Source organism: Bidens hawaiensis, unplaced genomic scaffold (assembly GCF_021521415.1).
Source record: "Bidens hawaiensis isolate Kalapana, Puna unplaced genomic scaffold, B.hawaiensis_p1.1 tig00004658_1, whole genome shotgun sequence".
NCBI lineage: Eukaryota > Viridiplantae > Streptophyta > Magnoliopsida > Asterales > Asteraceae > Bidens > Bidens hawaiensis.
The window spans coordinates 583436-727614 of record NW_027491284.1 but is presented as its reverse complement, the minus strand read 5'-3'; the positions used below and the strand labels follow the sequence as shown (position 1 = coordinate 727614).

The 144179-nt window shown below is 38.8% G+C and overlaps 1 protein-coding gene across 1 annotated transcript; it reads left to right on the top strand.

The window, feature by feature from the left end:
* The first annotated feature begins 87753 nt into the window (after positions 1-87753).
* LOC143627354 (uncharacterized) lies at positions 87754-88089 on the top strand. The gene has a single exon (XM_077097200.1). The coding sequence runs from the start codon at positions 87754-87756 to the stop codon at positions 88087-88089; it is 336 nt and encodes a 111-aa protein (XP_076953315.1).
* The last annotated feature ends 56090 nt before the right edge of the window (positions 88090-144179 follow it).

The following is a 144179-nucleotide window of genomic DNA, read 5'->3' as shown; positions in this document are numbered from 1 at the left end:
CGAGAGGTGATCCAGTGAGCACGAGCGATCCTTAGTCGTGTCATTTTTAGGAACCGGTGTCTGGAAGTCATTCAATCCATTAGCTTGTTAGGCCTACAATTTGATTCAGACCTAGGTAGACGTTTTTCTCCATCCTAAGTTAACACAGTTAGTTTGTCGTTATGTTTTCTATTTTTGATAAGTTTTGTTAGTTAGTCCAGTTAGTTCAGTTAAGTTAAAAGAAATCAAAAATCAATTAAATATTATTCTAAGGTAGGTCTTGTCTAGGGTCAGTAATCGTTAGCGTCTTACGTGTTCACGTGTTCGATACTCGGACTTCGTAGGTCTATACTACTTGCGATCAGTACACTTGCCTGTTGTGTGTGGTTTTAGGATTTTCGTTTTAATATTAAAACTTAGTTAGGAGGGTCATTATTATAAGGTTATTAGTCACACATCATCAGCGCATCAAGAGAGGAGGAGGAAGTCGATGAGGAGTTGGAGTTAGAGATGGCACCTGACAAGGTGAACCGAAGGCGAGACCCAACAAGTACCTCACAGTCAGGTGGTGCGTCAGTTGAGAAGGAGAAGCATTCTTCGACATTGTCATGAGGGCCCGACTGGTGGCCATTTTGGTGCGACTTATACCGCCAAACGCGTGTTTGATTCGGGATTCTATTGGCCGACTATTTTTCGAGATGCGCATGAGTTTGTTCGTTCGTGTGATGCGTGTCAGAGAGCCGGTAACATCTCATCCCGAAATGAGATGCCCCCAAACCCCATCCAGGTGGTTGAGATCTTCGATATATGGGGCATTGATTTTATGGGTCCGTTCCCTATGTCTAGAGGGAACAGATACATCCTCATTGCTGTTGACTACTTCTCGAAATGGGTAGAGGCTAAGGCCGTACCCAGAAATGACGCACGGGTTGTAGTGGGATTCCTTCGGAAACTCTTTGCTCAATTCGGTACTGCTAAGGCCCTGATCAGTGATCGGGGTACCCACTTTTGTAACGCTCAGATGGATAAGGTTCTGAAACGTTATGGGGTCACCCATCGACTTTCTACAGCCTTGATCCAGAAGAAATGGAAATGATTAACATACGGTGGTGCATGGCAAGTGTGATCAGAAGGGCCCAAAGGTTCAAGGAGATAACCGGAAGAAATGTGCTAGATGGATCAACAACAAAGTTGGGTTTTGATAAATCTAAAGTGAGATTCTTTAGGTGCAAAGAAAAGGGACACTTCAAGAGAGAGTGTACAACAAGAAATGTGGATGATAATGTTCAAATCCCTTTGGTAGGGATTACTACAAACAGGCAATTTATCATCGAACTGAGGCAGAATCATCAAAAGGCAAGGAACATACTGAAACATCAAATTCACAACAAAAGGATGCTACAGCTCAGTTAAACGAGGGTTGGGTCATAGTCTTCTTTTGTCATAATATAATTTCCAATACGACCTGCAACCAGACACTCGTATGATTCTAAAACTGATCCATGGAATTCTATATGTTCCTTTACAGTGTCAGTGGTCAAGTTTCCTATATTCTTCAGATTTACAGGAATGTTACACTGTACAATCTCAGGATCTTGTGTGATAGATGCTTGAGATTCTGAAATCATTCCTGGAATCGTTCCAAAATAACTACTACTGTAATGTGGAGTAGCAGTAACATTTAAAGCACAAGCTTGTCCAGTTGACTCAGCACAAAAGGTTGTGGGAATCTTAGGATTTGAAGAAGTAGCAGATTGTGAACCTTTGAAATACAATCCAACATCTTGTGAATATGCGGTTGATTTCATCTTCTGTTTTTTTTCTTAGCTCTATTTCGTGTGCCTCAAGCTTTTCAATAAACCTAGCGAGGTTTAATCGGGCATATGCAACATGATTTGACTGTTGGATCATTATAAAAGTTCCCCATTCTTCAGGAAGTGCGTCAGCCAGCTTATCAATGTACTCATAATCAGGCTTGTCAATCCCAAACCTTTTCATTTCATTCACCAAGTGGCAATATCTCTCAACCAACTGCGCAAAAGTTTCCCCCTTAACTTGAGTAAAGATATCAAACTCTTTCTTTAGAAGTGCCATCTTGCTTTTCCTCATATCAGGATTTACTCTATCCTTGTTTAGTAGAGCTTGCTAAATTGAGTACAATGAGCCATTGTGTTGTAGTAACTGAAAAATTTTAGCTTTAATGGCTTGTTGGAACAAATTCAACATCTTCTTTTCTCTTAAGAACTTTTTTTGTCACCTTCAGCAATTTGTGACAACCTATAATTGTTCCCATTCTCATTCTTCGGAATAATGTATTCTTCCTCAACAACCGTCCACGTCTCAACACCAGGTGGCTTGTTTGATGTTCCCATTTCATTCGCGAGATTAATGTTCTGAAGCAATGTAGAAGGCTGTGACACAAATGCACTAGAGTTTTCCATTTTGGTCAAAGAAGGTCAACGTATAACTTTTGCTGTTGGTCAACGTATAACTTCTGCTCTTGGTCAACTGATATGTATGGAGGTCAATGTATAAGGTGTGGTCAACGTATATGTATACACACGTATATGTTTTTCACCTTATAACATATACGCCGTATAGGTTATACGTCGGATATGCTATACGTGAAGAACATATGCGCTAATATGACATATCCGTAAAACAACATCTTTTGGAATTTTGATAATTTGGAGGTTCAAATGATGTTGGACTTAAGTGTAAACTTGAAGGATTTGTCACAGATAGTTAAGGAATGTCTTGAGAAAAATTGAAGGACTTTTGATGGTTGAATTAGTAGATAGAAACAAAAACCTTGAAAACTTGTGATGTTTAAGCTAGTAACAAGCCATAATGCTCTGATACCACTTGAAAGTGGGTTGACATGCTGATGTACACAACAATTAGGATCTCTAGATGTTACAGCTTGTATCTCAAAGTGCGGAATCCATTGAGATTATACAACACAAGTAAACATTAAGCATTCTCTTCATTGATAACTTCAAAGATTACAAGATATAACTTTGTAGCAACTTTCTCTCTTTACTCTCTCACTCTAGCAATCACCAAAAGTCTACATAATAGCGCGTATGTCCCATATTTATAGGAAACATGAATAAGCTCATCAAGTCCGTATATGATATACGGCGTATATCATATACACCGCACATGATATGCGTTGACTTGAAGACTTATGCGTTGACTATACATTTGACAATTCAGCTATACACAATCATATCTAATACATCTAAGACCCTAGCAATATACATTATGCTCTAACAATTTCTGCTGCACTGCACGCCAACAACTCAGGGTCCACCATAGCTTACGGTGGCTACCGTAATCTATGGTAGCTTCCTTGGCGTAACACTCCACCGTAAATAGAAGGCTGCTGGCATAGGATTTCAGGTCCACCGTAGCTTATGGTGGTCACCGTAGGCTACGGTAGCACCAGATGGGAATTTATTTATTTTTATATACTAGACCCCAACCAACTTATTTACAAGATAAAACTATAAATAAGAAATTAAAATTACCCTACCCCCCATGAAAATCCCAAGTTGTCCTCAACACGGGAAAGAAATTCCTAATAATTTCCCCACACTTGACTCGAACACACTCACAACGAGAAAGGTAATTTAAAAAACAAATTTGAACAAAAATTAGATTACACTTTACAACAAACCTGGACCGTTTAATTGGTTGTTTCTTCAGGCGACCGCAACAGGTAGCCCACCTTGTCCACTTTACACTTGTTAATATCTTTACCTTCCAAGTATGGTTTAATTCGGTGTCCGTTCACAGTTTGCCTTGCTTGATTGTGTAAGTCTTCAATTTCCTCATCACCAAACTTACCCACTCTTGTTATCACCTACGAGCCCATCCATTTGCTTTTCAATTTTCCGTGAAAAAGTTTGAGCCATGAATTATATAACCAAACCTTTTTCCCTTCTACAAAAACCCTCATTCTCAACATGGCATCATGAACCATTTTTAACTTATCTTTGTATGCCGATGCACACTGACGGGCGACCCGTAGGAAAGCAACTAAGTGATTCAAGAGATATAAATATGCTTACGGGATTAAGTTAAATCCATGGAATTAGTTGACTACGGTAGCTCGTGTGTTTGCAAGTTTGAGGAGCTAGAGAGCCGCGTTACTAGAACACCAGCGAAAACAGTGAAGAAAACGGAGCTGGAACGAAAGAGATACGAAGAAAACAAGATACGGGAGTGTGCTCCACCGTGGACCACAGTCCAACTGAGGCCAATGTTCCAGAGTCCACCGTACCATGAAGGAGAAGGGGAACCGTGGGACAGACCATGGGCCACGGTCGGGCTTGGTTGTGTCTTTGACTTGGGTCAACCGTGGACCACGGTTCACACCGTGGCACACGGTCTGAGGTGTAGACACATTTGCATGCCTTTTTATAGGCCGATTTTGAGTGTCTTTTCGACTAACCTTTCATTTTGGACGGCCTAGAGGAAATTTTGGAAGACAAAAACAATATTTTGGGTGTTTGTATCATTTGGTTTATGTTTGGGATTGCTAGTAACAAGATATTTGATTCAAGAATGATCTCCCGAGCCATGAGTGGCTAGTTCCTTCAGTATTTCTCTCGGGATGTAAGGTTATTTGCAAAACACTTTTGTTTATTATTCTTGAACTTGGATTGATTATCTAAATATCAATGTTAGTATAATCATGTGTTTGGGTGATTGTTTGTAGCTTGTCCATATTGTTTCTATCTAGCTTTTAGCCATATGTTCTTGGTGTCGTTGGCATTCGAGATTTAGTGGGTAGAACTAGAAATAATAGCATTGATTGATTGTTAAGTAACAACCTCACATTCTAGGAATACGAGTACTTAGTTCTCGATTAATCCCAAACAATTGCATGTAACGCCCGTTGATTCCGATTTCATGAATTAAAGATTGTTGAGTATGTATAATTCTCGGGATCCATCTGACGTTTCTCGGAAGCCTTCACATCATCCCGGTACGCCTAATCACTTAACTTTTCTTCCAAGTTGCATTATTATTAAATTCTGGGGGCTGGAATGAAAATGTTTTATATTATAACATTAAACAAAAAAATAAAACCCTAAACCTATGCAGCTGGTCCGATCGGCCACTTCCAGCCACCCCCTCCCTTCTTTGATTCGACTTTTTGATCGATTCCAAGCTCCTAGAGGTAGTTAAAGGTATGTACTACAATCCTCTACACTCTTTTTGTTCACCCCTAATCGTTTTGATGCTCAATTTTGCCAAAACTTTTCGTTGGGCAGATTTCGGCTAGAGTGCAATTGACCCACTACCCGTGGATAAAAATTAGAGTTTCCGGTGTAGAAAGATCACCAGGTATGGAATTTACATCATATTAAAATTTCGTGGTCATTGGAGGTGTTTAGGTCGGTCAATCGATTTTAGTTCGAAAACTAGGGTTTATCGGGTGTAGAATTTCAAATTGTTGAGTTTGATGCGTTAGTTGATCGGGTGACTGACCGATTCTGTTCGTGCAGCCCTAGGGGGTTTAAGGGCTGTGGAAAAATTATTTTTTTGGTGCTCGGTGCTGTCGGGTTAGTGCTTCGTCAATCGAGTCGGCGGTGCGCGAATTTTCGTTTAAATGTTAAAGTAAGTGATGTAAAAAGGAACCGTCAACCCTATCAACTCGGGTGACATAATTATAATGAATGAAAAGGCTTAAGATGGAATTTGGTCCATTCGGGGCTGATTCGGTTAACTAATGGTTTTAAGGATTATTTCACGCGCATTCGACCCGATTTGACTATCTTTGGGCCTCGGGCCAAGTGTTGGGCCTTGGGCCAAGTTGTTGGGCCTTGGGCCAAGTGTTGGGCCTTGGGCCAAGTATTGGGTCTTGGGCCAAGTTGTTGGGCCTTGGGCCAAAGTGTTAGGCTTGTACGGCCCATTAGGCTAGAGTGTTCCTACAGTCTAGTTTAGTAACGCGTTATGTATAATTTATAGGCCCTTGCTTGTGATTGTGCCCTTAGGAACTTCCTTGCTCGTTGCAAGTATTTGATTGATCTCAGGTGAGTTCATGATGCCCTTTTTACTCTTTTTACTTTTGGGCTAGCATGCACACCTAAATGTTTTCTTACTTGATGAAATGTTTTTAAAATGATTTTATATAGGCTTGCTAGTATATGGTAAGCATTGGGATGTTAAATATATATATATATATATATATATATATGTATATACATTATTTCTTGGCCTCTATTTGGCGACGTTGTAGTCGTTTCGACTACTGATGTTGTGTATGCCTACTTCGTGTTTGCATGCACTGATGTTGCGTGTTTGGGTTGTACGTTTGCTCGACCCTGTTATACGTGGATGTTATATATATATATATATATATACTGTTATGTATATAGGTATGTTATTGAATGGATTTTTACATTTACATTTGTACATGTATGTATGAGGATGTTTAAGTTCGATAATGATGATTAGATGGATGTACCTTTTTACTTTTAGAAAACCTTTGGTATGACTATCATGATTTTTACTACTGATATCTTTTACTTAAAACTTGAACTCACTCAGCTCAAGCTGACTTTGTGTGCATGTTAGTGTAAGTTTCAGGATTTGAAAGAGGATGCCTTATTGCTTGGACGTGCACGGAGCTACTCGGACGGTGAAGGGCATACTGGAAGGAGGAATTGTTATGAACATTTTATTTCAAGAAACTTATAAAAGTTATACTTACTTTGGATTTTGGGCAAAATTCCCGGGTTTCGAGAACTTATTTCATTTTTCATTTTTTGCACAAAATTGATACTCTGATACGTTTGTTTTAATGGAAGAAACGATTTTAGTTTATTTAATTTTACGAGTGTTTGAATGATTACCAACTGTGGGGTACCCGGGGTTTGGGGCCTTACAAGTTGGTATCAGAGCCTTGGTTCGAGGGATACGAGCATCCCCAAATGCTTGGACTCGAACTGTAAGAAAAGAGACCATTATGCCCACCACGATTAGCTACACGCCAAGAGGTAACTTTAAGTTAGTTAGTCATTCCTTTACATTTAAGATTTCCTTTATGTGATTAACTGTTAAGTGTTAGATAGAGTGCTAATATGGTTAGGAGCCGGGGGTGATTAGGACGGGCGGGTAAAGTAAACGACTAATCACACTTGATCAACGTCATTAGTAGTTTACCCTTACCTTACATGTTCCAAATGCCACTTGTACTTAATCTTATTAAAACTCTGTCTTTGTAGGGATAAGTCATGGTTAATACTCGAACAACCAGGAGAGGTGGTTCTAGTGGTCGTGGTCGTAGGCCACGTGCCGAAGCCGAGAATGAGATTCCTACTCCCCAGCAGGAAACTCCGATTCATGAGGAGGGGGTAACCTCGCCATAGATCCTGCTTTACGCGCGGCTATCGCGGATGAGGTTTACTAGGTGCTCGATAGCGCCATTCCAGAGATCGTTGCTGAGTTCGTCAGGGTCATGGAAGAATCACTAGCTGGTAAGGGTTCGGGTAGGGGAAGGAAGAGTAAGGAGGTACAGGTCGAAGAAGAAGAGGAAGTGTATGTGCCGAGTGGGGATGATGATGAGGTGCGGACTGTTAGTGTATCAACCCGGGTTTGCTCGTATGGTGACATAAAGAAGTGCGACCCCCTTCTTTCGATGGCACTAAAGATGCATTGGCAGCACATCAGTGGGTGAGGGAGATGGAGTCTGTTCTGAGGGTTAGTAAATGCAAGGGGGATGACATGGTGACTTATGCTACTGCCTCGTTCTGTTCCGAGGCACTATGTTGGTGGGATAACCTGGCGCAAGCCATGGGGGATCGTGCGGTTAGGAGGATGACGTGGGATGAGTTGGAGAAATCGGTTCTTGATCAGTTTTGTCCTCCGCATGAATTAGATAAAATAGAACAGGAATTCTTGACCTTGGAGGCTGGTTCTATGTCGCATCGGGAGTATACCACCAAGTTTAACAAGATGGCTCGCTTATGTCCCGACTTGGTTACTCCCGAAGCCAAGAGGATTAAGAAGTACGTGAAGGGACTTCCGGTGGATATTCGTAGGGGTGTGTTGACTATCGACATGAACTCTTTTCACTTGGTGGTCACTCTAGCAGGTACGCTTTATGATCAGAGGGAGAAATTACAGCCTACCGAGAATAGGAGGGCATGGAACTCAAATTCGTGCGGTAAGCGGCCAGGGGGGGACAATTCTAACTCATTCGGGAAAACGGTAAAGACTGAGACTTCTGAGTTTAAAAGGGATGCAGCATCTGGTAATTGCAAGAAGTGCGGGAAGCCGCACAAGGGGGAGTGTAGGATGGGTCTGGCACTTGTTTCATTGTGATAAGGTAGGACACCACCCCGATTTTGAGTGTCCGACATTGACCTGTTTCCGCTGTAAGGGTTCGGGTCACTTGGCATCAAACTGTTCTTCCATTAGGGCGGGGGGGGGGGGGGGGGTCCGGGCAGGGTACTTCCTCGAGGGGGAAGATGGATGAGAAGCCGAAGGCCAGAGCTAGGGCTTTCAACATCTCCAAGAAGGAAGCGAAAGAGGATGCGGATGTCGTTTCAGGTACTTTTTTCTTATTTAGTTTTCATTCCACAGTTATAATTTCTTATTCTTTTGAATTCGTGTGTGTTGATCGTGTAGCTAAGCAGTAGTATAATATTGTCCTAGGTACCTTTCTACTTGATGAACTACAGGCGTCAGTTTTATTTGATTCGGGCGCCAGTAGGAGTTTTGTGGCTACCACATTCTGTTCCTTATTGAATAAATCACCCGAGCGCGTAGTCGATGGGTTTGAGGTTGAGGTTGCCATAGGAAAATCCGTGTCCGTGTCTAGGGCTATTCAGGGTTGTTCCATTGAGTTGTCTGGTTATAGGTTTCCGGTGCGACTGTACTTAATGCCGCTTGGTTGTTTCGATGTGTTGCTCGGGATGGATTGGCTCGCGAATATTGATGCTCAGATCATTTGTGGTCAGAAACTCGTTCGTCTAAGGGCCCCGGATGGGACTCGAATTACGGTCTTCGGAGATCGGAATGTTGCGACGCCACATATTATATCCTTGCTTAAGGCGGGAAAGTTGATGCAGCGGGGGTGCGTGGCGTATCTGGCGTATGCTATGAATGTGAATACCGAGGTGGCTACCGTCGGTGATGTTCCTATTGTTCAGGATTTCCAGGATGTATTTCCAGATGATTTTTCAGATGTGCCGCCGGATCACGAGATCGAGTTCCAGATAGACCTTGTACCGGGCGCCAAGCCCGTTGCCCGAGCTCCCTACCGCCTAGCGCCGAATGAAATGAAGGAGCTTATGGCTCAGTTGGAAGACTTGCTCGATAAGGGCTTTATTCGACCGAGCATCTCCTCTTGGGGTGCCCCGGTCTTGTTCGTTAAGAAGAAGGACGGTAGCGTGCGGATGTGCATTGACTACCGTGAGTTGAATAAGCTCACCATTAAAAATCGATACCCGCTCCCTAGGATCGACGACTTATTTGATAAGCTCCAAGGAGCTAGTTGGTTCTTAAAGATCGACCTTAGGTCCGGGTATAATCAGTTGAAGATTCTGGAGGAAGGTATTCCTAAGACTGCCTTCCGCACTCGTTATGGACATTACGAATTTCTGGTGATGTCTTTTGGTTTGACCAACGCACCGGCTGCGTTCATGGATCTCATGAACCGGGTGTGTAGACCGATGCTCGATCGTTCGGTTATTGTGTTCATCGACGACATTCTTGGGTACTCTAAAAGTGAATCCGATCACGCCGGTCATCTCAAGGAAGTGTTGGAGGCTCTGCGGAAACACAAATTGTATGCGAAATTTTCTAAGTGTTCCTTAAGGTTACGTGAGGTTCAATTCTTGGGCCATGTTATTAACCCGAGTGGTATTCTGGTTGACCCAGCAAAGGTGGAAGCCGTGAATGAATGGGAGTCTCATAAGTCTTCAACCGAAATCCGTAGTTTTCTGGGTTTGGCGGGGTATTACTGCCGCCTTATTCCCGATTTTTCGAAAATTGCTTCTTCACTAACCAAGCTGACTAAGAAAAGTGTTAAGTTCGTTTGGGGTACGGAACAGGAGGAGGCTTTTCTCGAGTTGAAGAACAGATTGACGCATGCCTTGGTATTAGCTTTACCTGATGGCACCGACGATTTGGTGGTGTATTCTGATGCCTCTTATCAGGGGCTTGGGTGTGTTTTGATGCAGTGAGGTCGAGTCATCGCTTATGCCTCACGACAGTTGAAGCCTCACGAGGCGAATTATCCTACCCACGATTTAGAACTGGCAGCGGTTATGTTTGCGCTTAAGTTGTGGAGGCACTATTTGTACGGTGTTCCTTGCGTTATTTATACCGATCATAAGAGCTTAAAGTATTTCTTCGAACAAAAGGAACTGAATATGCGGCAGCGTCGATGGTTGGAGTTGATTAAGGACTACGACCTGGAGATCATGTACCATACAGGTAAGGCTAACGTGGTGGCCAACGCGTTAAACCGGAAGGAGAGACCAAAACCTATTCGTGTGAAATCCTACCAGCTTATTCTCAAACCCGACATTTTGAAACAAATAGCTAATGTACAGAATGAAGCATTGCAGGTGGAATGGATTACGTCAGAGCGTATTTGGGGTCAGGAAAAGTTGTTGGAAGACGTATGTGATGGGGTGAAATATAAGGATGGTCGTTTATGGGTACCGAGGTATGGAGGATAAAGAGATAAAATTTTGGATGAGGCACACAAGTCGCGCTATTCTATTCACCCGGGCGCGTCCAAGATGTACCAAGACTTGAAGAAAAATTATTGGTGGCCTGCAATGAAATTTGAGGTGGCTCAGTACGTGAGTAAGTGTTTGATGTGTCTACAGGTTAAGGCTGAGCTTCAGAAGCCATTTAGGAAACTTCAACCATTGGAAATACCTGAGTGGAAATGGGAACATTTTACCATGGATTTCGTGACTAAACTGCCTCGTACTCCTAGGGGCAATTATGACACCATTTGGGTAATTGTGGATAGACTGACCAAGAGTGTTCATTTCTTGCCGATTCGAGAGACTTTTAACTCAGAGTAGCTGGCCGATGTGTTTATCCGTGAGATTGTCTCTAGGCACGGGGTGCCGGTGTCTATTGTTTCAGATAGGGATACACGTTTCACCTCCAGGTTTTGGAAAAGGTTTCACGAGGAGATGGGCACCAAACTCCTCATTAGTACTGCTTATCCCCCGTAGACGGATGGTCAGTCCGAGAGGACCATTCAGACTCTCGAGGATATGTTGCGGGCATGTGTTATCGACTTTGGTGGTAGTTGGGACTGTCACCATTGGTGGAGTTTTCGTATAATTACAGTTATCACGCCACGATTGGGATACCACCGTTTGAGATGTTGTATGGTAGGAGGTGTAGGACTCCTGTCTGTTGGGGTTCCATTGGTCAAAAGCAGTTAGGTAGTTTATAGGTGATCGAGGCTACGACTGAGAAACTAGACAAGATTAAAGCATTTATGAAGGCCGCGCAGGATCGTCCGAAATCTTATGCCGATAAAAGGCGAAGGCCTATCGTGTTTGAGGTTGGGGATCGGGTTATGTTAAAAGTTTCTCCCTGGATGGGCATTATTCGTTTTCGTAAGAGGGGAAGCTCAGTCCGAGGTAGCTTATAGACTGGATTTACCCGAGGAGCTCGTGGGAATTCATTCTACTTTTCACGTGTCTCATCTGAGGAAATGCTTAGCAGATGAGGAGGCCCATGTGCCTCTTGACAATATTGAGCTCGATGGTAAGCTGAACTACGTCAAGCAACCGATTGCTATCCTTGACCGTCAGGAGAGACGACTGAGGAATATGGTGGTTAGGCAGGTGAAGGTGCAGTGGAGACACCGAAGGGGTTCCGAAGCTACTTGGGAGTCCGAAGACGAGATGAGGAAGCATTATCCGCAGTTGTTCCTGTTACATCGGGATTCGGGGACGAATCCCATTATAAGGGGGGTGGACTTGTAACGCCCGTTGATTCCGATTTCAAGAATTAAAGATTGTTGAGTATGTATAATTCTCGGGATTCATTCGACGTTTCTGGGAAGCCTTCACGTCATCCCGGTACGCCTAATCACTTAACTTTTCTTCCAAGTTGCATTATTATTAATTTCCGGGGGCTGGAATGAAAATGTTTTATATTATAACATTAAACAAAAAAATAAAACCCTAACCCTATGCAGCTGGTCCGATCGGCCACTTCCAGCCACCACCGGAAACATATAAAAGTTATACTTACTATGGATTTTGGGCAAAATTCCCGAGTTTCGGGAACTTACTTCATTTTTCATGTTTTCCGCAAAATTGATACTCTGATACGTTTGTTTTAATGGAAGAAACGGTTTTTAAGTTTATTTAATTTTACGAGTGTTTGAATGATTACCAACTGTGGGGGTACCCGGGGTTCGGGGCCTTACATTGCATGTGCACAAAACCGAGATATTACGGTTTATCCATCGAACGTTAACAAAAGTGTTGAGCAATAACCCGAACCCCGAGAGGAATGCTTATTTAATAAATCGTTTACAACTTTCGCTTTGTTTAATTTAGTTTTTAAAATCAAATCAAAAACCAACATGGAAATTACTTTGTGTCATTTACATTTATATTAGTTTAATCGTTAAGCTACTTATTAACACATTTTCCACAAACTCCTCGTGTTCGATACCCACTTACCGCTAGCTATATATTAGTATTTGGTTTAAGTTTGAGTGAGTCTTCGACCTCACGTCAAATTTTGTCGCCGTTGTCGGGGAGTAGTGCGCAACGTGTCCAACTTTTGTAGTTTTTGCTTAAATTGTTATTGTTTGTTTTACGCGGGTTGTGTTAGTGTGCAGGTACTACAAGTATATGCATACGCGAAACTCTCGGTCTTCATCACCATTAGTTTTTGATCAGGAAATCGAAAGATTTGCTCGTCAGAATCGGATTCTTCAAAGGGAGAATAAGATTACCAGGACACCAAGCACGCACAGTCAAACAACTGACACCACAAACATGGCTTCGGGTCAATCCATACCACCCATACCACCACCCATCAATCCAGAAAACCCTCCTCCCAATGAAACCATTACCACTACAACTCCTACAAGTGAGCCTACTTCAACCGTGTTCAGCTTTCAACAACAACCTAACCTTCCACCTTTTAACAACTCCATTCCTGTTCAAGGACAATAATCAAACTCACAACAACAATCACCTTTCCAATCTAAACAAAACCCGCCTTATAATCAACCATACACATTGCCACAAGACCCACCCATCAACCATACTTCACCGGGTTTTAGGTCGGGCCCACATTCGTTTGGTGGGCCACGTTCTGGTGATAGTAGTGAAGGGTATAAAGAATACGAAGAGGGATATTCGAGTGGGGGCGATGGAAATCAAGTAAGGCTGCAAGGTCAATTTGGGTATGTTCCGCAACAACAAATGCAACAATGGGGCGATGATGTGTTGTAAAACACATGTATTTTCCGCCCTTTTATCTACGTATTATATTATATTTTATGTATTTTTAATTCTTTTATTAAGGTTTTACATAGTTTTGATTATCTTGTAGGCAATGGGTTGAATGGAAGAAAACCCGACCTTTTGGAGTAGTTTACGAGCCTTTCACGCATACGTTTTCAAGTAAAACTCAAAGCCCGGCCCATTACATGTTGGAAAAGCCCAAGTCTTGCATTACATTATATTATATAACAAAAAAATTAAAAAAAAAACCTAACCCTAGGAGAGCTGCGATCGGCAGCAGTAAGAAAGAGAGAAAAAAGATTTTTTTAAGCAAGGTTTTGGAGTTTTGACAGCTAAGGAAGCAAGAAGGACACAAGAACAAGCCTCGGGATTGTTTACCATCAGTTTCTACAGCAAGGAGCAGCCCCGATTCATCTACATATCCTTTCTTTTCATAATATTGTCATAAAACTTTATTTTCTTGATCAATTGTTGAATTGTTTTGCAATTGTGTTAGAGATTGACTTGTTTATGATTGCTATTGATTGTTGTATGATTTTTCAGATGATTGGTATTAGTTATTTGGTGATTTTAATGAGTGTCTGCTACTGTCCAAATATGATTAGAGGCTAAACTTGTTAGTTCTACCTAAGAACGATGATAATTGTTAATGTTTGAAAAGTTTTATGGATTGTTTGATTAATAGACTTTAATTGCTATTGTAAAGTTTGATTTAGACATGAAATAGGTTGTGTTTAAGGGCTAGAAATTTTGGTAATTCATTGCATAAACTCCTTGTGTCGGTTAATTAGATTTGTATCGATTAATCGGTGCATTATTTGATTCTAGACTTTGTGTTTAGGGTTTGTTTGCGGTAGGTACCACCCATAGGGTTTTGTTGCATGATTATTTGGTTAAAGTACAGCGGTTAGGCACCTTCTTTGTGACCGAGAGGTGATAAGAATTAGGGTCGTCTCATTATCTTTCCGTGCTAGAATAAGGATTGCGCGAGAGCGAGTTCGTTTCTTGTTAGGTTTAGGTGTTTTGAGCGACTAGTTGATCTATTTTGGTTTAAGTTGAATTTTTCCTCTATCCTTGGTTGTGTAGTATTCATTGCAATTAGGGTCGAGTGTTGGTGAGACCGAGAGGTGAGTCAACATTAGAACACGTTAACAATTGTTTCCCGGTTTGTTCGTTTTAGTAGATTTTGAGTAGTTTAGGCCTGTTGAGTGAGACCGAGAGGTAATCCAGTGAGCCCGAGCGATCCTTAGTCGTGTCATCTTTAGGGACCACTTTCTTGAAGTCATTCAATCCATTAGCTTGTTAGGCCTACAGTTTGATTAAGACCTAGGTAGACGTTTTTCTCTATCCGAAGTTAACACAGTTAGTTTTCTGTTAAGTTTTCTATTTTTGGTAACTTTTGTCATTCAGTCTAGTTAGTCCAGTTAAGTAATTAAAAAATCAAAAATCAATTAAATATTATTCTTAGGTAGGTCTTGTCTAGGGTTAGTGATCATTAGCGTTCTTACGTGTCCACGTGTTCGATACTCGGACTTCCTAGGTCTATACTACTTGCGATCGGTACACTTGCCAGTTGTGTGTGGTTTAGGATTTTTGTTTTATATTTAAAGCTTAGTTGTGAGGGTCATTGTTATAGGGTTATCCGACGCACATCAAGATTTTGGCGCTGTTGCCGGGGACACGGTTTTAGGCGTTTTGAGAGCGACTCGAGTTAGGATTTACCTTGTGTGCTATTTTTTATTATTTTTGTTTTATTTTGCTTATTTGTTAGAATAGTTTTGATAATTTTATTTCAAATATAGTTTTATGAGACAGACTCGATCTCGCAGACCACCCGACACTGAAGCATTTCCCGAGCCAGAGAGAGTTTCGAGTGAGACGTCGTCCTGTTTCACCCTCGTCCACTTCTTCATCCGTTGACTCCGTTGATAGGGATAGGATCATGGGCGACACTCCACCACCGAGGAGGACAGCTCCAGACCGAGCCCGTCCGGCCAATGCTGGCGCGAGATCCAGCATCGCACCACCCGCCATTGGAGTTAACGTGAACTGGCAGATTCCGTCGAATATTCTGAACACCATTTATCATTCTGCTTAGTTCCACGGATTAGTTCACGAAATCCCACATCATCATCTCACTCGCATCGCGCGTATCTGCGACACCTTTCATCTTGCTGGCGTATCCGAAGACACCGTGAAACTACGCGTTTTTCTGTTCTCGCTCATCGATAAAGCGAGTCTGTGGCTCTAGTCCCTCCCACAGGGCTCCATAGCTAATTGGGCTGCGATGCAGACCCAATTTCTTGAGAAGTACGATCCTCCGGCTATTCTTTTCAGATGGAGGACACCGAGAGTTTCTATGAGGCATTGGAGCGTTTCAAAAATCTTTTTGCGTTGTGCCCGAATCACGGCTTGCAAGATTGGGTGGTTGTCGAGAAGTTTTATAATGGAGTGACGTACGTGACGCAGAATATACTCGACACGGCTGCGGAAGGAAATGTACTGACGACGAAGGACCCAGATGAGTGCATCGCTTTGTTTAATGGGTTAGCTATAAGTGGATACCACCGACCACACGCCAAGGGTGGAAAGACCGTCGACTCCATATCACGTGGCCTGCATTCGGTGGACACGACCACCGCACTCACGACACAGGTAGAGGCGTTAGCGCAGTTTGTTAAGGACTTGCAGACGAAGAGCAGGTTATGCGAGAAATGCAGAGGAGGGCATGATACCGTTCAGTGCCCAGTCAGTTCGCAGGAGGAGGCCATAGACTTCATAAGAAATCCGAATCGAAATCCAAATTCTTTCAATTCTTATAATTCGGGGTGGAGAGGCAATCAGAATTCCAACTGGAGGAGGGGCAATCAGTCCGGTTTTTAGCAGCGTCAGAGTTTATTCCAGGATGCCGGTGAGGGAGCGAGAAGTGGGGAGAAGAAGCCCACTTTAGAGGAGATGATGGTGCAGCAGACGTAGATGCTGTCACAGCTTATGGCACGAGATGAGCCCGGGATTCAGCAGAGGTCTAAAGGAGGAAGAGTTGAGGAGCCTACAGTAGTTGTAGAGGAGCAGGTGGATGAGGAGATTCAGATGGAGTCTCCGCCAGTCCAGGTGCATCAGAGGGGCAGCCCAGGAAGTTTAGCACAGGCCGAGAGACAAACTCAGATTGCCATACCCCGGGAGACTCCGTAGAGATAGAGATGTGGAGCAGAACTCCAAATTCCTTAATCTTTTGAAGCAACTTCACCTTAATATTCACTTACCTAGATGCCGAAATATGCGAAGTTCCTTAAGTATAGTTTTTCGAATAAGGAGAAGTTAGCTAAGGTAGCTTCCATCCCTTTGAGTGCTAATTGTTATGCTGTCTTACAGAGGAAGTTACCAGAGAAGATGACCAATCCAGGAAGTTTCACGATTCCCTGCATCTTGAGTGATGGTACAGTTATTCTTGCGCTGGCTGCTCATGGTGCCAGTATTAATCGCATGCTGTATTCCGTGTATCGTAAGCTGGGTTTAGGCGAACAGAGGCCTACCAGGATGCGTATCCAGCTTGCTGATCGTTCTGTGAAATACCCTCGAGGGGTGGTCAAGAACATGCTCATTCGCATTGGTAAGTTCATCTTCCCGGTGGACTTCGTTATTCTTGACATGAATAAGGATGATAATGTTCCACTCATTCTGGGCAGACCTTTTCTGGCCACTGCGCATGCGTTGATCGACGTTCACGAGGGCAAACTAATTCTTCGATTCGGGGATGAGAACGTCACGTTTGACGTTCGACAGTCACCTAAGCATCCCAAATCGACTGATGACTCTCTATACTTCATTGATACGGTCATGAATCATGTGGGGTAGTTTTCCAGTGACCTCTGTGGAGGCTCCGCCTCAGACACACTCATTTTAGATAGGGAGACTCCAGAGGTTGAGATGGTCGCCTTGACCGAAAAACCTCCTGATGTTGACACTGAGTCGTCCTCCCTTGATTCTGAGCTGCCTACCGGAGATCATCGTTTTCATCAGTTGTATGAGTTGGAGGAGTTACGGGACCATAGTTACAGGACCGTACTTAAACAGTGGGCGAAGGAACTGCAGGATCATAAGTTGAAGGGTATTGAGCAGTTTAAGTGTGGGGATTTGGTCTTATTGTGTAATTCCCGGTTGAGTTTATTCCCGAGAAAGTTGAGATCCTGATTGTCGGGACCGTTCACGGTCAGTGAGGTTTTCCCGTATGGCACTGTCGAGATAAAGGATAAAGGCGGGACATTTAAGGTGAATGGTCATAAACTTATGCACTGCATTGGCGAGCCGATGACTGATCAGACGGTCGAGGTATTCTAACTTGACTCACTCTCCGAGACGTAGACGTGTGGATGCATCACTCGGGAGACCGCCCGAGTTTTAGAGTTTGTATTTCTGTATTTGTTTGTGCTATCTGTTTTATTTGTTTTGTCTATTTCAGGATGTTCCAAGATGAAACCGCTCGTACTCAATCTCCATTCGAGTCGGTTGATTTAAGGGGTGTTCCATTATTGAAAAAAAATTAAATAAATAAATAAAAAAATTAAATAAAAAATATAATAATAAAATAAAAAAAATTATAAAACACCAAAAACACAAAAATATGTTTATTTGTTTATGTTTTTGTTTTCCGTTTTGTACGCCGCTACATGCGAGCGAGTTTGAGTTTTTGCAGGTTATATTATGTGCATGGTAGCTACGATGGCATCTTGGAACAGGTTCTCCCAAGGTTGCGGCCGCGAATGTAATGCTATACGGTCGCTTGATTACTACTCAACTGTTGAAGATTTTGGACACACAATAGGGGAGTAACCCGTTCTTTGTTTTAGTCTTGTATACTTTTACTTTCTGTCTTATTTTTATTTTATTTTATTTCTTTTCCTTCTACTCATCGAGAACGATTTCGTTCTAAGTGTGGGGATGTGGTTCATTTTACTTAGCTGTAGAAAAATTTTGAAAAAAGAAAAAATTGAAAACTTTTTAAAAAATAGTCCATTGAAATTTTTTTTCTCTACGTTAAACAGGAAATGATATTATTATCGAGTAGTCTTTGTTTCATAACTTCTTTGTGTTTTCAAATATAAATATATATAATACATAAGAACAGTGCCCATTAGACCCGCACGTAATGTATGGCAACCGAACAGTTTAGACTCAGTAATCGATGTGCTGGTAGGCTCAGCCTCTAAGAATGAAAGGACGGTTTGGTTGTTGACTTAACTTTATAAAATGGGATGAAAAGGTGGGTCATACTCAAGCCTTATGTTTAGTTTGATTGTAAAATTAAAAATTTTATAGAAATTAGAATAGACTAATCATACGATGCTTGGGTAGGCTTAAAATTAGCGTATGCAAAGTAGCCTATGATATGAACATAAATTTCATGCTTCTAGTTTTAGTGGTAAACACTTCATAGGTATATGGTTTTATAACCTTAAATCCTGTATTGATGGGATGCCCCGGGGGACGGACACCATGGGTCTTTATGGGATTTATCATCTGGGTATTCACATCTCCTAAATGGAGTTATGAATATTAAAAGAGCTCAAGGAGCAAACACGCAATTATCAGCCAAATATAAGTCAATAAACATGATCACCTTGTACTTCAAAGTACAAATACACTACTAACTTGATAATACACGCTGTTAGTCATATGGGGGTCCCTTTGCTCGCGCCTTATTACCATTAAGAAACGAGCCACAAGGGACATACCCTTGGAGATGAACTTTGGGGTATTGCTTGATAACGATGGTATGCCATGTAGTGGGGAACACTTACTAGTTAGCTACTTAAACGTACATTAATCGTATCTAATGGCTGCTAGGTAGACCTTAATGCTTAAGTTTAGGTGGATAAACAATTCCCTTGATTGTCTTTAGCTATTCATAAAAAAATGGCACTTCATGTTTTGATCAAGTCGATATAAGGTTTAAGTCAAATTGGGTCTTAGGTCTGGTATGGTTATTAATTGTGGGTCCCACTGTTTTTGAAATTGATAAAATTGTCGCGCATTATTTGCCTCGGTAAGTATTCGGGGCATGGATTTAAGTGGATAGCAATACCGGCAATCGACCTGATCTAGCTTATTAGGTGAAAGTTGGAAGAAATATTCGGGTAACGGGTCGCTTGTTCTAAAACTTTAAAAAGAAAAAAAAATATTAATAATAATAATAAATAAATAAAACCAAGATTTGTCGGTTAAACTCGGCTATGATCCTGTGTAGTACTTTTTTTCAGGGACGAAAAAGTCTTAAGTGTGGGGATATTTGATGTGTTGTAAAACACACGTATTTTCCGCACCTTTTATCTACATATTATATTATATTTTATGTGTTTTTACTTCTTTTATTTAGGTTTTACATAGTTTTGATTATCTTGTAGGCAATGGGTTGACTGGAAGAAAAACCGAGCTTTTGGAGTAGTTTACGAGCCTTTCACATATACGTTTTCAAGTAAAACTCAAAGCCCGGCCCATTAGATGTTGGAAAAGCCCAAGTCTTACATTATATTATATTATATAACAAAAAAATAAAAAAAAACCTAACCCTAAGAGAGCTGCAATCGGCAGCAATGAGAAAGAGAGAAAAAAGATTTTTTTAAGCAAGGTTTTGGAGTTTTAACGGCTAAGGAAGGAAGAAGGACACAAGAATAAGCCTCGGGATTGTTTACCATCGGTTTCAAAAGCAAGGAACAGCCCCAATTCATCTACATATCCTTTCTTTTCATAACATTGTCACAAAACTTTATTTTCTTGATCAATTGTTGAATTGTTTTGCAATTGTGTTAGAGATTGACTTGTTTATGATTGCTATTGATTGTTGAATGATTTTTGAGATGATTGGTATGAGTTATTTGGTGATTTTATTGAGTGTTTGCTGCTGTCCAAATATGATTAGAGGCTAAACTTGTTAGTTCTACCTAGGAATGATGATAATTGTTAATGTTTGATAAGTTTTATGGATTGTTTGATTAATAGACTTTAATTTCTATTGTAAAGTTTGATTTAGACATGAAATAGGTTGTGTTTAAGCACTAGAAATTTTGGTAATTCATTGCATAAACTCCTAGTGTCGGATAATTAGTTTTGTATCGATTGATGTGTGCATTGTTTGATTCTAGACTTTGTGTTTAGGGTTTGTTTGCGGTAGGTACCACCGTAAGGTTTTGTTGCATGATTATTTGGTTAAAGTACAGCGGTTAGGCACCTTCTTTGTGACCAAGAGGTGATAAGAAGTAGGATTGCGCGAGAGCGAGTTTGTTTCTTGTCAGGTTTAGGTGTTTTGAGCGACTAGTTAATCTGTTTTGGTTTAAGTTTAATTGTTCCTCTATCCTCGGCTGTGTAGTATTCATTGGCATTAGGGTCGAGTATTGGTGAGACCGAGAGGTGAGTCAACATTAGAAGACGTTAACAATTGTTTCCCGGTTTGGTCGTTTTAGTAGATTTTGAGTAGTTTAGGCTTGTTGAGTGAGACCGAGAGGTAATCCAGTGAGCACGAGTGTTCCTTAGTCGTGTCATCTTTAGGGACCAGTTTCTTGAAGTCATTCAATCCATTAGCTTGTTAGGCCTACAGTTTGATTCAGACCTAGGTAGACGTTTTTCTCCATCCGAAGTAAACACAGTTAGTTTTCTGTTAAGTTTTCTATTTTTTGGTAACTTTTGTCAGTTAGTCTAGTTAGTCCAGTTAAGTAATTAAAAAATCAAAAATCAATTAAGTATTATTCTTAGGTAGGTCTTTTCTAGGGTTAGTGATCATTAGCGTTCTTACGTGTCCACGTGTTCGATACTCGGACTTCCTAGGTCTATACTACTTGCGATCGGTACACTTGCCGGTTGTGTGTGGTTTAGGGTTTTCATTTTATATTTAAAGCTTAGTTGTGAGGGTTATTGTTATAGGGTTATCCGACTCACATCAGGCCACTTGTCATTCCGGCACCATTGAAACAACCACAACCATTACAACAAGTTCCTCCACAACCTCATTATTAACAACCTCAACAACCAATACCTCAACCTTAATTCCAACAATATCCACCGCCAAGGCCCGTGTATAGGCAAATGCGTCAACCAAGAGTACCAATGGAGGTACCGAGAAGGCATGTGAGAGAGATGGCTAGGGGAATTGAAGCTCACTTTCGACCGATCATTACAAACAACCCATCTCCGGTGGTCATTCCTCAAAATCAAAATGGAAGAACATTTGAGATTAAAACCAACGCTCTCCAAAGTTTACCAAAGTACAAGGGTTTAGCAACCATAGAATCCTATTTCCATTTGGAGCCGTATGACTCGATTTGCAACACGGTCGGGGGTCAAGGTTTTTCATTGGATGAGGTTAAGTTTGTTTTATTCCAATTTTCATTGGAAGATAAGGCAAAGAGATGGTTCTACACATTGCCTTCCGCATCGATTTACACTTGGGTAGAGATGAAACAAAGGTTCTTGGAAGAGTTTTACACGGGCCAAAAGACAAATGATTCAAGACGAAGCTTGAGAGAATTCCAACAACAATTGGGTGAGATGTTTCATGAAGCCTTTGAGAGATTCAACATGATGATCAAGAATTGTCCTCACCAAGGTATTGCTCTTTGGGAATTGTTGAATGCCTCTCATGAGGGGTTGAGTATGGAAGATGAGCGGGACTTAATGTCAATCATGAATGATACATTCGGTACCAATTATGAACACGATGATTGGGCATTCTTGGAGCAAATGTCGGTCACATCGAACAGAAAAGCTCAAACCGCAAGAAGAGCAAGACCGGCTATCACAAGACCACAAGTGCATGCGGTTAACAACGAAGAACCTCAAGTCTCTAATCAAGTGTATGATATATGCATGAGTTGTAATGCGTTGGGACATGCAAGTGAATTGTGTCTCGGTGTGGAAGGACAAGTTAAAGAGGTGAATGCAATTCAAGGTCAAAGGGGTGGTCGAAACTACAACATGAATTCAAACACTTACCACCCCGGGTTGAGGAATCATCCCAATTTTCGATATGGCAACCCATCGACTCAACTCAACCCTAACTTTCAAGGGACTTCTCAAACCCATTTTGTCCCACGTCAACAATATTTTAATCAAGGGAATGCTCAAGGTGAGAACAATCAAGGAAGTTAAATCACTTTAAAGGAACATGTCAAGGTCAAAGTGGGTCTTCGGGTCAAGGTTCATCAAGTGGGAATGAAGTGATGGATATGTTAAAGTCAATGCAACAAGCATGCAAAAAAGGAATCTACTTGATGAAGCCCGAATGCAAAAGGATGAAGTTTGGGACAAGGCCATCCAATCATTGACCACACAAATGGGTCAACTTGTAACCGAGGTGGCGGAATTGAAGAAAAACAAAGGTAAATTTCCAAGCGACACTAAGGTAAACCCTTCTCATAACTCGTCTCGTAATGTTCCTATTAATCATGTTAGTGTGTTGAGAAGTGGTAAAGAGTATAAGGGAAATTTATCACCGGATTTGGTTGATAGGGAAGTTGAGGATATCATGGGTAAGGAAAGTGATGATGAAGAAATTGAAATTAATAAACCCACTAAACATGTCACTTTTGAGAAACCATCCCAAGCCTTGGGCCAAGCCCAAAATTTAAATGACAAAAAAAGGAAGTGGAATCAAATGTAATTCCATTTCCTTCGGATTTACTTGACCTGGGTAAGAAAAATGTAATTTCAAAACGGGGTCCTCAAAAGGAGGAAATGTGGGAGGTATTTAAATAGGTTAAAGTTAACTTACCTTTTGTTGATGCCCACTTATGCAAAATTTTTGAATGAATTATGCACTCAATAGAGGCAACAAAAAGTGCCTAAACGATTTGATTTAACCGAGCGGGTAAGTGCGGTTTTAATAGGAGATCTCCCTCCTAAGCTTCAAGATCCAGGAACACCCTTAATTAACATTCAAGTAGGTGATTTTCAAATGTATAGGTCGTTATTGGATCTTGAGGCCGGGGTGAGTATTCTTCAGAGGGTTTGTATGACAAATATGACTTTGGTCCCTTGAAACGTATGGAGACCACGGTTGTATTGGCCAATTTGTCTCATAAACTCCCCCGTGGAATCGTACAGGATGTGATTGTGAAATTAGAGGATTTTTATTATCCTGTGGATTTCTTGGTTTTGGATTATTCATAGGGTGACTCAAGTCAACAACAATGTAACGTCCGTAAATTCCGATAAAAGATTTAGCCTTGTAGTGATTGCGTACACCTTCGGGCTTGACCTGACATTCTTCTCAGAGCTCCTCTCCACCCCGTAAGCGTATCTTGTTTAAACTTTTCGTGCAAGTTCAACTCTTAATAAAGTGGAAGGGCCAGAATGTAACATTTGATATTATAACAAAAAAATCAAAACCCTAGCCCCTAGGACCTGCGATCGGCAGAAAGGCAGGGCCTTGCACCCCGGATTTTTCTTTTTTGCAGCTGCGTTTAGGCCGTAAAACTCCAATTCCGGGTTAGTCCCATGTCCCCTCTAGTCTTTTACACCTTAAACCATCCTTATACATCGCGTATTGATCGTTAAACGACTCGTTGTAGACTTGTGCGGTGGCTGTCCAATTCCGGGGCTGTTTTGATTAGGGTTTTTGCACCAAAATCTTACTAGGTATGTCATTTACATCATATTAAAATTTCATGGTCATTGGAGGAGTTTAGGTCGGTCAATCGATTTTAGTTCGAAAACTAGGGTTTATCGGGTGTAGAATTGCAAATGGTTGAGTTTGATGCGTTAATTGATCGAGTGACCGACCGAATCAGTTTTTGCAGCCCAAGGGGGGTTTAAGGGCTATGGAAAAATTATTTTTTTATGCTCGGGGCGGTTGTGGTTAGTGCTTCGTCAATCGAGTCGGCGGTGCGCGAATTTTCGTTTAAACGTTAAAGTAAGAGTTGTAAAAAGGAACCGTCAACCCTATCAACTCGGGTGACATAATCTTGATGAATGAAAAGATTTAAAATGGAATTTGGTCCATTCGGGGCTGATTCGTTAATAAAAGGTTTTAAGGTTTATTACACGCGCATTCGACCCGATTTGATTGTCCTTAGGCCTTGGGCCAAGTTGTTGGGCCTTGGGCGAAGTGTTGGGCCTTGGGCCAAGTTGTTGGGCCTTGGACGAAGTGTTGGGCCTTGGGCCAAGTTGTTGGGCCTTGGGCCAAGTGGTTGGGCCTTGGGCCAAGTTTTGGGCCTCGGGCCAAGTTGTTGGGGCTCGGGCCAAGTGTTGGGCCTCGGGCCAAGTTGTTGGGCCTTGGGCCAATGTGTTGGGCTTGAACGGCCCATTAGGCAAGAGTGTTCTTACGGTCTAGTCTAGCAACGTGTTGTGTATAATTTACAGGCCCTTGCTTGTGATCGTGCACTTAGGAATTTCCTAGCACGTTGCAGGTGTTCGATTGATTTCAGGTGAGTTCATGACGCCCTTTTTAATCTTTTTACGTTTTGGGCTAGCATACACACCCTATTACAAATTTTACCCGATTTTAATCGCTTAAACTATTGGATGGTATTACATAGTCTTATTCGTGATAGAGCATCTTGAAAGCTATGTTTGAATTATTTCTATGCCTTAGGATATTTTAAACTCGTTTATATTGTTATATTCCTTAAGGTTACATATATTATTCATGGTCTAGACTCGAGGGTACTCTTAAGCCTAGTATTGATTTCTAGATTATCCATTATTTATGGATTGAATGTGATGATATGGTTTGGTTGAATGTTTGAATTAGATGTTTGTATGTGTGTAAGTGAATGTGTATGTCATGGTAAACAGCGACCGGATCAAATATATTACTCGGGGAGGACCCGAGGTGAGGAGGCCCGTGTTGCATGTTTATGACGCGGCTGGGTCTAATATATTACTCGGGGAGGACCCGGGGTGAGGAGGCCCGCCGTTCTATAAACCGTGGTCGGGTTAAATATATTAATTGGGGAAGACCCGGGGTGAGGAGGCCCGTATCACGTGTTTGGATGTTAAACCGCGACCGAGTCAAATATATTACTTGGGGATGACCCGGGGTGAGGAGGCTCGTGTTGCGTGATTTTGTTTTATTAAACTGTGACCGAGTCAAATATATTACTTGGGGATGACCCCGGTTGAGGAGGCTCGAGTAGCATGATTTTAACGGTTTTGTTAAACCGCAGCCGGGTCAAATATATTACTCGGGGAGACCCGGGGTGAGGAGGCCTGTGCAGCGTGAAAAGATGTTAATATTTTATTCAGTTATGATTTGGTTAAGAAATGCTATTGATGATTTTATAGACTCATGATTTTCCCCTACATTCCATACTTAGGGAATTTAAATTTTTATGAATGTCGTTTATGAAAAATTGAACTCTCTCAGCTCAAGCTGACTTTGTGTGTATGGTAGATTGACTTTCCTGTTAAGAAGTGGATGCTACCGCTTGGACGTATTGGATGCTACTCGGGAGGTTGAAGACATTTCTGGTCGAGGAATTCAAATAAAACAAATATTTTATTTACATTTGATTTTGGACACCTGTACCCGTGTTTTGGGATTATTAACTTTTCTACTGTTATTTACTCTGAACTGGTTTTAAATACAAAGAATTGCCTGGTTTTAAATTTTTTGTGAAATTGTTGATGTGATTACCAACTGTAGGATTCTCGGGATTCGGGGTCTTACAAACAAAATGTTATCTTGGGTTGACCATTCTTGAACACGGCTCATGCCATCATTGATTGTAGGTTTGGTACTGTCGACATGGAATTTGGTAACCGGAAAATGCGTTTAAATGTTTTTACTAACGTTGCTAATTCTTTGAGTGGTAAAGAATGTTTTTTTTGCAGAAGTGGTGGATCGTTGTAATCCTCATGAGTATGATGAAGAGTGTATGGAAGCTTGTATTTGTGATGATTCTGAACAGGTACACGTGTGTGCTTTGCGGATGGACGACCACAAACAAGATACTTTAGCTTTGTAAGAGAAGAGACCACCATGGACACATCAAATGGAAAGTTTGCCAAAGGAAATAAACTCGGACACGAAACCATCCTTGGAATGTCCACCAAAGGTGGAGTTGAAGGAGCTTCCAAGTCACTTGAAGTACGTTTTCTTAGGGGAGAATGAAACCCTCCCGGTTATTATAGCTAATTCTTTGAGTGGTGAAGAATATTTTTTGCCAGATGTGGTGGATCATTGTAATCCTCATGAGTATGATGAAGGTTGTATGGAAGCTTGTATTTGTGATGATTCTGAACAGGTACACGTGTGTGCTTTGCGGATGGAGGAGCACAAACAAGATGCTTAGCCTTGCAAGAGAAGAGACCACCATGGACACATCAATGGAAATTTTGCCAAAGGAAATCAACTCAGACACAAAACCATCCTTGGAATGTCTGATGTGTTTCTAATAACCCTATAAATATGAACCTCACAACTAAGCTTTAATATTAAAACGAAAATCCTAAAACCACACACAACCTGCAAGTGTACCGATCGCAAGTAGTATAGACTTAGGAAGTCCGAGTATCGAACACATGGACACGTCAGAACGCTAAAGATCACTAACCCTAGACAAGACCTACCTTAGAATAATAATTATATTGATTTTTGATTTTTAAATACTTAACTGAACTAACTAGACTGACTAACAAAACTTAACAAAAATAGAAAACTTAACGGGGAACTAACTGTGTTAACTTAGGAAAGGAGAAAAACGTCTACCTAGGTCTGAATCAAATTGCAGGCCTAACAAGGTAATGGATTGAATGATATATAGACACCGGTCCCAAAAGATGACACGACTGAGGATCACTCGGGCTCACTGGATTACCTCTCGGTCTCACACAACAAACCCTAACTACTCAAAATCGGCTAAAACGACCAAACCGGGAAACAATTGCTAACGTGTTCTAATGAAGGATCACCTCTCGGTCTCACCAACACTCGACCCTAATGGCAATGAATACTACACAACCAAGGATAGAGGAACAATTCAACTTAAACCAAAATAGATCAACTAGTCGCTCAAAACTCCTAAACCTGACAAGAAACGAACTCCCTCTCGCGTAATCCTTATTCTAGCATGCAAAGGCAATGAGACAACCCTAACTTCCTATCACCTATCGGTCTCAAGGAAGGTGTTTAACCGCTGTACTTAATCCAATTAATCATGCAACAAAACCCTACGGTGGTACCTACTGCAAACAAACCCTAAACACAAAGTCTAGAATCAAACAATGCACCGATCAATCAACACAAAACTAATCAATCAACACACGGGGTTTATGCAATGAATCACTAGAATTTCCAGCCCTTAAACATAACCTATTTCATGTCTAAAATAAACTTTACAATAGCAATTCAAGTCTATCAATCAAACAATCCATAAAACCTATCAAACACTAACAAGAATCATCATTCCTAGGTAGAACTAACAAGATTAGCCAATGATCATATTTGGACAGCCATTAACATTAAATAAAAGCATCATTAAACTCATCTTAAACATCAATTCAAACATTCAATAACTAATACTAATCAATAACAAGTCAATCTCTCAAGTAATTGCAAAACTACTAATCAATTGAACAAGTAAATCAAAGTATATGAACAATGAAAAAGATGTAAGGATATGAATGAATTCCAGGCTGTTCTTGGCTGCAACAACTGATGAAAAACCTTCCCGAGGCTTGATTCTTGTGTCTTCTTCCTTCCCTAGCCGCCACAAGTCCAAACCCTAGCTCCACAAAACTTTTTCTTCTTTTTTTTCTCCTCCTCTACTGCGATCGGAATCTGCCAGCCCCCCTAGGGTTTTTTTCTTTTTTTTTATGTTATGTTATAATATGATCTTGGGCCTCCAAGATGCATACGGGTCGGGCCTTGAGCTTTGTCTTGAACTTGTATACGTAAAAAGGCTCGTAGAATGCTCGAAAAGTCCTGGGTTTCTACTTTCTTTCACCCAAAACCTACAAGATTAATAAATGTGTGTAAAACCTATCTAAAACGTGTTAAAACATATAAAATATAATATAATACATAGATAAAACGTGCGAAAAATACGTGTGTTTTACAACGCATCAAATATCCCCACACTTAAGACTTTTTCGTCTCTGAAAAAGAATACTACACAGGATCATATCCGAGTTTGAACCGACAAATCTTTGTTTTATTTATTTATTTATTATTATTATTAATATATAGTTTTTTCTTCTTTTTAAAGTATTAGAACAAGTGACCCGTTACCCCTTCCAACTTTCACCTAATAATCCAGATCAGGTCGATTGCCGGTATTGCTGTCCACTTTAAACCCATGCCCCTAATACTTACCGAGGCAAACAAGGTGTGACGATTCTATTAATTTGTATGACTAAGTGGAACCCACACTTAAAAGCCCTGCTGCTACTTCACCAATTCCATTATGGTTTTATCGGGCCGAGCCACCCCAACTTGACTTAAACCTATTACCACATGATTAAAACATTTTGACTCATATACAACCTATAAACTCTAGCTTGGTAAAGATCGACCGACAGTAGTTTCCTTCATGGTGGTTTTGATTTAAAATATTTTTTATTTTTTTAGTTTTATTTTATTTTATTTTTGAATACACCATGTTGGACGAAACTATATAAATGCATCAAGGCTCAGATCTGCGCCACCGCGCAACAGAGGGCCGAGCAAAACTGTCTTATGCTAGCATCAACGTTCAGGTCTGCGCCACAGCGCAACAGAGTACGGAGCTTCACCGGAATAGACACATATACAAAAGATTATACAAATAATATACAGACGATCATGTGACTCGAGGCTTGAGTATGACCCGGCTTTTCATTCCAGTCCTGTCACGAGCTTACCTAAACAAACAAAACCCCTAAGATGTTTCCCACTATAGTCAGGCCATTTAAGAGGTTCAGTTAGGTCAACAACCAAACCGCCCTTTCATTCTCAAAGGCTGAGCCTACCGACACACGATTACTGAGTCTAAACCTTTCGGTTACCATACATTACGTGCGGGTCTAATGGGCACTGTTCTTATTTATTATATATATATATTTGAAACCACCAAGAATTTATATAAAATAACCACTACTCGGTAATTCAAGGGACTATTTTTTAAAATTTTTATTTTTTATTTATTTAATTTTTATTTTTTTCAAAAATTTTTCTACAACAAAGTAAAATAAACCCCATTCCCACACTTAGAACGAAATCGTCCTCGATGAGTATAAGGAAAAGAAATAAAATAAAATAAAAATAAAACATAAAATAAAATTAAAGTATACAAGAGTAAAAACAAAGAACGGGTTACTCCCCTGGTTTGTGTGAAGAATCTTCAACAGATGAGTAGTATCCAAACGACCGCATAGCATTTCCTTCGCGGCCACAACCTCGAGAGAACCTGTTCCACAACGCCACGATAGCTACCATGCGCATAATATAACATGCAAAACTCAAAATCGCTCGCATGTAGCGGCGTACAATACGGAAAAAAAAACATAAAGAAATAAACATTTTTTTTTTAATATAGGATACTCCTTAAATCGACCGACTCGAATGGAGATTGAGTATGAGCGGTTTCATCTTGGAACAACCTGAAATAGAAAAAACTAAGAAAACATATAGCATCACAAAAATACATAAATACAAACTCTACAACTCGGGAAGTCTCTCGAGTGTGCATCCATCGCGTCTGAGTCCCGGAGAGTGCGTCAAGGTAGAATACCTCGACTGTCTGATCAGTCACCGGCTCTCCTATGTAGTGCTTCACTCTGTGACCGTTCACCTTAAACTTCCCGCCTTTATCTTTTATCTCAACAGTGCCGTACGGGAATACCTCAGTGACCGTGAACGGTCCCGACCATCGGGATCTCAACTTTCCCGGGAATAACCTCAACCGGGAGTTATACAATAAAACCAAATCCCCACACTTGAACTGCTTGCTACCCTTCAACTTCCAATCGTGCAGTTCCTTCGTCCGCCCCTTATATCTGAACGACTGGACGTAGGCTTGATCTCTCAGCTCCTCTAACTCGTGCAACTGGTGGAAACGAGTGCTCTCTGCAGCAGACATATCAAAGTTGACCCTCTGTAGGGCCCAAGAAGCACGGTGCTCAAACTCAACAGGCAGGTGGCATGCCTTCCCATAAATCATCCGAAATGATGTGGAACCGGTCGGAGTCTTGTAGGCTGTACGGAAGATCCACAACGCGTCATCCAACTTGTCGGACCAATCCCGACGATTCGAACCAACCGTTTTCTCAAGAATATGTTTGATCCCTCGGTTACTCACTTATACCTGCCCACTAGTCTGTGGGTGGTAGGCGGTTGCAAGCCGATGGGTGACCCCATAGCGACGCAACGCCTTCTCCATCTGCGCATTGTAGAAATGAGTTACTCTATCACTGATCAACGCCTTCGGGACACCAAAATGAGCAAAAAGGCTCTTGAGAAAACGGAGTACAACTCGGGCATCATTAGTGGGTAAGGCCTTGGCCTCAACCCACTTTGAGACATAATCAACCGTCACGGGTATATACTTGTTCCCACGCGAAGATGGAAACGGTCCCATGAAATCAATGCCCCAAACATCAAAAACCTCACAAACCTGAATAGCATTCTGGGGCATTTCATCTCGCGAAGAAATGTTGCTGATCCGCTAGCAACGATCACAACTCCTCACGCGTGTCCATCCTTAAAAATCGAAGGCCAAAAGAATCCACAATCAAACACCTTCTTTGCCGTCAAACTCGCACCGTGGTGACCTCCTGTCGGTCCAACATGGCAATGGCTCGGAATCTGCCATCCCTCCTTAACGTCAACACACCTCCTGATCAACTGGTCAGCACCTAAACGAAAAAGATACGGGTCGTCCCACAGGTAAAACTTAACATCAGCAAAGAATTTCTTCTTTTGCTGGTAAGACATCTTCGGGTAGAACCCATCCGCAAGATAGTTCGCGAAGTCAACGAACCATGGAAAACCCTCATCCTGAGCCGAAACAAACATAAGACTCTCTGTTGGAAAGCTGTCATTAATCCTGACCCCCGGCTCTCCTAACTCAGCTCCCTCAAGACGCGAAAGATGATCGGCCGCCACATTCTCGGCCCCCTTTTTATCACGGATTTCAATATCAAACTCTTGAAGCAAAAGGATCCAACGGATAAGACGTGGCTTAACATCCTGTTTGCTAAAGAGATAACGAATGGCAGAATGATCCGTGTACACAATCGTCTTGGACAGAACAAGATAGGACCTGAATTTGTCGAATGCAAACACCACAGCTAAAAGTTCTTTCTCGGTGGTGGTGTAACTCTCCTGTGCACCATTCAGGGTCCGGCTAGCATAGTAAATCAGATGGAAGTGTTTATCCTTCCACTGTCCAAGAACCGCCCCGACTGCGAAGTCGCTCGCATCACACATCAACTCAAAAGGAAGCGACCACCCGGGAGCAATCACGATCGGGGCGTTAATGAGTTTGTCTTTTAAAAGACCAAACGCCTCGACACACTGCTCAGAAAACACAAACGGGGCATCCTTCTCCAAGAGTTTAGTCATGGGTCTCGCAATCTTAGAAAAATCTTTAATGAACCGGCGATAGAACCCAGCAAGACCCAGAAAACTCCGGATGGATCTCACGAAAGTGGGCGGGGGAAGATTAGAGATGGTATCGACCTTCGCTCGGTCGACCTCTATCCTTGCACTCGAAATACGATGCCCCAAAACGATGCCCTCGCGTACCATGAAGTGACACTTCTCCCAGTTAAGAACTTGGTTGGTGTCAATGCATCGAGCCAACATCCTCCCAAGGTTGGAGAGACACCGATCGAAAGAGCTCTCAAATACAGAAAAATCTTCCATGAACACCTCCATGGAGTCCTCGATCATGTCATGAAATATAGCCACCATGCACCTCTGAAATGTGGCTGGAGCGTTACACAGTCCGAACGGCATACGTCGATAGGCAAACGTACCGTATGGGCAGGTAAACGTGGTTTTCTCCTGGTCATCAGGAGCAATAGGAATCTAAAAGTACCCGGGGAAACAATCTAAGAAGCACTAGTACTGCTGACCTGCCAAACGCTCCAACATCTGATCAATGAAAGGTAGAGGAAAGTGGTCTTTCCTTGTGGCATCATTCAGTATGCGGTAATTGATGCAGACTCTCCAACCGGTCACAGTCCTAGTGGGAATGAGCTCGTTCCTCTCATTGGTGACAACAGTCATGCCACCCTTTTTAGGAACCACTTGGACTGGACTAACCCACGAACTATCAGAAATGGGGAGAATGATCCCCGCATTAAGGAGTTTGAAGATCTCCTTCTTCACGACCTCCTGCATCTTCGGATTAAGCTGCCGCTGCAGCTGAACGACAGTCCTATAATAATCCTCCATGAGGATTTTATGCATGCAAAACGAAGAGTTGATACCCTTGATGTCGATAATCATCCATGCAATGGTCTCCTTGTGCTCTCGAAGCACCCTCAACAATCTTTCTCTCTCGACCTCTGTTAAAGCAGATGCGACAATAACCGGCAATTTCCACTCCTCGTCCAAAAACGCGTACTCCAGATGGGCAGGTAACTCCATAAGCTCTAAGGAAGGAGGGGGCTCTCGATAGAAGGTCGGTCCATCGGATCGTCACATACAATCTCAGCAGACACTTCAGACTCAGGGTGATGTGACTCGGCGTCATCTTCTGTTGACTGATCGGTCGTGGCAACCATCTCAATCTCTGGAATGTCCCTATCGAGAATCTGAGTGTCAGGGGCAGATCCTCCACAGATCTCGCTGAAAAACTCCCCAACATGCTCCATAATGGTATCGATAAAGTACAGGGAGTTATCAGCAGACTTGGGGTGTTTCAGTGACTGTCGAACGTTAAAGGTGACGTTCTCATCCCCAACTCTCAAAATCAACTTACCCTCGCAGACGTCGATCAACGCCTGTGCGGTGGCAAGGAATGGTCGGCCTAAAATTAGTGGTACGCTATCATCGTCGTTCATGTCCAGAATGACAAAGTCCACCTGGAAGATGAACTTGTCGACACGAACCAGCATGTTCTCGACCACCCCTCGAGGGTATTTCACAAAACGATCAGCAAGCTGGATACTCATCCTGGTAGGCCTCGGTTCGCCTAGACCCAGCTTGCGATACACAGAATACGGCATGATATTAATGCTGGCACCGAGATCGGCCAGTGCATGAATAACCGTATCATCACTCAAGATGCAGGGAATCGTGAAACTCCCTGGATCGGCCATCTTTTCCGTTAATTTTCATTGTAAGACAGCAGAACAGCTAGCACTCAATGGGATGGAAGCGACCTCAGCAAGCTGCCAATGGAGTTGGCTCACTGGGCATTATAGGAAATTAACAATGTTAATTTGGATTACAAGGAAGCAGGTGAGTTAAGAAAGTTGAAATTGAACGAGTTGGAGGAAATCCGGGATGAGGCGTATGAATGTGCTTCGAATTACAAAGAGACATTGAAGAAAGTGAATGATGCCAAGATAAGGAAACGAACTTTTGAGGTTTGGGAAAATGTGTGGCTGTATAATTCAAGACTCAAATTGTTTCCTGGGAAGCTCAAAAGCAAATGGACGGGCCCGTATGTGATCACAAGAGTCGGTAAGTTTGGTGATGTGGAGATTGAGGACATGCAAAGTCAAGCTAAACAAGTTGTGAATGGCCATCGTATCAAACCATACTTAGAAGGGAAAGACGTGAACATGCTTGACAATGACAAGGTGAGTTTCCTTTTAAGCTCACCGGACGGTTCCACCGCATAAAGGCCCAGGTATGTGGTATGGTGTAAATAGCTTTTTGATATCATTTATTTTATTTTTCAAATTACCTTTCTCGTGTGAGTATGTTCGAGTCAAGTATGGGAAAGTTCGTATGGATTTCTTTACCGCGTTGAGGACAACTAGGGATTTTCATGGGGGGTAGGGTAATTTTGAGTTTGTCATATTTTTGTATTTGTTTTTTCGTTTATTCGAGTTTTAGTTAAAAAAATACATGTATATATAAAGGGGTCCACCGTGGACAACGGTCCCAACTGTGTCCCACTGTCGGGCCACTGTAGCCCACGGTCCAGAGAGTCACCACGGTACGGTGGACTCTGGAATTCCTGGAACAACATCACCGTGGACTACGGTTCACACCATGGCCCACGGTTTCGCCTGACTGTATCGTTGACTTCGGTCAACCGTGGACCACGGTTCACACCGTGGCCCACGGTGCGACTTCCCCTGCTGCTGTTTGACGGGCTTTGAAGGCTAAAAACAATTTTTAAATTTCTTTTACATCCATTCTCAGCCACAAAACTTACCGACCATCTTTTCCTTCTTCACACACTCCTCTCTAAAACCCTAATTTCCCCACTATCTCTTCCAATTAACAACCCCAAATCCAAGTTTCTTAACCCGATTGTGTGTGAATTTGTAAGAGGATTATCAACCCAAACTCTATTTTCATCAATTCTTAAGTGGTAACCTGATTGTGAGGGTTAGGGTTTCAAAAATTTCAAAGGTTTTTTTTTGGGTTTTATTGTTTTCTTGAGACTAGTGCTTGTTTATCACCATAAACATCAAACCAAGGTATGTTCATTGTCAACTCTTTGAATACATTGCAAAATCTGTCAAGGTAGTGTTGATTTGTGTAAACCCACTTGCTTGTTGGTTATAATGGTTACAAATTATAGTTGTGGATAAGAAATAAATGCTTGAAATTGGTAATTTTTCATGGAAAAGTTGAAAAATTAAGTGTTTATTGAAGTTTTGTGACATTGGTTAATTATATAATGAGTTGTTTATCCACAACTATGGTAACAAGCAAGTGTGGGGATGGACATGTTGAATTAACTTGGTTTGTTTTTGGTGGTTTGTGTGTATAGATGGGAAGGAATTCGGACAAGGGGAAGGGTAAGGCGGCATCTTCGAGTGGCCGGGCTGTCGAAGCCAATAAACAACGGTTGCGAGAAGAGGAAGAGCATGTGCAAGTAGAAATCCCAAAACCTGTAAGACCCCGAATCCCGGGAATCCTATAGTTGGTAATCACATCAACAATTTCACAAAAAATTTAAAACCTGGCAACTCTTTGCATTTAAAACCTGTTCAGAGTAAATAACAGCGGAAAAGTTTAAGTATTAAAAATCCCAAAACACGGGTACAGGTGTCAAAAATTAATTGTAAATAATATATTCGTTTTATTTGAAATCCTTGACCAGAAATGCCTTCAACCTCCCGAGTAGCATCCAGCACGTCCAAGCGGTAGCATCCACTTCTTAACCTGAAAGTCAAACTAACATACACACAAAGTCAGCTTGAGCTGAGTGAGTTCAAGTTTTCATAAATAATAATTAATACTTTATTTCAAAGTTATAGTTATAAATAATAGATAGGATAAAAATAAAATAAATAGTATAATTTACTAACAAATACATTCATCGTCGAACACATGTACGCGGGCCTCTCCACCACGAGTCAAGACTCGAGTAATATATTTGACCCGGACGCAGTAAGACCTTAGCATGTGACACGAGCCTCTCCACCACGGGTCAAACTCGAGTAATATATTTGACTCGGTCACATCTTACACATCCAAGCACGCGATACGGGCCTCTCCACCACGGGTACAACCCGGGTAATATATTTGACCCGATCGCGGCTCAACATTCCAAGCACGTGATACGGGCCTCTCCACCACGGGTACAACCCGAGTAATATATTTGACCCTATCACAGCTCAACATTCAACATTCAACGGGCCTCTTCACCACGGGATTTTAAAACCCGAGTAATATATTTGACCCGCCAGAATGATGATCACGCCACATGGGCCTCTCCACCACAGGATTTGAAAACCCGAGTAATATATTTGACCCGGCGGTGAATTACCATGCACACACACATCAATAAACCTACTCACATCATTCTTAGTCATGAGGACTAAATATCATCACACAACTGTAGGCTATAAGGTAACACATACTTATACATACATACATACATACCTCCATACATACATACATGTATATATATATATATCTAAATATATATATCATCCCATACGTGAACTAAGTAAATAGGTCTACTCATATTCAATTACTACCAAGTCTATTAACATCCTCGAGTCTAGACCATCAATAATGTATGTAACCTTAAAGGACACAAGACCATGAACGAGTCTAAAATATCCTAAAGCATATAAAATAATTCAAATATAACTTGCAAAATGCACCATCACGAGTGAGACCATGTAATACCATTCAAATGGTTGTAACGGGTAAAATATATGTAAAATTGGATTTCGGTGTGTATGCTAGCCCAAAACGTAAAAAGAGTAAAAAGGGCATCATGAACTCACCTGAATTAATTGAACACCTGCAACGAGCTAGGAAATCTCTAAGTGCACAATCACAAACAAGGGCCTGTAAATTATACACAAATCGTTACTAAACTAGACCGCAAAGCACACTTGCCTAATGGGCCGCTCAAGCCAAACACTTTGGCACAAGGCCCAACACTTGGCCCAAGGCCCAACAACTTGGCCCAATGCCCAACACTTGGCCCAAGGCCCAACAACTTGACTTAAGCCCCTAAAACCTTTCAACTAACTAAATCCACCCTACGATTATGGCCGGGGCTAACCATGATGCACAACTCACCCGCTGGTAATCAAATCGAGGCGAATACCCGCGTAATCAACCTTAAAACCAGTTGATAAACGAATCAGCCCCAATTGGACCAAATTTCCATTTTAATATTTTCATTCATCATAAATATGTCACCCGAGTTGATAGGGTTGACGGTTCCTTTTTATAACTCTCAATTTAACATTTAAACGAAAATTCGCGCACCGCCGAATCGATTGAACAAGCACCAACCAAAAAAGCCCCGAGCCTCAAAAAAAAATAATTTTCCCACAGCCCTTAAACCTCCCCGGGCTGTACAAACTGATTCGGCCGGTCATCCGATCGTTTGACGCATCAAACTCAACAATTGCCAATCCTACACCTGATAAACCCTAGTGTTCGAACTAAAATCGATTGACCGACCTAAACACCTCCATTGGCCATGGAATTTTTAGTATGATGTAAGTGACATACCTAGTAAGATTTTGGTCAAAAAAACCCAACAAAACAGCCCCGGAATTTCTCAATTGGACAGCCACCCTACAAGCCTACAACAAGTCGTTTAACGATCAATACGCGATGTATAAGGATGGTTTAAGGTGTAAAAGACTAGGAGGGATGTCGGGTTAACCTTGAATTGAAGTTTGGCACTTGGAATTGCTGCAAAAAACGAAAATTGATGGCCTAGCTGCTGCCTCTTGCGCCGATCGGACTAGTGAAGGAGGCAAGGGTTCTTTTGATTTATGATATAAAACACAGGTTACACTCTAGTCCCTCAAGTATGAAAAGTGCTTGGGTGGAAAGTTAAGTGAGAAACGTTTACGAGGGTGGCCAGGAGCTCTCGGAAGAAATCCGGGTCAAGCCCGAAGGTGTACGTAACACTACAAGGCTAAATCTTTTATCGGAATTTACAGAAGTTACAAAACCCCGACTGGAGAGGTGGGGTATTATCTAGTTATGCTTTAGAATGGCAACCAGAATTGTTCAAGGATAAGATGAGCACTTTGAGAGAAAGGTTGGAAGGGTTTATGTGTGAGAAGGAAGTGACCGACCCGGGTCTTGAAGCATTTTCCGTGTTCGATATGTTTGGAGCGTTACGTTGGGAAGCTGCTCTCTAGTGATATGATGGAGAGACCGCTGTGTTATATGTTAGGGAGATTGAGGAGTGGGTATCTACCTTGAGGTGCCCACCGTTTAGGAAGGGTTCGGAGATGAAGTTGATCGGTACCGTGGGTGGAACGACGGTGGAGATGTCTTTCGAAACACTCAATCAAATTTCTCAGTTTGACAGCAAGCCATCCAATTCGTACGTCTATCCATCGGTCAGAGATTTGTTTGACCATCCTTACAAAAGTCTACAACGGGATAATATATTATCGTCCGTGTTGAAAGGGGGAAGAGGTACAGGTTCTAATTTTTAAAAGATGGGAGTTGAGGATTGAAGCTCAACTGTTGATGACAATATTTCTATCCAATGTGGTACCCCGTCGAAGTGACATTTTAGTAGTGAGAAACAGTGATATGCCGGTTTTGGCCGCATTGATGAATGGCAATCCGCGGATTTCCTTTCGATACTTAGCCATGTTAAACATATGGACGAGTAGAGAGAGCAACAAGAGAAATTTGATGTGTTGTAAAACACACGTATTTTCCTCACCTTTTATCTATGTATTATATTATATTTTATGTGTTTTTAGTTGTTTTATATAGGTTTTACATACTAATCTTTATCTTGTAGGCTATGGGTGAAAGAAAGAAAGAAACCGGACTTTTCGCATGAGATTTCAAGAAACAGTTCAAAGCCCGGCCCGATTACATATTATACAAGCCCAAGATACATTATTACTATAAGATAACACAAAAAAAACCCTAACCCTACATACTAGTTCCGATCGGCCAGAACTCAGCAGCAAAGAAAAAAAAGAAAAAGGTAGGAAAAAGAGGTTGTGGCGGCTTGGGAAGGAAGAAGAAGGCAAGGGCAAGTCTAGGGATCATTTACCATCGATTTTTGCAGCCAAGAATATCCTGGAATCAACCTCGTATATCCTTTCTTTCATAACTATGTTCATCATTTTATTTACTTGTTCAATTTATAAATAGTTTTGCAATTGTGTTAGAGATTGACTGGTTTATGATTGTTGGACGATTGTTAAGATGATTGGGATGAGTTTTTTGATGGTTTTATTGAGTTTTCATGGCTGTCCAAATATGATTAGAGGCTAAACTTGTTAGTTCTACCTAGGAATGATGATTATTGTTAGGTTTTGATGAGTTTGTTGGATTGTTTGATTGATAGACGTATATTGTTATTGTAAAGTTTGATTTAGAAATGAAATAGGTTGTGTTTAAGCGCCGGAAATTTTGGTAATTCATTGCATAAACCTCTTGCGTTGATTGATTTGTTTTGTATTGATTGATCGGTGCTTGTTTGATTCTAGACTTTGTGTTTACGGTTTGTTTACGGTTTGTTTGCGGTAGGTACCACCGTAGGGTTTTTTTGCGTGATTATTTGGTTAATGTACAGCGGTTAGACGCCTTCTTAGAGACCGAGAGGTGATAAGAAGTTAGGGTTGTCTCGTTGCCTTTGCATGCTAGAATAAGAATTGCGCGAGAGCGAGTTCGTTTCTTGTCAGGTTTAGGTGTTTTGAGCGATTAGTTGATCTATTTTGGTTTAAGTTGAATTGTTCCTCTATCCTTGGTTGTGTAGTATTCATTGCCATTAGTGTCGTGTGTTGGTGAGACCGAGAGGTGAGTCAACATTAGAACACGTTAACAATTGTTTCCCAGTTTGGTCGTTTTAGTCGATTTTGAGTAGTTTAGGCTTGTTGAGTGAGACCGAGAGGTAATCCAGTGAGCCCGAGTGATCCTTAGTCATGTCATCTTTAGGAACCGGTGTCTTGATATCATCCAATCCATTAGCTTGTTAGGCCTACAGTTTGATTCAGACCTTGGTAGATGTTTTTCTACATCCAAAGTTAACACAGTTAGTTTTGTCGTTAAGTTTTATAGTTTAGGTAACTTTTGTCAGTCAGTCTAGTTAGTCTAGTTAAGTAATTAAAAATGAAAAATCAATTAAATATTATTCTTAGGTAGGTCTTGTCTAGGGTTAGTGATCATTAGCGCTCCGATGTGTCCACGTGTTCAATACTCGGACTTCCTAGGTCAATACTATTTGCGATTGGTACACTTGCCGGTTGTGTGTGGTTAGGATTTTCGTTTTATATTTAAAGCTTAGTTGTGAGGTTTATCCGACGCACATCAAAAGTTAATACCTCACCGCTGATTGATCACGGCGATACTAAAGTTGTATGGCGCCATTCCAGTAGGCGAGGTTGGATTGAAGAAGATATTTACCGAACATAAGTTGGATGCGTTGGGGCCAGGGTGGTTATATTCAAAGAGCGAAAGGTACCATCAATTGAAGAACGGTAATGAGAAATGGAGAGTATTAAGGGAGGATGTTCAACGAGAGGTGAATGAAGAGTTGGAGGAAGGAAGTGACGATAAAGACATGGAGGTGGTTGGTGGTGATGAGAATGTTGGTGGTAGTGGATCCCAACAAAGGGTTGGAACTATTCTTCATGGTATGCTTCATACGGAGACAACTGGGCCCACATGGGTTCGATAAATGAGGTGGTGGAGAGGCATCGGCCCTCCACTTTTGATTTGGTCGGAGAAGTCCCGAGCGCTTTTCGACCACCAAACATTCATGGGGGCTTATAATGAACGAGCCGAGAAAGAGAGGCTTGACCGTAACGAGATGTGGAACCGTGCTCACGCCTATGCGTGGGAGCACGAATCAAACATGCGGTATATGGATTACCGAAATAGGAGAATGCACGAACAATGGCATGCAAGTGAGGAGGTCATCCCAAATCCACCAAGTGTGGATTACACATCTCTGCCACCATACGACGGCTCTGTGCGATACCCCGAGCCTCAATTGCATCACTCCATATGGGTGAACCCGATGCAGTCGATGGAACCACCACCATCATCGGGAGAAGGCAGCAGCGGCGGAAGTGGAGCTTTCAACTTTGGTAAATTTTTGGACTTTATGACCTCCATCTTCGGGCCGCCACAGCCGCTTTATTATTGATGAGGGCCTCGTTATACCAGGTGCATGTGTTTGTGTATATTCTTGTACAATTGTTTATTCTGTGTTCGGTTTCGTATTTGGGTGGAAGGGAGGAGGTTGAATTCTTTTGAAATAGTGTTACGGGTTGGAAAGAGGTGGTGTTTTGTGCTTGTTTTTAGTTTTCTCAAAACCATACCTTGGGGGCAATGTATCCCAAGTGTGGGGATGGGAAATCTTTTCATTAAAAATTTAAAAATTTATATAAAAAAAAGACAATTGAAAGAAAAACACCGGAAAGTGGTAAGATTGGTGGGGCAAAGTTTTGGTCCCTTTCATGGTCATAATTCCCCCAAAATCAAGTTTGCTTAACTATGAAAAAAGTGTGGTTGAGTAGTATTCTAGGCAAGGTTAGCATGCTTTCAGTTTATCTAATCACATAACATGCCCACAGTCACTTGGGTATTGGGAAAACGAAGAGCGGTGACGGAATGGTTATTCTCCATTAGAACTTGTGCCATCAATGCACTTCGAGACCTTAGCTTGTCATAAATGCAAAAGTGATTGAGGCACTTAGGTTAAATCCTCGTCTCGGATAAGTTTGAGTGCGGATTTTGGCGGTTGGGCCTCATAAATTACATATATGAGCATGCGTAATGACAGGGGCGGGGGGTTGGTTACTTTAGAAAACTTTATTCGACCTATTCTTTTTATTTGATCAAACCCCGATGTATTTGTGAGACTATCCGGATTAGTAGGTTGTTCTTTGTAATTGTCGTTTTTTTTGTTAGTAATCAATGGAGTGTAGTAGTTAATTGTTTACGCAAGTTATTATGTTAGTAAAAAAAAATGAAAAAGAAAAAGAGAGAAAAAGTCGAGGCAATGTTCAAAACCTTGTGGTTCGAGTTCATGATAAAAGCTGTTATGTATATAGTAGTGTGTTTTATTGTTTAATTAAGTTTTAATGTAATAAGCCGGGTCGGATCACTTGAGTCACTTGCAAAATCCCCGTTCCATACCTTTAACCCTTGCCTCATTACAACCTGTTTAAGACCTCTTGATTTGCATTTGTGTTAAAGCACGATTAGGTGGAGACTTGACGGTGGTACAAGCATATGCGAGGAGAATCGAGTATGATTGTGATATTCGGAATGGTCACCGATAAGTGAGTTAATGAGTGACGGTGTGTTATGTATGAGTAAAGACCGAAAGCATGTTAAGGTTGACTAGAATTTTATGTTTTTAAAATATAATATCAAGTAAGCTAGTGCAAACCTCTAATTATGTGGGAATAGGGTATGACTCGGGACCTTAAATGAGCCGGTCTTGTGGTTTGTTTGGCGGTGTGTTTTGAAAGCAATTGTGATTTCAAGTGTTGCTTAGGGACAAGCAACGGTTAAGTGTGGGAATGTGACGGGCGACCCGTAGGAAAGCAACTAAGTGATTCAAAAGATATAAATATGCTTACGGGATTAAGTTAATTCCGTGGAATTAGTTGACTATGGTTGCTTGTGTGTTTGCAGGTTTGAGGAGCTAGAGAGCGGCGTTACGAGAACATGGGCTAAAATGGTGAAGAAAACGGAGCTGGAACGAAAGAGATACGAAGAAAACAAAATGCGGGAGTGAGCTCCACCGTGGCCCATGGTGCAGACCGTGGACCACGGTCCACCTGAAGCCAATGTTCCAGAATCCACCATATTGTGGAGGAGAAGGGGAACCGTGGGGCAGACCGTGGCCCACGGTCGGGCTTGGCTGTGTCTGTGACTTGGGTAAACTGTGGACCATGGTTCACACCGTGGCCCACGGTCGGGGGCGGAGACACATTTGCATGCCTTTTTATAGGCCGATTTTGAGGGTCTTTTCGACTAACCTTTCATTTTGGATGGACTAGAGGCAATTTTGGAAGACAAAAACAATATTTTGGGTGTTTGTTTCATTTGGTTTATGTTTGGGATTGCTAGTAACAAGATATTTGATTCATGAATGATCTCCCAAGCCATGAGTGGCTAGTTCCTTCGGTATTTCTCTCGGGATGTAAGGTTATTTGCAAAACACTTTTGTTTATTGTTCTTGAACTTGGATTGATTATCTATATGTCAATGTTAGTATAATCATGTGTTTGGGTGATTGTTTGTAGCTTGTCCATATTGTTTCTATCTAGCTTTTTGCCATATGTTCTCGGTGTTGTTGGCAATCGAGATTTAGTGGGTAGAACTAGAAAGAAAGTATTGACTGATTGTTAAGTAACAACCTCGCATTCTAGGAATCCGAGTACTTAGTTCTTGATTAATCACAAACAATTGCATGTGCACAAAACCGAGATATTACAGTTTATCCATCGAACGTTAACAAAAGTGTTGAGCAATAACCCAAACCCCGAGAGGAATGCTTGTTTAATTAATTATTTACAACTTTCTCTTAGTTTAATTTAGTTTTTAAAATCAAATCAAAACCAACTTGGAAAATACTTTGTGTCATTTACATTTATATTAGTTTAATCGTTAAGCTACTTGTTAACACATTTTCCACAAACTCCTCGTGTTCGATATCCACTTACCGCTAGCTATTTAGTAGTATTTGGTTTAAGTTTGAGTGAGTCTTTGACCTCATGTCAAATTTTTGCGCCGTTGTCGGGGAGTAGTGCGCAACGTGTGTTACTTTTGTAGTTATTGTTTAAATTGTTATTGTCAGTTTTACGCGGATTCTGTTAGTGTGCAGGTATCTACAGGTATAGGCATGCGCGAAACTTCCTATAAACCCGCACCGTCTTCATCAATATTTCTTTAATTTGTCGGTTGGACACTTCAACTTGTCCATTTGTTTCGGGTGATATGGAGTAGCAATTTGATGATTCACATTATACCGCTTCAACAATTTCCCAAAATTGAATTTCTTAAAGTGTGTTCCACCATCGCTTATAATCACTCTCGGGATTTCAAATCTTGCAAACATATGGGATTGAACAAACTTACATACCATGGCGTGATCATTGGTCCTTGTTGCTATAGCTTCAACCCGCTTTGAAACATAATCCACCTCCACTAAAATATATAAGTACCCACAAGAATTTGGAAACGGGTCCATCAAGTCAATTCACCATACATCAAAATGTCAACCACCAAGTCAAAGGCATCTCGTCTCGTTTTGAAATTCTGCCCATCATTTGACAATTAACCCAATGGCGGGCATATTCACTTGCATCTTTAAAAATAGTGGGCCAATAAAACCCACTTGTAATAACTCGATAACCCGTCTTTTGCCCACTAAAATGACCGCCACAAGCGGATGAATGAGCATGTGCCAAAATCTCTTGAACTTCTGATTCGGGATTGCAACGCCTAATGAGTTGATCGGCACCAATTTTGAACAAATCCGGCTCATCCCAAATATATTGCTTGACTTGAGATAGAAATTGTTGCCTCCTTTTCTTGGCCCAATGTTTCGGCAACTCACCCGTGGTCCGATAATTAAAAAAATGAGCATACCACGGTGTAGTGGAAATGGCTAACAACTGTTCATCCGGAAATCTTTCATTGATTTCATGTGAATCATCAACCCCTTCCAAAGGAATTCTCGATAAGTGGGCCGCCACCACATCGAACTCTTGTAACAATAAAACCCAATGAATCAAACGGGGTTTAGCATCTTTCTTCTCCATGAGGTAACGAACCGCACTATGATCCGAATAAACCACAACCTTACTTCCCCATATGTATGACCGAAACATATCCAAGGTATACACCACCGCAAGTAATTCTTTTTCGGTTGTGGTGTAGTTCAATTGTGCCTCGGATAATGTTTTGCCTGCATAGTAAATCACCACCGGCTTCTTATCAATTCTTTGACCCAAGACTGCTCCAATCATGGTGTCGCTAGCATCATACACAATCTCAAATGGCTTCGTCCAATCCGGCGTTTGCAAAATCGGTGCTTGCACGAATTTTTCCTTCAAAACATCAAATGCTTGCAAACAATCATTAGTAAAATCAAATGCAACATCTATTAGCAACTAATTGCATCAATGTTTAGTAATCACGCTAAAACCTTTAATAAATCACCGGTAAAACCCGGCATGCCCCAAAAACGGCCTTACCCCTTTTACATTTTTCGTTGGTGGTAATGAAGAAATAACCTTAATTTTTGCTTTATCCATCTCTTTTCCCCGACTCGAAACTACATGACCTAACACTATACCCTCTTGTACCATGAATTGAATTTTCTCCTAACTTAAAACCAAATTAGTTTCGACACAACGTTTTAAAACATTTTCCAATTCATCAAGACATCTTTTAAATGTCGATCCAAAAATAGAAAAGTCATCAATAAATACCTCAAGTGGATCTCCAACCATGTCCGAGAAAATACTCATCATACATCGTTGAAACGTGGCCGGGGTATTACACAATCCAAATGGCATTCGCCTAAAGGAAAAAGTTCCATATGGACATGTGAATGTGGTTTTGTGTTGGCCATCGGGATGGATTGCAATTTGATTATATCCCGAGTACCCATCCAAAAAACAATAAAATTTTTAACCCGACAATTTTTCAATAATTTGGTCAATAAAAGGTAATGGAAAATGGTCTTTTGAAGAAGCCGTATTTAATTTCCTATAATAGATGCCCACTCGCCACTCGGTTACCGGTCGGGTGGCGATTTGTTCACCACATTCATCTTTAATTACCTAGATGCCGGCTTTCTTTGGAACTACCTGTGTTGGACTTACTCATGCACTTTTTGAAATGGAATAGATAATTCCCGCATCCAACCACTTGATGACTTCCTTTTTCACAACCTCTCGCAAATTGGGATTCAACCTCCTTTGAGTTTCCCGAGTAGGCTTTGCATCATCCGTGGTGATGATTTTGTGCATGACTATAGATGGACTAATACCCTTCAAATCGGCTAGAGTCCACCCAATCGCCGCCTTGTGAGCTTTTAACACTTCCAACAACCCTTCTTATTGAGTCTCATTAAATTAGAAGCAATGACAACCGGCAACGTCTCACATTCTCCCAAAAACGCATACTTGAGATGACTTGGCAATTCTTCCAATTCTACCTTGGGAGGACAAATCAACGAAGGTTTAGTATCCGAATTGATTTCTGTTGGTAGACTTTCAACCTGATGAGTCCACGGTGGTCTTCCTTCTTGCAATGCCAATGCGTCTTGTTTCCTTTCCTCCAATCCCAATGCACAAATATGAACCTGTTCAGAATCAATACAAACACAAACATCCAACATACCTTCCTCATACTCGTGTGGTACACACCCATCTATAATATCTACCATAAAACATTCTTCACTAGCCAAAGAATTAGAAATATTAGTAAACACATTTGAACGCATTTTCCTATTTCCAAAGGCTATGTCAACAGTTCCAAATCTACAATCAATGATGGCATGAGTGGTGTTCAAAAATGGACGACCCAAAATAACGTTTTGTTGTTGTGTTCGGTCAACCGACGAGTAATCCAAAACCAAAAAGTCAACAGGATAATAAAATTACTCTACTTTAACAATAACATCCCGCACAATCCCTCGAGGAAGTTTGTGGGACAAAACAGCCAATAAAACTGTGGTCTCAACTCGTTTAAGTGGACCAAAATCATATTGGTCATACAAACCCCCCTCTAAGATACTCATACCCGCTCCAAGATCCAATAACCCCCGTGACATTTGAAAGTCACCCACTTGAATGTTAATCAACAGCGCTCCAGGGTCTTGAAGCTTAGGTGGAAGGTCACCTTTAAGAATTGTACTCACTCACTCAGTTAAATCAACTCGCTTAGGAACTTTTTGTTGTCTTTTCTGAGTACACAAGTCTTTTAAAAATTTGGCATATGCGGGTATTTGTTTTATTGCTTCAATTAAAGGACGATTAACTTTAACCTGTTTAAACACCTCCCACATCTCCTCCTTTTGAGGACCCCTTTTTAAAAACACATTTTTCTTATCCGGATCAATCAAAGCCGAAGGAAATGGAATTGGAACCTCTTCCACTTCCTTGTTTTTATCGTTTAAAACTTCATTTTTACCTGAATCTTTATTTGAAAACATGGATGGTTTAGGATGTTGAATGGGTGAAGATTGCTTATCTTCACTTTCTACCCCGGTCACATCCTCTACCACACCTTCAATTAATTCCGGTATGGTATTGATTTTAAACTCCTTACTACTTCTTAAAACACTTACCTGATTAATCGGCACATTGCGGGAAGTAGTATGAGTAGGGTTCTCGGGAGTTGACCTTTGTTCTTCTTCAAATTGGATACCTCTGTTGCAAGTTGGCCCATTTGAGTTGTTAATGATTGGATGGCCTTGTCACCAATTTCATCCATTTGTATACGAACTTCATCCAACTGATTCCTCCTCTACATCTCTTGTTTCATCATCTTTAACATGTCCATCAATTCATTCCCACTTGATGAACATTGACCCGAAGACCCTCTTTGACTACCACCCGGTTGCTGAAATTAACCTTGATTTCCTTGGTTATTCCATTGGTTATTCCCACTTTGACCATTTCCTTGATTAAAATATTGTTGACGAGGAAGAAAGTGGGTTTGAGAAGTCCATTGGAAATTAGGATTGTGTTGAGTTGATTGATTTCCATAACAGAAATTTGGATGATTCCTCAACCAGGGGTGGTAAGCGTTTAAGTTCATATTATAATTCTGATTACCACCTCCTTGACCTTGAATGACATTTACCTCATCAACTTACCCTTCCACATCGGTACATGCATCACTTGCATCTCCCAAACCATTACAATTCGTGCATACATCATACACTTGATTGGAAACTTCAGGTGCTTCATCGTTAACGCATGCATTTGTGTTTTTCCAATTGCCGGCCTTGCTCTTCTTGCGGTTTGAGCTTTTCTCTTTGAAGTGACCGACATTTGCCCCAAAAATGCCCTATCATCTTGTTCATAATTGGTACCGAATGTACCATTTGTGATTGACATTAAGTCCCGCTCATCATCAGAATTCAACCCCTCATGAAAAGCATTTAGCAACTCCCACAAAGCAATACCATGATGAGGAAAATTCTTGATTATCATGTTGAACCTCTCGAATGCTTCATTTAACATTTTCCCCCCATTGTTGTTGGAAAGATCTCAAACTCCGTATGGCATCATTAGTCTTTTGGGCAGTATAAAACTCTTCCGAAAACCTTTGTTGCATCTCGTCCCAAGTGTAAATTGATGCGGATGGCAATGTGTAGAACCATCTCTTCGCCTTATCTTCCAACGTAAATTGAAAGAACACCAACTTAACCTCATCCGGTGAAAAACCTTGACCACCAAATCGTGTTGCAAACAGAGTCCTATGCCTCCAAATGAAAATAGGGTTGTTCCGTTGCAAGACCCTTGTACTTTGGTAAACTTTGGAGTGCATTAGTTCTTACCTCAAACGTTCTTCCATTTTGGTTTTGAGGAATAACCACCGGAGATGGGTTATTAGTGATGACCGGTCGAAAATGAGCTTCAATCCCCCTTACCATCTCTCTTACATGACGTCTTGGTACCCATTTGTCGGTAAACGAGCGGTTGTTGACCATTTTGTTGAAGTTATGGTTGGGGATTTGGTTGTTTAAATTGAGGTTGTTGATAATGCGGTTGTTGTGGAACTTGTTGCAATAGTTGTGGTTGTTGTATTTGATTGACATGTGGTCAACCCGTTGTTGCATTTGTTGTTGCGGTTGAATTTCAAGTCATTCCCAAATTACCCTTGAATCCTCAATTGATTCCCATCAACTCCACTTGATAATACCCTCTTCATACTCTTCGTACCCTTCAATACTATCACCATAACGTGACCCACCAAACGAATGCGAGCCCGACCTAAGACCCGGTGAGGTATGGATTATGGGTGGGTCTTGCGGTAATGTATATGGTTGATTATAAAGTGGATTTTGTTGAGATTGGAAAGACGATTGTTGTGGTGAGTTTGATGATTATCGTTGAATAGGCATAAAGTTGGTCAAAGGTGGAAGGTTAAATGGTGGTTGAAAGCTAAACACTGTTGAGGTAGGCTCGCTTATAGGATTTATAGTGGTAATGGGTTCAGTGGATGATGAGTTTGGTGGATTGATGGGTGGTGGCATTGGCGGTACAGTTTGAAGCCATGATTGTGGCGTCAACTGTTCGACTTTTTGTGCTTGGCGACCAAAAAATCTTGTTCTCCCTTTGAAGAATCTGATTTTGATGAAAGGTTCTCTCGATTTCAGGATCAAACACTAACGGTGATAAAGACCGTGAGCGTCGTGTATTCATATACCTGTAAGTACCTGCACACTAGCACAACCAGTGTAAAACTGACAATAACAATTAAACAAAAACTACAAAGATAACACACGTTGCCTACTAATCCCCCGCAACGGCGTAAAAATTTGATGTGAGGTCGAAGACTCGCGCAAAAATAAACCAAATACAACTAACTAGATAGCGGTAAGTGGGTGTCAAACACGAGGAGTTTGTGTAATATGTGTTAATAGAGTAGCTCAAAAATTAACTATTATAAATGTAAATGACGAAAAAGTAATTCTCAAGTTGATTTTGATTTGATTTTATAAACTAAATAAACTAAACCAAGGTTGTAAACAATTGATTAAATGAGCATTCCTCTTGGAGTTCAGTTATTATGCAACTCTTTTGTTTAAGTTCAATGGATAAATCATAATATCTTGATTTCGTGTAATTGTAATTGTTTGTGATTAATCAAGAACTAAGTACTCGGATTCCTAGAACGCGAGGTCGTTACTTGGTAATCAATCAATATAATCATAACCCTAATTTATTATACTAAATCTCGATTGTCAACAACACCAAGAATGTATAGAGCGAAACTAGGTTAAATGATATGGACAAATTACAAACAATTAAACAAACAATGTGATTATATTAATCTAAATGATTATATAATCAATCCAAGTGCAAGAACAATAAACATAAAGAGTGTTGCAATAACCTTACAACCAAGAGAAATACTAGAAGTTTTAGCCACACATGATTGAAATCATCATACAAAGTTTAATCCGAAGCAATCCAATATTTTGATGTTGATCCTCAATTAGAAACACCTAAAATATTGTTTTTAAAAGCACCAAAATCACCCACACCAATTGTCTAGTTCGGAATGTCATGTAAAAAGGATCTCAAAAGGCAATTATAACATAAAACTCGAGTTGTGACCGCCGCCAGCGTCAGGGTTTGTTCTGTTTCCGCCAACTTTCTTACGCCAGTCTCTACCGTAGCTTACGGTAGCTACCGTAAGCTATGGTAGCCTCAGCTCCAAAACATTTGTTCTTCTTTGGCCTGTTAACTGCTATTACCAACTCTCGAGTCCATTGCTCCTCTCCATTATAGTTCATTTGCATTGCCTTTTCTCAGCACCTATACCTACAAACGTACACAATAAGAAGTAGTAACCTAAATCGTTGAACTAACACGTAAACGCTCATGTTTTACTTAGAATTACTACACTTAAGGGTGGCTCTACAATCCACCCATCAATATCCATCATGCAGAACCATCTTTATGAGGAAGATATATCGGAAACCTAAGTAAAAAGCGACTTAAAAGTTTTTGAAAATCTTTGTTTAGGACTAAGCCTTTGAGTTTGTGTGTGAACATGTGTGTAGACGACGTTATAAAATGTCAAATAAAAATGAAAGCGTATGAATGAACTTTTACTATAAGTGCGGGCACATAACACATAGGGTTATTTTGGCCCCATATAAACTATAACTATACTAGGCCGATACGTCTAACAACCTATCTTTAGTTACGGCTCTGATACCAATCTGTAACACCCCGTCTTTAAGCGGAATACGCCCGGGTGTAACGTACACATCACTCATAAGCTCATAACGCTATTAAAGAGACAATAATTATATTTATTTCATTTTATTAAATCGCAAATACACAATTTAGCATAAATCTAATAACAATACAATAACTTTGAATTTCACTACGATATGTTTCTAAAAACCTAATGGTCCAACTATTTAGTATTTAGTCCTTAAATTAAACTTCAACCTGCAGCATATTTAAAATAATATATTTTGTCAACAACAATATTGGTGAAAATTCATAAAGTGTTGCATATGTATATAATACGAAACGCGTAAAATTCACAAGTCAAGATGTAATGTTTCAATCATAAAGTAAAAGAAAAGTAAATACATGATATTTCCGTTCGCTTGACATAAGTCATTTACTATTAACGAACCCCTATTCGCCGAGCTACTTGAAGTATAGATAATGATAATGACACCGCCACTTATTAACAAAATTTGAAAAATGGATGGCGTAGGTACGTCTCGTCGGACCCTCCCACTTTGCATTTGAGTATCCGTATAGGTCTCTTCCACCAACAAAAAAAATAAACAACTATCACATAATCACATAATTTACAAGCAATATGATACGATAACAAATACTTACAAGACACACGTGTGAATTTTAGTTTAGAACATGAAACATGAAAATAACAAAAAAAAGTTTAGAACGTGCTACACCCCAAAACGTGTAAAAGAAAACAGGGGTTATGAAAATCTCAACTTTTAAATTGATGATAAATGAGAAACGAAATCTGAAAGCAACCGAAAGTGCGTTTAAAGAACTCGAAGCGATTGAACTTCTCCAACTATAAAAATAAATACAAAAATTCAAAGACTAACTAACCGGATTATACGGGTTAATTATATGGCTTTAAAAGATGTTGCGTTATATATATTATTATCTTATGGCGCGGATTATTCTAATATTATTCTTTGTCTTTACGGAATTTTTAACAGTTTATATTATTTAAGATTATAATATAAATGCTAATACGAAAGTTACGGATTTTAAATAGGAACTTTATCTCGAACAATCCTAATTATGATAATGAAATAAAGTTGCCAAGATATAAATGAATTATATTTAACGGATTAAAGTTAACGGATTAATGTTTACGAATTAAAGCTTATAGAATTAATGGAATTATAAGTTAATTTTGGTCGTTTAATGAATTACAAGCTAACGAACCAAATTATTAAAGTTAGAGAACTATTTCAATTAAATATTATTTCAATTAATAATTTGTTATTAATAACAGAATTTGAATTATATTTAGAAAGCACCGGCTTTAATGAAATATATTATTTAAAGATTATTTCCACTAATAATTTATTATTTAATAGGGGAATCGAGTTATGTTAGCGAAGTACAAATTTTGGCGAGATTTTATCTTTAAACGAAAGAAAAAATTAACGAAGCGGGAATAAGGTAAGGCCCCGTTACCGGTGCCCTACGTTTGACGTTGGATTTACTCATAAACACAGTTCTAAAATCAGAGTTAATTAAAATTTTCGCGGAATACTTAAACTCCAAATATTACATCACAAAACATTAGTTTTTGTCTTAAATTTACAGGTTGTCTTTTCATAAACATTAATATAAAACAGTCATGACATTTCCTCGTAGATGCCAGCCTCTTCAGTTCATGCCATGTGCCTCTCCTCAAGCCAATTGCTTCAATCTATTTGCCTGCGTGCATACTAAAAGTCAACTACATTAAGTGAGTTCTAGTTAATCAGTTAACATACATCACAATCATATTCTTACTCATACGTTTCCGAAGATACGTATTTCGTACTTTAATTACTCTTACTTCTTTCATACACACTTTACATACATACATACATACATTCGTGTTTACATACTTTCTTTCATAATTCCCTATGGTATACCATCAGCTATTCTATCTCTACCATCACAGATATTATTAGGTTCTGGTCCCTATCATCAAATATATTATTACGGTCCGGTCCCTATCGTCACAGATGTTATAAGAGTCTGGTCCCAAACATCACATATATTATGAGGGTTTGGTCCCTATCATCATAGATATTATAATGGTCTGGTCCATAACATCATAGATATTATGAGGGTCTGGTCCCTATCATCACAGATATTATAATGGTTTAGTCCATTCTCCCCTTACCATCACTAAACCATGAATCCATACGTACTTCGCTGACCTGCTACATATTTATATATAATCATACACATCCACTGATATAACGTTTAAAATACATTAATCCCGTGTACAGTTTATTTATTATTTTAGTAGCTTTGTTCGGTTTCTAGTAAGATTTGTATACTACTAACATTGTTTTGTATTTTAGGTTCCGGGTTTCAATTGTGGTGAAAAGAGGGCGAAAAATGAGCAAAAACAAGCCGAACCGGAGAACCGGACCATCAGGAAACAAACCGGACCAGACCAGGAAGATAACCGAACCAGCTAGACCCCCCCCTACACTACCAGAGCGCCGCGCAACCGGGGAGGCCAAGCCGGCCTCCCGGCGCGGCGGCCCCTTTCCAGAAGATTTAAGCTTTCTGTAAACCAACTTTCGTATTTTTAGCTTTCTGTTGCCTATTTAAAGACCCCTAAACTCACCCTTAAGCATACACTGAAGTTTCATCCGAATTTGGTGAGTTCTGAGACCAGCTTTTGGCAGCTTTGGAGTTGAAGAATCATCTGGTGGTGCGCGTATTAGTTGAAGGCGAAGAACACGGGTTTTATCCTTTATTTCTTTCGTTTACATTTATTTACCGCCATGAATTCTTATTTGCTTCTTTTGTTTAAACCTAATATGTTAAGCCAAAATTGCATAAACTATCTAGGCTTATGATGAACCTAGTTTGATGTTTTGATTTGACTTTGGTATTTATTTACGTTTTGGTTTTTATGGTTTAGTAAAAGATTTAATTATAATTAATTGATGCATATGGATACTTAGGATTGTTTGATGAGTTTTATTCCATGGTTTTCCTTGATTATTGTTTGTCATATGATAGGGTTGCTATTTAGTCAATTACTTTGCGTTCTTGATTATTTTATGGTTGATTTCTTGATAGGATCATAAGAATAATATTGTCAAATAAATCTAAGTGTGCTGCTAACCTCAAATCTGTAAAGTGCTAAGTTATTGATAAGTGTTTACTATTTAATCTTGCTAGATTTAGTTCATCGTAAGGAGTCCGTCTAGGGTTGATTATTTATTATTGTTTGTCAAATCAATTAAATATATTAAATTGCATTTGATTTTCGCGCTGTAAGGTAAGATTTCGTATAAAGGAACTAAATCATAATTAATTAGGTGACCATAAGGGAACTTGATTTTTAATAATGGTGTGCGTTAAAACTTGTTAGAAATCCATAGGTGTCTCTTGAGAAGGGTCAGGGGTCCTGTTCGGGGTTTTTTTTTTATTTTCTATTTTACGATCCCAGTCCATAACTAAACATTTTCTCGGGTTAATTCATTACTGAAATTTAGGGGATTCTAGCCTAGGAAGTTTTCTCATCATCATTTTATTTTCATAACAATCTTTGCTTTCTTTTAAATAACTTGTTTTTTTAATTAGTTTTTAATTATAATATTAAATTATTATTTTAAATTAAAATCCCCCCAACAAATAGAACTAATAAGTCGTGTTTTGTAGTCGAGTCTAAATAGCTAATAAACATAATTTAAAGAGTCTCGTGGGTTCGATATCCAAACTTACTTAGCTTTACTAGAATCGATCGGCTCAATTGCCGGTTAGTAGTTTAGTTGAGTTTTAGAGAGTCAAGAGTATTACTTAGTATCTAGATTAGCGTAATTTTAGTTAATAAATTTATAACTACTTTTAGCACATCAAGTTTTTGGCGCCGTTGCCGCGAACTCTTGGCAATTGCATTATTGGCTTTGGTTGGGCCTACTTGCTACATATGTGCTACTTGCTTTGTTTTGCGTTTGGTTTGAGTCGTAGAAGTCTAATTAAGTCTAGTTTGTTTTTAATTATTAGTTTATTTTTATTATTTTCGTTTTATTAGAAACTACTTACTCGGTCTTGTGCGTTTTGTAGATATATGCCACATCTTCAATCGCAAGGACCGCCGTTGGAGTGTTTTGGACTTACTCCGTTGAAGTCCGAGGCAAGTTTGTCAGAAAAGCAACCATCACCATAGATACTTCACCAAAATCATCACCCGCCAATTCACCACCACCAAGTCTCAGACCCATCCCAATTAACCTAATGGCCGAGAATAACCACACCGCGTACCAACAAGCTTTCGAAGGGTTCCATGGAGATCACTCACCCATTATCGCTCCCAACATTAATAAGCCTAACTCATGGCAAATCCCATCCTACGTCATGACAAACATCACCCAACACCACCAATTCCATGGCCGTGAAGATGAAGATGCACCGGCACACATCAACCGTCTGACTCGTGTGTTCCAAAAAATCAATTATTAGGGTGCTAATGAGGATGCGATATTCCTTCACTTTTTCTCGTTTACACTTTTGGATTGTGCCTCCACTTGGCTCGATTCGCAACCTGTTGGAGCATTCATCACATGGGTTTTGATACATGTTTTGTACGTCTCAGTCTTTATCAGGGTCATTAATGTAATAGTTTAAAGTATAGGGGTTATAATGTAAATATGGTAAAAGGCCATTCGCTTTAATGTAAGTTACATTTGTTACCCCGTAACGAATGTAACACATTCGTATTAAACCTATGTTCATTCATTAACCTTGATTAACGAATGAGATAATGAATGAGGGCTATTCGTTATGATTAAGTGTATTAACGAATGAAATGTTCATTCGTATAGGTTAATGTAATGAATGACACATTCGTTAACTGTTAACTTAACGAATGTGGTCATCCCCTATATATACCCCTGTAACTTATCATTAATGTAAGTCTTTTCTGATTATTGTTACATCCTCTCATTACTCTGTTCATTCATTCACTCAATACACACATCCCACACACTAACGTATCACAAGTCTAATTGTATTAGCGAATCAACATGTATCGTTTTAATCACAAGGTCTAGATCCATTCCAAGCTCTATCAAGTGGTATCAAAGCACAGGGATCTGATATACGATGCAATAGGTTGATATAATCGGTATAATTGTATTCAATTGATTCATAACAGGATGAATTGATTGTGTTTTCGGTTAAATCGATGATTTGAGAAATAGAGACTGAATTAAGTGAAGTTTCATTGAGTCTGGTAGATGTTTATGAATTCGGACTAGGTTAGTGAGGTTCGGTTTTGGTTTAGGCTCAGTTTGATACTGGTTTTAGGTATGTTTGGTGTGATTTAGACGAGTTGAAGTTTGAAATTAAAAGTTTGAACTGTTGAAGATTCATTCGTTAAGATGAAGACTTATTCATTAGGTTTAAGCCTTATTTGTTAAAGGATAAACTGCGTATTCGCTAAACTCTAACTGTCCATTCGTTAAAATTTCAACCTTATTCACTAAATCCTATTCGCTAAACCTCTTTCTTTAAACCACATTCGTACCTCATTTGCTAAAGTCCATTCGTTAAACCTTACTCGCTAGTATTCCTTACTCGCTAGTATTCATTCGGTATTATTTCGTTAAATCCTTCATTCGTGAAGATTGATTAACAAATATCAAAGTAATTCTCAGTCATTCGTTAAAGTAATCCACTTTTAACGAATATCTCATTCTTTAAAGTAACTCACCTTTAACGAATAACTCATTCGTTAAAGTAATTCGTTAATCTTCTTTCTCATTCGTTACTGTGTCCATTCATGTGAACAGTAGACGATTCAACTTTGAAGATTTGACAAATTAAATCCTTGAAGTTTTAAATAGTAATTTTTTATCATGGCCTCGCAGAACGCGTCGTACTATGCGTTAGCGTCTTAGAACGTGTTATTGCAACAAATGCTAACCATGGATAATGAGATCGGAAGTCATAACAAATGTCCCAAGTTGTTAAAACTGTCAGATTTTGCTCGTTGGGAACCGAGGTTCCGTGCTCACTTGGGATCCGTGCATGCTAGTAGTGTCCAGTTTCTCGACGATGTATATTCAGCACCATTGATTGGTAGTAACAATACGGGGTGGACTCCGAAACTATTCAAAGACTATGAGACTCAAGAGCTTAAGGATTTTGAAAGTGAAACAAAAGCATACTCAACTCTTACCATGGTATTACCAGAACACATTTTTCATCAATACAGTACTATCAAGGTTTGTGCTTCTTTGTTCACAACGTTGAAAACGAGAAGTTTGGGAAACACTCTCGAAAGCAAAAAAAGTCTTGTAAAATTTCAGTTTCGAAATTTTATTCTGATGAAAAATGAAACGGTGGAAGAGATGATTAACCGATTTAGTCATCTGATTGTTGAGATGTCGAGTGTCAATCTTGAGCCAACAGAACAAGATAAGATCGATACGCTGAAGGATGCTCTACCTCCTTCTTATTCGACTTTCTTGTTCGTGTTAAAAGAGAACGGTTTCTTTCAAAACACTGAACTTACAGCTGTGCAATTCATAAACAAGATTGAAGAAAGGGAATTTGATATCAAATGTCAAATACGTTGAAGGAGAATCAAAACCAACAGTCTTCAACTCAAAACCCTTTACTTTATGGAGGTGTATTGCCATCAAATAATGCTTCAAGTTTAGTTCCAATCAATGCATTCATAGCCCAATCCCAAAAGGATCCTAATGTAAACAGTCCACCTAGTGTATGTTTTATGGCTAGTGGTGCAACTGCAAACTCAAATACACATGCATCAAGCTTGCCTAAAGTAAATCTGCAAGAAGCTGAACAACAGTTCGCTTTTGTTTGTGCGTTTAACATGTATTTTAGCGGCCTCTAGAGACCTTAGAATCGGTTTGTTTTGCGCGTGTGTGCGTCATGCGTGGATGACTTCTTATGAACAGCTGGTTGGAAGCAAGATCGCTACGAGCGACCTCACAGATGAAAATTATGATCAAATCGACCCGGACGATCTTGAGTCAATGGACTTAAAATGGAACATGGATATGATCGTTCGTAAAGTCAAAAGGTAAAATGTTATAATTGCGGGTAAAAGATCTTCCTACATTGAACACAAAGGTCGGGTTTGATAAGCTGAAGGTAAAATGTTATAATTGCCGGGAATTTGGCCATTTTGCCAAAGAATGTGACAAGCTAAGGAAAGACTAATCTGGACCAAGCAATTCCGAACGTTCTTCAGGAAAGAATTTATTTGGTGGGGATAAGAATAAATCTGCTACATCTGGTGATCAAGACAAATCTCCTGCTACTCAAGCCTTAGTGGTCCATGAAGTGGTTGATTGGTCTCAACGTTTGATGGGAAATCAAGCAAATGTGACTATTGTTGAACCAGTGGAGAAATTTGAAGATGCCAGCAGTGATAATGTATCGGAGGGAAGTGATTAGTCTGACTCTGAGACTGACACTGATCAAAGTCTGTCTTCTCAAACCGAATCAATCTCTGTAAAAGCAGAATCTTATGCCTGTATGGCTAAGATTGATGAGGTATGTTACAAATCTCAATCTAATGTATCTGAACCTTCATCAAAAGTGAATGATTGTGCTGAATGTGCTGTATTAAAGGCCAAACTTGAAACAGCATTAACTCAGAACAATACACTGACAAAAGATCACTTTATGATCAATGAATGCTACAAATAGAAAACAAAATTTCTAGAGCAATCAACTCTTAAAATTCAAAAACTGTATGAAAGCAATCATGATCTTAAAGCTAAGGTTCATTGTAAGATTATTGAAGTTGATCAACATTTTAAGGAGATTCTTTGACTCCGAACCTGTTTTTCCAATCTTTAAAATGAAATAATGGAATTGAATAATAAGCTTGGAAAATTCAGAGATTCTTCTTTTCTTTTGAATGAAATAATTGAAGTTAATCATTCACATAAGAAAAATGGAAAAGCATGTTTGGGCTACGTCGAAATTCCACCTCCTTTTAATCATGATTACAGTAGCATTCCCGATGCGGAAAAAATTTCAAATATGTCTACTGATAAATCTGAAAATGATGATACAACTGGACCTGCTCGTGAAACTATTCATATTGAAAGTAAAAAGGTTTTCATCAAAAATGAATTGGATGGTTCAATTGAGGAGTTGTCTGAGCCAGATGTGATTGTCAAAAACAAAGGTATTCCAGTTGACAATCATATTCTGTGTGAACCCGAAGATTTTGAACAAGCTGTGTATGGTTCAAATCCTTCGGATGTTTCTTCAAACACATCAAACGTTCCTAAGGAGACTCCTAAAGTAATTCCTAAGGAAAGTTCTAATGTATCTCAAACAGACAAGATTTCAGTGTCTGATGAGGAGTTGATGAGATTCATTAATCCTCAACTGAAATCCTCAAATGGAAAATTTTTTTAAATTAAAAGGTCTATCAAAAGTGTTTTCTGACAAAGAAGTTCCTTTGAATCTTCTTAAACCTGAAACGATTGAAAGCGTTTTTCCGGATGTGTAAGTCCCGAATCTGGATTACTACAATTATGATATCAACAATCTAGGTGTTGGTGCGGAATTCCAACACTAGATGATTCAAGAACACAAGTGTAACACAAACACGTAGAACACAAGAATGGCTTCAAAACACACGTTAATATTAACGTCGGGTGCTTAAGCACTAACAATACAATACTCGTCTGTGATAACCCTCAGACGGCCAAGAACTTCAGTGAATGAACAACCTCTAAACCCTATAAAAGGACATATATATATATATATATAGGGTAACCAGCATACTGGCCCAACAAAAGCCCAAAGCCCACCGAGAACCATAAAGTTCTCGGTTTGCCTAATATATACCCGACTTAAGCCCAAAATACAAGCATAAACCACAACTATAGCCCAATATTCTCCCCTTTGGTTAATAGCTTGATCAAAACTGCTTTCGCGGTAGACAATCATCGTCCATATATACTTTTATGTAGACCATTCGGTGTATATACTGTGGCTTCCAAATAGACACTTGGAGGTTTAGTGTCATATTTAGTGCCTTAATTTAAAAACCTGGCTAGAAATCCGGCACCGGTCATGCTACTATCCATATGAACTAGATAAACATGATGTTTGTCATCATGAATAGCAACGAATATTAGGCTTGATTGATTCAGAATAGTCAAACACGATGTATCTTTGGTAGAACCAACAAATCCTCGGTCAAGGGTTGACAGAGAATACTTCAAAAATTCTTCAAAATGAAGATCTCTCTGATTGACCAGAAGAATCTGGTCAGTCCATGCCGACAACCTCAGAGCACTGTTCATCATCTTCAACATGCCGCCAATCACCATAAATGACCAAACCTGTAACTACAATCAATGACTAAACCAACCATCGGTAAGTTCAACAGAGATCAAACAAACCGTTTGAATGATGAATCAACAAAATCAAATAATCACTTACAATCTCTCAACCATAATAGAGTTCCTTACCTATTTAAAGAAATATCCTTGAAAATCTGAAGGAAAGGAGAAAAGAAATAAGGCGGCGAGAAAGGTGAAAGATTTGATGGTTAGAGTCAGAGAAGATTGTAGAAGATAAGAGAAGTTGTGTTTTTCAAGAGTAATGAGTGCCTTTATAGACTCCCTGGTCACATCAGACCAGACCGAAAACAATGTTTTGCCAAGAACTTGTGGCTGAGAACTATTCACTAAAGGCAGAGAACTCTCAAATGTGGCCGATAAAAAGAAGCGGCCGAGAACATCATCATCACAAGCAACTAGGACCAAAAATTATAGAGCTGAGAACTCAGAGATCATGTTTAACCGAGAACTCTAACCGAGAATGGTTATCCTTCAAAAATATCTCAGTGCACTTTGAAAAATAACCCAATTTATGTGAAAAATGATTTCTTAAAAACTTTGTTTAGACATGAGTAAACATTGAGGCAAAAATAAATAAAAATAAATGAGAATAAAAATAAAATAAAATAAAATAAAACTAAACTAAAACAAAATTTACCTATCCAGTCTTAAGAAAATCAAAGTATATTGGGATCAAATTTCAGCTATTTAAAAACGAACCACCATGAAAAGATCCGAACATGAAATCATATTGATTAAGGTACCTTCACAATGATTCATTTTCAGCATTATCATGACATAGTGAAAAGGTTGATAGTAGGCAATTTTCATGATTTTCATTGCGATAGTGATATTATTAGATTCAATTAGGCATAAGACTTACATGGACATCACTTATAGACCTCTGATGCTCCTTATCTATTCTCAAGGTGTATTTGGCTTTCCCCATATCACCCCAATTTGACTCCAACCCCCTAGTACTTAATCAAAATACTTTTCTCTATACAAAATGATTTTTAAGCTTTAAGGTTGAACGTTGGACTTACATGCCATCCGGACTTATAAGCCTTACATTCTGGGTGTTTAGGACTTATTTGAATGCCCCACCCCTATAGTTCCCTAAGACCCCTTTAAACCTTTTTGAAAACAATTTTAATGATAAATTAAGATTATTATTATTATTTTTTTAGTATGAAATATAATATTTTTGGTGATAAAGATACTAACGGCCTCGTGTATGACTGGGTAAATGATTTTATGCCTATCATTTGGAGAGATGTATCTAGGAACATGCAAATATCTTCAAAATGACTCTCCACAATAAACTTAGCAGATTTAGTTTATATCACTTCAAACTCTTAATTATCATGAAAAGCGTCCACACACATCAATAACTAATCAAAAGCCTTTTTAGCCTAATAACTTCACACGTTAGGCACACGAAATCAATTTATCTATCATTTCCCAAAGGTTGGATCAATTTTCATTTGAAAATACTTTAAGCTATCTGAAAAGCTTTTAGCTGAATAATAATATCACTTCCCAGATGATATTCCAAAGACAATTTAAATCCAATCACCCCAGCTGCCTTTAGTTTTCATGTGAATGGCTATCTTATGTGTCTACAGGTAAACAATAGGACCAACCACATAATAAAATGTGTCCTTCAAACTTTAGGTGGCCGACATAATTTTCAGTGAGAGAACTTAAACCGATAGTGAAGCCAAATTTTTATTTATTTATTTATTTTTTTTTGTATGTTCAGTTGCCCCGGTCACTTTCAGTCCTAAGGTTAATGGCTATCATGTGAGTCAAGAATTGATGACAGGACCAAACATATGAAATATGTCCGTTGAACTTGAGTAACCGGCATGATTTTAAGCATGAAAACAAAACGTTTTTGAATTTTTATTTTTTATGTTGTTTTTTTTTATTATTAAGCATATACACACACACACTATGTTGTTTTTTTTATTATTAAGCAAATACACACACACACACACACACTTTTTGTATTTTTTTTCTCCCCCTAATTTTGTATAGAAATTATCACAAGAAGAAAAAAAATTTATGTACACAATTTAAACCTCAAAAATACTCAGTCTTCAAAACGCAACATCTTAAGAAACCCTACAAGCACATTGAATCTGGCTGTTCCGACCGGCTTTGTAAATAGGTCTGCCACATTGTTATCAGTGTGGACCTGCTCAAGATGAATTAGCTTCCGGTCGTAACAGTCACGGATAAAATGAATTTTAATGTCAATGTGCTTGGTTTTGGAGCGCTGAACAGGATTCTTAACAATTGCAATAGCAGCATCATTATCAAGATAGGAGTGTTAAGAAATTCCAAACCATAATCCAGCACCTGATTTTGCACGAGATAACCTGAGAACAGTAGGCTGACGCAGCAACATACTCTACCTCGGCAGTCGAATGGACACCGTTTGTTGTTTCTTGCACTGCCATGAAATGAGGCGATCTCCGGGCATCCGACAGATGTGGATTTCCTGTCAATGTCATCTCCACCATAATTGCTATCAGCAAAAGCATAAAGATCAAATTCTGAGTTTTTGGTATGCCAAAGACCTAACTTCAGTTGTCCCTTTAGATATCTAAATATACGTTTAACAGCAATTAAATGAGAAAGTTTAGGATTAGCCTGGAATCGAGCACATTGACAGACTGCAAACATGATATCGGGTCGGCTGGCGGTGAGGTACATTAGGGACCCGATCATTGATCGATAGTAATTCTTTTCCAAACTTAGGAACCGGGTCATGTTTCCAAAAGATGCAAAGCAAAGATTGAGGATATCAAAGACTCGTCAACTCGAAAGACTAATTCTTTTCCAAACTTAACTGAAAATCAAGTCGATGAATCTATGATAATGTATTCGAATATCAATATGAGAAAAGTTGTTCGGGTTGATTCAATTAATGTATCGAAGAAATGTGTTGACCGTGCCCAACCCATCTGTTCAAACACTGATTCGGGAAGAATACGTGCTGGATACTTAAAGAAGAAAAACAAGAATCCAGTCACTTATTCACAAGTACAGAATACAAGTGTGAAATTATCATGTTCTCCGAAAGTCTCGAGGGGGAGCCCAAAACTGAGGCTTGGGCTGCCTTTTTTAACTAATCATTTTACTTGTTTGTGCAGAGTACATCTTGGTCCGTGTCTAATCACAAATGGATATTGGATAGTGGATGTTCTCGGCATATCACCGGCAACCTGGATCTTCTGAATAACATCAAAGATATTCAAGGAGGTTATGTTGTGTTTGTTGGCAACCAAGGAGGAATGATACGAAAGAAGGAGAAGTTTCAAACGGGAAAGTGACGTTTGAAAAGGTTAATTATTCTGAAAAGGTGGATCATAATATGTTAAGCGTGTCACAGATTTGTGATAAGAAATTTACCACTATATTCACCGACAAAGAATGTGTTATCCTTCAACCGGGATACATGATTCCTAAAGACATGGTTGTCAAGCGATCACCTCGATCAAATGATATTTATGTACTTGACATGACTTATGATGTACCAGTTTCACCCTCAGCTACTTGTTTCATGTCCAAAGCGACTGAAAAAGATTCTATTCTTTGGCAAAGACGCATGGAACACATTCACTTACGAAAGATGAACTTTCTTATGTCAAATGATCTAATGATCAATGCGTCGCGTGCAAGAAGGGAACACGAAAGAAGAAATCACATCCGAGCAAGTTATTAAACTCGATTGTTACTCTTCTAGAATGACTTCATATGGATCTTTTTGGTCCAGTGAACCGTGCCAGTATTGCTGGAGATTTTTACAGTTTAGTAGTGACGGATGATTTCTCACGATACTCATGGGTGTTATTTATGGGATCGAAGGATCAGACTTCTGTTTTAATTCAGAATCTTATCACGAAGACCGAATCACTTTACAAACTGAAAGTGAGACGAATTCGTAGTGATAATGGAACTGAATTCAAGAATAATGTGTTGGATTTCTTCTGTATTCAGAAAGGAATTCATCGGGAATTCAGTGCACCTTATGTTCCTCAACAGAACGGTGTGTATGAAAGAAAGAATCGTACGCTGCTTGAAGCTGCACGTACAATGCTTGCTGATTCAAAACTACCGGTTCAATTCTGGAACGAAGCTGTGAATACCGCATGTTACACTCTGAATCACGTACTAACGGTAAAGAAGCTCAAGAAGACGAGTTACGAGCTTCTGAATTATCGTAAGACAAACTTAAAGTATTTGGAACCATTCGGGTGTCCATGTACTATTTTGAAGAAAGATGCTGGAGAGTTCGATGAGAAAGCTTTTGAGGGATATTTCTTGGGATACAATTCTCCAAAGAAGCGAATTTTCAACATTTCTTCAGGTTGTGTGGAAGAATGGTATCACGTTGACTGTCAAAGTTATACAACTCCACAAACGGGTACAGGGACCAATTGGATGTTTGATTAAGATCGATTATTTAATTCGTTTACGTCAACGGTTGAAGAAGTACCTAAATATCTCATTAGATCGTTTTTGGAGGAATAGTGTCTTCCAAATTCAAGGTTTTCCTCAATTGATGTAAATGACTCTCCTAACGTATCAGAAACGACGAATGATGTTTGTGAATCTTCCGATGATGCTGATTATGTGGATTCCTCATCTGTAATGGTAGATGATGCTCTAGAGACTAACGAGCCAATTCTAATTAGTGATGATTCACCAACTTCTCTTTAGACACAACGGAGGAAAATATCACCAATTTGGGTGATAGCGTATCTGTTCCAACAAAACCTACTTTAAGGATTCATTCAAAGCATCCACAGGATCAGATAATTGGTGATGTGAACGACGGGGTTCGTACAAGACACCAATTAGCTAATGTATGTGATGATCAAGTTGATTTTAATGAATCTCCTACTGAGGATTCAATAGTTTGTGCTTATGCGGATTTGCACTCTTTGGGTATTCTCAGTATCGCACAATACACCTGCTTCCTATCACAGATAGAACCGACAAGTGTCGCAATGACACTCAAGGAACCATCATGGGTTGAAGCTATGCAGGAGGAGCTGCAACAGTTTGTACGACTGGGTGTATCTTAATAGATAAACCCGATCGCGTAAAGAAGGCGATTCCTACCAAATGGGTTTTTAAGTGCAAAAAGGACGACCGTGGGGTAATCGTGCGAAACAAGGCGCAGTTGGTTGTACTTAGATACAACCAACAAGAAGGCATAGATTACACTGAAGTGTATGCTCCGGTGGCACGACTGGAAGCTATACGAATTTTTCTTGCCAATGCAACCTACAAAAATTTTAAAGTTTATCAAATGGATGTGAAATCGGGGTTCTTGAATGGTGTTATTCATGAAGAAGTGTATGTTAAGTAGCCTCCTGGTTTCGAGGATCCAGACTTTCCTGAGCGTGTTTATCGTTTAAACAAAGCTATTTATGGTTTACATCAGGCCCCGAGAGCCTGGTACAGCACGTTGGCTGACCATCTGATTGAAAGCGGGTTTAAGAAGGAAACTGTGGATTGTACATTATTCTAAAAGAACGTGGGTGATGATCTGCTCCTCGTCCAAATCTACGTGGACGATATCATTTTCGGTTCGACAAATGACAGCTCATGTAAACACTTTGAGAAGACGATGCTGACAAAGTTTGAGATGAGTTCGATGGGAGAGATGAGTTTCTTTCTGGGTTTGCAAGTTCACCAGCCTGACACCGGGATCTTTATCCATCAGACAAAATCCGGTTCACCATTCAAAAACTAAACATAGTGAAATCCATTATCACTTCATACGTTATTGTTTTGAAAAGAAATTAATATCAATCGATAAAATTCACATGGTTTTTCAAAAGGCTGACCTTTATACCAAGGCATTTGACAAAACACGTTTTCAATATTTGCTAGGTATAAATGGTTTAAAAACTTTCAAAGAAATTCAAAAGCTTGGTTAAATCATTTTTTTTTATTTCAATTTTGGTTGTTTTTAGGGGGGGGGGGGGATATAAAAATCCAAAAATATTGTGTTTTCGTTTGTACAGAGAAATTTAAAAACTCCAAAAACATTCAAATATTGAGAAATCCAAAAACATTGAAAAATACTCCTCAAAATGAGTTTAGAAGCAAAAAGGGAAAATGATAGTACATTGGTCATTTGCTCCTAAGTCCAGTAAAAAGTAAGTAATAAAAGATTGTGTGCTTAATTGCATTCAAGTATTGGTAGGTCTTTTAACAAACGAGTATGGACTAGTAAGTGATATAAACATAATAGAAGGAATATTAGTTCTATAAAAGACTTGATGATGATGGCAGAAATGTAATAATCCGGTCATACTCAAGTATCTAATTGGTGGTTAACGCTTCAATGATGTATGGTCTCGTTACCTTAAATCCTGTATTGATGGGATGCCTTAATATTCCGGATTTCATTGGGTATTTATGCGGTTTTACATCTGGTATTCATTTTGATGAATATTAAAAATGCTTATAAAAAGCGAATCCGTAGTTTAACTGCTTAAGTCTCTAAACTTGATCGCAAAAAGTACTTTGTGTACAAAAATGAATTACAGACTTGATCAAACCACGCTGTGAGTCATACATTGTCTCCTTGCTCGCGTCTTAATACCAGTAAGAAACAGACCACAAAGGACATAATTTCTGCAAACCTACAGATGAAATCGTGCATACTCATCCATAGGAACAAAACATAGGGTATTGCTTGATAAAGGGGGTATATCTTGTAGTGGGGATTATGGATTATGATTACTTAAATCTCATCATTTTTCATCAAATTGGTTCAAAGGTTTAAGTCAAGTTGGGGTGATTTGGAGAAAATCAAATTAAGCTTGAGTCAAGACTAGAACTGAATATCGTTGTGCTTAATTGAACCAATTAATCATATCACTGAAAGTTCTGAAAAAATTGTTCGAAGATTTAAGTGGATAACAATACCAATAATCGACTTAACACCAGTCATAATAAAAACTGAAAATAAAAATGTGCTGGACGGAAATTATGGTCAATATGATTCCCTGCTCAACTCACAAAAATATGTACTGCTTTAATAGTTTAGGTCGTTTATTGTTTTAGTTATTTGTTAATTGAAAATTCTTGAAAATCCAAAAAGATTTTTATTTTCTTTTTCATTTTCTGCTTTAGTTTCGATTTACCAAGCTGACTAATTATTCAATAAGAAAAAGAAGAAGAATTAATCCCTAAATGTTTTTAAGTTAATCGTGCTTAATGTATTATCAATTGGTATCAATTGATATTTTTAACGTAAAAATCCGTTTTAAGTTAAATATTACCGATCCTTGTTGATTGGGAATTTTAATGTATGTAATTACAACCTAATTTGGAATTAATTGATTAATTTATTTTATTTTAAAACCCTAAAATTGGTTTTAATGATTATTTAATTCCTTATTGAGAATTTGTTTCTCATTCGTTAAGGATGACTTGGTGATTCGTTAAGATGTTTAACGAATGTAAAGCCATTCATTATTTAAACATAACGAATGAAGTTTCTCATTCGTTATAAAGACATTCGCTTCTGTTGTGCATAACGAATGGATGACATTCGTTTAAAACATTTAACGAATGGAATGTATAATGTATTATTCGTTAAGAATTAACGAATGACTTCTTTATTCGTTATAAGGTTAATGAATAAGAGAAAATAATGTAAGATTCGTTAAAACTTTTAAAGAATGAAAGTCCTATTCGTTTCAAAAATTAACGAATAAGGATCAAACTTAACGAATGAGATCGTTTGTTAGTTCAAATTTTGTGCGAATGACCTCGATTCGTGTGAAATTATTGGGTTTATAATCCCAATATCAGACGAATAACCTTCATTCGTCTATTCCTATTCCATTGCTTTTCCTTAACAAAACTCTCGCAAAATTTCTCCAAAATCCGTTACTTGTTTATTTGATTAATTGCCTTACCTATTCGTGTTCAACAGGTAAAGGCGATCATTACCATATGAGTTTCATGGAGTTTCATAGGTGGATTAAAGGGTTATTTGACTAAAACTGATAAACGAATAAACCTAACAGTTAACAAATCCTCAACCACCATATCTGGTTAAAAATTAGTGTCTAGGTTCCTTGTTTAATATGTTAAACCTATTTCCGATCATTGTCGTTAAGGTTGATTGTTAAAAGCAATAGAATATCAAAGGTTTATGAGATAATTGTTATCGTTTTTGACAGTCCTGAGTCAAAATTGAGTAAATAGTTGACTTGTTTAGTCAAAAATGTCATTTTAAACTGATTCGTTATCATTATAACGAATGAAGCATGATTCGTTATTAGTTTAACGAATGATAGTCTAATTCGTTAAAGTAGTTAACAAATAACTATCTGATTCGTTAAGGCAACGAATAGATAGTTAATTTCATAACGAATCAGATTTGATTCTTTAAGGGATTATAACGAATCTGAGTTGATTCGTTAAACTTGATTCGTTACTTGTAACGAACAAGTTAACGATTAAAGGTAATTCGTTACTTGTAACGAATGTACCATTTAATGTATAACGAATGTCTCATTCGTCTAAACTTTTTAGCGAATGAGATTGACATTCGTTAATAATATGATTATTTTTGAATATTTTACTAATGTATGTTTGTTTTTAACAGAAATGGCAGGTGAAAATATTCCGAATCCTGTTATACTATCTTGGAACAAGAGCCACAATATTTGTGCGTATTTAGAGCCGAACTTTGAAGATACTCCTATCTTTGGGGGTATGATTAGCTTTCTCACCCGCTCGAGAATCTACATGGCTATTTCTACCCTAATTGTTGTGTATCAGAAGATTATACGAGAATTCTGGAATACAGCTAAATTTACTGAGGTGGAAAATCAGATAGAAGCTATTATTCAGAATAAGAGGGTTGTGATAGATGTTGGTGTCATTCGAGACTCACTTGGATATAATGACACTATTGATGATAGATGTGAGTTCGATAGAGCGTTGATCAGAGGATTATTCGGCCGTGTAAAGTATAATGGTGATTTAGGCTACATGCTACAAAGCGAACTTGTGGGAACAATACAAGTATCTGCTACATGTTCTGATTCATTGCCTCGGTGGTCGTAAAAGAGGTTTTGACGAGCGTCGGGTGATGCTACAATGTGCGTTTGTTGCTCTGGTTCTAAATAAACCATTCAATTTCTCTGAATTGGTTTATTATCATTTGAAGGAGAACATCACCAGTAGGCATAAATTTTTAATGTATCCCAGATTTTTACAAATGATGATTAACGATCTGGTGCCTGATTTGGATAAAGATCAAGCTGACGTGATGAAGCTTGATCATATGACTGAAGACACGATGCGACGATTGAGATCGTATGGAGGTCAAAGGATGGCAGATCGACTAAAGTTTAAGCGTTCGATTGGTCGTCTGGCGAACATTGATTATATTGCGCCACCTGATGATTGTTGGATTCATGACGACTCAGATTTGGAACGTGAAGGTGGTGATGGTGGAGATAATGATGGTGATGGTGGTCCGGGACCACAAGCGGAGTTAACGAAACGTAAAGGTAAAGAACCGATGCTCGACGAGGTTCAATTCCACAAATTCCACGATGTCCTATTCGTGCAACAAGATCTGAGTTTCCTCGTTCTCCAACACCAGTACTTATGCCTACTTCTCCGATGCCTCCAACATTGACATTGGCTACAACAGTGAGGTCGGATCCGTATTTTGGAGACGTTCTGCAAACTGTTTTGGCTCGTTTGCCTACACCCCAGCCTACAACACCAGTAACTCCTGTTACTCCAACACCGTTGCCAAGGCCTGAGCATTCGTTTATGTCATTCAGTTGACCTCAGGGCCCAATGCAACCAGTGTATCCTAATTTCTACCATATGACTCCTCAAGCTCAATGGTCTCATATGATGAATTTGATGAATTTACAGCAAAACCAAATGTAAGCTGACAGAGCTGCAAATGAGCTGGTGCAACGGAATTTTCTAAGGCATCTTCAATTAGCTCAACGTGAAAATAGGGAACTTCGAGCCCTCGTTGCTGCTCAGGGGTAGTGGTTGAACAAACAAGATGAAATTATTCTTCAATTAACATGTAAAGAAGATGAAGTGAATAAGTTGAAGAATAATGACGAAGATAAGGGTGATGGAGCAGGTGGTGGTGTTGATCAGCAACCAGGCGGTAGTTCAGCTCCGTCAGCGGGTGGTAAGTCTGATTCTAGTGTTGGTGGTGGTGAAGCTGAAGCAAGTCAGATGCAGATAGTTCCATACAAAGACCACACAAGAGCTAAGCCGATTGATAAGATTCAGGCTAATATGATTTTATTTGTTGGTATGGATGGAGTGGTATATAGTATGGTGAATGCTGATGAGATCGAAGAAGGTGAGTTTGTTGATCATTCTTTAATGAAAGAACAAATTGCCTTGAATCTGGATTTAAAAGATGATGAGATTGAGGAATTGGGTAAGAATGTGGATGTGGAGATGGAAGATTGTGTAACGCCCGTTAATTCCGGTTTCAAAAATTAAAGCTTGTAGAGTATGTATAACTCTAGGGACTTAACCGACGTTTCTCGGAAGCCTTTACGTCATCCCGGTACGTTAAAGAACCTAAATTTTCCTTCCGTTTTGCCTTACACTTCAATCTGGAGGGACTAGAGTGTAAACTATTATGTTATAACATAACCTAACCCTAGCCCCCACCATTTTCTGCGATTGGCAGGTAGAAGGTGACCCAAGACCCACGATTTTCTTTTTTGAAGCCAATTCTAAGCCTTAGAACTTCAATTCAAGGTATGTACTACGATTCCCCAAGTCTTTTACACGTTAATTGATCCTTATATTGCGCGTATTGATCGAAAAACGTCTTGTTGTAGGCTAACCGGGTGGCTGCCCAATTGAGTTTTACCGAGGCTGTTTTGAGTGAGGTTTTCACATCAAAATTCCACTAGGTATGACATGTACATCATATTATAATTTCATGGCCAATGGAGGTGTTTAGGTTGGTCAATCGATTTTAGTTCGAAAACTAGGGTTTATCGGGTGTAGAATTGCAAATTGTTGAGCTTGATGCCTTAATTGATCGGGTGACCGACCGAATCAGTTTATACAGCCCTAGGTGGGTTTAAGGGCTGTGGAAAAATTATTTTTTTTGATGCTTGGGGCTGGTTCAGTTAGTTCTTCGTCAATCGAGTCGGTGGTGCGCGAATTTTCGTTTAAAGGTTAAGTGAGAGTTGTAAAAAGGAACCGTCAACCCTATCAACTCGGGTGACATAATCATGATGAATGAAAGGCTTAAAATGGGAATTTGGTCCATTTGGGGCTGATTCGTATAACAAATGGTTTTAAGGTTTATTACGCGCGTATTCGACTTGATTTGCCAAGTTGTTGGGCCTTGGCCCAAGTTGTTGGGCCTTAGGCTAAGTGTTGGGCCTTGGGCCAAGTTGTTGGTTCTTGGGCCAAAGTGTTGGGCTTGAACGGCCCATTAGGTAACAGTGTTCTTACGGTCTAGTTTAGTAACGCGTTATGTATAATTTACAGGCCCTTGCTTGTGATTGTGCCCTTAGGGATTTCCTAGCTCGTTGCAGGTGTTCGATCGATTTCAGGTGAGTTCATGATGCCCCCTTTTTACTATTTTTTAAGTTTTGGGCTAGCATGCACCCCTAAGTGTTTTTCTTACTTGATGAAATGTTTTGAATGGTTTTACATTGGCTTGCTAGTATTGGTAGGCCTTGGAATGTTATAGAATGTGTATGTATATATATACAATTATATATAGTTAGAATGGAAAATATTTGGCAAATTTTGTAGTCGTCTCGACTACTGAATGTTGCGTATGCCTACCTTGTGTTTGCATGCGCCGAATGTTACGTGTTTGGGTTGTACGTTTGCTCGACCCTAAATGTTTGTAGTTGTCTCGACTACTGAATGTTGTGTATGCCTACTTTGTGTTTGCATGCGTTGAATGTTACGTGTTTGGGTTGTACGTTTTCTCGGCCCTGAATGTTATTATTGAATGTTATATATATATATATATATATATACATATTCATATATATAGGAATGCACGTATAGAGATGCTCATACGTAAGAATGACTATTTGTTGAATGTGGTGACCTAACCGATGTACTTTCGTTTGCTGTTTTAAAATAGTTGGAATGATTATTAAAACTTTTGCTACTTATTTAAAACTTGAACTCACTTAGCTTAAGCTGACTTTGTGTGCATGTTAGTGTGAGTTTCAGGTTAGGAAGAGGATGCTTTATCGCTTGGACGTGCACGGAGCTACTTGGATGGTGAAGGGCATACTGGAATGAAGAATTACTTATGAACATTTTATTTCAAAAGACTTTTAAAAGTTATGCTTAATTTGATTTTGGGAACTCATTTATCTATTTATGTTTTCCGCTGAATTATACTCTGTAATGATATTTTAAAGCAAAGAATTGTTTTTAAGTTTAATTATTTTTATGAGTGTTTTGGAATGAATACCAACTGTGGGGTTCCCGGGTTTTGGGGCCTTACAAGTTGGTATCAGAGCCTTGGTTCAAGGGATCCGAGCATCCCCGAATGCTTGGACTCGAACTGTAAGAAAAGAGACCAGTATGCCCACCGCGAGTAGCTGCACGCCAAGAGGTAACTTTTAATTATTTAGTCATTTCTTTAAATTTAATGGTTTTCGGTATGTGATTAACTATTTAAGTGCTAGATGGAAGGCTAACGAGGTTAGGGGCAGGGGGTGGTTAGGACGGAAGTAAACGACTAATTACACTTGATCAACGTCATTAGCAGTTTACCGTTACCTTACATTTTCTAATTACCACTTGTATTTGACCGTGTTAAAATTCTGTCTTTGTAGGGATAAGTTATGGTTAATACTCGAGCTGCTAAGAAAGGTGGTCCTAGTGTTCGCTGCCATGGTCGTAAGCCACGTGCCGATGCCGAGAGAGAGATTCCTACTCCCCAGCAGGAGGAGACCCCGATTCTTGAGGAGGGAGATAACCACGCCTTAGATCCTACTTTACGCGTGGCTATCGCGGACGAGGTTTACCAGGTGCTCCATAACGCCATTCCTGAGGCCGTCAGGGCCATGGAGGAGTCACTGGTTGGTAAGGGTTCGGATAGGGGAAGGAAGAGTAAGGAGGTGCAGGTCGAAGAGGAAGAGGATGTGTTTGTGCCGAGTGGGGATGAAGATGAGGTGCGGACTATTAGTGTATCGACCCGGGGTTGCTCGTATGGTGACTTTAAGAAGTGCGACCCCGCTTCCTTCGATGGTACTAAAGACGCTTTGGCAACGCATCCGTGGGTGAGCGGATGGAGGCTGTTCTGAGGGTTAGTAAGTGTAAGGAAGATGACATGGTCACTTATGCTACCGCCTCGTTTCGTTCCGAGGCATTATGTTGGTGGGATAATCTGGTGCAGGCTATGGGTGATCGATCAATTAGGAGGATGACATGGGATGGATTGAAGAAGTTGGTTCTCGATCAGTTCTGTCCTCCACACGAATTGGATAAAATTGAACAGGAATTCTTGACCTTGGAGGCGGGCAGTATGACACATCGGGAATACACAACAAAGTTCAACAAGATGTCTCGCATAAGTCCCGACCTGGTTACCCCCGAGGCAAAAAGGATTAAGAAGTATGTGAAGGGCCTCCCGGTGGATATTCGTAGGGGTGTGGTGACCACCGACATGAACTCCTTTCACTCGGTGGTTACCTTGGCAGGTACATTGTATGAGCAGAGGGAGAAGATACCCCTGAACGAGGCTATGAAGACTTGGAACACTAATTCGTATGGTAAGCGGCCTGGGGGAAACAACTTTAGTTCGTCAGGCAAAAGGGTGAAGACTGAAACTTCTGAGTTTAGGAGGGATGCGGCATTCGGTAATTGCAAGAAGTGCAGCAAACTTCACAAGGGGGAGTGTAAGAGTGGGTCCGGCACTTGTTTTCGTTGCGATAAGGTTGGGCACCCCCATTATGAGTAACTGACTCTGACTTATTTCCGCTGTAGGGGTTCCGTTCACTTGTCATCAAACTGTCCTACCAGTAAGGTGGAGGGGTCCGGTCAGGGGACTTCCTTGAGAGGGAAGATGGAAGAGAAGCCGAAGGCCATGGCAAGGGCCTTCAACATCTCCAAGAAGGAAGCGAAAGAGGATGCGGATGTCGTTTCAGGTACTTATTCCTTATTTAGTTTTCATTCCATCGTCATAACTTCTTGTTCCTTTGAAATCGTATGTGTTGACCGTGTAGGTAAACAGTAATATAATATCGTCCCAGGTACTTTTCTGCTTGTTGAGTTACAGGCGTTAGTTTTATTTGATTCGGGCTCCAGTAGGAGTTTTGTGTCTACCGCTTTCTGTTCCTCGTTGAATAAATCACCCGAGCGCGTAGTCGAAGTGTTTGAGGTTGATGTCACCGTAGGAAAATCCGTGTCCGTGTCTAGGGCTATTCAGGGTTGTTCCATAGAGTTGTCTGGTTATAGATTTCCAGTGCGATTGTATTTGATGCCGCTTGGTTGTTTCGATGTGGTGCTCGGGATGGATTGGCTCACGAATGTTGATGCTTAGATCATTTGTGGCCAGAAACTCGTTCATCTAAGGGCCCCGGATGGGACTCAAATTACAATCTACCGTGATCGGAAAGTTGAGACACCACATATTATATCCATGCTTAAGGCGGTAAAGTTGATGCAGCGGGGGTGCGGGGCGTATCTGGCGTATGCGATGAATGTGAATACCGCGGTGGCTACCGTCGGTGATGTTCATATTGTTCGGGATTTCCCGGATGTATTTCCTGATGATTTGTCAGATGTGCCGCCGGATCGCCACATATTATCTCTTTACGTTTTCCGCTGAATTATACTCTGTAATGCTATTTTAATGCAAAGAATTGTTTTTAAGTTTAATTATTTTTACGAGTGTTTTGGAATGAATACCATCTGTGGGGCTCCCGGGTTTCGGGGCCTTACATATAGTGCTGTTACAGGTATTCCTCACGGAAACATACCTGATTTTGAAGAAGTGGAAGTGGAAGATGTTACTGCTGAAGAATATCCTGAATTCTACACAGATAACAATACTGATTCAGGTATTCCATTCTTCACGACTGAACATTTCAATGCAGCAGAACGTCCGTTACAAGAGGAAAAGGTTAAGTTTAAAGCTGCTGAATCAAGTCATGTATCCACTAATGATAAAAAGTAGAAACGTGCTTTGGATGGTATGTTTGATCACAATGTTGAAAAGATGAACAAGATGATCAAGACTTTCAGATATCATGAAGTGAACATTGAGAAAGCTCGAGCGTCATCATACCAGATGAAGAAGTACAAGCCTGCTAAAGACGTAAAAGGAGACTTGGTGGCATGGCAATATGATTCTAAGCTTAAGGTATATATCGTGAAGTGGGAGCATGGTATTTATTATTTTAAACGCCCACACGATATCTTATCTATGCTCAGATGGGACGTGAGAATCCTAGCTAATCGAACGTTGGTAAATCATGGGGACGATTAGTGGGCTAGTTGGTTTTATAAGCAATTATCACATGAAACTCGATTTGGTTTCAAGTTCTTCAAGCCTCAGGTGCCAACTCATAAGTACATTGATGAGATTGATACTCGCACTTGCTGGAGAAAGTTAATTTTACAACTGAAGCCGCCGAAGACTATGAAGAGAGTTCCTATGAAGATATTTCCTCAGAGTCTATTCACCTTATTCAATTATTTGTATTACGACAACATTACAGGTGAAGCGATGGTTGTTTATGGTCACGGTTCAAGCACGAAGACAATACGTGTCATTGATCCGATGTGGCTAGTCAACCTGTCTGAGTCTGACAACGATGCATTATTTACAAGTTAGATCAGATTTGCTAATGTAAGAGATTATGAGCTTGCTATGCAGTTTCAGAAGGTTGTTAGAGTCTGTTATGCATACAAGATTCATAGATGTGTTGACTGGAAGACAAGATGTTCCAGCGTTAAAGTAGATAGAGAGCTCGAGACGAGGGGGAGTTTGTTGATACATGTTTTGGTCTTTATCAGGATCATTAATGTAATAGTTTAAAGTATAGGGGTTATAATGTAAGTATGGTAAAAGGTCATTCGCTCTAATGTAAGTTACATTCGTTACCCCGTAACGAATGTAACACATTCGTATTAAATGTAAGTTCATTTGTTAACCTTGATTAACGAATGAGATAACTAATGAGGGCTATTCGTTATGATTAAGTGTATTAACGAATGAAGTGTTCATACATATAGGTTAATGTAAGAATGACACATTCGTTGAGGATTAACTTAACAAATGTGGTCATCCCCTATATATACCCCTGTAACTTATCATCAATGTAAGTCTTTCCTAATTATTGTTACATCCTCTCGTTACTCTGTTCATTCATTCACTCAATACACACATCTCACATACTACCGTATCACAAGTCTAATTGTATTACCTAATCAACATGTATCGTTTTAATCACAAGGTCTAGATCCGTTCAAAGCTCTAGCAATGGGAGCCGCTTCGCAATGCATTCATCAAGAAGTACTTTCCACCTACTAAGGCCTCTCGCCTCTGTGATCAAATCTACTCCTTTCACATGGAGCCGGATGAGGCATATTACCAAGCTTGGGAGCGTTTTTTAAATCTGCTATCCGGTTATTCACAACATGGTCTCACCCCTTGGGCACTTATTGAGAAGTTTTACAATGGGCTTACTTATGAAGCTCAAGCGTGGTTTGACACAGCTACTGGGGGAAATCTGATGGATAAGAAGAATGTGACCGAATGCAACGAGATGTTTGAATGTTTCGCGTAATCTGAGTACGCGAATAAGCCACGAGGCGGGAATTCCAATCCCTTCACCAATACCTCCTCATCTGCACGAGGTGTACACCAGGTTAATCTAGATACTGGTATGGCTACTGCTTTGGAGAATCTTACCTGACAGATAAAAGAGTTAAAGGCTAAGGTGGATAAGTGTGAGATGTGTAGGGTTGGTCATGGTATGCTAGAGTGTATATTGATGAACAATCAAGATGTTGATTCTGTGGATGGTCAGAACAGGTTCCCTAATGCTTACAAAAACAACAATCAGAACTGGACCAACTACAAGAATCAGAATCAGAATCAAGGGCAAAGTAACTCGAATTGGCCTCCGGGCGGTGGGCCACCTGGTTTCCAAGCTGCCTATAACCGAAATCAGGGACAGTATAACAATGATGGTTCTAATGGTCAAAGTTCGAATAATGGGCCTGATCTGACTAAGAACTTAGATGAGAAGACGCAGCAAATCGTTGCTAGAGATTAAGTTACTCAAAAACTCTTTCCGATCATGACCTACTTTTTAAGAATCCAAAATCGGCTCTACTTGACATGCAAAGGTCCATTGATGATATTGTTCGAAGATTGGATGAGAGGGCCCCGGGACAGTTTTCAGGTTCTACTCAACAGAATAGGGCCGCTCAAATAAAGGTGATTGCTACTCGTAGCGGGAGGGTTTTGGGTCCCGAGGTACGAAGGAATGAGTTGAAGTGGAAGATGAGGAGGTGATGGATGAAGAGATCGAGATAGAAGTACCGGCTAAAGTGCAGAACACCTCACCAGTTACACCACTAGTAGTGAAGAAGCCGGTTGAAATCATGCCATCACCTATGATTGATCATTCTCGTGTCCCATATCCCGCTCACTTAAAACATCAGAAATACACACGAGAGTATGGGCACTTTCTTGACATGTTCCGAAAGTTGAAGATTAACCTCCCGTTCATTGAAGCCCTCCAATACATGCCAGAGTACCCAAAGTTTTAGAAAGACCTGTTAAAGAGGAATGATAGGTTGGGTGAGGTGTCATCGGTTCCCCTTATGGAGATTGTTTGGCAGTAGTATTGAATCGCGTGCCTGAGAAGTTGTCGGATCCGGGTGTGTTTACGATTCCGTGTTTGTTTGGTAGTAATGCGATGAGCCATGCATTGGCGGATTTGGGTGCGAGTATAAATTTGATGCCGTATTCTTTGTACGAGAAGTTGGAGTTAGGCGAGCTTACACCGACTCGACTGTCTTTATCGTTTGCCGATCGTTCTGTTAAATATCCGTGACGTATTATCGAGAATTTGCTACTGAAGGTTTACAAGTTTGTGTTCCCGGTTGATTTTGTGGTGCTTGACATGGAGGCCGACGAGAAGGTTCCATTATTCTTGGTCGTCCGTTTCTACGTACTGCAAAGGCACTTATCGATGTGTATGATGGGAAGATCACGCTGCGAGTTGGTGATGAGAATGTTACTTATGCTTTCGCGAGTTCAATGAAGCATCCGAGTGATCAAGATGATTTCAGTGGCCCATGTCACTCGGTTTATTTTGTTAACTCGTATATAGCAGGTATTGATAGCTGTTTCGATTATATTTGTGTTGTGGATCTCATGGGAAGTAATGGGTTGGTTGATTGTGATGATTTGGGTGAGGATGAGTTGTGTGAGAACAATTCGGTTTGTGATGAGTTGGTTGAGATTTCCGGTTTTCCCAAGATGATAGAGATGAATGAGATTAGTTGTGAGAGTGAGGTGGGTTCTATGGAGAAACCCGCTTCGTTATAATTGAAATTACTCCCGTCACACTTGGAGTATGCGTATCTTGATGAGGGCTCGAACTTGCCCGTTATTATGTCATCCGAGCTAACGGAAGAACAAAAGGCGAAGCTGATTGAAGTGTGAAGTTACATAAGGGTCGATTTCATGGAGACTTTCCGATATTCAAGGTATTAGCCCCGCTTATTGCACGCACCGGATTTTAATGGAGTTGAGTACAAACCGGCGGTGCAACCACAGAAGACGTCTTAATCCAAATATGTAAGAGGTTGTAAAGAAGGAGGTATTGAAATTGATGGACGCCGGGATGATATACCCAATTTCCGATTTTCCATGGGTGAGCCCGACTAAAGTTGTTCCGAACAAGGGAGGTATGACCTTTCTGATGAATTAGAAGAATGAGCTTATCCCTTCACATACGATTATCGGTTGGAGAGTATGTATTGATTATCGGCGATTGAATGATGCCAACCGAAAGAAACATTTTCCGTTGCCGTTTATTGATCAGATGTTGGAGCGTTTGGCAGGTCAGCAGTTTTATTGTTTTCTTAATGGTTTTTTGGGTTACTTTCAAATTCTTATTGCACCGGAAGACCAAGAGAAGACGACTTTTACATGTCCTTATGGCACGTTTGCATACCGTCGCTTGCCGTTTGGACTATGTAACACTTTAGCCACCTTTCAGCGTTGTATGGTGGCCATCTTTCAGGATATGATAGACACGTCCATGGAGGTGTTTATGGACGATTTTTCGGTTTACGATAATTCTTTCGATTAGTGTTTGGCTAATCTGGAGAACATGTTGAAGAGGTGTATTGAAACAAAGTTGATATTAAATTAGGAAAAATGCCATTTTATGGTGACGGAGGGGATTGTGTTGGGTCATAAGATCTCTAGAGACGGTATTGAGATGGATCGGGCGAAGATTGATACTCTAAGTAGACTTCCTCCTCCGACGAATGTGAAGGCGATTAGGAGTTTCTTGGGCCATGCGGGATTTTATCGGCGATTTATCAAAGATTTTTTTATAATTACCCACCCGATGACTCGACTACTTGAGAAAGATGTGCCGTTTGTTTTGGATGATGAATGTGTGAAGGCGTTCATGTTTTTAAAAGAAAAGCTCGTAAGTGCTTCCATTCTTTATTCTCCCAATTGAAGCTTGTCGTTTGAACTCATGTGTGATGCTAGTGATTATGCGGTTTGTAAGACCCCGAATCCCGGGAATCCTACAGTTGGTAATAACGTCCCCAAAATCACAAAAATTTAAAATAAAACCCGATTCGTTTTATTTAAAACAAGTTCGGAGTAAATAACAGCGGAAAAAGTGTAAGTATTTAAAAATCCCAAATACGGGTACAAGTGTCCAAAAATCACATATAAATAAAATATCTGTTTTATTTAAAATCCTCGACCAGAAATGCCTTCAACCTCCCGAATAGCATCTAGCACGTCTAAGCGGTAGCATCCACTTCTTAACCTGAAAGTCAATCTAACATACCCACAAAGTCAGCTTGAGCTGAGTGAGTTCAAGTTTTCATAAACAACATTCATTAAAAATTTAAATTCCATGAGTATGGAATGTAGGGGAAAATCACAAATAGCTTTCCCTAACCAAATCATAAGTAAATAAAACATTAAACATCTTTTCACACAGCACGGGCCTCCTCACCCCGGCTCTTCCCCGAGTAATATATTTGACCCAGCCGTGGTTTAACAAAACCATTAAAGTCATGCAACACGAGTCTCCTCACCCCGGGTCTTCCCCGAGTAATATATTTGACCCAGCCGCGGTTTAACAAAACCATTAAAATCATGCAACACGAGCCTCCTCACCCTGGGTCATCCCCAAGTAATATATTTAACCCAGCCGCGTCATAAACATGCCAAACGGGACTCCTCACCCCGGGTCCTCCCCGAGTAATATATTTGAGCCGGTCACAGTTTACCATCACATTCACACATACAAACATCTAATTCAAACCTCCAACCAACAATATCACCACATACAATCCATAAGTAATGGATAATCTAGGCATTCAATACTAAGCCTAATAGCAACCTCGAGACTTAGAGCCCAAGTAAAATGTATAACCTTATGGGATATACGACCTTAAACGAGTCTAAAATATCCTAAGGCATAAAATATAATTTACACATGTCTTCATAAAGGCACAACCACAAACAAGATCATATAATACCAAACCAATTGTTTAAACGAATAAAAATCGGTTAAAATCATAACAAGGTGTGTATGCTAGCCCAAAACGTAAAAAGATTAAAAAGGGCATCATGAACTCACCTGAAACGAGCCAATCAAATATCAATAGGTATGAGAACTTCAAAGCCAATCCACAGTTTACAAGCCTGTCGGATTGCACACAAAGATTACTAACTAAAAGTATCGACTCGTTTATCCTACGAGACATTCTAACATGATTTGATTGACCTAAAACCTTGACATTACCAAATTCAATTACATCAGCCCCCCCGAGGCCATATATTTACCAAAACCACCCTTAGTTAATCCCGGCGACAAAGGGTCCCAATTTACCCCCGAAAGTTGTTGACTTTATCGAATACGCGCGTTAACGGGTTGATTATGCACTTAGATACCGACTCAGCCCCGTGTGGACCAAATTTTGTAAAATCACAGCTGAAAAGTCCACATGACGCTTCACGAGTTGGATGGATAGGTAATTCGCAAGCACGATGCACAAATTACCAATAAACGCGAATTTGCGCCGTACCGACCCGTTTGAGTAACCGACAACCAATTCAACCCCAATAACATAAAAATATATCTTTTCAGATCCAACATATCATACCGAGGCTACAACATCCGAATTGGTTGTTAATTCCCTCAAATAACGCGCTAGACGTAACAATTGACAAACTAGACAACCCGAACCTAGTTTTCACTTCATCAACAGTTGACCAAACTAACGAATGCCAAAACTCATGATACTTAAGTATATTACACTAGACATACCTAAGACGATGAGGGAGCACGAACTTCAATTATAACAGCCCCGAAAGATACGAGAAAGGGAAGCCACCGGTTAAGCCTAAAACGAACTTATCGATCAATAACGAATATAACATGCAGATTTTAGCATGCAAAGATGTATTATATTACATAGGAAAACCATGGAATTAAATTATTTAATTTTTACCAGAGTTGCATAAATGTCTTAAGTTTATAAAAAAAATTTTATATTTTTCTAGTGGACAAAAAAATCATAAAAATTCCTCCAACACAGAAAGGTATGTACAGCTATTTCAGTGCGCAACAAAATGGTTTTATTTTTATAAAATTCATTACACAGCCAAATTAAACGATTCCAATTGGATTTGGTTCCTAACTCAAAATATTAACTTCCAGAAGTGGAACCAACCAAGGGTTATGATGTCGGGAAGACAGACCAGAATCCGTCATCCCGCATCAGCATTGACACTAGATCATATAAAATCATAAAAAATATTCAAATCTCGTCTAAAAATTACGTATTATACCTTTCTGGAAACTAGACTCAAAGTAGAACATCATGGAAAGGAGAATAGATCAAAATCAATGGATTATCATCAAGTTACAGGCCCTAAAATAAACAAGTACGAATCTTTCAGAAATTGTTATAATCAAAACTCAACCCTAACAACCAATAAGCGCGTAAATAAGATCAATTAAGGTAAAAAAGAGTTGTAGACACTTAATACCGACATGGAAGTGAACTTTGGATGGCCGGATATGGGCTGGTCTTGCACGAAAATCGAGAAGAGAGGGGGCGCCGATCGGCCTAGATGGTTATGGTTAGGGTTTAGTTTTTTTGTTTTTATATAAAATATAATAACAAAATAACATTCTAGCCCTCCACTTTACTAATCGTTGAACTTGTAAGAAAAGTTAAGTAAAATACGTTTACGAGGGTGGCAAGGAGCTCTCGGAAGAATGTCTGGTCAAGCCCGAAAGATGCACACAACACTACAAGGTTAAACCTTGTGTCGGAAATTTACGGACGTTACAAGTCTACCCCCTTAAGAATGGGATTCGTCCCCGAATCCCGCTATACAGGAACAAGTGCAGGTGGAGATGAAACCTAATCATCTAATTACACAAGAGGATGAGAAATGAGCGGGAGAATTTAAGGAACGTGAGGAACTTTAAAGCTAAGACAAGTGCATTAGCCAAATCCTATCCCTACAAAGACAGAACCCTAACACAATCACGCACAAGTAGTATTTAGAACATGGAAGGTAAGGGTAAATTGCTAATAACGTTGATCAATTGTTATTAATTGTTTACTTTACCCGCCCATCCGAAGCACCCCCTGCCCCTAACCATATTAGCGTCCCATCTAACATTCAAGCAAATATACACATAATAGAACTCTAATACATATAAAAACGAATAAACAAATATAAAAATTTACCTCTTGACGTGCAGCTACTCGCGGTTGGCATTTCTAGTCATTTCTTCTTTTTTTCCCTCGAACCATGGCTCTGATACCAACTTGTAAGCCACCGAATTGCGGGAATCCTATTGTTGGTAATCACGTCCACAAATTCACAAAATTTATAACCAAACGATTCATTTTATTTAAAACAAGTTCAGAGTAAATAACATCGGAAAAAGTGTAAGTGTTTAAAAATCCCAAATACAGGTACAAGTGTCCAAAAATCAAATTTAAATAAAATATATGTTTTATTTGAAATCCTCGACCATAAATGACTTCAACCTCCCGAGTAGCATCCAGCATGTCCAAGCGGTAGCATCCACATCTAAACCTGAAAGTCAATCTAACATACACATAAAGTCAGCTTGAGCTGAGTGAGTTCAAGTTTTCATTAACGACACTCATTAAAAATTTAAATTCCATGTGTATGGAATGTAGGGGAAAATCATGAGTCAATAAAATCGCAAATAGCTTTTCTTAACCAAATCATAAGTAAATAAAACATTAAACGTCTTTTCACGCAGCACGGGCCTCCTCGCCTCCTCACCCCGGGTCTTCCCCGGGTAATATATTTGACCCAGCCGCGGTTTAACAAAACCGTTAAAATCATACAACACGAGCCCCCTCACCCCGGGTCTTCCCCGAGTAATATATTTGACCCAGCCGCGGTTTAACAAAACCGTTAAAATCATACAACACGAGCCTCCTCACCCCGTGTCATCCCCAAGTAATATATTTGACTCGGTCACAGTTTAAGAAAACAAAATCACGCAACACGAGCCTCCTCACCCCGGGTCATCCCCGAGTAATATATTTGACTCGGTCGCGGTTTAACATACCTAATCATGTGATACGGGACTTCTCACCCCAGGACTTCCCCGAGTAATATATTTGACCCGACCACGGTTTATAGAACGGCGAGGCTCCTCACGCCGGGTCTTCCCCAAGTAATATATTTGACCCAGCCGCTTCATAAACATGCAATATGGGCCTCCTCACCCCGAGTCCTCCCCGAGTAATATATTTGACCCGGTGACAGTTTACCATCACATACGCATTCACATACACATTCACATACACATATACAAACATCTAATTCAAACCACCAACCAACAATATCACCACATACAATCCATAAATAATGGATAATCTAGGCATTCAATACTAAGCCTAATAGCAACCTCGAGGCTTAGAGCCCAAGTAAAATGTATAACCTTAAGGGATATATGACCTTAAACGAGTCTAAAATATCCTAAGGCATAAAATATAATTTACACATATCTTCATAAAGGCACAACCACAAACAAGATCATACAATACCAACCCAATAGTTTAAATGAATTAAAATCGGTTAAAATCATAATAAGGTGTGTATGCTAGCCCAAAACGTAAAAAGATTAAAAAGGGCATCATGAACTAACCTGAAACGAGCCACACAAACACCAAAGAGTTTGAGAACTTCAAAGCCAGTCTACAGTTTACAAGCTTGTCGGATTGCACACAAAGATTACTAACTAAACGTACCGACTAATTTATCCTACGAGACGTTCTAGCATGATTTGATTGACCTAATGCCTTGACATTACCAAATTCAATTACATCAGCCCCCCGAGGCCATGTATTTACCAAAACCACCCTTAGTTAATCTCGGCGACAAAGGGTTCCCAATTTACCCCCGAAAGTTGTTGACTTTATCGAATACGCGCGTTAACGGGTTGATTATGAACTTAGATACCGACTCAGCCCCGTGTGGACCAAATTTAGTAAAATCGCAGCCAACAAGTCCACACGACGCTACATGAGTTGGTTGGATTGGTAATTCGCAAGCACGATGCACAAATTACCAATAAACGCGAATTTGTGCCGTACCGACCCGTTTGAGTAACCGACAACCAATTCAGCCCCAATAACATAAAAATATAGTTTTTCGCAGCCAACAAATCATACCAAGGCTACAACATCCGAATTGGTTGTTAATTCCCTCAAACAACGTGCTAGACGCAACAATTGACAAACTAGACAACCGACACATAGTTTTCACTTCATCAACAGTTGACCAATCTAACGAATGCCAAAACTCATGATACTAATGTATATTACACTAGACATACCTAAGAAGATGACGAAGCACGAACTTCAATTATATGAGCCCCGAAAGATGCGAGAAAGGGCAGCCACCTGTTAAGCCTAAAACGAACTTATTGATCAATAACAAAAATAACATGCAGATTTTAGCATGAAAAGATGTATATATTACATAGGAAAACCATGGAATTAAATTATTAAATTTTACCAGAGTTGCATAAATATCTTTTGTTTATAAAAATATTTTTATTATATTTTTCTAGTCGACACAAAAATCATAAAAATTCCTCCAACACAGAAAGGTATGTACAGATATTTCAGTGCGCAACATAATGGTTTTTTTTTTATAAAATTCATTACCTAACCAAATTAAACGATTCCAATTGGGTTTGGTTCCTAACTCAAAATATTAACTTCCAGAAGTGGAACCAACCAATTTAGACTTGTCAAAAAAGGGTTATGATGTCGGGAAGACAGACCAGAATCCGTCATCCCGCATCAATTTTGACACTCGATCTACATTTCTGGAAACTAGACTCAAAGTAGAACATAATGGAAAGGAGAATCGATCATAAACAATGGGTTATCAACAAGTTACCGGCCCTACAATAAACAAGTACGAATCTGTCAGAAATTGTTATAATCAAAACTCAACCTTAACGAACAATAAGCGCGTAAATAAGATCAATTAAGGTGAAAAAGAGTTGTAGACACTTAATACCGACCTGGAATTGAACTTTGGATTGCCGGAGATGGGCTGGTCTTGCACGAAAATCAAGAAGAGAGGGGGAGGGGGGGCGCCAATCGGCCTAGATGGTTAGGGTTAGGGTTTAGTTTTTTTGTTTTTATATAAAATATAATAACAGAATAACATTCGGGCCCCTCCACTTACTTATCGTTGAACTTGTAAGAATATTTAAGTAAAATACGTTTACTAGGGTGGCAAGGAGCTATCGAAAGAATGCCGAGTCAAGCCCGAAAGGTGCACACAACACTACAAGGTTAAACCTTTTGTCGGAAATTTACGGACGTTACACGGTTGGAGCGGTTTTAGGGAAAAGGTGAGATAAACAATTTAACCCCATCTATTATGCTAGCACGACGTTGAATGATGCCCAAGAGAACTACACCACCACCGAGAAGGAGCTTTTAACCATTGTTTTCGCATTTGACAAGTTCCGCTCGCATCTCGTACTTTCGAAGACCACCGTTTTTACCAATCATCCAACCTTATGTTTTCTCTTTCAGAAGAAAGACGTGAAGCCTCGTCTTATATGGTGGAATATTCTACTTTCCAAGTTTGACATCGAGATTAAAGATAAGAGGGGTGCGGAAAACGTAGCGGCCGATCATTTATCCCGTTTAGAGGATCCGAGGAGAGGAGAGTTGCGTTAAGAGGAAATTGGAATCCTCACGATTCGATCGACTTTGTTGCGGCTGAGAAGCAAGTTATGCCATGGTTCACTGATTTTACTAATTATTTGGCCAAAGGTTTTGTGTTAGAGGGTATGACTATGCAACAAAAGAGGAAGTTCTTTCGTGATGTGAATAGGTATGTGTGGGATGACCCGTTTTTGTTTAAGATTGGCGATGATTGGATTTTGAGGAGATATGTGACGAAAGAGGATGGTAGGGATATTCTCAAGCATGTTCATGAAGGGTTGACTGGAGGTCATCATGGTGCGCATACTACCCCAAAGAAGGTGTTTGATAGTGGGTTCTATTGGCCGACAGTTGTTAAAGATGCTGAAGACTTTTTGAAGCTTGGTGATGTGTGCTAAAGGACAGGTAATATTTCGTCCAAGAATGAGATGCCTCAATACCCAATACAAATTCTTGAAATCTTTGATATTTGGGGCATCGACTTCATGGGGCCGTTTCCCACGTCGAATGGTAATAAGTATATTTTGGTGGCGATTGATTATGTGTAGAAGTGGGTGGAAGCCAAAGCGTTGGCCACGAATATTTCACGAGTAGTTGTGAAGTTTCTTAAATAGTTGTTTACTCGTTTCGGTACTTCGAGAGCTATTATTAGTGATCGGGGAACTCATTTTTGCAATATGATCATGGAGAAAGTGTTAGCTCGTTATGGGGTTACTCATTGTACCTCTACTACTTATCACCCTCAAACGAATGGTCAAGTTGAGAATGAAAATCGAGGGGGAAGTGGATTTTGTAAAACACGGTTGGGGCAAGTCGAAAGGATTGGACGGAGAAGTTAGACTCCATTGGGTACTACACCATTTATGCTTGTTTATGGTAAGTTTTGTCATCTTCCGGTTATTATGGAACATCGTGCGTATTGGGCATTGAAGACGGTGAATGTCGATCTCACCGAGGCCGTGATGAAAAGGTACTTTCAGATTCATGAGTTGGAAGAGCTTCGAGATGCGGCGTATTCTCGATCGTTGAACATCAAAGAAAAGATGAAAGCTTTACACGATCGGCGTTTGAAATGCGGAAAAGAGTTCAAGAAAGGCGATATGGTATTAACATTTAATTCTCGTTTGAAGTTGTTTGCAGGAAAGTTGAGATCGAAGTGGGCGGGACCGTATTTGGTGAAAGAAGTTTTCCCGTATGGAGTGGTAGAGTTGGAGAATCCGAATAATGGAACATCGTGAAAGGTGAACGGTTATCGTTTAAAGCACTATCTTGGAGGACCGGGGAATCAATGGAGATGGAGGAAACTCCTCTCGATCCATTGCACTGATTATCACACGTGGTTCTTGAGTGAATACTCAATTGTAGAGTTTGTATATTCTTTCTTATTTTTATTTTTATTTTATTTTTATTTTGATTTGAGTCACTAACGTAGTTTTTGTAGTTTTTTCATTATTTTTAAGTTTTTATATGTTTTGAAGGAAGACGGTGTGAAGATCCCCTTCAAGTATAATGCAACATTCAAGTGTGGGGATAGAGCAGCTGGAGCCGTATACTTTTCTGATTATTTATTTGCTGCTTTTATTCAAGTTTATTAGTTTGGTTGGTTGGTCTGGTTACATACTTTGAATGATTAATATCTATCAAGTTGATAAGATGAATGTTTAGATATTGTGTGTATTGTTGTTGTTTCCGTTCGTATATGAGAGAAGGAGATAATGGTTGCTGAGGACGTTAGGAGTTGAAGGGCATTTATGGAGGAAGACTTTAGCATTATATTTCATTCGCATATTACCAGCTAAGTCTTTTCTTTTTTACTTTGTTTTTATATTTTTTTAATTTCAATTTTTAGCTTTGTTTTGTGTTTATTTATTTTTCTATTTTTAGGTTTTATTTTATTTTTAAAATTTTGGGTCGTGTTTCCGTTCCAGCATTGAGGACAATGCAAATTTTAAGTGTGGGAATAGGAACACATGTTTTTAATCGGTTTTGTTTACTAATTATATATATATAAAAAGTTTTATAAAATATCCCTTGATTTTATGTATTGTTGCGTATAAATGGGAGATGAGGATACTTATCGGGAATCAATTTTTCAAACTACTAATAATAAGATATAATTAAAAAACACGCACTTAACTTGGAATGTGTCGGTAGGCTCATCCTAGAGAATAAAAGGGCAGTCTGATAGTTGGTTTTTAACGATAAAATATGATTGTTAGTGGGATACATGTTGAGTCTGTATAAAATACAAGATGAAAGGTCGGGCCAAACACAAGCCTCATTTTTAGTTTGATTGTAGAAAATTATGAATTTTATAGAAATCTGAATACGCTATTATACGATGCTTGGGTAGGTTTAACATTAGAGTATACCGGGTAGCCGGTGATATAAACTTAAAACTTACATTTCAAGTTTTAGTGTTTAACACTTCATAGGCGTCATGTAGTGAGGAACACTAGCTAGTTAATTGAATAATTGAACCATAATCGTATCTAATGGCTGCTTGGTAGACTTTAATGTTAAATTTAGGTGGATAAACAATATCCTTTATCGTCTTAGCTGCTCATGAAAAATGTGCAACAATGTTTTAATCTGCTATTTATGAGGTTTAAGTCAAGTTGAGACGGTTTGATCTGGTAAAATCTAAAATAAAACGGGTCTTGACTGTGGGTTCCACTAGATTATATAAATAATAATAATAATAATAGTTGGATCTTACTTATCTCGGTAAAGACAAAGGCATGGGTTTAAGTGGACAACAATATCGGCGATCGCAGTTTATGCGTTGTTCAAAAAAATTTAAGATAACCTATATGTTTGTAATACTGTATTTCTCCGATTCTGATCCCGTTGCAATGAGACTTTTTCAGGGACGAAAAAAGAATAAGTGTGGGGATATTTGATATAACGTTTAAAATACATTAATCCCATGTACATTTGATTTATTATTTTATTAGTTTTGTTCGGTTTCTTGAAATATTTGTATACTACTAACATGGTTTTGTATTTTAGGTTCCGGGTTTCAATTGTGGTGAATAGAGGGCGAAAAATAAGCAAAAACAAGCCGAACCGGAGAATCGAACCATCAAGAAACAAACCAGACCAGGAAGAGAACCGGACTAGCTAGGCTGGCCCCCACCCCTAAACTACAGGAGCGCCGTGCGACCGCGGAGGCCATGCCCGCCGCACAGCGCGGCGGCCCCTTTTCAGAAGATTCCAGCTTTTTGTAAACCAACTTTCGTATTTTTAGCTTCCTGTTGCCTATTTAAATACCCTTAAACAAACCCTTAAGCATACCCTGAAGTTCCATCCGAATTTGGTGAGTTCTGAGGCGTCCGAGACCAGCTTTTGGCAGCTTTGGAGTCGAAGAATCATCCGGTGGTGCGCATATTAGTTGAATGCGAAGAACACGGGTTTTATTCTTTATTTCTTTCGTTTTCGTTTATTTACCGCCATGAATTCTTATTTGCCGCCAAATCATTCGGTGCTTTTTTTGGTTAAATTGCATGAACTATCTAGGCTTATGATGAACCTACTTTGATGTATTGATTTGACTTTGGGATTTATGTACGTTATGGTTTTTATGGTTTAGTAAAAGATTTATTTATAATTAATTGATGCATATGGATACTTAGGATTATTTGATGAGTTTCGTTCCATAGTTTTAATTGATTATTGTTTATCATATGATAGGATTGCTATTAGGTCAATTACTTTGTGTTCTTGATTATTTTATGGTTGATTTCAGGATAAGATCATAGGAATTATACTGTCAAATAAACTTAAATGTGCTGCAAACCTAAAATCTGTAAAGTGCTAGGTTCTTGATAAGTGTTTACTATTTAATCTTGCAAGATTTAGTTCTTCGTAAGGAGTCCGTCTAGGGTTGATTGTTTATTATTGTCAAATCAATTAAATATATTAAATTGCCTTTGATTTTCGCACTGTAAGGTAGGATTTCGTATAAAGGAACTAAATCATAATTAATTAGGTGACCATAAGGGAACTTGATTTTTAATAATGGTGTGCGTTAAATTGTTAGAAATCCATAGGTTTATCTTGAGAAGGGTCAGGGGTCATGTTCAGGTTTTCTTTTAAGTGTCTATTTACGATTCAAGTCCATAACTAAACATTTTCCCGGGTTAATTCATTACTGAAATTTAGGGGATTCTAGCCTAGATAGTTTTCTCATCATCATCATCTCGTTTTCATAACTAACTTTGTTTTTGTTTAAATTACTTGTTTTCTTAATTTGTTTTTAATTATAATATTAAATTAGTATTTTAAATAAAAATCCCCCAAACAAATATAATTAATAAGTCGTGTTTTGTAGTCGAGTCTAATTAGCTAATAAACGTAATTTAAAGAGTCTCGTTGGTTCGATATCCGGATTTACTTAGCTTTACTAGAATCGATCGGTTCACTTGCTGGTTAGTAGTTTAGTTGAGTTTTAGAGAGTCTACAGTATTACTTTGTATCTAGATTAGTGTAATTTTAGTTAATAAATTTATAACTACTTTTAGTACATCATCCACACACATACTCTTACCTGTTTCTATACCATTCGTATATCATTCATAGACATTCACATAGCATACACTTACCAATCAAGGTAAGCGTATTCACTAAACACATAGGAGTATGCACACAGCCCTGAAAACATCACATATAAAGGGGATAGAACTCTCATGTAGTCGGTTTCTTTCTGAGTTAATGGTAATGCCCTTCCTTAGCTGTGCATCGCTAACTGTGTAACAAGTTACGAGTATCAATTATCTATTACCACTACTTCATACATCCACGTTAATGAACCTTTCAACTAACGGGGGTCCAGGGGCAGCGCCCCTAGTAGCGGCGTCTAGGGGCGGCAGCCCCTAACAGGGTCCAAGGGGCAAAACCCCTTGCTGGAGTTGAGATGAATCGGAAAAATGCATCAGAAAAATGAATCGGGTTACATTTTACAACAATTTGGATCGCATGTAAAACCATTCGCATGGAACCATTCACATGGTATCCATTCGCTTAGCATGGAAACCATTCGCATGGGATCCATTCGCTTCATATGGAAACCATTTGCATGGAGTCAATTCGCTTTGCATGGAAACCATTCGCATGGAGTCCATTCGCTTCGCATGGAAACAGTTTTCATGGAGTCCATTCGATTCGCATGGAAACCATTTGCATGGAATCATTTCGCTTCGCATGAAAACCATTCGCATAGAATCAATTCGCTTCGCATGGAAACCATTCACATGGAATCCATTCGCTTCGCATGGCATGCAATGCGATTCCTTTCTTTGCGATCAGAATCTCCTTTTCTTTGTTTTTACCATTTCAAAGTCATTTTCCTTCGAGGTCCTTCCTTAAGACCCGATTTTTCCCTTTTTATTGGTTTTGGGCCGTACCAACTTTCTATACCCGTGTTTTACAATGTCCGAATACCACCTTTTTGTCCTATATCGCACTCAGTAGCTTATGGCTCATGAAGTTTATGTTTTTCTTACTTCCTATAGCCCGATCTACTGATACTTCTAGTTGCATGTCGAATCCGACCTTAAATACTAAACCCTTTAGCCGAAACTCACCTTTTTAGTCTCGGGTTCGGGTTCGGATTTGGACCAACCCGTGAATCTGGACGTGTTCTTGTTGTTTGATGATGTTGAAACACGAGATTTACCTTCCTTTGGCTCGGATTTGAATCCAGGTGTTAGAGGGAGAAAGTGTGTGTGTGTGTGTGTGTGTTCTTGAGAGTGTGTGTGACATTCATGACAAAACGAGGTACACTATATTCATTACGTAACAAGTAAACGATAAATCGGTTAATTCGTAGTGCTTAAACGAGTAACCGACCGATACTAATTATGACCCGTATACATACTGAGGGGTCATATACGATTTATATATATGTTATAGAGGCTAACATATTGATATTTAGGCCCCGGTACGTTTAAAACTCTTTAAACGAAAAAGGTTTCGTTTATCGATACGCTATAAGCTTAAACGCAATCGTTAATATCAAAACAAGCATTGTAGCATCCGTTAAGCCGAAAAAGATTTATAAAACACTTATATGACATGTTCTAAGCAATCCGTGAAAATATTTTGGAATTTTACAACGAGTCAGTACGTTTTTCTTATTTTACAAAAATAAGCTGAAAAACACTCGTTTTTACGCTATCTCTTACACCCGAATTAATTTTCTTGCGAAAAACCGGACCCGAACTAAATTTGAAGTGGGCTTTTCATGTTTGGGCTTGTATGAATAGTTAAATGGGCCAAAACAGCCCATTAAGGGCCTACCAATAATTCCGATCGGAACTATTGTTCCCACCAAACATCACACCTTTTTATAAACTTACATCCTAAGCTTTTTCATTCATTCTAATTTACAACATATTTTGAAGTCCAAGCAGCTCTACCCTTGTTCTCTCAACTCCCTTTCAAAAAAACCCTAAGGTAAGATCAAAGTTTATAAAGATTTAACCAAGTTGGATGCATATAATTAACATATAAACATGTTTTAGTTAGTTTTAAACATGTTTAACCATCCAAAAACCCTAAAAATCAAGTAAAATTATGTTTTGATGTTAAACATGTTTACAAACTAGGAACATATACTTTTTTGGTCAAAAATGCGGATTAGAACATGAATACAACGTTTTTACGGTTAGAAAGTTCGGTTTGAACCCAAAACCGAAACCCTAATTATCAAGGCTGTTACATGGATGATTTATGCTTGGTTTGATGTTATATGATATGTAGATATACTGAGTTTGCAACCCGAGACCCGGAAAGTCGTTTAAGCTAGCAAAATTCATCGAAAACTGACATGGTAAACCCGTAATACTCGTTTAGGGGCTGTTTAGTATTACGTTGTGACGTGCTTGTTGTTAGCTTGTGAAAACTTTCAGGGACATTAGGGATCATATAAATGAGTCCCTGTTCAAATTTGGTAATTTTTCGATAAACGGAGAATATTTGGTGAATTTATTCCCGTTTATGAGCGTTTATTTGGGAAAAATAGCTAAACATATTAAAAAATTATGAAGCTTGGTTTTGGAGTTTAATATGTGATGGTAAGATCACTGGTAAAGTTTGGGAATCATTGGAAATGTCTAAGTATGGTTTGTGCAATCATGGCTTAACCGAATTTTAACAGCCGAAAAACGCACAAAAAGGCATTTTGTCAAAAGAGTTAGGTTCTGGAAATTTTGCAGGGGCTATGTAATAACATTGAGGTCATTGGTAAAAATTATCAGATTTTTCGGAGGTCGTTTGATATAAACGGGCCATTTATTATACGATTATAACCTATTAAATGAATTTTTATAAATAAATAAATAATCATAAAATTTCTGAAAATATTTTTATAAAATTCTCCATGTCTTAATGTATTTTTACAAAAATTTGCATAATTTATATATAAGTACATATTTAGTTATGATTAATTAAAGATTTAAATTATAATTGTTTTAACGAAACCGGCAGTTTTGTGTTTAACGGACTGACTGGTATGTCAAAATGTCAAAAGTGGCCAAATATCATATTTTTGAATGATATTAATAAAAACGAACTTTTTACGAGAATTCCGGACAATTCGGGTGGATTGTGCGCGTTTTGTATAATCAAACCCGTGTAAAAACGGAAACGAACCCTACAATCAAACCAGACCCCGAAACTTTAAAATTCTTTCATAAATCAAATCATTTAATCAATCAATATATTTACTTAAGTTTTATGTGATCTTACCTAATCCCGAAACGTATAAACGATCAACTGAGCTAGGCTCGGAAAACGGTGAAACTGAGCCAAATCCAGTTTTAAACATTTCATAGTATACAACGTCACAATCTAAGACTATGGTCATGTTCTGGGCCTAACAGCTATACCCAGATTATCTATACAGCCCGACTTAGCTTGAACACTGTACTAGTAATAACGATACGATACCGTTTATAGGAATCAGGCTATAAACGAGGCATCTGACTTATTGATACGTGATTTCTGTGCGAACTACGATAAGGTGAGTTTCACGACCCCCACTTTCTAAACTGTTTTTACGAACTTTTGGGGTGAAAAGCATGTTTACATAAACTGATATACTTGAAAACGTGTGATGATGTGGATTATCTATGTACTAACACTTGACAAGTCCCCACAAACACAAGCGATTAACTTCGTGCCGGTGACGTGTGGATAGTACTATCGGTTTGACAAACCCAACTGACAGAGCCGGTAGGGTATGCTGGAACATATGTAAACCCAGTTGCACATTGTCATTATATTTTTACATACTGCTATGTGGTGTTAGACATAGTACATACTTGGGGCAAAGTGGCTGTTAAATGCCAACGGGAGTGCATGGGCAGTGGAGGCCATGTGTTTTAGCTCGTTTCGGTTTCACTTGTGGCTTAGTAAAATACATCATACACAGACATATATACATACACACTGTAAACTTTACGAACTCGTGTACTGATTTCATTGAAACTCGTGAAACTTGAAACTCACCAACTAGACGTAGTTGACCCGTTTTAACATGCTTTTCAGGTAAAGCAAAAGTGGAATGATTTGCTGACATGCTTGGTGTTAGAAAGAAAGTTGAATAGCTGTGAATAGATGCTGATATAATACTGAATAAGAAGCTCGTAAACCGGTTATGTGTTTTTCACCTAGTTTGTAAACATAGTACCTACCAATGTAATATGATGTAATTTAGTGGTTGAATTTTCTTTATAAACAATGTGGTTGATACCAGTGTTATCTGTTACATTCCCGTATTACGCTTCCGCGACTACCTAGTCGGGTTGTGACAGTGTGTTGGGAGGATGGAGATGGAAATGAGGTGTGTGTGTAGGGGATTTAGGGTTTTTATAGGGGGTACATGGGCCCCATGGACCATAAGCCTCCTAACCATTCCCAAGCCTAAACCCAACATAATCCAAACTCTAACACACAATTAAATTAACATAACATTCTATATTTATTATTATCAAATGGTAGAATGTTACAAGTCTACCCTCCTTAGAAGAGGTTTTGTCCCCAAAACCTAACAATTACTTAAACAGATCTGGGTAAAACTTATGCATCTTTTCTTCAATTTCCCTAGTGGCATCTGATCCCTTACGGTGCTTCCATATCACTTTTCCAAGGGGAATGACCTTATAACGAAGCTGCTTCACCTTGCGGTCGACTATCCCAACAGGATGCTTGACGTAATTTAGCCACATATCCACCTCAATGTCTAGAAGAGGTACGTGAGATGTATCATTAGCTAGAAACTTTCTCAGATAGGAAACATGGAAGCCAGAGTGGATTCTTTCTAGTTCCTCAGGTAGGTCTAGCTTGTAAGCCACTTCGCCCACCCGGGCTATGATCCTGAACGGTCCAATGTACCTCGAACTCAGCTTTCCTTTCTTCCTGAAACGAATAATCCCCTTCCATGGCGAGACCTTAAGCATCACTTTGTCTCCAACATTAAACTCAATCGGTCGTCTTCGCTTGTCAGCATATGACTTTTGACGATCTTGAGCGGCTTTCATTCTGGCCTTAATGGTGATACATATTTTGTATGTCTCGGTCTTTATCAGGGTATTAATGTAATAGTTTAGTATTATAGGGGTTTTAATGTAAATATGCTATTCACCTAATTGTAAGATACATTCGTTACTCCGTAACGAATGGGTCACATTCGTATTAATGTAAGTCCCATTTGTTAACCCAGCTTAACGAATGGAACATAACGAATGAAGGCTATTCGCTATGCTAATGTATTAACGAATACGTATGTTTATTCGTTAGGTTAATGTAACGAATGACTCATTCGTTATGAGGTTATCCTCTATATATACCCCTGTAATCTATTCGTTAAAGTAACAGTTCTCATTATTCATATTCCCTCTCGTTACTCTGCCAAAATATTCTCTCAACTCAAACATTTCACACACTTAAAGTAATATAGCCTAATCGTATACATACATGAAGAATTCATCAATGTAATCAAAAGATCTAGATCCTATTATGCTCTCTTAAGTAGTATCAGAGACTGTGATCTGATCCTCGATGCTATTCGTTGTTTAATTGTATAGATTCATCAAATAGTGAATTAATTTCATCATGAATTGATCTGTATTGTTATTCGATTGAGTTTAGATGAAAGAGAGCTTCATATTAATAGTAAATGGACCGATATAATTGTAATTAGGTAAAGTGTTAAAGAAATTGAAACTGGATTTTGAAGGTTTTAGTTCATAATTGAGTTGAATTGGATAAGTGAATCGAGTGAATTGAATTTTGAATTGAATGCTAATGGCGGTTGATTGTTTGGTCAATTGAGGTCTGCTTTGAAGTGTTGGTGATTACGGACTAACATAGGGAGGTTCGGAATCGAATTGCGAATCGTTTGATATAGGTTTTAGGGTGAATAAGTTAAATTTGGAGGGATTTGAATTTAAGTTTAAATTTCAAGACCTGATGAAGATTTGAATAATCATTCGTTACAATGAAGACTGATTCGTTAAATCTTAACTGCTCATTCGTTAAGTGTAAGTTCCGAATCTGGATCAATACAATATGATATAAAGTATCTTGATGTTAATGCGGAATCCCAACACAAGATGATTCAAGACAATAAGCAAGAACTCGTAAAACACACGATAGGATACTTCAAAACACACGTTATTATAAACGTCTGGTGCTTAAGCACTTGCTTACAATACTCGTTCTACCAACAACACAGTGAACGACTAATCTCTCTCTCTCTCTCTCTCAAACGCCAACTCCAAAACCCTATACAATATGATCTATATATAGGGTAACAAAACAACTAGCCCAATAAAGCCCAATCCCATCGAGATCCTATTAGGTAATCTCGGTTTACATCTACAAGCACACTAACACGACATACAATAATATAACTAAGTACAAACCACAAAATATAGACCCAACAATCTCCCCCTTGGTTTGTAGCTTTGTCCTTTAGTAATACTCCATAATATCAACATCGGCATCCTTTAGACCACCTGCCCAATAACCAGTCCTGACAATGGAAGCTGCCACTCTGTTGTATTCCTTTGCAGCCGTTCCAAAAATTGGATCAGCAATGATTTGAAATCCGCTGAGGGTCTTGATATCATGTTCTCCAAGCTTGAGCAAATCCTTTGGATCAACAAATCTGTATTGCCCCTTACCCTTCTGTAAATGTATGACGACGGTAGCAGTCATACTATCGAATATCTAGAATCTCATATTCTCTAAAGTTCCATCAGGTATTGCATCGGGTACAGGAATATGGGTAGCCTTCTTTGTTGCAGGCCACATCACGTTTACCATGGTTTTTCCTGTCTTTGGATCCTTTACACCTTTAACATTCTTCAAGAATGATTCGGCAATTTTCAACTTCGGAAAGCCTCAAACCACTTAGCTCCTGAGGAAGTTCCAGAAATCAATTCCTCTTTTATCATTAGTTGGATTGTGGAATGGTGCATTGATGAGGTCACTGATCCACATTTGTCCAATATCCAAAATCTTTCATCTTCTTGTAGTACGCGGTGTTCTTAGACCTTTGTTTAACCCTCCACATATTCTTTTCAGCATCAAATCCCCAAGACATAACCCCAGAACGATCACCATATTTATCTGAAAAACCCTTTTCAAAAGTAACAACAAATCTATCAGGATGATCGGAGGATTCAACATTCTGATTTGAATTCTTCATAATCATAATTTTCTTTTGGAGTCGATCCAATTTCTCATCTGTCATTGGAGGTGCAGACATGTATTGTTTCAATGCCTTGGATTCATCTATGTTTTCAACAGGACGACCGCCAGAATTGCCACCTTGATCTACATTTGGAGTCTTTGAAGTTACATCAGCACCGCTCTTGAATTCATCTCCAAATTTCTGAATAAGTTTTTGTTGGAGGTCTAGATACGTAGCAGTTAATTCTCCCATACCAGACTGAAGCTCTTTAATCTTGGAATCTTTATCAGTGTTACTAGCCTCAAGTTCTTCAAAACGTACGTCTTTGACAACTAAGTCTAGTTCGAGCTCAAAGACTCGACGTTGCAAAGCTTGGACGTTACTGGTTCAGCTTCCAGTACGACCCCCTTTCCCTTATTCTAAAAAGATTGTTCCTGCATAACATGAATATGGGCAACCTTCTCGGAGGCACTGGAGCTTGATTGACCCTAATTGGTGGGGTCGGATGATCCAGATGGAATATCAGTATGTGGAATATCTGCCTCGAAGTCAAACACTTGAGCTATATCATCAAATATCTGTTCCTGGGTTTGAGGCTCAGCAGTTGATGGACTTGAATCAACATGAGTCTCAGGAACTGCTAACTCTTGTTTTTGTTGTTGGCTTGTTGTTGGTGTTGCAGGTTCATTAATCAGAACGCCTGATCTTGGATCTTTCTTTCTTCTTTTTCGAGGAAATAGATAAGCGTCTGACTTTTCTAGTACATCTTCATCTTGTTTTTCAGCATCTGTTTGAGGAGGCTTCAAAGCAGTTGACTTAAGTAAATCTTTAAGCTTCTCAAAATCTAATAACTGTTCAGCAGATGGAGCAGTCTCCATTTCACGGTGTTAGGACTCCAACTATTGTACAGGAGTCTCCTCATCTTCATCATTAAAAACAATCTCAAAAGCAGCAGTACGCCTCTAAACTGCTGTCACCGGTACAGTCTCTGTTTCAGCAAAGCGGCCGAACTTAACTAGCTCATGAAGGCCTTGATAGACGACCTTTGCCCCTTTTCTTGATTGCTTCATCAACCCAAAGGTATTGGGTCCCATCGACTTCATATCCAGTGTCTTAACAGATCTGACATGGTTAGTGTAATGTGAATCAAAGATCATCTGTAGAAACCGAGGATACATAAGAAACATCTCTTTCTTCTTTCCCTTCAGATTGCTCAACATCTCATCGAAAGCGAACTTGGAATAGTTGTAATTCCAATCCATGATCAGAGAAACAATGGCCGACATATGTGTTTAGCTAATCTCATCGGAACCCCCTTTTCGTCCCAACACACACGTAAAGAATGTATGTATGAGAAATCTCCAGTATGGGTGGAATAGCTTCTTGATTGCATGAGGGTAGGATCCCTCGTAGCCCATTCTTGTAAGGACCTCAGAAACAACAGCAGTCGAGTACTCTGTTGGGTAATCAGGTTGATCCCCAAACAAAAGCACTTCACGTATATTGGCCTCTGTGATGACGACCGGCTTCTATTACAATTTGGAGTCAATACACACAACTCTACCTTGTCCTCGCTGGTTGATCGAAGCATTGTTCCAGAAGTCCGTGACCATTTTCTTGCAAATGATAGGATTTTCTTGTAAGGCGTGAGAAATCAAGCAAGTATTGAGGCCAACGATCGTGGACTTGAACTCCTTGTGTACTGGAGGAGGATCAAACAAATAGCCAGCTATATTGTGAGTATCAACAAACTTTAGAGGAGCTTGATCAGCCATTACTACAACAAACGAGTCAAGTTAGTAAATGTTTACGTAACTTGAGTGACAAACATAAGTTCAGTGGCACAATCATCAATATCTTAAACATTTAGGACCAATTGTGATAAAAACATATTAGATGGACCATAAGTGAAAAATAATAACAATGTTATAATGGATTCCGGTCCAGGAGTGTGTTTTCTGTCCACACAGGTGGATTTCGGTCAAATATTTGAGATCTCGGTCAAGGTAAGATGTTCTCTGTCCAAATCAACCGAGAACAAAAGTTTTCGGTCAAGGGAGGGAGATCTCGATCAACAAAAGTCAACCGGGAACTCTTGGTATGACCAAGGGTTTTCGGTCAAACCACCACAGAGACGAAAGACCCCTTGAATTCATCCTAGAAATCCGTGTTATCTCCTCCAAACAACCAATAACTCCAGTCTACTGTGGAACCTAAAATAAACTCTTAAGACCACAACAATGGTCTCAATCAAATCTAACAATCAACAAGATACGAGTTCAGCAATGAACAATGGTCCAGACAATCATTTACATCTCATCTCAAACAAGCCTACTAGGATTATTACAGTGTTATCATGCTACATCCTCCTTAGATCTCTCACCTGTAATCGAACACAAAGAAACTAAAGCACGATCAGTCTTGATTAGGATGCCAAAATATTAGAGTTTTCGGCTAGAGAGATAAGAGGTGAATATGAATTTGAAATAATGGCAATAATGAAATCCAAAACGCTCTTATATTTCCAATTTAATGGGCCGAGAACCCAGATGGGTCCAGTCAATCGAGTCCTGATTACAAACTTTGGCCCCAAAACTGAGTTATGAGATAACCAGTCACAAACCCAATTTGAACGCATGTTTCGAGGAGAGTAGTTTCGATATGAAAATAAGGTTTAAGGAAAATAATAATAAACACAAAAAAAAAATAAAAAAAACACGAAACACAAGTCTTCTAGATATTTATCTAATTTGCGATCAAATTTCATTTTTGCAAAAAATGCCACTTTTTGAGAAAAGATCCGAACACGGAATCATATTGTTTAAGGTGCTGTCACAAGGATTCATGTTCAACATTATTATGACACAAAGAAACAGGCTGATAGTAGGTATACCAAACTTAGCATGATTTTCATTGGATCAGTGATATAAATTAGGTTCAGTTCTGGATAAAGCTTAGATGGACATCACTCATGGACCTGTGATGCCTCCTATCTCTTCTCAAAGCGTATTTGGCTTTCCCCAGATCACCCCAAGTTGACTCCAACCCCCTACTGCTTGATGAAAAGTTTATGGACAACAAAAAAATTTTAGGCTTTAAGGTTGAACGTTGGACCTACAAGACGTCCGAACTTACATGCCTTTCATTTAGAGTGCTTAGGACTTACTTGAGTGCCCCACCCTTGTTGTTCTAGTATGACCCTTTAAGCCTTTTAAAAACTAATTCGTTTAAGAAATATATATACAGATAACAACACATTATATTATTATTTTTTTTTGAATAATAAGCAAAGCAATACAATGTTTTTGGTGATCAAGACACTAATGGGTTCGTGTATGACTGGGTAATTGCTTTTATGCCTATCCTTTGGAGAGATGTAAATGAAAGCATGCACATTTCTTCAAAATGACTCTTCACAGTGAGTTTAGCAATTTTAGTTTATATCACTTCAACTTTTACGCATTATGGAAAGCTACCATACAAATCAGTGACTGTTCTAGGGCCTTTTAATATTAATAACTTCACCTGATAGACACACAGAACAATTTATCTATCATTTTCCAAAGGTTGGATCAATTTCATTTGAAAATAATTTTAAGCTTCATCAAGCTATTGACTGAATAATCATATCATTTCCCAAAAGACATGCATGTTGAGAACTCAGTCACCCCGGTCACTCTTTAGCTTTCAGGTAAATGGCTATCCCGTATGACCACAAGTGGTTTACAGGACCAAACACATATGAGAATACGTGTCCCTCCAACTTGGAATTACCGACATAATTTTATGTGAAAGAATTCAAAACATAAAACACATCACAATCGCCCCGAATGCTTTCAGTCTTTAGATAAATGGCTATCATGTGAATCTACAAGAAGATTACCGGACCAAACATATACAAGTATATGTCCTTCAAACTTGAGCAGTCGACATAATTTTAAGCGCGAGTGAATATAAACAAAACACACACTATTTTTTGATTTTTATAAGATGATAAAAACGCACACACACTAGTTTTGACTCTTTGATTTTTTCTCCCCTAAATATGTATAAATTTTGAAAATAATGTACAAATTTATACCCAAAAAGACTCAATCCTCAAAACGAAGCATTTTAAGAAAATTCACAAGCACATTAAATCTGGCAGTTCAAACCGGTTTTGTAAATAAGTCTGCCACATTGTTATCAGTGTTAACATGCTCAAGATGAATCAATTTTCGATCGTAACAGTCAAGAATAAAATGTGTTTTAATATCAATGTGCTTGGTTTTTGAATGATGAATCTGATTCTTAACAATTGCTATGGCAGCATCATTATCACAAAATATAGGGGTGTCAAGAAGTTCCAACCCGTAGCCTAGCAATTGATGGTGCATCCAAATAACCTGTGAACAGCAAGCTGACGCAGCAACATACTCCGCCTTGGCAGTCGAAGTAGACACCGTTTGTTGTTTCTTGCACTGCCATGAAATGAGACGATCCCCTAAAAACTGGCAGCCGGCAGATGTGGATTTCCTGTCAATGTCATCTCCACCATAATTGCTATCAGCAAAAGCATAAAGATCAAATTCTGAGTTTTTGGGATACCAAAGACCTAACTTCGGTTGTCCCTTCAGATATCTAAAAATACGTTTAACAGCAATTAAATGAGAGAGTTTAGGATTAGCCTGGAAACGAGCACATTGACAGACTGCAAACATGATGTCAGGACGACTGGCGGTGAGATACTTCAGAGACCCGATCATTGATCGATAGTACATTTGATCTACGGGACTCCCTTCCGGATCAGACGACAGAAGAGGCCTTTCAACCATTGGAGTGGCGGCACTCTTGGAATCTTGAAATTCAAATTTTGCAAGCATATCTTCAACGTACTTTCCTTGATGCAGCAAATTTTTCGTCGAGCTCTGACGAACCTGCAATCCTAGAAATGTTGTCATCTCTCTCAATGAGCTCATCTCAAATCTCTTCTTCATAACCTCTTCAAATTCTGAACATAGCTCAGCACTGGTAGACCTGAAGATAATATCATCCGCATAAATCCAAACCATAATCAAATCTTTCCCTACGTTTTTAAGGAACAGAGTTTGATCAATGGTCCCCCTTATATAGCCATGACCCAGAAGATGTGCCGTCAACGTAGCATACCACGTCCGAGGAGCTTGGTGAAGACCAAAAAATGCTTTATCCAATCTGTAGACATGATTAGGATTCTTAGAGTCCACAAACCCCGGTAGCTGGTCCACGTAAATCTCTTCTTTAACTTTGCCATACAAAAACGCCGTTTTTAACATCCATCTGATAGACTGTAAAACCCATGAATGAGGCATAAGCCAAAAAAATCCGAATGGCTTCGAGTCTAGCTATGGGAGCATAGACTTCAATGTAGTCTAACCCTTCGACCTGATGAAAACCGCGAACGATTAGCCGTGCTTTGTTTCTAACAATAATCCCCGTGTCATCTTGCTTGTTTCGGAAAACCCATCTTGTATCCAGTGCTTTCTTTCCCACCGGCTGTTCAACCAACCTCCACGCTTTTAACTTATCAAACTGATTTAATTCTTCGTGCATAGCATCCACCCAGCTAGGCTCTTGAAGAGCCATTTCTACTGACTTTGTCTCAATCTGAGAGAAAAAACATGAAAACAAACAACTGTTTATGTGTCTCGTCTGACTTCTGGTGGACACGCCTGTTTCAAGAGGCCCTTTGACATTCTCAATTGGATGATTTCTCTTGGTCCTTGATGGAATTACTTGTTCGGGAACGGTACCGGTAGGAGGTAAGTTTGACAGGTTCTCATCAATCTCAGTAAGGGGATTCTTCCATCCAGAAGCCACAGTACTATGTGAGCGCGAGGTGTTGGCAACGTATTCATTCGGAATGTCCTCAGAAAACAAGGTGGTCCCGAGGATTTGACAAATAGGACTTTCCCCTTCAACTGTTAAAGCATTTTCTGAAGAGTTTGGAGAATACATAGTTTCCGTAACTTCTTTCTGCTGACTGACGGACACGGCCGGGTTGGCATCAAGTGGTTATGTGACATCATCATCCAAAAGAGGAGAGATGTGAGATACTGCATGTGGGTCTTCTTTCTCAGTATCTGCTGTAGCACCACCAGAAGTTTCTGTGTTGATGACCGGAAACACATTGAACGGTTTGAAGAGTTCATTGTAATTGAATAACCAATCCAGACCAACACTAGCATCAGTCTCGTTTTCTTCCAACCAACGAACATCATAGGATTCTAGAATCTGTTTAGATAACTTATTGTAGACTCTGTAGGCAGTGTGACCAACATACCCAACAAAATAACAATCATCAGCTTTGGCCCCAAACTTCGGAGTAGACTTGAGATTCAGTAGAGTACACGGACAACTAAAAGCGCTGAAGTGTGCAACAGCAGGCTTATGACCATATACGATCTCATATGGAGTTTTCATTTGTGATTTGTTAATTATCACCCGATTCTGAACATAACAGGTCGTGTTGATAGCTTCTGCCAAGAAGAATAATGATAGTTTAGAATCACACAGCATGGTCCTTGCTGCCTCGATAAGAGTCCTGTTTCTCCTTTCAGCCACAGCATTCTACTGTGGTGTCCGAGCAGAACTGTATTGATGGAACACCCCCCTTTCTAAGAAAAAATAATTCAATGATGCATTCTTGAATTCCGTACCATTGTCAAACCGAATGCCCTTCAGCTTCAGATTCAGCTGATTCTCCATAAGCACAACAAATTGCTTGATCAATTCTGCAGTTTCACTCTTATTTGACAAGAAAAACACCCAAGTAAAACGTGAGTAGTCATCAGTAATAACGAGACAATAAGAGCTGCGAGAAAGACTAAAAACATGAACCGGACCGAAAAGATCCATATGCAGTAATTGAAACACAGATGAAATGGGGTTAAGCAATTTTGGTTTATGAGTTTTTCGAATATGTTTACCCAAACAAAAGCCACACACTTTTCAATAGTAACAAAATCTATGACGGGTAAATCTCGCACCAATTCATTTTTAGCAAGACGATTTACATTTTTCACATTTCCATGACCAAGAAGACGATGCAAAAGCATGGCATTTTGTTCAGACATTTTTGAAAATAAGCAAGTTATTTTATCATGAACATTTTTTGTTCATGTCGATCACGTAAGCATTATCTTTTCTTTGTGATCGAACAAGAATCCAGTCTTCTGGTATAATGATACCAGGTTTCAAAATTAAGCAGTCTTTCTTAGTAAAATCAGTTAAAAACCCTTTATCACATATTGGTGACACGCTTAACAAACTGTGCGTCGGCTCTGGAACAAAATTAATATTTTCGAATTTTAGAACACCGTTACTTACAGTACCCTTCTGCGTAATCCTCCCCTTTTCTCCTCCCGCGAAGGAAACATACCCACCGTTAAAAGTTTGAATGTCGCGTAGTTGGGAAATGTCTATTGTCATGTGCCTGGAATAGCCACTAACAACATACCAAGGTCTGATAATATTCCTCCATAGCTGCTCCTGCACGAAGAGCGGGAATAGTTAGACTTTGGTACCCAGTCCATATTAACACTGGGTACACCTGACTCATCTACACTTGTCACGGGTTGCCATGACATATCTTCTCTATTATCTAACATGGAGATAGAGACCTTTGTCACCGGAGACTTGGGCATTCATTCACGTTTACCGTTGTAAGACTTATTATTGTTTGCACAAATGGGTGGCTTAGTCTCTTGTTTGTGAGTGGGGGAAACAGAAGAATTTGTTTTCCCGACAGGCCTTGAATTAGAAACCGTGTTAGTTTTTGAAATCAAAGCACGGTTCCAATTATTCCTACCAAACATGTTAAACTTGGTCTAATGAGGACTAAATTTGCCAGATTTGTTTCTGTTCCAGTCACTGTTAGAGGGATTTTCGTTGTGATACCCGAAATTTCGTCGTTGGGTATCACGGGGCATATTCATCTGATAAAATCCATAGAAAAGAACATATGGACGATGTGGACAGTTTCTAGCAATATGACCAGGGATCCCACAATTAAAACATGTTTGACGTTTTATATGAAAATCATTGTGGTGAACTCTTTCTCTTGACCTATTGTGTGGGTCAGGTCGCTTAGCTTGATTTTTACCATTAGACATGTTGTTCGGGTCGACCCCCTTTTGTTCATTTGAGCATCCCTCTTTAATGAACTTGGGTGGTGGGTAGTTTTTAACAAATTTTTTATTTTTATTTTTCTTATTAAAAACTACATCATCAAATTTAACAGTTTTAACAGAATTAACCACACAATTTTCTTTGCTCTTAAAACCAGAGCCCACACAAACAGTCGAACTAACAGAATTCAAAACAGGCAGTTTTAAAGAAACAGCAGAATTAATGTCTTTATTAAACGAAACACAAGAGTCATCATCCTCATCAGTCTATTCCTCAACAATTACTCTCTCTGCACATGAAGCAAACATGTTAGAATCGTTCACTCCTGAAGTGGACACATTTGTATTCACAGGATCATACTTGTCATTCTTATCTTGTTTACTGTAATTCATGCCCTGTACCTTTTCTTCCTGTTCTTTGGTGATAGGAAGTCGAACATAGTTGTCATTGTAAGGTGGGGGTACTTGACTATATCCTTTGCCCTCACCTTCATTTTCCTTCCACCATAACTGATTATCAATCATTGAACTAACTACTTTACTGGAACTCTCGAATTTTTTGAAATCAAGTTCAGCTATTTTAAATTTAGCATTTAAATTCAAAATCTCTATTTTGGAGGCTTCCAGTTTAGCGTTTAATTCAGCAATTTCCTGCTTGGCATCTAATTGGTGACAACACTTTATGCTAAATTCCGATTTGAGCTTAGAAAAATCCTTTTGATTTGCTTCTATTTTATCTAAGAAGGCTTTTTCATTTTTCTTAAGTTTAAAATTTTCAGATTTCACTCTTTCCATGTCTCTAATCAAATTATCATTTTGGAGTTTATATAAATTAATTTTATCAACACAATCTTGAGAACATAGTTGAAAGATTACCTCATATGAGCTGGGAGGAGTGAAGGCCATGAATGCGAATTGAAGTTCCTTGATTTGCTCCTCGGCAGCATTTTCTTCTTCAGTGTCTTCAATATGAGTATAATTGGCAGTCTGATTGCTAACGTTGAGAGCAGCCATCTGATCAGCCCAAGAAAATTGTTGAGCAACCAAATCCCTTTCAGCATATCCCAAACTACCCCCAACTTCTTCTCTAGCGTTTTCCGCTGGAATCAGCGCCCTTTACGTGTTTCCTTCCTTTGCTGGGTTGGTACATTCACGAGCAAAGTGACCCAGCTCGTGACAGTTGTAGCACCTCAGAGTCTCCTTGTTAAAACCCACCTTCTGATTATTCGGCATATTCCAATTATTCCTTCTCGTTCTCTTAGTGAATTTCTTAGCCTGGAACACTACCATGGCGATCTGCCAAGAGATATCCATTTTTTAAACATCATCTGGATATATTTTATCAAGCTCAGCAGCAACAACAGGTTGAACCAAATCTACATCTGGGAGTGTATTGTAGAAGTTCATGAATCCCGCCATTAAAGCTATGTTCTCTTGAGTTTCCTTTGTGATAGAGGGAATCTGACTAGAGTTCTAACTGGGAGCAACACCAGATGATTGAGGTTGAACATTAGCAGCAGAAGATTGAGCAGGTTTAGTGAAGAAGACTGGAGTTGGTTGTGGTGAGGTGGAAGATGATTGACTCTGAGTGGATTTAAACATTTGGAAGTTGTTTTGAGGTTGAAATTGCGGTTGTCCCTGTGTAGTCTTGAACATTGAGAAGTTGTCTTGTGAGATGAGTGCATTATTGGAAGCAACATTGTACCCAGTAGCACTGTAGGAGTTTGCATGATTTATAGCACGTTGCTTGTCACCCATGTCACATGCCTTAATGGTTGCCATCATCTCGGATATAGACATCCTGTTGAGATCTTTTGTCTTCTTGATAACGGCAACATTCATATCCCAACTTTTAGGCAGTGAGTTCACTAACTTGTTGTTTATTTCAGAAGTTGCCAGATAGATGGTTGCAGATCTTATGTCAGTCACAAGAGCTATGAACCTTTGAAGTTGAGTTTCCAACGACTCTCCCAAAATGTGATTAAACATATTGAATTTCTGTCGCAGTAGGTCTTGGCGGCTTCTCTTCATGTCTTCGTTTCCTTCATACACCTCAATTAATGCCTCCCACAACTCCTTAGCAGATTGAACTTCTCTAAAACCCAGAGCAATCTCAGGTGAGAGTGCCATAGTTAAGTTTGAGAGCGCCTTTTCATCCTCTTCAATTTTAGCAAGATCATCATCATCGTACATAGCAATAGGCTTCATAACAACTTCAGTTGAGTTCTCACGTTGATACATGTTGATTTGGGGTCCCCTAACTATGCTTCTCCAGATTTTTGCATCTTACATCTTGACATACTTCTCAAATCGAAATTTCCACTCGCTGAAACCCTCATGAAACAGTAGACTAGGCACACGAGTGGTGGTTCCCATTATGGAATCCAGTTCTTGATGGAGTGAAACATTGGATTACCCATTATTATTAGTTAATTGATCCATTTTAGTTTTAATCAGTCTAAAACAAATCTTAAGTCCAGAAAACTCTAAAGTCCAATACACAAAGCCCAAATCAAATTGATCAGGTCCAACTACATTCACAGTATGCATTGACCAAGAACCAAAGATGACCGAGAACCGAAGGAGTTAACCGAAAACTAAAGAATGTTGACCCATAATAAAGGTTGGTGACAGAGAACAGAGATTGTTGACCGAGAACCACATAATTTGGCCGAGAACCCTTAAATCTAACCGAAAACGATCAGATTTCAGAAGAAAACTTGAACAAATTGCCGAAAACCCTCAAAACTAACCGAGAACCGATTTCCTTTGCCGAAAACTAGAGATTCAGTTGGATTTTGAGTGTAACAAACTCCCGAGTTTAGTGGGATTTGATTTGTTTCCAAAACAAAGTCAATCTTTCACCAAAAACAATCCTTTCTTTTCTTCGATCAACAGTTCACCAGAAATACAACCAAACCACCAAGCACTTAGATCTTGACTCCGTTGATATCACAATAACGAGCCTGAATAGGTCAAAGGCTCTGATACCAATTGTAAGTCCCGAATATGGATCACTACAATATGATATCAAGTATCTTGATGTTAGTGAGGAATCCTAACACAAGATGATTTAAGACAATAAGCAAGAACACATAAATTAAATGATGGGATACTTCAAAACATATGTTATTATAATCATCGGGTGCTTAAGCACTTACTTACAATACTAGTTCTACCAACAACACAGTGAACGACTAATCTCTCTCTCTCTCTCAAACACCAACTCCAAAACCCTATACAATATGATCTATATATAGGGTAACAAAACAACTAGCCCAATAAAGCCCAAACCCATCGAGATCCTATTAGGTGATCTCGGTTTACATCCACAAGCACACTTAGACGACATACAATAATATAACTAAGTATAAACCACAAAATATAGACCCAACATTAAGTCTTAACTTCTCATTCGTTGTTCAAACCACATTCGCTAAATCTGATTCCTTATTTGTTTCAATCTGATTCGTTATTCAGTACATTCGCTATACACATTCGTCATTCCTTATTCGCTAAACTCATTCACCATTCATCTATACTCATTCGTTATTGACTTTCGTTTCACTTCATAACGAATATCAATCCATTCGTTACCCACTCATATTTGCTTGAATCATTAACGAATATCATTCATTCGTTACAACTCACATTCGTTACTGTTCTTTCATTCGTGTGAACAGTAACCATAAGTTTTAAACATTGACAAGCTTGGTCCTCAAAGTTTAACCATTGTTTACACATGGCTTCACTAAACGTTTCTTACTATGCATTAGCATCACAGAATGCTTTAGTGCAACAGATGCTAACTATGGACAATGAGATTGGCTGTCACAACAAATGTCCTAAACTTCTAAAACTATCAGACTTTGCTTGGTGGGAACCGAGGTTTCGTGCTCACTTGGGATCGGTACATCTAAGTAGCGTATGTTTTCTCGATGACGTGTATGCGGCACCTCTGGCAGGCAGTGACAACATGGGTTGGATGCCAAAGGAATTCAAACATTATGAAGCACAAGAACTGAAATATTATGATAGTGAGACAAATGCTTACTCGACTCTCACGATGGCTTTACTAGAACAAATCTTTAATCAATACAGTACTATTAAGATTTGTGCTTTATTGTTCACTACTTTGAAAACAAGAAGTTTGGGGAATACTCTCGAGAGTAAGAAGACGCTAGTAAAATTTCAATTTAGAAATTTTATTTTGATGAAAAACGAAACGGTTGAAGAGATGATTAAGCGATTTAATCATCTGATTGTGGAAATGTCAAGTGTTAATCTTGAGCCAACTAAAATAGACAAGATTGATACGCTGAAGAATGCCTTGCCCCCATCATATTCGACTTTCTTGTTTGTATTGAAAGAAAATGTTTTCTTTCAAAACACCGAGCTTACTGCTGTACAATTTATCAATAAAATAGAGGGAAGGGAATTTGATATCAAATGCCATAATTCGTTGAAGTAAAATCAAAACCAGCATTCGTCAAACCAAAATACTTCAATTTATGGGGGAGCAATGCCAGCAAATCATTCTTCAATTTCTGTTCCAATTAATGCCTTCTTTGCTCAAGCTTAAGAAGAAACTCCTAATGTAAACAGTCTGTCTAACGTATGCTTTATGGCTAATGGAGCCAATGCAAGGAAAAATGCTACAGCTTCAAGCTTTCCTAAAGTAAATCTTTAAGAGGCTGAACAACAGTTTGCATTTTTATGCGCTTTCACGACATCGTATTGAATAGCTTGTTGGAAGTAAAATAGCACGAGTGAATTACCAGATGAAGATTATGATCAAATCGACCCTGATGATCTTGAGTTAATGGATCTTAAGTGGAATATGGCTATGATTGTTAGAAAAGTCAAGAGATTCATACAGCAAACTGGGAAAGATCTTCCTACTATGAATAAGAGAGTTGGATTTGATAAACTAAAAGTGAAATGTTACATTTGCGGGGACTTTGGCCATTTTGCCAAAGAATGCGATAAACCAAGAAAAGAATATTTTGGGCCACGCAATTCAAATAGATCTTTAGGAAAGAATTCATCTGGTGGGGATAAGAGTAAGACGACTTCAGCTGGTGGTGAACAGGATAAGTCTCCAGCTATTCAACCTCTTGTGGTAAATGAAGTTCTTGACTGGTCTCTGTTGGGCTATATTTTGTGGTTTATGCTTGGTATTGTTAAACTTAGATTGGGCTTAGTTGGGCATTTATGTGTAAACCGAAATCTATTGATCTCGGTGGGCTTTACTTTGTTTTGGGCCTAAGTTGGTAGTCTATATATAGGATGTATGTTTACATTTGTAGGGTTACAAGTTGGTTCATGAGTTGTTCATTCAGTTGTGTCTTGGCCGTCTAGGGGTTGTTCTAGATGAGTTTTATATTAATAGTTCTTAAGCACCCGACGTATAATAATACGTGTGTTTTGAAGCCACGTGTTCTACGTGTTTGTGTTTACTTGTGTTCTTGAATCATCTAGTGTTGGAATTCCGCACTAACACCTAGATTATTGATATCATAATTGTAGTGATCCAGATTCGGGACTTACAATTGGTATCAGAGCCTTAGACCTATTCAGGCTCATTATTGTGATATCAAGGATTCAAGATCTAGATTTATTGGTGGTTTGCTTGTATTTTCGGCGACCAGATGATTGGAGAAGAAGGAGATTCAATTTTGGGAAAAGATTGGTTTTAGTTTGGAAACAACTCAAAATCACAACTTTCTCAGAAGTTTGTTACGCTACAGATTGACCTTTGGTGAGAAAACTTGTTCTCAGCCACAATCAGTTCAAGAAAACATGTTCTCGGCCACAATCTGTTCAAGAATCCTTGTCCTCAGCCACTAGTTGTTCTCGGATGACTTTGGGTTTTCGGTCAACTTTTGTAGTTCTCGGCATCTTCTCCTGGCTGCCAGTAGTTCTCGGTCAATATTGTTCTCTTGGCTGCCAGTAGTTCTCGGTCAATATTGTTCTCGGTCAACATTGGTGTTCTCTGTTCTCTTTTGGGTCTGATTAATTTGATTTGGGCCTGGTTCTTAGACTTTAAAACTTTCTGGACTTGAATTAATCTTAAACTAATTTAAAATGGATCAGTTAACAAACAGCAATGTTTCAACCAACACTTCACTCCATCAAGATCTTGACTCCATAATGGGGACCACCACTCGAATACCCAGTCTCCTGTCTCATGAGGGGTTTAGTGAATAGGAATTTCGTTTTGAGAAGTACGTTAAGATGAACGATCCCAATGTTTGGAGAAGTATTCTTAGGGGGGCTCGAAGAATTACCTATCAACGTGAAAACTCGACTGAAATTCTTGTGAAGCCCGTTGCCTTGTATGATGATGATGATTTTGATAAAATTGAGGAAGATGAAAAGGCACTTTCAACTCTAACCATGGCACTTTCACCTGAGATTGCCCTTGATTTTAGAGAACTTCAATCTGCTTAGGAACTATGGGAGGCATTAATCGAGGTGTATGAGGGAAACGAAGACCTGAAAGGGAGTCGCCAAGACTTGCTACGACAAAAGTTTAACATGTTTAACCATGTTCTGGGGGAGTCATTGGAAACTCAACTCCAAAGGTTCATATCTTTAGTGACTGAAATGAGATCTGCGAGTATTTATCTAGCAACTTCAGAGATAAACAACAAACTGGTAAACTCATTGCCAAAGAGTTGGGATGTGAATGTTGCTGTTATCAAGAAGAGTAAAGATCTCAATAGAATGTCTATCTTGAGAAATGAGATGATGGCTACTATCAAGGAATGTAATATGGACGAAAAGCAACATGCAATAAACCATGCGAATTCTTACAGTGTAGCTGGTTACAACGTTGCTTCCAATAATGCTCTTATTTCTTAAGATAGTTTCTCTATGTTCCAGTCCACTCAGCAACCTCCAACCCAAGGAAACTTTTAGATGTTTAAGTCCACTCAAGGCCAGTCATCCTCTACTCCGCCTCAACCAGCTCCAGTTTTCTCCACTAAGTCTGCTCAATCTTCATCAGCTCAACCTTCATCTACCGGCACTGCTCAAGGTCAGAACTCAAGTTAGATTCCCTCCATTACGAGAGAGACTCATGAGAACATAGCTCTAATGGCAGGATTCATGAACTGCTATAATGCTTTCCTAGCTGGAGATTTGGTTCAACCTGTTGTGGTTGCTGAACTCGATCAAATTCACCCTGATGATGTTGAAGAGATGGATATCTCTTGGCAAATCACCATGGCGATATTTCGTGCCAAGAAACACACTAAGAGGACTGGTAGAAACAACCGGAACATGCCTAATAATCAGAAGGTGGGTTTTAACAAGAACACTCTGAGATGCTATAACTGTCACGAGCCGGGTCATTTTGCTCTTAAATGTACTAACCAAGCAAAGGAAGGAAACACAAAAAGGGCGCTGGTTCCAGTGGGTAATGCTAGGGGAAATGTTGGTGATAGTTCGGGAAATGGTGAAAGGGGATTGGTTGCTCAATAGTTTTCTTGAGAGGATCATATGGCTGCTCTCGACATTGGAAATCAGACCGCAAATTTTGCAAATGTTGAAGAAATTGAAGAGGAAAACGTTGTTGAGGAGCAAATCAAGGAACTTCAGTTTGCATATATGGCGTTCACTTTTCCCGACTCATCTGAGGTAAGTTTTCAACCATGTTCTCAAGACTGTGTTCATAAGATAGAATTATATAGACTCCAGAATGACAACTTAATTAGAGACATGGAAAGAGTTAAATCTGAAAACTTTAAACTCAAGAAAAACGAAAAAGGTTTTCTAGATAAAATAGAAGCAAATAAAAAGGATTTCTCTAAGCTGAAGTCTGAATTTAGTCTAAAATGCTGTCATTACCTCGATGCCAAACAGGAAATTGTTGAATTGCTGCTAAGCTGGAAACCTCTAAATTGGAAATTTTGAATCTAACTAGTAAATTTGAAAGAGCTGAACTAGATTTTAAAAAATTCGAGGGTTCTAGTAAAATAGTTGACTCCATGATTGAAAATCAAGTGTGGTGGAAAGAAAACAAAGGTGAAGGCATAGGTTATAGTAATGTTCCACCACTTTATCATCACAATTATGTTAGTACTCCTGTTACCAAAGAACAGGAAGAAAAGGCAAAAGGCTTGCAGTACGGCAAACTAGATACAAATGATGAAGCTAATTCCGTGAATACAAGTGCGTCCACTTCAAGAGTGAACGATTCTAACGTGTTTGCTTCATGTGCAGAAAAAGTAACTGTGAGGGAATGGACTGATGAGGACGACGACCCTTGTTTTGAATTTAATAATGACATTATTTCTGATGTTCCTTTAAAACTGTCTGTTTTAAATTCTATTATTCCGATTATTTGTGTGGGCTCTGTTTCTAAGAGCAAGGATTTTTGTGTGATTGATTCGGCTAATATTTTGAATTCTAACAATGTGGTTTCAAATAAAATTAAAAATTCAAAATCCACCAAATATTTACCACCTTAATTTATTAAAGAGGGATGCTCTAATGACAAACACAATGAAAAACTGAATAATGTGCATAATGTAAAAAGGAGCCATCGCAATTTTCATCAAACTGGTCCTCACAACCAGTCCAGACGAGGAGTTGCCCAAATTGATTTCTACATAAAACGTCAAACTTGTTTTAATTGTGGCACTCCTGGTCATATTGCCAGAAATTGTCCACATCGTCCATATGTTCCTTATTATGGATATTATCAGAGGAATATGCTATATATGCATCATAATTCGTACAGGAAAAGATTCAGGCATAGTCAGGTTAATTCCTCTGACGATGATTGGAACCGAAACAAATCTGGCAGGTTTAGTTCTCATCAGACCAAGCCTAACATGTTTCTAAAAAGGGTTAGAAAAAGTGCTTCGGTTTCAAAAGCGAACGCAAATTCTAAGCTAAAACGGGTGGAAAAGGCAACCTCGTCTTCTTCCAACCCCAAAACACCGGAGGTTACGACAACCATTCGTATATATAATGCCAAATCATACAATTGTAGACACAAATGGTTGCCTAAATCTCCGGCAAAGGAATCTGAAAGATCCACGTTTGATGATAAAAGGGACATCTCATGGCAACTCGTGACAACTTTAAATGCATCAGGGTCACCCAGTGTAACTATGGACTGGGTGCCAAAATCTAACTAATCCCGCGCTTTGTGCAGGGACAACTATGGAAGAATATCATCAGACCTTGGTATGTTGATAGTGGCTGTTTCAGGCACATGACAGGAGACATTTCCCAACTACACGACATTCAAACTTTTAACGGTGGATATGTGTCCTTCGCGGGAGGAGAAAAGGGAAAGATCACACAGAAGGGTTACTGTAAATAACGGTGTTCTAAAATTTGAAAATGTTAATTTTGTTCCTGAATTGAAGCACAGTTTGCTGAGCGTGTCACAAATCTGTGACAAAGGGTTTTCAACTCACTTTACTAAGAAAGAATGTTTGATTTTGAAACTTGGTATCATTATACCAAAAGACTGGATTCTTGTTCAATCACAACGAAAGGATAATGCTTATGTGATCGACATGAACAAAAATGTTCCTGATGAAATAACATGCTTGTTTTCAAAAGTGTCAGAACACAATGCTATGCTTTGGCATCGTCGTCTTGGTCATGCTAATACAAAAAATTTAAATCGTCTTGCTAAAAATGATTTGGTCCGTGGCTTACCCATTAAAGATTTTGTTACTATTGAAATATGCGTGGCTTGTGCCTTGGGTAAACATCATCGAAAAACTCATAAACCAAAATTGGTCAACACAGTCTCATCAGTTTTTCAATTGCTACATATGGATCTCTTTGGTCCAGTGCATATTTTGAGTCTTTCACGCATCTCTTATTGTCTCTATGGAAGAATATTTTGAGTCTTTCACAAATTTTCGTTACAAGAAACGAATTTCCTTTAATCGTTAACTTATTTGTTACAAGTAACGAATCAAGTTTTAACGAGTCAACTCAGATTCGTTATAATCCTTTAATGAATCAAATCTGATTCGTTATAAAATTAACTATCTATTCGTTATCTTAACGAATCAGATAGTTATTCGTTAACTAATCAACGAATTAGAATATGATTCGTTAAACATATAATGAATCATACTTCATTCGTTATACTGATAACGAATCATACTCAATCATCAATTTGACTAATCTAAGAGTCAAATTATAATAAATTTTGACTAAGCAAAGTCAAAACTGACGATGTTCATCAGTAACCGATTGATTTCCAAACATTTTTCACAATTTAACATGATCAACCAAGTTCGGAAATCGATTTAATGCTCTAAAACATTGATTATTTTTATGAATGTTGATTCAATTAAGAATTTCAATAGTAGTTTATTTATCGATTAATATTCAGATCTTTCATGAATCATTTAACCCTCAAACATCGATGAAATCTACGAGAATCATATACTTATGATCGCCATTACCTGTTTAATACAAATATATCAGTCAATCGTTATGAAACACAGGTATAAGGTCCTAACAAAAATTTGACAGAGTTTCATTTATGGAATTAATGAAATAGTAAGAAGGCGAATGAAGAGTCATTCATCTGAAATTGGGATTATAAACCCAATAATTTCACGCGAATGGAGGTTATTCGTTCAAAATTTGAACTAACGAATGGCCTCATTGGTTAAGTTTGATCCTTATTCGTTAATTTTTTGAAACGAATAATACTTTCATTCGTTAAAAGTTTTTGCGAATCTTACATTATCTTCTCTTATTCGTTAACCTTATAACGAATAAAGACGTCATTCGCTAATTCTTAACGAATAATATATTATACAAAACATTCGTTAAATGTTTAAACGAATGTCATCCATTCGTTATGCACAACGGAAGCGAATGTCTTTATAAAAATGAGAAACTTCATTCGTTATGTTTAAATAACGAATGGATTTACATTTGTTAAACATCTTAACGAATCACCAAGTCATCCTTAACGAATAAGAAATAAATTCTCATTAAGGAATCACATAATCATTAAAACCAATTTTAGTGTTTTAAAATGAATTAAATTAATCAATTAAATCCAAATTAGGTTTTAACTGCATACATTAAAACTCCCGATCAACAAGGATCGGGAATTTTTAACTTAAAACGGATTTTTACGTTAAAAATATCAATTGATACCAATTGATAATACATTAAGCACAATTAACTTAAAAACTTTTGGGGATTAATTATTTTTCTTTTTCTCATTGAATAATTCGTCAGCTTGGTAAATCAAAACTAAAACACAAAATGAAAAAGAAAATAAAAATCTTTTTGGATTTTCGAGAACTTTCAATTAACAAATAACTAAAACAATAAATGAACTAAACTATTAAAGCAGTATATATTTTTGTGAGTTGAGCAGGGAATCATATTAACCATAATTTCCGTCCATCACAGTTTTATTTTCAGTTTTTATTATGACTGGTGTTTAGTCGATTATTGGTATTGTTGTCCACTTAAATCTTCGAACAATTTTTTCAGAACTTTCAGTGATATGATTAATTGGTTCAATTAAGCACAACGATATTCAGTTCTAGTCTTGACTCAAGCTTAATTTGATTTTCTCCAACTCACCCCAACTTGACTTAAACCTTTGAACCAATTTTATGAAAAAAAAATGAGATTTAAGTAATCATAATCCGTGATCCCCACTACAAGATATACCCCTGTTATCAAGCAATACCCTATGTTCCGTTCCCATGGATGAGTATGCATGATTTCATCTGTCGGTTTGCAGACATTGTGTCCCTTGAGGTCTGTTTCTTACTGGTATTAAGACACGAGCAAGGAGACAATGTATGACTCACAGCGTGGTTTGATCAAGTATGTAATTCATTTTTGTACACAAGGTACTTTTTGCGATCAAGTTTAGAGACTTAAGCACTTACACTGCGGGTTCGCTTTTTATAAGCATTTTTAATATTCATCGAAATGTATACCAGATGTAAAACCGCATAAAGACCCAATGAAATCCAGAATATTAAGGCATCCCATCAATACAGGATTTAAGGTAACTAGACCATACATCATTGAAGCGTTAACCACCAATTAGATACTTTGGTTTAAAAATGTTTTCAAACTGATTAAAAGGCTTGAGTATGACCGGATTATTACATTTCTACCATCATCATCAAGACTTTTATAGAACTAATATTCCTTCTTTTATGTTTATATCACTTACTAGTCCATACTCGTTTGTTAAAAGACCTACCAATACATCAATGCAACTAAGCACATAGTCTTTTATTACTTACTTTTTACTGGACTTAGTAGCAAATGACCAATGTACTATCATTTACCCTTTTTGCTTCTAAACTCATTTTGAGGAGTATTTTTCAATGTTTTTGGATTTTTCAATATTTGATGCTTTTGGAGTTTTTAAATTTCTCTGTACAAACTAAAACACAATATTTTTGTATTTTTCTATTTTCTCCCCCTAAAAACAACAAAAAATTGAAATAAAAAATGATTTAACCAAGCTTTTGAATTTCTTTGAAGGTTTTTAAACCATTTATACCTAGCAGATATTGAAAACGTGTTTTGTCAAATGCCTTGGTATAAAGGTCAGCCTTTTGAAAAACCGTATAAATTTTATCGATTGATATTAATTTCTTTTCAAAACAATCACTTATAAAGTGATAATGGATTTCAATATGTTTAGTTTCTGAATGGTGAACCGGATTTTTGGTGATAGAAATAGCAGCAGAATTATTAAAAAAGATGGGAGTAGTAAGAAACTTCAAACCGTAATCCCGCAAGTGTTGCGGGATCTAGAGAACCTGTGAACAGCAACTCGAGGCCGCCACATACTCCGCTTCGGCTGTTGAAGTTGAGACCGTTGTCTGCTTCTTACACTGCCAGGAAAAAAGCCGGTTTCCTAAGAAATGACATCCCGCTGTTGTAGATTTGAAGTTGATCTTGCATCCTCCATAGTCTGAATCAGTAAAAGCGATGAGATCGAACTTATCGTCTTTGGGGTACCACAACCCGATGTCTGGATTTCCCCTCAAATAATGTAAGATACGCTTTACTGCTGCCAGGTGAGTCACTCGGGGACTCGATTGGTACCTAGCACACAAACAAAAAGCAAACATGATATCAGGTCAAGAGGCAGTCAAATACATGAGTGAACCGATCATAGCTCGATATAGGATTGGATCTACGGTATCCTACAATTCATCCGGTGATAAATTGTGACCCACGGGAAGAGGAGTTGAGGGAATTTTGCTATCGGATATCTTGAATCGGCTCAAGACATCGTTCACATATTTTGTTTGATGGATAAAGATCCCAGCATTAGACTGGTGAACTTGCAAACCTAGAAAGAAAATCATCTCTCCTATCGAGCTCCTCTCAAACTTTGTTTGCATCGTCTTCTCAAAGTCTTTGCATAAGCTTTCATTTGTCGAGCCAAAAATAATATCGTCCACGTTGATTTGGACGAGGAGCAGATCATCACCCACGTTCTAATAGAATAATGTACAATCCACAGTTCCCCTCTGGAACCCACTTTCAATCAGATGGTCAGCCAACGTGCTGTACCAGGCTCTCAGGGCCTGATGTAAACCATAAAAAGCCTTGTTTAATCGATAAACACGCTCGGGAAAGTCTGGATCCTCAAAACCGGGAGGCTACTTCACGTACACTTCCTTATGAATAGCTTCATTCAAAAACTCCGATTTCACATCCATTTGATAAACCTTAAAATTTTTGTAGGCTGCATAGTCAAGAAAGATTCGTATAGCCCCCAGTCGTGCCACCGGAGCGTACACTTCAGTGTAATCTATGCCTTCTTGTTAATTATATCCAAGTACGACCAATCGTGCCTTGTTTCTCATGATTACCCCCCGGTCGTCCATTTTGCACTTAAAGACCCATTTAGTAGGAATCGCCTTCTTTACGCGATCGGGTTTATCGATTAAGTCCCATACACCCAAACGTACAAACTGTTGCAGCTCCTCCTACATAGCTTCAACCCAGGATGGTTCCTTGAGTGCCATTGCGACACTTGTCGGTTCTATCTGTGATAGGAAGCAGGTGTATTGTGCGATACTAAGGATACCCGAAGAGTGCAAATCCGCATAAGCATAAACTATCGAATCCTCAGTAGGAGATACATTATAATCAACTTGATCATCACACACATTAGCTAATTGGTGTCTTGTACGAACCCCGTCATTCAAATCACCAATTATCTGTTCCTGTGGATGCTGTGAATGAATCCTTAAAGTTAGATTTGTAGGAACAGATAAGTTATAACCCAAGTTGGTGATATTTTCCTCTACTGTGTCTAAAGAGACAGTTGGTGAATCATCACTAATTAGAATTGGCTCGTTAATCTCCGGAGCTTCATCTACCATTACAGACGATGAATCCACATAATCAGCATCATCGAAAGATTCAGAAACATCATTTGTCGTTTCTGATACGTTAGGAGAGTCATTTACATCAACTGAGGAAAACCTTGGATTCGGAAGACACTGTTCCTCCATAAACGATCTAATGAGATCTTCAGGTACTTCTTCAACCGTTGATGTAAACGAATTAAATAATCGATCATAATCAAACATCCAATCGGGCCCTGTACCAGTTGGTGGAGTTGGATAACTTTAACAGTCAATGTGATACTATTCTTCCACACAACCTGAAGAAATGTTGAAAATTCGCTTCTATGGAGAGTTGTATCCCATGAAATATCCCTCAACAGCTTTCTCATCGAACTTTCCAGCATCTTTCTTCAAAACAGTACATGGACACCCGAATGGTTCCAAATACTTTAAGTTTGGCTTACGATTATTCAGAAGCTCGTAACTCGTCTTCTTGAGCTTCTTTACCGTTAGTATGCGATTCAGAGTGTAACATGCGGCATTCACAGCTTCGTTCCACAATTGAACTGGTAGCTTTGAATCAGCAAGCATTGTACGTGCAGCTTCAATCAGCGTACGATTCTTTCTTTCAGACACACCATTCTGTTGAGGAACATAAGGCGCACTGAATTCCCGATGAATTCCTTTCTGAATAAAGAAGAAATCTAATACATTATTCCTGAATTCAGTTCCATTGTCACTACGAATTCGTCTCACTTTCAGTTTGTAAAGTGATTTGATCTTCGTGATAAGATTATGAATTAAAACAGGAGTCTGATCTTTCGATCCCATAAATAGCACCAATGAATAACGTGAGAAATCATCCGTCACTACTAAACAATAAAAATCTCAAGCAATACTGGCACGGTTCGGTGGACCAAAAAGATCCATATGAAGTCGTTCTAGAGGAGTAACAATCGATTTTAATGACTTGCTCAGATGTGATTTCTTCTTTTGTTTCCCCTTCTTGCACGCGACGCAGTGATCATTAAATTTGAAATTCTTAAGGGACATACCATCCACTAGATCAATTGACATAAGAAAGTTTATCTTTCATAAGTGAATGTGTCCCATGCGTCTATGCCAAAGAATATAATCTTTTTCAGTCGCTTTGGACACGAAACAAGTAGCTGAGGGTGAAACTGGTACATCATAACTCATGTCAAGTACATAAATATCATTTGATCGAGGTGATTGCATGACAACCATGTCTTCAGGTAACGTGTATCCCGGTTGAAGAATAACACATTCTTTGTCAGTGAATATGGTGGTAAATTTCTTATCACAAATCTGTGACACGCTCAACAGATTGTGATCCACCTTTTCACAATAATTAACCTTTTCAAACGTCACTTTTCCGTTTGAAACTTTTCCCTCTTTAGTAATCATTCCTCCTTGGTTACCAACAAACACAACATAACCTCCTTGAATATCTTTGATGTTATTCAGAAGATCCAGGTTGCCGGTGATATGCCGAGAACATCCAAAATATCCATTTGTGATTAGACACGGACCTAGATGTACTCTGCAAAAACAAGTAAAATGATTAGTTCAAAAAGGCAGCCCAAGCCTCAGTCTTGGGTTCCCCCTTTGATACTTTCGGAGAACATGATAATTTCACACTTGTATTCTGTACTTGTGAATAAGTGACTGGTTTTTGTTTTTCTTCTTTAAGTATCCATCATGTTTTCTTACCGAATTAGTGTTTGAACAGATGGGTTGAGCACGGTCAACACATTTGTTCGATACATTAATTGAATCAACCCGAACAATTTTTCTCGAATTCATATTCGAATACATTATCATACACTCATCGACTTGATTTTCTTTTAAGTTTGATAATGAATTAGTCTTACAAGTTGATGAGACTTTGATATCCTCAATCTTTGCTTTGCATCTTTTGGAAACATAACCCGGTTCACCACATTTGAAACATAACCGAGAGTCCAAAGTATTTTGTGGTGAAATACAGGTTGTTTTTTATAGCAAAGATTTATGAACGTCATCTTTGGGTTTCTCAATTGTGACTTTCTTCTGTGTTTCATGTTTTAAACCCTTTTTCTTTTTATAAATTCAAGATTTGTTAAATTCGAAGAATTTTCCAAACCTGATGATTTTATAAATTTGATAGGTTTAAAGCCATTTGTGTTTGGTTGTTCTTGAACATTAACATTTTTTGATTGATAAAATTTCTGTTCAAGTTCAGTCACTTTTGAAGTGTCATCCTGAAATACACATTCAATCATTTCAGGTTTAAGAAGATTCAAAGGAACTTCTTTGTCAGAAAACACTTTTGATAGACCTTTTAACTTAAAAACTTTTCCATTTGAGGATTTTAGTTGAGGATTAATGAATCTCATCAACTCCTCATCAGACACCAAAAACTTGTCTGTTTATGATACATTAGAACTTTCCTTAGGAATTACTTTAAGAGTCTCCTTAGGAACGTTTGATGTGTTTGAAGAAACACCCGAAGTTTTTGAACCATACACAGCTTGTTAAAACTCTTTGGGTTCACACAGAATATGATTGTCAACAGGAATATCTTTGTTTTTGACAATCACATCTGGCTCAGACAACTCCTCGATTGAACCATCCAATTCGTTTTTGGTGAAAACCTTTTTACTTTCATTTTAAAGATTGGAAATACAGGTTCGGAGTCAAAGAATCTCCTTAAAATGTTGATCAACTTCTATAATCTTACAATGAACCTTGGCTTTATGATCATGATTGTTTCAGACAGTTTTTTGAATTTTAAGAGTTGATTGCTCTAGCAATTTTGTTTCTGTTTGTAGCATTCATTGATCATAAAGTGATCTTTTGGGAGTGTATTGTTCTGAGTTAATGCTGTTTCAAGTTTGGCTTTTAATACATCACATTCAGCACAATCATTAAATTTTGATGAAGGTTCAGATACATTAGATTGAGATTTGTAACATACCTCATCAATCTTAGCCATACAGGCATAAGATTCAGCTTTCACAGAGATTGATTCTATTTGAGAAGACAGACTTTGATCAGTGTCAATCTCAGAGTCAGACGAATCACTTCCCTCCGATACATTATCACTGCTGGCTTCTTCAAATTTCTCCACTGGTTCAACAATAGTCACATTTGCTTGATTTCCCAACAAACGTTGAGACCAATCAACCACTTCGTTGACCACTAAAGCTTGAGTAGCAGGACATTTGTCTTGATTACCAGATGTAGCAGATTTACTCTTATCCTCACCCGATGAATTCTTTCCTAAAGGACGTTCAGAATTGCGTGGGTCAGAATAGTCTTTCCTTGGCTTGTCACATTCTTTGGCAAAATGGCCAAACTCCCCGCAATTATAACATTTTACCTTCAGCTTATCAAACACGACCCTTTGTTCAACGTAGGAAGATCTTTTCCCGTTCGTTGCATAAACCTTTTGACTTTATGAACGATCATAGCCATGTTCCATTTTAAGTCCATTAACTCAAGATCGTCCGGGTCGATTTGATCATAATCTTCATCTTTGAGGTCGCTCGTAGCGATCTTGCTTCCAACCAGCTGTTCATAAGAAGTCATGAACGCACAAACAAAAGCGAACTGTTGTTCGGTTTCTTGCAAATTTACCTTAGGAAAACTTGATGCATGAGCATTTGAGTTTGCAGTCGCACCACTAGCCATAAAACATATATTAGGTGGACTGTTTACATTAGGATCCTCTTAGGATTGAGCAAAGAACGAATTGATTGGTACTGAACTTGAAGCATTATTTGCTCTTAATGCACCTCCATAAAGTAAAGGGTTTTGAGTTGAAGACTGTTGGTTTTGATTCTCCTTCAACGTATTTTGACATTTGATATCAAATTCCCTTTCTTCAATATTGTTTATGAATTGCACAACTGTAAGTTCAATGTTTTGAAAGAAACCGTTCTCTTTTAACACGAACAAGAAAGTCGAATAAGAAGCAGGTAGAGCATTCTTTAGCGTATCGATCTTATCTTGTTCTTTTGGCTCAAGATTGACACTCGACATCTCAACAATCAGATGACTAAATCGGTTAATCATCTCTTCCACCGTTTCATTTTTCATCATAATAAAATTTCAAAATTGAAATTTTACAAGAGTCTTTTTGCTTTCGAGAGTGTTTCCCCAACTTCTCGTTTTCAACGTTGTGAACAAAGAAGCACAAACCTTGATAGTACTGTATTGAAGAAAAATGTGTTCTGGTAATGCCATGGTAAGAGTTGAGTATGCTTTTGTTTCACTTTCAAAATCCTTAAGCTCTTGAGTCTCATAGTCTTTGAATAGTTTTGGAGTCCACCCCGTACTATTATTACCAATCAATGGTGCTGAATATACATCGTCGAGAAACCGGACACTACTAGGATGCATAGGTCCCAAGTGAGCACGGAACCTCGGTTCCCAATGACCAAAATCTAATAGTTTTAACAACTTGGGACATTTGTTATGACTTCCGATCTCATTATCCATGGTTAGCATTTGTTGCAATAACACGTTCTGAGATGCTAACGCATAGTATGATGCGTTCTGCGAAGCCATGATAAAAACTTAGTATTTAAAACATCAAGGATTTAATTTGTCGAATCTTCAAAGTTGAATCGTATACTGTTCACACGAATGGACACAATAACGAATGAGAAAGTAGTTTAACAAAATAGCTATTCGTTAAAGGTGAATTACTTTAACGAATGAGATATTCATTAAAAGTGGATTACTTTAACGAATGGGTTTTAACGAAAGAGGTTTAGCGAGTAAGTTTTAACGAATAAGCTTTAGCGAATGAGGTACGAATGTGGTTTAACGAAAGAGGTTTAACGAATAGGATTTAGCGAATAAGGTTGAAATTTTAATGAATGAACAGTTAGGGTTTAGCGAATAGACAGTTTATCCTTTAACGAATCAGTCTTCAATCTAACGAATGAGTCTTCATCTTAACGAATGAATCTTCATCAGTTCAAACTTTCAATTTCAAACTTCAAACTCGTCTGAATCACATCGAAAACACCTAAAACCTATATCAAACTAAGCCTAAACCAAATCCAAACCTTAATTGCCTAGTCATAACTCACAAACACAGAACAAACTGTTTCAATTTCCCATTATTCTAAGTCTCTGTTTCACGAATTATGAATTTAACTGAAAACACAATCAATTCACCTATAATGAATCAATTGAATACAATTATACCGATTATATCAACCTATTGCATCGTATATCAAATCCATGAGCTTTGATACCACTTGAGAAAGCTTATAACAGATCTAGACCTTGTGATTAAAACGATACATGTTGATTCGGTAATACAATTAGACTCGTGATACGTTAGTGTGTGAGATGTTTGTATTGAGTGAATGATTTAGCAGAGTAACGAGAGGATGTAACAATAACCAGAAAGAGACTTACATTAATGATAAGTTATAGGGGTATATATAGGGGATGACCACATTTGTTAAGTTAACACTTAACGAATGTGTCATTCTTTACATTAACATATACGAATGAATACTTCATTCATTAATACACTTAACCATAAAGAATAGCCCTCATTCGTTATCTCATTCGTTAATCAAGGTTAACGAATGAGTTTACATTTAAGATGAATGTGTTACATTCTTTACGGGGTAACGAATGTAACTTACATTTAGAGCGAATGGCCTTTTTAACCATATTTACATTATAACCCCTATACTTTAGACTTATTACATTAATGTCCTGATAGAGACCGAGACGTACAAAACATGTATCAACAGTTTGAAGAAAAGGCATTTGAGGGTTATTTCTTGGGCTAAAATTCTCCGAAGAAGCGAATCTTCAATATCTCTTCGGGTTGTGTGGAAGAGTGGTACCATGTTGATTGCCAAAGCTATACCACTCCACCTACAGGAAAGGGTCCCGATTGGATGTTTGATTATGACGGTTTATTTAATACATTTACGTCAATAGTTGAAGATATATCTGAAGATTTTATTCGATCTTATTGGGAAGAAAAATGTCTTCCAATTCCTAGTTCTTTGTATGTTGATTTGAATGACTCTCCTAACGTATCAGAGACATCAAACGATGTTTCTGAGTCTTACGATGAAGCTAATTTTGTTGATTCATCGTCAGTTCCATTAGATTAAGCTACAGACACAAACGAGCCTATTCTAATTGATGATGACTCACCAATTCTCTCTTTAGACACGACAGGGGAAAATATCACCAATATGGGAGATAACGTATCTGTACCTGCTAATCCTTCCTTATGGATTCATTCTAATCATCCGCAGGAACAGATAATTGGTGATGTGAACGACGGGATTCGTACAAGACACCAATTAGCTAACATATGTGATGAACAAGTTGAGTGTAACTTATCTCCTACTGAGGATTTGATAGTTTGTGCTTATGCGGATTTGCACTCTTCGGATATCCTTAGTATTGCACAATACACCTGCTTTCAAAAACAGATCGAACCGACAAGTGTCACGATGGCACTCAAGGAACCATCATGGGTGGAGGCAATGCAGGAGGAGCTGTAACAGTTTATTCGACTGGGTGAATGGGACTTAATTAATAAACCCAACCGCGTGAAAAAGGCAATTCCGACTAAGTGGGTTTTTAAGTGCAAAAAGGAAGACCGTGGGGTAATCGTGAGAAATAAGGCACGATTGGTCATTCTTGGCTATAATAAACAAGAAGGCATAGATTACGCTGAAGTATATGCTCCTGTGGCAGGACTAGAGGCTATACGTATTTTTCTTGCTTATGCACCCTATAAAAATTTCAAGGTTTATCAAATGGATGTGAAATCGGTGTTCTTTAACGGAGCTATTTATGAAGAAGTTTACGGGAAGTAGCCTCCCGGTTTCGAGGATCCAGACTTTCTAGAGCGTGTTTATCGATTAAACAAGTCTCTTTATGGTTTACATCAGGCCCCGAGAGCCTGGTACAGTACGTTGGTTGACCATTTGATTGAAAGTGGATTCAAGAGGGGAACTGTGGATTGTACGTTATTTTAAAAGAACGTGGGTGATGATCTATTCGTCGTCCAAATCTATGTGGATGACAAATTTTCGGTTCCACAAACGACAGCCTGTGTAAAAATTTCGAGAATATGATGCAAACCAAATTCGAGATGAGCTTGATAGGGGAGATGAACTTTTTCTTAGGATTGCAAGTTCACCAGTCTAATTCCGGGATATATATCCATCCGACCAAATACGTGAATGATGTCTTGTGCTGATTCAACATATCCGACGGCAAAATTCCTTCGACATCTCTTCCCGTGGGTCACAATTTATCACCGAATGAATTGGAGGATACCGTTGATCCAACCCTGTATAGAGCTATGATCGGATCTCTTATGTATTTGACTGCATCTCGACATGATATCATGTTTGCTGTTTGTTTGTGTGCTAGGTACCTATCGAGTCCCCAAATGACTTATCTGGTGGCAGTAAAGTGTATCTTACATTCTCTGAGGGGAAATCCAAACATCGGGTTGTGGTACCCCAAGGATGATAAGTTTGATCTCACCGCTTTTACTGATTCGGACTATGGACGATGCAAGATCAATTTCAAGTCTACGACAGCGGGTTGTTAGTTCTTAGGAAACCGGCTTGTTTCCTGGCAGTGTAAGAAGCAGACAACGGTCTCAACTTCTATAGCCGAAGCGGAGTATGTGGCGGCCTCGAGTTGCTGTTCACAAGTTCTCTAGATCCAGCAACACATGCGGGATTTTACGGTTTGAAGTTTCTTACTACTCCTATTTTTATTGACAATTCGGCCGCTATATCTATCACATCCGGTTCACCATTCGAAAACCAAACATATTGAAATCCGTTATCACTTTATACGTGATTGTTTTGAAAAGAAATTAACTTCAATTGATAAAATTCACACGGATTTTCAAAAGGCTGACCTTTATACCAAAGCGTTTGACAAATCACGTTTTCAATATTTGCTGGTTATAAATGGTTTAAAATCTTTGAAAGATATTCAAAAGTTTGGTTAAATAAATTTTTTTCATGTTTTAGTTCAATTTTTTGTTGTTTTTAGGGGGGAGAAAATATAAAATCCAAAAATGTTGTGTTTTCAATTTGTACAGAGAAAATAAAAAACTGCAAAAACATTCAAATATTGAAAATCCAAAAACAATGAAAAAGCTCCTCAAAATGAGTTTAGAAGCAAAAAGGGAAAATGATAGTAAATTGATCATTTGCTCTTAGGTCTAGTAAAAAGTAAGTAATAAAAAACTGTATGCATAATTGCATTGATGTATTGGTAGGTCTTTTAACAAACAAGTATGGATTAGTAAGTGATATAAACATAAATTGATAAATACTCTGGAAGTTTTGTTCTAGAAAAGGTCTTGATAATGATGGCAGAAATGTAATAAACAGGTCATACTCAAGCCTTCTAATCAATTTGAAAACAATTTAAAAAAAAAGTATCTAGTTGGTGGTTAACGCTTCAACGATGTATGGTCTTGTGGCCTTAAATCCTGTATTGATGGGATGCTTTAAGGTTCTAGATTTCATTGGGTCTTTATGCGGTTTTACATCTTGTACTCATTTAGATGAATATTAAAAATGTTTGTAAAAGCGAACCTGCAGTTTGAAAGTGCTTAAGTCCCTAAACTTGATCGCAAAAAGTACTTCGTGTACAAAAATGAATTACATTCTTGATCAAACCACGCTGTGAGTCATACATTGTCCCCTTACTCGCGTCTCATTACAATTAAGAAATGGACCACAAGGGACACAATGTCTGTAAACCGACAGACGAAATCGTGCATACTCATCCATGGGAACAGGCCTTAGGGTATTGCTGGATAACGGGGGTATATCTTGTAGTGGGGATTACGGACTATGATTACTTAAAAATAATCATTTTTCATCAATTTGGTTCTAAGGTTTAAGTCAAGTTGGGGTGATTTGGATAAAATCAAACTACGGTTGAATCAAGATTTGAACTAATTCTTTCAGATATTTGTGCTTAATTGAACAAATTAATAGATATCACCGAAAGTTCTAAATTATTTGTTCAAAGATTTAAGTGGATATAATACCAATAATCGACTTAACACTAGTCATAACAAACACTGAAAATAAACTGTGATGGATGGAAATTTTGGTCAATATGATTTCCTGCTCGACTCACAAAAATATGTATTTCTTTGTTAGTATAGTTTTATTGTTTTACGTTGTTTGTTATTTGAAAAGTATTTCAAAAAGTACAAAAATATTTTATTTTTTCTACTTTAGTTTTGATTTACTGAGCTGGCGAATAAGTCAAATCAAAAAGAAAAGGAGTTTTGCCCCGAGTTTTAAGTTAAACGTGCTTAACGAAATTTTCAATTGGTATCAATTGATTTTTAACGTAAAAATCCATTTAATTTAAGATTCATCGATCTTGGTTGATCGGGTATTTTTAATGTATGCAATTAAACCCTAAATTGGATTTAATTGAATATTTAATTCATTGATTAAAACCCTAATTGGTTTTATGAATATTTAATTCCTTAATGAGATTGATTCTCATTCGTTAAGGAGTTTTCGTAATTCGTTAATTGGTTTAACGAATGTAAAGCTATTCGTTATTTAAACATAACGAGTTCCTCATTCGTTATAAAGACCTTCGCTTCCGTTGTGCATAACGAACGGAAGACATTCTTCTTAACAGTTAATGAATGGAATGATCTTAATGTATCATTCATTAAATTTTTAATGAATGACTCTAATATTCGTTATAATGTTAACGAATGGAAGAGTTAATGTATTATTCGTTAAAAGTCTAACGAATGAGAATCATATTCATTTAATAATCTTGAACAAATCAGAGATTTAAGTTAACAAATGAGGCCATTCGTTAGTTCAACACCTCGATGTGCGTGAAATTGTTGAATTTTATAATCCCAAGGGCAGACGAATGACCCTTCATTCACCTGTTCCTATTTCATTACCATCCTAAGACGAACTATTGCCAAATTTTCCCAGAATGTATAGCCTACATATCAGACCATTTCGTGAACAGCTTTGTTTTCTACATGTAATGACGAGATTGGAGATACAAGTTTTATGAGATCTCATCGAGATTTCATGGGTTAATTGATTGCTTTTATAACCAATGATTAAACAAACAATTAACAATATAAAACACATATCTGGATGAATGTTGTAATTGATAATCATCGTTTAATAGTATTAACCTAGTTTCGATTCATTTGATGGCATTTGATTATGATATGATTATGGATTCAATAAGCTAATCGCTGATATTCATCGTGTTTGACTAAAATGAGGCAAAATCAATTTGATCTTTGACTTCTGATAGTCAAATTGGTTATTTTAGTCAGATTCGTTATTGTTTAACGAATAAAAGTAAGATTCGTTAATCTGTTAACGAATGTATATATTATTCGACAAAAGTAACGAATGGGCCTTCAACTGATAACGAATCTGAGTTGATTCGTTTAAATGTATAAGTTTGTAACGCCTGTTAATTTTCGGTTTAAAGATTTAAGCATGTAAGGTATGTATAATTCTCGGGATTTAACGGCATTTCTCGGAAACCTTCTCGTCATCCAGGTACGTTAAATCTCTTAACTTTTCTCTCAAGTTGCTCCACCTTTCATAAATGAGGGACTAGAGTGTAACCTGTTGTTTTATATCATAAAACTAAAAACCCTAGCCCCCCCCCCCCTGCCTTCCCTATTTCCGATCAGACAAGAGAGCAGCCAAGGAGCTGCGGTTATTCTTTTTTTTGCAGCCAAGTTTAGGGCGTGAAACATCAGTTGAAGGTTATTCCTATGTTCCCCCATGTCCTATACACCTTAATTGATCATATTAACGCGCTTATTGGTCGTTAGGGTTGAGTTATAACGATTTCTGACATATTCGTACTCGTTTTTTTTTCGGTCTGTAACTCAATGAAAATTTGTTGGTTTTGATCAATTCTTGTTTCTATGATGTTCTACTCTGAGTCTAGTTTCCAGAAAGATATAATACGTAATTTTTAGACGAGATTTGAATACTTTTTATGATTTAATAAGATCGAGTGTCAAAGCTGATGCGGGATGACGGATTCTGGTATGGCTTCCCGACATCATTACTCTTTTTGGGCAAGTTCAAATTTGTTGGTTCCAATTCTGGAAGTTAATATTTTGAGTTAGGAACCAAACCCAATTGGAATCGTTTAATTTGGCAGGTTAATGATTTTTATAAAAATAAAACCATTTTGTTGCGCACTGAAATAGCTGTACGTACCTTTCTGTGTTGGAGGAATTTTTATAATTTTTGTGTCCATTGAAAAAATATAATAAAAATAATTTAAAAAGCCTAATATATTTATTAAAGTCTGGTAAAAATTTGATAATTTCTTTTAAAGGTTATCCTATGTATTAAATGAATCTTCGCATGCTAAAATCTGGCCATTTTACTTGTTATTGATCGATAAGTTCATTTTAGGCTTAATCGGTGGATGTTCAGTTATGTTCTTGTTGGGGCTATTTGAAGTGAGTTTTTGCACCAAAATCCTCCTAGGTATGTCTAGTATATGATACTTAAAAATCATGTTCATTGGTGTTGGTTAGATTGGTCAACTAGTTGTAGTTTGAAAGATTGTGTTCGGTTGACTTGAATTGTTGATTGTTGCGTTTAACGCGAGGGTTGAAGTGATTAACGACCAATTCAGCTCAGGTGAACTTGGATTGATGTACGGACTGTTGAAAAATCATTTTTATAAGTTATGGGGCTGAATTGGTCGTCAGTTACTAAAACGGGTTGGTACAACGCGCAATTGCGTTTATTGAGTAGTTGGTGCGTTGTACTTGCGAGTTACCGACCCATTTGACTCGTGTAGCGTTGTGTTCACTTGTTGGCTGTGAAATTATCATATTGGGTCCACACGGGGATGAGTTGGATGTTAAGTGCTTAAACAACTCTTAAACGCGCGTGTTAGTATCACCTAGTGCTTACGGGGGTAATTTGGGAATTCTTTATTCCCGGGAGTATCTAAGGGTCGTGTTGGTAAACTTCAGGCCCCGGGGCTGTTATGAATGAGTTTGATGAGGTCGAATCTTTAGGTAACTCGAACCATGTTAGAACGTCTCGTAGGATAAACGAGTCATCTCGATGTCAATAGTAATGAATGTATGTAAACCGACAGGAGTTTGAGTTGTGGGCCTACGTAGGGATTCTCTAGCTCGTGGTGAATACGTGTCTTGTGTCAGGTGAGTTCATGATGCCCCATTTTACTCTTTTTAAGTTTTTGGGCTAGCATGCACACCTAAGCGATTTTGCTTGATGAAACGTTTAAACTATTTTATATAGGCTTACTTGTATAGGGTAGGCCTTGAGATGTTATTGTTGTATGTTTGTATATATTATTGTATGCCAATAATTGGCTCGTTATTGACTACGGATGTTTACGTATGCCTACATCGTGTTTGCATACGTTGGATGAGATGTTACGTGTTTGGGTTGTACGTGTGCTCGACCCTGATGTTATTACTTGGATGTTTATATATATATATGGATGTACTTATAAAGATGTTTATTGTAAGACCCCGAATCTCGGGAATCCTACAGTTGGTAATCACTTCCACAATTTCACAAAATTTAAAAAAAAAACAAACGATTCGTTTTTATTTAGAACAAGTTCAGAGTAACTAACAACAGAAAAAGTGTAATTATGTAAAGAAAATCCCAAACATAGGTACAAGTGTCCAAAAATCAAATATAAATATAATATCCGTTTTATTGGAAATCCTCGACAAGAAATGCCTTCAACCTTCCGAGTAGTCCCCAGCACGTCCAAGAGATAACCTCCAATCCTTAACCTGAAAATCAATCTAACATACACACAAAGTCAGCTTGAGCTGAGTGAGTTCAAGTTTTAATAATAGACATTTAAATAAATCATTCCAAGGGTTTAAATGTAAAACGGGATTATAAAACATTCCAAGAGTTTAAATATAAAAACGGGATTATAAAACATTCCAAGAGTTTAAATATAAAAACGGGATTATAAAACATTCCAAGAGTTTAAAATATAATACGAGATACGAACAGTTAGGCGATCATCAACACTAAGTATTCGTACTTAGACATCTATATACATCCATATATTTATATCCCTATAAATACCGTCCAAATAATAACATCAGGGTCGAGCACACGTACAACCCAAACACGTAACATCTCATCAAAGTAATGACATCAGGGTCGAGCACACGTACAACCCAAACACGTAACATCCGTTGATCATGCCACACGAGCCTCCCCCCTCACGTGCTTTTCAGGGCCCGCCACAGGATTTAAGAACCTGAGTCGTATAGTTTGGCCCGGCCAAGATCACCATCCATCCATATGCAAATACAAAGTAGGCATACACAACATCAGTAGTCTAAACGACTACAACATCGCCAAATATAGGCCAAACAATAATTTATATATATATATATACATATAATAACATTCCAAGGCCACCTATATACTAGCAAGCCTATATAAAATAGTTTAAACGTTTCATCAGGAAAAATCGTTTAATACTAGGAATTAATACTAGGCCTAATAGCAACCTCGAGCCTAGACCACAAGTAATTTTAAAACCCGAGTAATATATTTGACCCACCAAAATAATGATCACGCCACACGGGCCTCTACACCACGGGATTTGAAAACCCGAGTAATATATTTGACCCGGCCGTGATTACCATGCACACACACATCAATAAGCCTATCACATCATTCTTAGTCACGAGGAACTAAATATCATCACACAACCGTAGGCTATAAGGTAACACACACTCATACATACGTACATACCTCCATACATTCGTACACACACACACAAATATATATATATATATATATATATATATATCATCCCAAGACATCCCAAATTACAAGTAAGCCTATGGGCCATAAGGTAATATATATTAATCAGTCCAATACTCACTAAGTAAATAGGTATACTCATATTCAATTACTACCCAGCCTATTAACATCATCGAGTCTAGACCATATTCAGGTATATAACCTTAAGGAATATAAGACCATAAACGAGTCTACAATATCCTAAGGCATAAAATATATCTCAGAAATAGTTTCATAAAGCACAAATATGAATAAGGCTATGTAATACCATCCAAATAGTTGTAACGAGTAAAATCGTGTAAAATTGTATTACGGTGTGCATGCTAGCCCAAAACTTGAAAATAGTAAAAAGGGCATCATGAACTCACCTGAATCAATCGAACACCTGCAACGAGTTAGGAAATCCCTAATTGCAGAATCACAAGCAAGGGCCTGTAAATTATACACAACGCATTACTAGACTAGACCGCAAGAACACACTTGCCTAATGGGCCGCTCAAGCCCAACACTTTGGCCCAAGGCCCAACACATTGGCCCACAGCCCAACACTTGGCCTAAATCCCAACACGTTGGCCCAAGGCCCAACACTTGGCCCAAGGCCCAAGAACTTGGGCCACCCAACACTTTGGCCCAAGGCCCAACACATGGCCCAACGCCCAACACTTGCCCCAACGCCCAACAACTTGGCCCAAGGCCCAACCCATATCCAATTACTTTACCCCAGCCCCTAAAACCTTTCAACTAACCAGATCCACTGTTTAAGCCTAAAACGAACTTATCGATTAATAACTAATAAAACGGGTAGATTTTAGCATGCGAAGATGCATTTAATTACATAGGATAACCTTTGAAATAAATTATTAAATTTTTACCAGACTTTAATAAATGTCTTAGGTTTATAAAAATATTTTTATTATATTTTTCTATTGGACACAAAAATTATAAAAATTTCTCCAACACAGCAAGGTACGTGCAGCTATTTCAGTGCGCAACAAAATGGTTTTATTTTTATAAAATTCATTACCGAACCAAATTAAACGATTCCAACTGGGTTTGGTTCCTAACTCAAAATAATAACTTTCACAAGTGAAACCAACCAATCTGGACATGTCAAAAAACGGTTATGACGTCGGGAAGACAGACCAGAATCCGTCATCCCGCATCAGCTTTGACACTCGATTTTATAAATTCATAAAAAACCTTTCAAATCTTGTCCAAAAATTACATATTATACCTTTCTGGAAACTAGACTCAAAGCAGAACATCATGAAATCATGAATTGATCAAAAATAATGGATTATCATCGCGTTACAGACCCTACAATAAACATATACGAATCTATCAGCAAACTGTTATCATCAAAACTCAACCTTAACAACCAATAAGCGCGTTAATATGATCAATTAAGGTGTAAAAGACATGGGGAAACATAAAACCGACCTTGAATTGAAGTTTTCACGGCTGAAACTTGGCTGGGCAGAAGAAAAACGAGCAGGGGGGTCTTGAGGCCGATCGGCTGCTGGGAATAGAGTTAGGGTTAGGGTTTTTCTTTTTTAATATTATGATATAAAATAAATTACACTCTAGTCCCTCCAGTATGAAGTGTGTAGCAACTTGGGTGGAAAGTCAATTAATTCAACTTACGGGTATGACAAGGATGTCCCCGAAGTAAGCGCGTTCAAACCCGATAATTATACAAACTCTACAACGTGCATGCCGATAAACGAAAATGTCGGGTGCTACATACTAATATAATACTTTAAGTCGTAAGAGGGGATGTTTTGGGAATAAGGATGGACAAACGGACTTTTAAAACGTATTACAAGGCTCTAAATTAGAAAGATGAAACCCCGGTTTTTTGACCAACATTTATAAACGATCGAGCCGATTAACGAAATTTACGGGCGTTACATTTATATATATGTGTGTGTGTGTGTGTATACATATATATATATATATATATTTATATATATATATTATATAAGGATGATTATTTATTGATGATGATGGCCTAACTGATGTATCCCTTTAATTATTAAAATCCTTGGTATGACTATTATTATTATTATTATTATTAATTATTGATGTAATTTATTAAATCTTGAACTCACTCAACTCCAGCTGACTTTGTGTGCATGTTAGTATGATTTTCAGGTTAGGAGGAGGATATCTTACCACTTGGACGTGCACGAAACAACTTGGACGGTGAAGGGAATACGTGGATGGAAGATTTCAATATTTTATTTCTTTTTAAAAGTTTTATAAAATATATGTAAATTTGTTTGGGGCATAATTCCCGGGTTTTGGGAACTTATTTAATTAATTATGATTTTTCACTGAATTATACTCTGAATTGGTTGTTTTAATGAAATGAACTGTTTTCAAGTTTAAGTATTTTTTATAAGTATTAGGGATGAGTACCAACTATATGACTCTCGGGATTCGGGGTCTTGCAAAGTTTGATTCGTTATGTGTAACGAATGTAAACAGTTAATACATAACGAATGTATAATGTCTCATTCGTATAACGAATGAGATACATTCGTTAATCAGATTATTATATTTTTAGAAATTTTAATAATGTTTGCTTGAGTTTGCTTGTTTTGACAGTAATGGCAGACGAGAATATTCAAAACCCTGTTCCCGAACAACAACCAGCAGATAATCCAAAACCTGAACAAACTCCTGTGATGCTATCATGGAACAAAAGCCACAACATTTGTGCCTATCTAGAGCCAAACAATGAAGACTCTCTGATATTCGGGGGTATGATTAGTTTCTTGACACGCTCGAGAATTTAGAAGGCTATCTCGACTCGTACGGTTGTATATCAGAAGATTATCCGAGCTTTCTGGAATACTGCTAGATACAATGAGACTGAGAATCAAATCGAGGTAGTAATTCAAGATAAAAGAATTGTGATTGATGTTGGGGTAATTCGAGATTTGTTTGGATTCCGTGATACTGTTGACGATAGATGCGAGTTTGATCGGAGTTTGATACGTGGATTATTTGGAAGGGTAAAGTATAATGGCGATCTGGGCAAGTCCATGTATAACAAAGCAAACTTGTGTGAACAATACAAGTACTTGCATCATGTGTTAATTCATTGTCTCGGAGGACGTAAAGGTGGATTTGACGACTGCCGAGTGATGCTCCAATCAGCTTTTGTTGCCCGTGTATTGAATAAACCATTCAACTTCTAGGAATTGGTTAATTATCATCTGAAAGAAAACATCACCAGCCGTCATAAGTTTTTAATGTATCCTAGATTTTTGCAAATGATGATCAATGATCTGGTGCCGGATTTGAATAATGATCAAAATGATGTGATGAAGCTTGATCATATGAATGATGAGACAATGTGATGTTTAAGATCATACCGTGGTCAAAGTCTTCAAGATAGACCGAAGTTTAAGCGTTTGATCGGTCATCTCGCTAACATTGATTATCAAAAGCCACCTAATGATCGTTGGGCTCATGACGATTCCGATTCCGAACGTGAAGGTGGTGATGGTGGGATTGGTGGAGATAATGGTGGTCCAGGACCACAAGTTGAATTAACTTATGCTCGGCAACGTAAACGTAAGGCAAAGAACCGATGGTGGAAAAGGGGGAGAAACCCAAGAAGCAACGGGTTACAAGAGGTTCGGGTATAGAGATACCTAGTCAACCGTTTGTGCGTTCTACTTCTATTTACTGCTACACCTGTACCACAAAGTATTCCACGATCTCCTACTCCTACTCCAATTCCAGATTTTACTCGATCCCCTAATCCTGTACAGATGCCTACTTCTCCAATGTCTCCGTCTATGACTTTGGTTACTACTGTGAGGTCTGATCCTTACTTTGGAGATGTTTTGTAAACAGTGTTAGCTCGTATGCCTACACCACAGCCGACTACTCCAGAGACTCAAGGTACTCCTACACAGTTGCCAAGACCCGAGCACTCATTTATGACATTTAGTCGTCCTCAGGTTCCCTTACAACTAGTTCATCCTAACTTCTTTGGTATGAATCTTCAAACTCAGTGGTTTCATATGATGAATCTGTTGCATCTTCAACAGACACAATGCAAGCTGATAGAGCTGCACATGAACTAGAGCAAAGGAATTTGTTAAGACATAGTCAGTTTGCTCAACGAGAAAACAGGGTACTTAGAGCCCTTGTTGCTACTCAGGGGGAGAGATTGGACAAACAAGATGAAATCATCCTCCAGCTCACTTGTAAATATGATGAGTTGAAGAAATTAAAGAATGATGAGGATGAACAGGATGGAAGGGGGGGTGTAGATCAGCAACCGGGCGGTAGTTCTGCGCCGTCGGCAGGGAATAAGACTGAATCGGGTACAGGTGGTGGGTCTGAAGCAAGTAATCTACAGATTGTTCCGTAGAAGGATTACACGAGAGCCAAACCAATGGATGTTGTTCTAGCTAATATGCTTCTGTTTGTGGGTATGGACAGAAATGTGTACAGTATGGTGAATGAAGATGAGATCGAAGAGGGCGAATTTGTTGATCATTCATTAACAAAAGAACAAATAGCCTTGCTTCTGGATCTAAACGAAGATGAGGTTGAGGAGTTGGGTAAGAGTGTGAATGTTGATGTGGAGATTGAGGAAAGTACTAATACAGGCATTCCACGCGAGAATGTGCCTAATTATGATGAAGTGGAGGTAGAGGACATTACTGCTGAGGAGTATCCTGAGTTTTACACCGATAACAACAACAATGACTCAGGTATTCCTTTTTTCACTACAGAACATTTTGACGCAGTAGAACGCTAATTACTAGGAGAGAAAAAAAAATAGAATAAAGCGGTAGAGACAAGTCACTTCTCAGCGAAAGAGAAAAAGCGCAAACGTGCTTTGGATGGTATGTTCGAGCATAATGTGAAGAAGATGAACAAGATGATCGAGACCTTTCATTATCATGAACGGGATGAAGTCAAATTGGCAAAGGCTCGAGCATCTGCATACTAGATGAAAAAGTACAAGCCGGCGAAAGACGTGAAGGATGATTTGGTCGCATGGCAGTTTGATTCTGAGCTTAAAGTATATATCGTAATGTGGGAGCACGGTATTTATTACATCAAACACCCACACGATATCTTATCTGTGCCAAGGTGGGATGTTAGAACACTAGCCAACAGACCATTTGTGAATCGTGGGAAAGATCAGTGGGCTGAGTGGTTCTATACTCATTTATTGCGTGAAACACGTTATGGTTTCAAGTTCTTCAAGCCGCAGGTGCCGACTCACAAGTATATTAATGAGATTGATCCACGCACTGGGTGGAGGAAGATGATTCTACAAGTAAAGCCACCAAAGACAATGAAGAGGTCTCCAACGAAGACATTGCCTCAGAGTCTATTCACCTCGTTTAATTATTGGTATTATGACAATTATACAGGTGAAGCGGTTATTGTATTTGGCTCTGGGTCAAACACGAAGACCATACGTGTTATTGATCCAGTGTGGTTAGTTAACTTATCTGAGTCTGATAACGATGCGCTATTTACAAGTCAGATCAGATTCGCTAACGTAAGCGACTATGAACTTGCTATGCAATTTCAGAAAGTGGTTCGTGTCTTTTATGCATACAAGATTCACAGTTTTGTTGACTGGAAGACAAAGATATTCCAGAGATGAAGATAAAGAGCTCGAGGCGAGGGGGAGCTTGTTGATACATGTTTTGTACGTCTCGGTCTTTATCAGGGTATTAATGTAATAGATTTATATTATAGGGGTTTTAATGTAAATATGCTATTTGCCTAATTGTAAGACAAATTCGTTACTCCGTAACGAATGGGTCACATTCGTATTAATGTAAGTCCCATTCGTTAACCCAGCTTAACGAATGAAACATAACGAATGAAGGCTATTCGCTATGATAATGTATTAACGAATAAGTATGTTTATTCGTTAGGTTAATGTAACAAATGACTCATTCATTAAGTCTATCTTAATGAATGAGGCCATCCTCTATATATACCCCTGTAATCTATTCGTTAAATTAACAGTTCTTATTATTCACTTTTCCTCTCGTTACTCTGCCAAAATATTCTTTCAACTCACACATTTAAAGTAATATAACCTAATCGTATACATACATGACGAATTCATCAATGTAATCACAAGATCTAGATCCTATTATGCTCTCTCACTTAATCTGATCAAACCTTGAAGAGGTTTCCTGCACCACTTCTAGACTTCCAATTTCCTTTTGACCGATCTCTCCCCAACACACGGGAATTCTGCAACGTCTTTCATACAACATCTCGAATGGTGGCATACCAATAATGGAATTGTAGCTATTGTTGTACGAGAATTCTGTCAAGTGCAAATGATCATCCCAACTTTCTCCAAAGTCCAACACTCGAGCACGTAGCATATCCTCAAGGGTTTGGAGAGTCCTTTCAAACTGCCCGTCTGTTTGAGGATGATACGCCGTGCTGATGTTCAGTCTTGTCCTCATGGCTTCATGGAACTTCTTCCAAAATCTAGAAGTAAAACGGGTATCTCTATCGGACACGATCGACAACGACACCCCATGCTTTGCTACAACTTCCTTTACGAATACATTTTCCGACGTTTCTAACGAGATAGCCTCTCGTATAGGCAAAAAATGAGCACTTTTCGTTAAACAGTCCACAATCACCCATATGGTATCATGATTTCTAGCTGCGCAAGGTAGGTTAGTTATGAAATCCATGGTGATGTGTTCCTATTTCCATTCAGGTATCTCCAAAGGCTGTATCTTCTCATACGGTTTCTGGTGTTCTACCTTGACTTGCAAGCAAGTTAATCACTTACTGACATAATCCACCACTTCATTCTTCATACCCGGCCACCAATAATCTTTCTTCAGGTGCTGATCCATCTTGAGTATCAAGACTTATGGGCCTCATCTAGGACTCGACCTCCAAGATTCCCATGACGAGGAATACACATCTGATCAAATCTGGTCTTTACACCATAGGTGTTATCTACCAACTCGTTCTGTTGCCCAAAGATTTTTTGTTTCTTCATTAGCCCTTCATCTACAAGCATTTCTGACTGCACCTTACTGATCTCTTTGAAGAAATCTGAATTGATGATCAACTTATCAGACTTGACCGTCGCGATGACTTCTGCGTTCTTCCGGCTTAAGGCGTCCGCGACTACATTAGCCTTTCCCGGATAATACTTTATGCCACAGTCATAATTCTTTATTAGTTCTAACCACCTTATCTTCCTCATGCTCTACTCTTTCTGCTCGAAGAAGTACTTCTGACTCTTATGATCTGTATATATAGTACACTTGGTGCCATACAGGTAATGTCTCCAAATCTTGAGCGCATGCACAACCGCCGCTAGCTCTAAGTCATGCTTTGGGTACGTATTCTCATGAACTTTCAATTGCCTGGAGGCATAAGCTATGACCTTACCACGTTGCATCAACACACAACCTAACCCTTGGTACGAAGCTTCAATACATACTACCAAATCCCCTCACCATCGGGCAGAACAAGGATTGGAGCTTTGGTGAGTCTTTTCTTCAATTTTTCGAACGCTTCTTCTTGATATTTACCCCAATTGAATACTACAGTCTTCCGGGTCATGCCGGTCAACGGTACGGCTATCTTGGGGAAGCCTAGAATGAATCTCTTATAGTAGCCAGCCAACCCTAGGAAACTGCATATCTCAGTCAGGTTTCTCGGGGTCTTCCAATTCTTTATTGCTTCAATCTTCGCTGGGTCCACGGTAATCCCTTCTGGATTGATTATGTGACCTATAAACCGTACCTGTCGCAGCCAAAATGCACACTTGGAGAACATGGCATACAATTTCTCGTCCTTCAAGACTTCCAATACTTCTGTCAGATGCTTAGCTTGGCCAGACTCACTCTTCGAATAAATCAATATATCGTCAATGAAAACAATAACCGACTTGTCTAACATCGGCCGACCCACTCTATTCATCATATCCATAAATGTTGCAGGACCATTCGTTAGACCAAACGACATCACGAGGAACTCTTAGTGCCCATATCGCGTTTAAAACGCTGTCTTAGGGATGCCTGCCTCTTTTACTTTTAGCTGATGATAACCTGATATGAGGTCTATTCGCAAGAACTGTAACGTCCTTAAATTCCGATAAAAAGATTTAGCCTTATAGTGATTGCGTACACCATCGGGCTTGACCCGGCTTTCTCCCGAGAGCTCCTGGCCACCCTCGTAAACGTTTCTCACTTAATTTTTCACCCAAGTTGCTACACACTTCATACTGGAGGGACTAGAGTGTAAATTTTCATTTTATTTCATAAAACAAAACCCTAGCTTCCTTTCACCCTACCCTGGCCGATCGGCAGTTAGAGCAGGCTCCCCACTCCCGAATTTTATTTTTTGCAGCAGTGGTTAGGCCGTAAAAATCCAATTCAAGGTTGGTCCAATGTCCCCTCTAGTCTTTTACACCTTAAACCATCCTTATATATCGTGTATTGGTCGTTAAGGTTGAGTTTTGATGATAACAGATTTCTAACAGATTCGTATACGTTTATTGTAGGGTCTGTAACTCGATGAAAATATATTGTTTTTGATCGATTCTTGTTTCTATGAAATTATACTCTGAGTCTAGTTTCCAGAAAGGTATAATACGTAATTTTTGGACGAGATTTGAATGGTTTTTATGAATTTATAAAATAGAGTGTCAAAGCTGATGCGGGATGACGGATTTTGGTCTGTCTTCCCGACGTCATAACCTTTTTTCGCCAAGTCCAAATTGGTTGGTTCCACTTTTGGAAGTTAGTGTTTTTAGTTAGGAACCAAACCCAATTGGAATCGTTTAATTTAGTTCGGTAATGAATTTTATAAAAATAAAACCATTTTGTTGCGCGCTGAAATAGCTGCACATACCTTTCTGTGTTGGAAGAATTTTTATGATTTTTGGGTCCAATAGAAAAATATAATAAAAATATTTTTATAAACCTAAGACTTTTATTAAAGTCTGGTAAACATTTAATAATTTAATTCAAAGGTTATCCTATGTAATTAAATGCATCTTCGCATGCTAAAATCTGCACGTTTTACTCGTTATTAATCAACAAGTTCGTTTTAGGTTTAACCGGTGGTTTTGGTTAGTTGAAAGGTTTTAGGGGCCTTGGGCCAAGTGGTTGGGCCTCGGGCCAAGTGTTCGGACTCAGGCCAAGTTGTTGGGCCTTGGGCCAAAGTGTTGGGCTTGGGCGGCCCATTAGG

What these genes read in the sequence shown, in the direction of transcription:
- LOC143627354 (XM_077097200.1), top strand. Translation starts at nt 87,754, where the DNA reads ATGGAACATCGTGCGTATTGGGCATTGAAGACGGTGAATGTCGATCTC.